Below are 142,500 nucleotides of genomic sequence, written 5' to 3'. Positions count from 1 at the left end.
AACACAATAGAAGGGGAAATAATATAAGGTGAGCGGTATCGATTGATAATTGCTATTAGAAAGAACAGGAAGCTCCTGTTCGTATTGTATTGTGTAAATGTGGTGTACGTCTAAGTTTTGTTTGTGTGTATTTTACATATTTGTTAATAAAATAAGAACTATTAGTAAACATACAGCCTCATTCTAAAGGTGAGTCCAGAGCACTGTAGTATAATTTGTTTTTTATTTGACAAGCGTCCAGAATTTCTGAAAATTAGGGTGGGGGGAATCTAAGAAGGTTAAATCTAAGTTTTTGGAATGGCAGACCCTAGTTGTGTGTGATTGTGCTGTACTGTAGCTCTTCCCCGCAACCTATTTTGGGTAGAAATAGAATTTTCTGACCCCCACCATTGCAGTTCTTTCTGATCAAAACAGGATCGTGTCGCTTCGGTTTCCGCAAGAGACGCCACAGATTTTTCACTCTTTGTAGATGCATATGAAGGCTACAAAGATGTAATGCTGGTCACCTTTGGGGGTCTTTTAGTGCAGCTGAAACTGTCAGATTCATGAGCTCATACAGGTTTTCAGCAACACACAGGATTTGAAGCCACTTACAACACAGTTGGAGCCTGTCGGCACAAAGATACGGCTGCTCCGGATATGTTTTCTGAACGTGTCTGCCACCAATGACACGGGGCTTCAGATAACAGACACTCAGTGTCAGGGGGATGACCAAGAGGGAATCTTACTTCTGCCAAACAATACCCCTGAGTCAGTGGTGGGTTCCCACCGGTTCGGCCCAGTTCGACCGAACCGATAGCAGTATGGCTGCTTGGGCTGCTGGAACCGGCAGCAACCCATGCCTGCCACGCCCCCGAACCAGTTCCCCGGTTTCTTCTGCCGTCACGGGCATTTTTCTGCGCATGCGTAAAACAGTTTTCAGTCAACTGCACATGCGCAGCAATAATCCCTGCTGCGCTCTGAATTGTGGTCAAGGAGAATTAAATCAGAGAGTTGCCAATCTGAGCCTTTCTCTTTCTTAAAGTTTGCTTTATTAAGAGGAAACAATTTCCACTCGGCTAAACAATTATGAAGAGGCAGGCAAAGGTGATAGATTCTGGTTGCAAATTGATCATAATCGTATGAGATGCTATTCCAACAGCAAGACTTCCTCTTGAGAAATGATGCGCCCAGGGGAATTGGACACTCTTGCTTCTATGCCACCTTGTGTTTGCGTGCCAGTGTAACCAGATGTGTTGTGTTTTGATCCTGCAGATTGACACCCTATGAGTGGTACAGCCCCCACCCTTGTTCCCAAGGGCAATGCAATCTACTGGTAAATCAGTATTCTCTGGGCAACAGCCTGTGGTTTCCTGTCGGTGGATTCATGCAACAGGGATCCACAATTGCCCCGCGAGCTTTGTCCACCCGCTGTGTCAGTGGAGTCTGGTAAGAAAATGAAAAACATGTTTCTTCTTGAGGTGGTTCCATAGAATCAGTGGTGGGTTGCAGGCGGTACGCCCTGGTATGGGCGTACCGGATCCTGCCCAGAGCACTAAGTACTGTTCCAGTACGGTGCTCCGGAGGACCCACCCGCCCACCCGCACTCCTTACCTTTCTTTAAACTCTTCGGTGCTTCCACGCATGCGCATGGCGCATACAGTGCCTGTGCAGTGCTCCACCAAGCAGCTGGAGCATCACAGAGGCTCACGGAGGTGTTGCTGGATGGTAAGATGCACGCACGCGCTGTGCATGCATGTGTGCATAGTTTGCGCGTTCAGGTGGAGGACGCCGGGCTCCGTTGCAACCGAACAGGTTGCAACAATATCCAGAACCCACCATTGCATAGAATGTTATCGACATGAATTATTGGGGGTGAGAGCTTTGGTAACGTCAATCAACCAATCAGGATAGAGCTGGAAGGAGACCCTGTTGTCAGGGTTCCGAGCAATGCCCTAATTTAATCATAAGTCTCGAGCCAAGATTCAAAAGAAATCCAGTTAGTTATTAGGAGTTTCATGTCGGCAGGTTCCCCAGTGAAGCCAGCTATGACCCCACGTAATTTACTGCCCCAATCATGACCCTGTTTGCCCCACCGCCATGTGTCATCCATCACATTCGCTAATGGGGCAATTTCGAGGGTTGTAGAGATCACTCCCCTCCAGCCGCTGTAAGTAACCCTGGGATACAGCCGTGAGAGAGATAAGTCTGGAATGTGCATCTGTTTATTACTGCCGTGCTGTTTCATCGGTTTCCCACCCCCCCCCCCTTTTCCTATGGCAACTCAAGAGCTGGCCAGGGATGCTTTGCCAGTTGACACCTGTACCATTTCAGACAAGTGACTGTCTAGTCTTTTCCTTAAAAACCTCCAGTGATGGAGCATCCACAACTTATGGTAGCAAGCAGTTCCACTGGTAAATTGTTTTCACAGTTAGGAAGTTTCTCCTTTATTTCAGGTTCCTTCTCTCCTTGATTAGTTTCCATCCACTGTTTCTTGTCCTGTCCTCAGGGTCTTTGGAGAATAGCTTGACTCCCTCTTCTTTGTGGCAGCCTCTCAAACACTGGAATACTGCTGTCATATCACCTCTTAGTCCCCTTTTATTGAAAGCCGCCCTGAGTCTCTTTTGAAAGTGGGCGGCATACAAAATTTAATAAATAAATAAATAAATTCTTCACTTTAGACTAGCCAAACCTAAATAATAGTGAAGACATCCGATAGAATAGCAAATGAAACACTTCGTGGCACTCTGGGTCCAAATATTCCCATGTTAATACATTTGGAGAAGCTTTATATACTCACGTTTCCCCATGATTAAGTGAACCCATTTTCCGTAATCCTTCAAGATTTTTTAAATTAAATTCTAAACAAAGCTATTAGTTCACCACGCTAGCATGAAATCTGATGATAAATTTGGTATCCCCCAGAGTTTGTTGGCATTAATGTTTTTGCTCTTAGTTGCAGATTGAATCTTGGGAATCTATGAGCAGCCGAGGGTAAAAAAAAAAGGAGATAGATAAAAACAGGTTTTCCTTCTAAGAAAAAAACACGAAATTTCTTTTATGACATGGTTTTCTGGCTCTTAGCTAGTGTACAATATCTCTCCGTTCCAGTAGTTATGTAAAACTTAATCTCCACAACCGTTTGTTCTGTAATGCCCTTGGGTTTTGTTGATAATAAAAAAAAGCCAGAAACACCCTGAAACTTTAATAACAAAATAGTTTATGCGCAATAATAATTTGGGACCCAACGATCCCACTGATAGAAGAAACAAGTCTTGCACTGCTGCCTTATAGAGTAGAATAGAATAACAAAGTTGGAAAGGACCTTGAAGGTCATCTAGTCCAACCCCCTGCTTAGGCAGGAAACTCTACACCACTTCAGACAAATGGATATCCAACATCTTCTTTAAAATATCCAATGTTGGAGCATTCACAACTTCTGGAGGCAAGTTGTTCCACTGGTTAATTGTTCTCACTGTCAGGAAATTTCTCCTCAGTTCTAAGTTGCTTCTCTCCTTGATTAGTTTCCACCCATTGCTGCTTGTCCTGCCCTCGGGTGCTTTGGAGAATAGTTTGACTCCCTCTTCTTTGTGGCAGCCCCTGAGATATTGGAAGACTGCTATCATGTCTTCCCTAGTCCTTCTTTTCATTAAACTAGACATACCCAGTTCCTGCAACTGTTCTTCATATGTTTTAGCCTCCAGTCTTCTAATCAACTTTGTTGCTCTTCTCTGCACTCTTTCTAGAGTCTCAACATCTTTTTACCTTGTGGTGACCAAAACTGGATGCAAGTGTGGCCTTACCAAGGCCTTATAAAGTGGTATTAACACTTCACGTGATCTTGATTCTCTCCCTCTGTTGATGCAGCCTAGAACTGTGTTGGCTTTTTTGTCAGCTGCTGCACACGGCTGGCTCCTATTTAAATGGTTGTCCACTAGGACTCCAAGTTCCCTCTCACAGTTACTACTATTGAGCAAGGTACCACCAATACTGTCCCTGTGCATTTCGTTTTTCTTGCCTAAATGTAGAACCTGACTTTTTTCACCATTGAATTTCATTTTGTTAGATAGGGCCCAATGTTCACGTCTGTCAAGATCCTTCTGTATCTTGAGCCTTTCTTCTGGAGTGTTGGCTATTCCTGTCAGTTTGGTGTCATCTGCAAAGTTGATGAGTTCCCCAGTTATCCCCTCGTTCAAATCATTGATGAAAAAACAAGGCCCAAAACAGAGCCTTGGGGTACTCCACTGCATACTTCTACCCTTACCAGCTTCCGATACACAGAGGAAGTAGCATTAGATGAATAAAATTAGTTAAGTTGCAAGGCCCAGATCATTTCCATTGTGTCACTTGCTTCCTTTTCTTCCACTCAAGGTGGGCTTTTACCTTGATCATCATCTCCTCCTATACGGCTAACCTGGCGGCTTTTCTCACCGTGCAGCGCATGGACGTGCCCATTGAATCCGTCGACGATCTGGCTGACCAGACAGCTATTGAGTACGGCACAATCCACGGCGGCTCCAGCATGACATTTTTCCAAGTAAGCCTTTTGCTGACGGAGGTTCTGAGGCCAGAATTCAGGAATAGGAATAGGTAAAGGTAAAGGGAAAGGAAAAGGAAAAGGAATGGAATAGAATTAGAATAGAATAGAATAGAATAGAATAGAATAGAATAGAATAGAACAGAACAGAACAGAACAGAACAGAACAGAACAGAATAGAATAATATATACAATAAGAATGGAATAGAATAGAATAAAATGGACGGATGGAATGGAATGGAATAGAGAATGGAATGAAATGAAATGGAATTTAATGGAATGGAATGGAATAGAATAGAATAGAATAGAATAGAATAGAATAGAATAGAATAGAATAGAACATCACAGAACAGAACAGAACAGAACATCACAGAACAGAACAGAACAGAATAGAACAATTAGAACAGAATAGAATAGAATAATATATGCAATAAGAATGGAATAGAATAGAATTAGAATAGAATAGAATAGAATAGAATAGAATAGAAATAGAATAGAATAGAACACTTAGAACAGAATAGAATAGAATAATATATACAATAAGAATGGAGTAGAATGGAATAGAATAGAATGGGCAGATGGAATGGAATGGAATAGAATAGATCAGAACAATATATGCAATAAGAATGGAATAGAATAGAATAGAATAGAATAGAATTAGAATAGATTATTCTATTTAGAATAGAATAGAAATAGAATAGAATAGAATTCTACAAATCTTCAAGGAGATAGGTAATAGGAAGGATGAGAAGAATGATAGCAATACAGTCTTAGTCAATAGTTTGACAGTGTTGTAGGAATTAGTTGTCTAGCAGAATAATGACATGTGGGAAACAACTGTCCTTGTGTTTAGTTGTTCTGGTGTGCAGTTGTTTTGAGGGTAGAAGTTGAAACAATTTATGCCCAGGATATGAGTGGTGTGAGATAGATAAATAAATAATAAAGCCCACTTCTGGCTCTGTAGGAAGTCCTATCCAGTCGATCGCGGCGTTAGACTTCTCTCTGTTCTCTTGTTTTGTCAAGAACTCGCGGTACCAGACGTATCAGAGAATGTGGAATTACATGTATTCTAAGCAGCCGAGCGTCTTTGTTAAAAGCACGGAAGAAGGCATCGCCCGCGTGCTCAACTCCAACTATGCTTTCCTGCTGGAGTCCACCATGAACGAGTATTACCGCCAGCGCAATTGCAACCTCACCCAGGTCGGGGGCCTTCTGGACACCAAGGGCTACGGGATTGGCATGCCAGTCGGTAGGCAGCGAAGTGAAAACTCTAGCTATTCTGAGCTGTCTGCAGAGATTCCGGGCAGGAATAGATCCTTACAGACCCATAAAACATCAGAAGGCCCGTCACGCTTTTGGGAGCTCCACCCCCAAAAAAGAACTCGGTCAAGTTATTCCTTAGCCGCACTGAATTGTCCGATGGCTTTGCTTGCTGCTTCTTTGAACCTCAGAAATAACCCATATATGAGAAACTGAACCTACTTAGTCTTATATGCACAGGTTTTATTGTAGGAAGAGGGACAAATAGGGGCACATTCAGAGCAACGTAACACTGAGAATGTATTATGGAAAATGCATTTTTTTTTTCATAATACAAAAGACTTCTAAGTTTTGGCAATAAATGAATTAAGACTTTCGGGAAATGTAGGAAATATCTTCGTTCTTCTGGAACGTGCTACAGCTTCAGAGTGTACTGTATTTTTTATAGTATAAGACGCACTCCCCCCCCCCCACACACAAAAGAGGGTGTACATTTGGGTGCATCTTATACACTGAATGTAGTACTGCTCACCTGCCGGGCCCCACCCTTTGACCTCTGCCTCCTAGCAATTTGCCTCCTTGCAGCAAACAGCCTGTTTCAGTTTCAGTTTAGCCTGATTAGCACAAGGGGGAAAAATTCTTCCTCTGCCTCCTAGCAATTTGCCTCCTTGCAGCAAACAGCCTGTTTCAGTTTCAGCTTCAGCACAACTTGATTAGCACAAGCAGCTGATCGTTGGTTGGATCAGCCTCCCAACCATCAGCTGTTTCAGGCTGCAGGGATTGCCATTGCCTATTGCCACCTCCACGCACCCTGTTTTTGGCCTCCGTTTGCCCCATTTTCCACCCATTCCAATCCCTACCACCCGCCCATTTCAATTCCTAGCACAATGGATGGAAAATGGCATGCGCAGAGGCTGAAAATGGGTGCTTCGAGGTGGCAATAAGCTATGGCAACCCCTGCAGCCTGAAACAGCTGATGGCCAGGAGGCCAATCCAATCGACAATCAGCTACTTGTGCTAATCAGGCTGTGCTGAAATTGAAACTGAAATTGAAACATGCTGTTTGCTGCAAGGAGGCAAATTGCTGGGAGGCAGAAGCAGATTTTTTTTTCTTGTTTTCCTCCCCAAAAGCTAGGTGTGTCTTATACTCCACAGCGTCTTATACTCTGAAAAATATGGTATACCAAGAGAGTTTTAGAACAACTTCTGCCGTTTTAACTTTGAAGACTCAGGGAAGAATAGATTTTTAAAGACTTTATTTTACCTGGCATTCAAGATTTCCTGCAATGTTTTGCAAAAAGAAATGGAAAACGGAACAACACAGACACCCTCCCTCAGGCAGAACAAATATCAAGAGCTGTTTATTCTTTCAGTCTCTCATTTGCTCCCTTGGCTTTACAGGTTCTCTTTTCCGTGATGAGTTTGACATGGCCATTCTCCAGCTGCAGGAGACCAACCGTCTGGAAATCCTGAAGCGGAAATGGTGGGAGGGCGGACAGTGTCCAAAAGAAGAAGATCACCGAGCCAAGGGTAAATAACCAGTACCTTCTCTGAAATGTATTTGAATATACTGTAAGTAGCTCAGGTTGGTAGGGACGCGGTGGCTCAGTGGCTAAGACACTGAGCTTGTCGATCAGAAAGGTTGGCAATTCAGCGGTTCGAATCCCTAGCACCGTGTAACGGAGTGAGCTCCCGTTACTTGTTCCAATTTCTGCCAACCTAACAGTTCGAAAGCACATAAAAAATGCAAGTAGAAAAATAGGAACCACCTTTGGTGGGAAGGGAACAACATTCCATGAATTGCCACCAGAACAATAAAAAAAATTATATCTGACATCTACTTATTTATTAATTGTGCTTGTGGGATAATTTTAATTCCCGATATGTCCAGAGTTTTAAATGCACCAGTCCCACTTATTTCCAAAATCCACTTATACTTTGAGTACCACTATACAGTATCTCAAAAGGGATGTGGTGGCTCAGTGGCTAAGATGCTGGGCTTGTTGATCAGAAGGTCGGCAGGTCAGCGGTTCGAATCCCTAGTGCCACGTAATGGGATGAGCTCCCATTACTTGTCCCAGCTTCTGCCAACCTAGCAGTTCGAAAGCACGTAAAAAATGCAAGTAGAAAAATAGGAACCACCTTTGGTGGGAAGGGAACAGCGTTCCGTGCGCCTTCGGCGTTTAGTCATGCCGGCCACATGACCATGGAGACATCTTCGGACAGTGCTGGCTCTTCGGCTTTGAAACGGAGATGAACACCGCCCCTAGAGTCAGGAACGACTAGCACATATGTGCGAGGGGAACCTTTACCTTTACCATAGCTCAGGTTGGTAGTTGGGCTGTTGGTCTGAGCTCTGAGCTTGGCCATTTGGTTGCAAACGTTTTGTCACCTTTTGAGGATACGTTGTCAGTGCGCACGCTAAAACCAAACAAGATGTAAGGCCCTTAGACTCTAGATTTGCATAGCATTCATTTATCCTGGTTTGGGCGAGTGTGGGGGCGGGGGGGAACCAAGCATGGAGCAAAAGCAAAGAGGATAACAGTCTGTATCTTTCCGTGACCCGTCAAAACTGCGCTCGACTAAGCCGCGCCCGATTAAACCGCGTCGCTGACGTCATCAACAGGGCGACAACAGCCAGCGCGGAGAAAGAAGGGCGCTTTAAATACCGCTTTGAAAGCAAGCCGATTCAACTTAAGGTAAGCGTTAGGTTTAGGGTTAGCTTTAGGGTTAGCTTTAGGGTTAGGTTAAGGGTTAGGGTTAGGCTAAGGTTAGGATTAGGTTTAGGGTTAGGTTAAGGGTTAGGTTTAGTGTTAGGGTTAGGGTTAGGTTAAGGGTAAGGGTTAGGGTTAGGTTAAGGGTTAGGTTTAGGGTTAGGTTTAGGGTTAGGGTTAGGTTAAGGGCTAGGTTTAGGGTTAGGTTTAGGATTAGGTTTAGGGTTAGGTTAAGGGTTAGGTTTAGTGTTAGGGTTAGGGTTAGGTTAAGGGTAAGGGTTAGGGTTAGGTTAAGGGTTAGGTTTAGGGTTAGGGTTAGGGTTAGGTTAAGGGTTAGGTTTAGGGTTAGGTTTAGGATTAGGTTTAGGGGGGTTAGGTTTAGGTTTAGGGGTTAATTTTAGGTTTAGGGTTTACAGCGTGCTTCTGTCTCCGCGCTGTTGTCGCCCTGTTGATGATGTCAGCTACACGGTTTAGTCGGACGCGGTTTAGTTGAGCGCGGTTTTGTGGTGGAACCGTATCTTTCATCCGGCAAAGAATTTGTGTTCTGTATGTTGGACAGTTCATAAAGGAAAGTAGATGTTTGGAAACTGTCTTCGCTTCAAATCTATGTTTTACCATAAAGATGAAAGAACTGGGAAGCCAGCGGGGGGGCAGGGGAGGCATCTTAGAAGCAATTTTGAAAGGAAATTGGTTCATTACATCAATGGCTTATAATCTCTCTCTCCCTCTGTGTGTGTAAACCTCCGATTGCCTCTGTGTGTGTGTGTGTGTGTGTGTGTGTGACTTTACGTTGATTTGATTTTTATTCAAATATATGTTGCTTCCTCATGAAAGTTCAGCATTGCTTTTAAAATTCTTAACTCTCCGTGGACATTCCTGGGCCAATTCTGCAGAGACAAGATTCTGTTACCAGGCGCCCTTTGAACTGCCTCCCTGGTCAGCCTCAGATATCCAGAGACCAGGGAGAGCGCTAATTGCTTTATCTTGACATCCGAAACACATAACTAAACTTCAAAGATTCAATAAACTGGTAAATTATGAAATAGGCTCCTGTGAGGGAGAAGAGGAGGAGGAGGAGGAAGAGAGGAGAAAGGGGAGCATATAGCGGACCTGCCAATAAACAGGAGTCCCGTCCCCCCCTACCCCGCAGATGAGAACAAGCTCAACAAGTTTCCTTGAAAATAAGACCTCCCTGGATAATAAGCCCAATCGGGCTTTTGAGCGCATGTTCTGGAAATTCCGGTAGGCACGTATTTCCCCCCCCCCCCTCCCTGAGCCTCCACACAGGCCCTTCACTTACCAAAGTTTGCCAAACTGGGCAGAATCCTAACTAGCCCCTCTGGATGTGCGCATGCCCAAGATGGTGTCCTGTCGTGTTTGAGGAGAGCTTCGGGGAGCATTCATTTATCTGGTCCAGAATGCGGCTGCACGGGTTATCATGGGGGTACCTAGGTGCTCCCATGTTACACCTCTTTTAGGCGGCCTGTACTGGTTGCCAGTTGTCTTCCGGGTGCAATTCAAGGTACTAATGATGACCTTTAAAGCGCTCCATGGCTTAGGCCCAGGGTACCTGCGTGACCACCTACTGCCACCGGTACCCTCCCACCGTCCAGTGCGATCCCACAGAGTCGGCCTCCTCAGGGTGCCGTCGGCCAGACAGTGTCGGCTGGTGACCCCCAAGGGGAGAGCCTTCTCTGTGGGAGCCCCTTCCCTCTGGAATGAGCTGCCCCTGGAGCTTCGTATAATCCCCGACCTCCGGTCCTTCTGACGCGCCCTAAAAAGTTGGCTTTTCCAGCAAGCCAGCCTGGCCTGAACAAAACAAAATAAATTATTGATCACTGTTATTTTTAATTCGATTTTTTTTAAAAAAAAATGTCATTGTCAATTTTAATTGGGTTTGGGATATTCCATGTAATTTTTTTTTTAAAGTTTTGTATTATGTGTTTCTTTTAATGTTGTACGCCGCCCTGAGTCCTTGGGAGAAGGGCGGCATATAAATCTAATAAACCTAAACCTAGAGGATTGCCTGAACCCATGCAAACCCCCAGCAGCCCACCCCTGCTATGACCCCCCTCCCCCCCCAGCCTGGAATAGAGAAATTCTGGCAGGAGACAAACAACCTTAATAGTTGCTGTCACCCCATGGGAGAATTAGAAACTGCGTCCTTTGCTTTGAAGTGCAAAAAAAAATATGGTGAAAATAGCATTGTTTAGGATGAAAATTGGAAAAGAGAGCAGCCTTTTTGATTTGGGGGGGGGGGCGATGTTTCAAATATCCACTTAGAGGCAACTGGTGGGAGATGTTACGTAAGCTTCCGGGAGTTGTAATGTCTTATTTTGCCGGTGCCCAAATTCCCTTCTTGGAGGGCCAAGATGCTTAATGGGCACCTTTGCAACAGAATTGCTGCTTCTGCCACTGTGATTTGCTACGTGGTTGGAAGAAATTCCGATCTGAACCCCTGAAAGCACATTGGAGCAGACGCCAAGAGATATGACCGTCAACTTTCGCAAATAAAGCAACTGGACAAATGATTTACAAGGAGGAGTGATGAGGTTTTTCTTCTCAAAAGCCTGCGGGACTGTCAATAAATCTTTGATTCTCACATTTTGATTTACTGCTCCTAGGGGAGAGAGGCAACTTTTATAGGTGTCTGGATTGATTAAGAATTGCACTCGGCAGCTCTGATACAAGCTAACACATCATTTGTGAGTCAGTCCTCTGCTCAATCAAGTGAAGTCTATGCAAGTCCCAGTAATAAACATTGCAGCCAGAGGTGCATTGCCTCCAGCCAGAATGATAGATACCGCTACTGTAGATGCTTCTTTGGTCTCAGCAAGGTTAATCTAGACTTTGGTTTTGAACCCGAGCTGCTAATAAAGGGCATGAGATACGAGTTGCATATGGTTCGGTGCATTTTATTAGAGGAAGGAAATCATTGCTTCATAGGAGGAACTCAAGAATGACTTTGAAGCCATGCAAAGCACAAAGGAACATCTCCAAGTCTTTGTGTGGGCTTGACCTTGGTAGATGTAATGGCATTTCTTTATTTTACATCTGTACGTGGACGCCCATTTACCAAAGGCATCTGTTCTAGTTTATTTAACTGACTGTGTCAGAAAGACTCATACTTTATCCTAATAGTTTATGCAGTATTTAATCAATAGAACATATTATTTTCAAGCCTAGCAAATATGAAAGTCTAATTTTATAGTAAACTGTTACAAGAGGTTTGCATATATGATCTGAAACTAATCTACTATTTTAAATAGATGTAGTAGAAGGTCCCAATTTGATTGCACTTCTTTTCCTAGTAAATTATCGTTTTGCCACATTTTCTACTGTGGGAAAACGAGAGGGGAGAGGGAATTATACAGAGTGTAGGTGATATATACCGTATTTTTCAGACTATAAGACACACCGGTGTATAAGACGCACCAAGATTTCGGAGAGGTAAGTAAGAAAAAAAAGTTTTTGTCTTCCCTTAGCCCCAGCAATACTCTGTAGGCTTCAGCAGGGCTGGGGGAAGGCAAAAATGCCCCCGTTTTTGCAAAAACGGGCAGGAAACAGGCTGTTTTTCTCAAAATGGAGGCACTTTTTGCCTTCCCCCAGCCCTGCTAAAGCCTGCAGAGTGCTGCTGGGGCTGAGGAAAGGACAAAAAAGCCTCAGTTTTTGTGAAAAACAGGCAGAAAATGGGCCATTTTTTGCAAAAGGGGGGCATTTTTGCCTTCCTCCAACCCCCAGCAGCACTCTGCAGGCTTCAGCAGGGCTCGGGGAAGGCAAAAATGCCTCAGTTTGTGCGAAAACCTTGCCCTTTTTAACCCATTTTTTGCAGAAATGGGATATGGGGGAGGGGCTTCGGCAGGCCAAAAATGGCTGTATAAGATGCACCAACATTTCCATGCTCTTTTGGGGTGGGGGTGGGGGAAGGTGCATGTTATACTCTGAAAAATATAGTCGTCTAAATAACATTCCTTTCTCAGAGAGTCAAGGACATCTTGCCCTGCACCTGGAGTGGTGTGACTGGGAGGCATCTCCAGTTGGGACGATGCTTGATGGACCGTGTGATGGAGATGTGGGTGCTGGGCAGGGACCTGGACTTTTTTGGGTGGGGAAAACCTGGAAGCTTTCAGATTCGGGTTTTCCCAGATGTGCCAATAGGACATCTCTAATTAAATGGAGCTTTGAGAAACCTCGAGCCTCGGAGTCTTCTTTGGTTGGGGATATTACTTGGAACCCTGACATTAACCCAAATCTCCTTTAAAAAAAATTCTACTAGGTCCTTGAACTCCTGGTCTATGGTAGAGACATTCATCAAGAACATATGTAAGTGAAGCTGTGGACAATGATGTGTCAGGAACACAGAGATGCAAGCACCATTACCAAAGTAGGCAATAGTAGGAATCTTCCTGAAGTTGAAATTATTAGGAAGCTAGAAGAGTGGGTCTCCCATTACAAGCTAAGAGCAGATATAATCTATGGTTATGATCACAACTATCAGCTTCATACTCCTGGGGATAATATTGACTTAACTGTTGAGCAGATGGAGAGACACTGAAACATTATCTTTGATGTGCTGAACGAGAGGGCCCAATGACTAAAACATACAATGCGTTGTGCCCGCAAGTGGAGCTGGCAGTAGATTCGAACAGTGAGGAGGTTGGGAGGAACCTGGCCAGTCCTGGAGGCTGGGGAAGGCTCTGATGAGGGCTCTGCGTCAGAGGCAGAGATATGGCCAGGGTTGTCTGATAGTTATTAGCTACCTTCGGAGTGAGACATCAGTGGAGCAGACGAACAGCTGGATCCTGTTTCCAGTGTACGCATGCGCAGAGTGGCCAGACGAAGGGAACAACTAAGGAACAAGGGCCGACTTGGGAGTAAGGCAGGGGTGGGTTTCTCGCCCCGTTCCAACTGGTTCGGTTGGAACGGGGCTGGCGGCGTCCTCGTCCACGCGCGCAGCGCACGCATGCGTACTAGCGTCTGTGCGATGCTCCAGCTGCTCCTGAAGGATCGCGCAGGCGCTGTATGCGTCCTGCGCATGTGTGGAAGCGCAGAACTCGTCAAAACCGGGTAAGGAACGCGGGCGGGCAGGTGGCCCCTTCGCCGTTCCCGGAAGTTACTTACTTCTGGGTTCGCCGACCAACCGGTTCGCGGGGACCGCCGCGAACCGGTTGAAACCCACCCCTGGAGTAAGGCCACAGGTGGATGGTGAATGGCCCCTCCCAGAGGGAATAAAAGAGGAGCGAAAGGGGAGTGGAGTTTGCAGGAGACAATTAGTTCATTCCTGCATTCTTGCAGGCGTCTATAAGATATCGGCCTGGCCACTCTCCAAGCCTGATAAAGGTCGGTAATTGTGAACTATCTTGAAAGACTGTGGGAGAGGAAAGACTTTGCTGCAGAGGAACATACTGTAAATCCAATAAAAGGGGTTTATAAGGGTGAGGACTCGGCTTCATGCTGCTGAGGAAGCCTAGGTGAGAACTCAATGACATTCTTGCTGTTACGCATCTTCTAGAAAGAGAGTGGGATTTAGAATGACCTGTCCACATTGTTGCAAAGGAGAGTTCCACCACAAATGCGCGTACGACAAAAGCGCGTGTGACTAAACCGCGGTGACAAAACCGCGCCGTCAAAACCTCGGAGACGAATGAGCGCTGAAGCGCGCCAACAACAGCGCGCCGACAGAAGCGCGCTGTAACATAACCCTAAAAATAACCCTAAACCTAACCCTAAACCTAACCCTAAACCTAACCCTAAACCTAACCCTAAACCTAACCCTAAACCTAACCCTAAACCTAAACCTAACCCTAAACCTAACCCTAAACCTAGCCCTAAACCTAACCCTAAACCTTACCTTAACTTAAATCGCGCTTCTGTCGGCGCGCTTTTGACATCGCGGTTTTAGCGCCGCAGTTTTGTCGGCACGCTTTTGACGTTCGCGGTTATGTCGTGCCACGGCAAAGGAGGACTAAAACCTCTGAGAGAAATAAACTTCTGGAAGAACAAGGGGAATATATCAGAGAAAAGATTCCTCAACTGCATTATGAGCTGACTATGAAATAGGAGCCGATTTGGTTCTCAACCAGGCCTGGTAGAAAAGACGGTGAGTCAGAAATCCATCTGTTCGACTCCAGTGAAGAGGGATGAATCATCCTCGCCTGTCCAGAATTATTTCCATTTTCATTCTCTTCGAAAGAAATTGAAGAGGGACTTGGAGAGGAAGACGTGGTCCTTCGATCGGAGGGCTGCCAGCTGAAGACAAGCCGTTGCCTATGGAGAGAAAGAGCGACTCCTTGCAAATGGTTGTGTGACGGTACAGAGATCAAAGATGCCAATATTCAGATTGTCAGGATTTCTGAAGTGATGGCTAAAAAGGCCGAGGAAGCCACCCGACAACAGGATGAAATCACCCATTTTCCCTCTCAGGTAGTGGCTCTATTGCAGTGTTTCTCAACCTTGGCAACTTGAAGATGTCCAGACTTCAACTCCTAGAATTCCCCAGCCAGCGAATGCTGGCTGGGGAATTCTGGGAGTTGAAGTCCAGACATCTTCAAGTTGCTAAGGCTGAGAAACACTGCTCTATAGAGAAATGCAAAATCGTGTGCAGTGGAAAATAAAAGAACTTAATCCAACATATAGGAGCTAAAATGTTCCTGTTGTCCTCCGCCGGTGGCCTGTGGAGCTGGCAGCAGAGTTGGACAGTAAGGAGGTTGGGGAGGGACATGGGCCAGCCTTGGAGGCTGTGGAAGGCTCTGATGAGAGCTCTGTGTCAGAGACAGAGAAGGGGCCAGGGCCACCTGGGAGTTAAGCGCTGCCTCTGGAGCCTCCATAGTCGGACATCAGTGAGGCAGAGGAACAGGGGGAGCCTGTCCCCATTGTGCGCATGCACAGAGCTGCCAGAAGGCAAGAACAGTTAAGACAGAAGGGGTGACTTGGGAGTAAGGCTTGGAAGTGATTGGCCCCTCCCATAGGACATAAAGGAGGAAGCAACTTTGTTCTTTGTGGTCGGTTTAAATTCTGAAGCTTCGTTTTGACTCTAAGAATACTCCGTTGTTATGAATTCGGTTTGAATTCCTAATAGATATTATTAACTCATCAATACTGTGGAAACCTGTTCTGACCTAGGCTTCCCAAGAGCATGAAGCAAACTCCTTCTCCCGACAAAAAAAACCTTTAATTAATTTCCTCTGAATTCTGCTCATTCACATCCCGCAAAGTCTTTCAAGGGAGGATTTACAGTCACAGACCTTATCTGGCTTGGAGAGCTGCCAGGCCAATATCTGCAAAACTTGGCAATGAGTCTCGGAGAGTCACGAACCACTTAAGCGAACTAATTGTCTCCTGCAAACTCCATTCCCCTTTTGCTCCTTTTTTATTTCCTCTGGGAGGGGCCATTCATCGTCCACCTGTGGCCTTACTCCCAAGTTGACCCCTGTTCTTTAACTGTTCCCTTCGTCTGGCAACTCTGTGCATGCACACACTGGGAACAGGCTCCAGCTGTTTGTCTGCCTCACTGATGTCCAACTCTGAAGGCAGCTGATAACTGGCATACGGCCCTGGCCCCCTCTCTGCCTCCGACACAGAGCCTTCCCCAGACTCCAGGACTGGCCCATGTTTCTCCCCAACCTCCTCACTGTCTGAATCTGCTGCCAGCTCTGCTGGCAGGCCACAACAAAACCAATATGTTGTAGTAAGTTATTTCTGGGCATTCAAATTACCAAGCTACTCCCTGTTCTTTAGTTTAATGTGCTGGGTCATTGAGGGCAATGCTTTTATTCAAACTTTGCATGCAAGGAAAGCTAGCGGAGATCCTGTTCTGCCATTGCATTACATTCCATATTTGCATAATATGCCAGGGTTAATTTAGTGTTAATCATCTTTCTCAAAGGCTGCCACACAGTGGATCACACAAATCGCTACTTGCAGATTCTAGCAGCAATTTGTAGCTCCTTAGAAGCTAGTCCCTTGCGCTAATGCTGCTTTTGTTTCTCTTTCTGTGTGTGTTTCATGATAGGTCTAGGAATGGAGAATATAGGTGGAATCTTTGTAGTCCTGATATGCGGTTTAATCGTAGCTATTTTCATGGCAATGCTGGAGTTCTTGTGGAGCCTCCGACACTCTGAACATTCTGAAGTAAGTTTTACTAGGAAAGGATTTTTCGAAATGACCATCAGATCATCAGTATTCCTTTATACAGTATTATATTAACATGTGTTGATGCTAAGCGGTTAGACATTCTACTCCCTCTCCCCACCTGAAATGAACTCTGTTCCAACTGCCAGTTGCCTTATATGGGCATAGCCAGCATGTGACTTATCCAAACTGCGTGCTGGCCCAATCACATGGTTTCGTAGTGAAGCACAGGTATCCAGCTAGTGTCTGTATAATGAAGAAAATATTAGGTGACCTTAGTAATCTGTCACTGGTAGACCTGTCACTTAGGCTTTGATCCCATGTGTCTCTTAAGCAACTTTAAAACACTTATCTGGCATGATGAATGGGCCGCATGGAGACTCCTAGGAGGGGTGGGGTGGGACAGGCAGGGCCAGCCGGTCTGGTTTGGTGAACCAGTGCGAACCGGCTGAATACCACCAGCTTATTGGAGTTGTTATTTTAGGAGTTCCCAATCTAACGCAAAAAAAACCCTTCAATTCTTAGGTGGTTCCCCACTGACATTGAAACATTTAAAAACAAAAAACACTAGTATTCTGATATATTTTTGTTTTACCCCCATCTTAGATATCAGCCTGCCAGGAGATGGCCTCCGAATTGCGTAGCATCATTCTCTGCAGGGACAGTTTTCACCCCCGTCAAAGGCGAGGGGCTATTCTTCGGACTCGCCCCATTATACAAGAAGACCGAAGAGCCCGTACGGCGACCACCACCACCCTCAGTAACGGCAAACTCTGTGGTGGTGGGGACCCTGACCAGCTGGCACAGAGACTCGCGCAAGAAGCTGCCCTGGTCGCTCGGGGTTGCACCCACATCCGAGTGTGCCCCGAATGCCGGAGGTTCCAAGGTCTTCGTGTCCGGCCTGGACCCGATTCCCTCATGCAAAGCGAGGAGAATTTGGAATGGGAGAAGGTGACAAACAGCAGCGAGCCGGAATAAAGCCCGGGGAGGTGGCCGAAACGGAAGCTAATGTTCCATTTTACAGAACATGAGACTTGTACACAGTGTCGAACTATTTTTAAATTAATAAAGTGGCGTCCCAGCTTCTTGAGGGCATATCAAAGCTATAGGCTGGGAGCGAGCCCAACGGCAGCCTTGTTACTTGTCGTCTCTGAGAGTCTCTAACGTTCGTCTTTCTGCGAGTCCTGGGTGAAAGGCCTCCCGGATAAATTGGGGGGGGGCAACCGCTTCCTCAGAATATTGCTTCTATGGAATTTGAGTTATGGGATGTGAAAAAGAGGCAAAACGTTACCGAAAGAAGGTCATACATATTACGCCAGGTGGAAAAAATATATACTGCCTTATGGATGGTGTTAAATTGATGAGAGAGCTACCATATTTTTCAAATTATAAGACGCACCGGAGTATAACACACACCAAAACTTTGAAGACGTAATTTTTTTAAAAAAAAATGTGTTTGCCCTCCCCACCCTCCCGGCCCCCAGGAGCACTCTGCAGACCTCCCAAACTTTCTGCATGCCTAGTTTTTTTTGTGAAAAAGAGGCATGCAGAGAGTTTGAGAGGCCTGCAAAGTAGTCCTGGAGGCCGGGAACGGCAAAAAAAACGGCCCATTTTTTGCAAAAAAAGGGGGCATGCAGAGGGTTTGGAAGGCCCATTTTTTGCTCGTTTTAGCCTTCCCCAGCCCCAGAAGCACTTTGCAGGTCTCCCAAATTCTCTGTGTGTCCATTTTTGCGATAAACTGGATGTTTATCCAGGAGGACAAAAATGCTGTATTCAGTGTATAAGACACACTCAGATTTTCACCCTCCTTTTTTGCGGGAGAAAAGGTGCTTATACTCCAAAATATACAGTACTTTCTTTTAGAAAGGGAGAATAATCTACTTTTGGTGTGTCAAGATTATATCAACCAGTGGTGGGATTCAATTTTTTTTACTACTGGTTCTGTGGGTGTGGCATGGTGGTGGTGGGTCATGTGACTGAGTGGGCGTGGCCAACTCGGCGTGAGCCCCATCCAGAAGTGGTGTTTGCCTGTTCGGCAAACCAATTAAAATTTCCTCTACCAGTCCGCCTGAACCAATCCGAACCGGCTGAATACCACATCAACCCAACTGAGGTGAGATATCCTAACTTTGCGGCAGGTAAGTAAGAAAAGGAGGATCACAAAGAAAGGGAAAACAAAATGTCTTTCCTACGAGTTCATAAAAGGGAGGTTTAGTCGAAGAATTACAGTTAGGAAAAAGTGTCCAACAAACTAAACTCTGAGACTTTTACGATGACTTTTTCTTGCTTGATTCTTTCTTAAAAGCTTCACTTAAGAGCTTTTTAAGGAAGCAAACCAGTACAGCACAGGGTTAAACAGGGGATAGGAAAGGGGATTGTTCTCCTCCCTCCCCAGTAGACTGATAGAATAACCATGCCAGACTGTGAATTTCTGAAAGTCAGGTCCTCAGCCTCGTTTGTTTTTATTAAAAGACTCAGCGTCTTCACAAATTATTTTATGAGCAGTAATGAGATTGCCTGGGGGCAGGGGCAGGGGAAGGCAAACCTTTGTATAATGACTTTACACCTACAGAATATCTCGGAGTTGAGTGTTACAAACTGGTTTGGAGTGAAGATCAAAAGGAATCCACCTCCGTGGAAGATTAAATGAGTAAAATTGGTCAGCAGTCAGGAAATCCCTTGGTTGAGGTGGGTTTTCATCCATGGCTTCTATCTTCTAAATGGCAATTCTATGCAAATTCTTACTGTTCAAAAATGATAGGAGAGGGGGGGGAAAATCAAGGTTGACAAATGAACAATTTGAAATCAAAGATTATCCTGTCTGTGATTGTTGGTTTTTTTTTTAATTGTGTTAAATAAAATATGTCCTTCCATGATAGAGCTTTCCCCTTTATATCCCTGCTATTCAGAGGAGCAGGAATTTGAATGCGCAAGGTCATTAGATGCCTACAGCTGGAGTAATTTACGGCATTCTTGCTATTGACATTTCAGTTTGTCTGCCAGCCAATTAAGCTAACATTATATTGTCCTTGGTTCCAATCTAAACTCCATCCAGTCTTCTCCCGCGGAGTTCAAGAAACGGAAATTGATCGAGATGTGTGTTAAAACGGTGACCCGATTGTGCTACAGTACTGCTTATGTGTATTATTAATGATTTCCCCTGAGAAGTAAGGAAGAAGAGAATCAGCTAAGTTCTCCTAAATAATTTATGATATATCTACCGTAACTTCACTAGATGTGATCAATTTTCATACCAAGAGTTATATAGCAAATGTTGAAATAATTTCTTCTGGCATATGTGTGAAATTCAGAAAATTGGGCCTTCTGTTCTTGTATTTAAATTAGGGAAATATCAAACCCTTGACACACTGGTGAGTAATGTGAGAAGGAACAGTGAGAAACTTTTAGGATGAGAAGAGACAAGGGCTTTGGTGATTGTGCAACTGTACAGTATATGCAGAGGGGAAATTCTGCTTTAACCCCAGCGTAAGCAGCAAAAATCATAATGAAAATAAGAGTTCTTGATTAGTTTAATAATAATATGTGGGTTTTAATTATTCCACTTGGTATAACTATGGTTTTTTTACATTTTTATCCCACCTTTCAACTAAGGAACTCAAAGCAATTAACTAGTATTCTTTCCTTTATCGATGTCATCATGATAACTCCACTAAAATAGCTAGTGGAGAAAGAAAGGATACTTGTGAGCTTCATAGCCATAATTTGAGCCTTGTATTAATCCGATAATTTCCATTTTAGTATTAATTTGCTCATCTTGCTTATATAACTACATTAGAAACATTTGCTATGTTTCTACATGGTTGGTGCAAATAGGGATAGGATCTTAAATAGCTTTTCCCAAATATGAGATGAGCTAATACTTTTAGAATAAGAAAAGCACTGTTGGATTAGATCCAATATGTACCACATCCAGAGTCCTGCTTTGCATAATGCCCAATAAGTAACTATAAGAAGTTCATACGCAGAAAAATGAAAGCTATGGTTTTCTGTCAGTTTTTATTCCCCACACAAATTCCATCGGTTGTTCTAGGCCAGGAATGGATAGCTGTCCTGAAAATGCTTTTACGCTGCAGCTTCCACCCTTAATTACCTTCAGGTCATGCTGGTCAAAGGATGCGGTGGCTCAGTGGCTAAGTGGCTGAACTTGTCAATAAGAAAGGTCGGCAGTTCAGCGGTTCGAATCCCTAGTGCTGTGTAACGGAGTGAGCTCCCGTTACTTGTCCCAGCTTCTGCCAACCTAGCAGTTCGAAAGCACGTAAAAAATGCAAGTAGAAAAATAGGGACCACCTTTGGTGGGAAGGGAACAGCGTTCCGTGCGCCTTCGGCGTTGAGTCATGCCGGCCACATGACCATGGAGACGTCTTTGGACAGCGCTGGTTCTTTGGCTTTGAAACGGAGAGGAACACCGCCCCTTAGAGTCGGGAACGACTAGTACATATGTGCGAGGGGAACCTTTACCTTTACCATGCTGGTTAGAGCTACAATTTACCATTTCTCTATCTTTGTGGCAATTGTCAATTCTTGACCATACCTTACAAATCAGCTCACATTAGACCTTTGGGGCAGGCAATGAAAGCAAGCAGGCATATTTTGAGTAACAAGGCAGGGAGGAATGACATATGGACACTACACCCAAAAATTCCCTCTCAGAAGTTTCTCAAGTACCAGCAACACTCACTGTTCGATTCTCCAAACAAAGGCTGCTGTCGTATCCACTTTCCTGACAGACCAACATGCTTGCACAGACAGAAGGGAATAGTCATCAAACAAGCATGGGTCTTTTAACGTTTATTTACAGATTTCCCAAAGGGAGGGAAAAAGAATCTCATGAATAATTGAATCCGAGCTTCCTTTTAAAGAGCTGAACAAAGTGAAAGGCTGCATTTTTTTTTCAAGCTCCAAAGCACTTACACATTCCGAGAATGATTATATATGTGGCCACAGTGGGACATGCTTGTTTAAACTGCATCGCTGGCACTGGATTTTGCATATCCTAAGATTTTTCTTCTTCTTCTAAACATAGTAACTTTATGACAATAGTGTCTGCACGTAGATTTTATCGACAACTTCGCCCTGATGGTTGTTCCCCTTCTATTCCCTTTCGATGCTCTTGAGGCTTAAAATGCAGCCATCCCATTTTGCAAGGAAGCATGGGGTAGAAGGGAGATAATAAGCACTAATCCTGTTATTATTTAAATGTAGATTTGGGCCCCCGTGGAAGCTATTACTTCTATAATGCAAGCAGGTTTGAGGATAAGCTATCCATAGACTTGGGTTTGTGAATGCGCAGCTTATAGTACTAAAGCAGCCTTGGCATTTTATTTAGATATTTATCTTTGTAAATTTATAAAGCCTTCCAGTTCCACGATGATTCTAAATATGTAGTAGTGAAGCACTTACAGAACTCAGTCGCTGCCCCTGCTCTTTTCTCTCTCACATACTTCGACCCTCGCTTCAGTTCAAAAATACTTCAGCAGCAATCTAATGCACAAGGATACACACACACACACACACACACACAGACCAGACTTGTTGCCTCCAAACCTTTCTGAGCCAGGTAATAATTTACTGAGCTTCTCTCCATCGTAGAACAGTTAGAATTGTTAGGATCAGAACTAGAAAACAGCTAGGAGCAGTGTTCCTATATAAATTAGCATGCATACATACATACATACCAGGGGTGGGTTTCAACCGGCTTGCGGCAGTCCCCGCGAACTGGTTGGTCGGCGAACCCGGAAGTAAGTAACTTCCGGGAACGGTGAAGGGCCCACCCGCCCGCCCGCGCTCCTTACCGGTCTTTGAAGGCTTCTGCGCTACATACAGCGTCTGCGCGATTCTCCGCGAGCAGCTGGATGGCACATACAGCGCCTGCGTGAGTCCCCGCAAGCAGCTGGAGTATCGCGCAGGCACTAAGACGCATGCGTGAACTGCGCGCGTGCACGAGGATGCCGCCAGCCCCGTTCCAATCAAACCGGCTGGAACGGGATTAGCAACCCACCCCTGATACATACATACATACACACACAGACAGACACACACACACAGACACACAACTATTGAGAAAATGAATTATTTCAGTGGAAGCACCAGTACATGCTGTTTTGCAGTATAAACCAGTGGTGGGATTCAGCCAGTTCGGGAGAACCGGTTGTTAACTTTCTGAGCAGTTTGGTGAACTGGTTATTGGAAGAAATCATTAGGGCAGAGAACCAGCTGTTAAATTATTTGAATCCCACCACTGGTATAAACAATCCGCAAAGGTGGTTCAAACTGTTCACAATCTGAACCTATGTTTCTGAAAACATTGTTGAATCTCCTTTACGGGTACGCTTTTTGCAACTAATGCTTTGTGTCTGTATCTTGCTTTCATTATCTGTGAATCACAAATCAGAGTTTTGAGTTTGAAACTTCCGAGAAAGGAGGGGACCGATTAATAAAACGCCTTCTAGCTGAGGGATAACTTCTTCGGTGCTGCAAGACAGCTAAGGCACAGAGAGCCGTTTTATTCTGCTCCTGGGCACTCTGAACTCAGAGTAAAAGCAGTTTTCGACTGCCCTTTCTGCCTACTCACATGTAAATGAAATTCAGGCTTTTGTTAATTTTCCCGGGTCTATTGATAAAATGTGGTAATTCTAGAAGGATCTCTCTTTGGATCCCAGTGGGAAAAGGAGATTTAGATCAATTCAAATATAATGCCTTTATCCTTTTTTAATTGTTTTGCTGTAGCTGCCACCCATTAAAGACCTTCATAGCCCCCAAGAGGCTCCTAAGTGAGGATTGCAGACTTAGGCTATGCCTTCCTCTGTTCCATGTTAAAATGCCCACCTTGGGTTTTTGCCAAGTCTGGGCTCTTACACAGGTTATATGAGACTCCCCTATGATAAGTAAAATACTAGGAGCTCTCTCTGTAATGAATGTTGGATGAGTTTTGATTTCCAGACAAGTTAATTTACATCCAACCTTAAAGAGATTTATTTTTTTCCCCCTCAGAGTCCAGTGTGAGATTTGACTTCTGGATGCATTAATATATTGATGAGAATGATGGGTTATCTCTGATCTCGGTGGATGCAATTACTGAGATTTCAAGTTCAGTTAAATCAGAACAGAATGCTTTTGCAAGTTCCCAGCCCATGTGAAGAGATAAAGTTTGCCTTGATAACGAGGGAGGTGGGACCAATCTTTTTATTTAGGTCACCGTGTCTACTAGGAATGACAACATTATCTTCACTTTCTTAGAAAGAAAGACACAATGGTCTTTTCACACTGTGAAAGGACAGAGAGGGGCCTTTTCATTTTTCTACTCCACCTGGTTATCTTCGAGATGAACATTTATTTGCTTTTATACCAATTTTTTTCTAGAGCGTTGAAAGCAAACATTGCAGATAAATAGGTATTTTATTGAATTGATTTTTATTGTCCCAATTCAGGTTCGACATATGAAAACGTATGAAGAACGGTTACAAGAACTGGGTATGTCTAGTCTGATGAACAGAAGGACTAGGGGACACATGATAGGAGTCTTCCAATATTTCAGGGGCTGCCCCAAAGAAGAGGGAGTCAAGCTATTCTCTCTCCAAAGCATCTGAAGACAGGGCAAGAAGCAATGGGTGAAAACTAATCAAGGAGAGAAGCAACTTAGAACTAAGGAGAATTTTCCTGATAGTGAGAAAAATTAATCAATGGAACAACTTGCCTCCAGAAGTTGTGAATGCTCCAACACTGGATGTTTTTAAGAAGATGTTGGATATCCATTTGTCTGAAGTGATGTAGGGTTTCCTGCCTAAGCAGGGGGTTGGACTAGAAGACCTCCAAGGTCCCTTCCAACTCTGTTATTCTAAGCTTTCTAAGGTTCTTATTCATGTGCGCTATTTGTCTCTGTATCTTAAACTGCTAGCAAAATGTTGTAGGCTTCAGATTCAAATGTTATTACTTTGAAGGAATCTTTCTTCAGTTCAGAAATCCATTGTATCTTCTGAATCAGCCTCCTTTGCTTCAAACAATAGACATTCTAATTTCCACCCTCTGCGTAAGATGCCATTGTAGTTTTTGAACTAGCTTTGTAAGATAGCAATAGCACTTAGATTAATATACTGCTTCACAGTATTTATGTGGTTTACATAGTCAGCATAGTGCCCCCAATAATCTGGGTCCTCATTTTACCAATCTCGGAAGGATGGAAGACTGATTTCAACCTTGAGCTGCTCAGAATTGAACTGGTGGCAGTGGGCTGAGTCGGCCTGTAGTACTGCATTCTAACCACTGCACCAACATGGCTCTTTGACTAGATCACAGGTGTCAAACTCCTGGTGTCACTTTGCTATCACGTGACATTTTGCCATGGTTTTGTCTTCACAGAGCTGGGGTAAGTATGGGCTGAGTGTGATGCATCCCACCCCGTTTGACACCTTTGGACTAGATTCTAGTCTAAGTCTGCAATGAAATACTGGATCCTTGCAGTCCTTGCAAAAAGGAATTAAGTACATCTGTAATCCCATTTTCATTCCTTGGTAAAATGAAATGGAATGGAAATTTCATAAAACTATTAAGATGACAAATTAAGTTTAGGAAGCACCCTGCATATTAAACAGTTCGTATTTAAAATATACATCAGCCTTGGAAAATAAATATTTTTAAAAATGGAGAAAAGGTCACAATTCTTATTAGAATATAATAAATACAAGGAGATAGCAGAATTTACTTTGATACATAAACACTATAAGATACTCATTCCCTCAGTCACTGATCATTGTAATGGACCAAATATTTGTGTACAGGATAATCATAAATGGTCTGAAAAGTGAAGAAGACAGGAGTGGGCCTAAGGATAGGAAAACTGAACATTAGATTTACTCAATATAAAGCACTGAATACTTTCTAGCTATAATGCAGAAGTGGCAGGTAAAGATTTTTCATAATTGCATAGAAAAGCCTTTCTGGTTTGGCATCTCATTTTCAGGACAGGGATAATAATAATCCATATTTCAGGATTGCTTAAGTAATGCCAGTTAATGTATATGATGCACGTTTGAACCTAAAAATAACAAAATATTAAAATACGCTTAATTTATTTTAACAATCTGCTAATCTTTCTGCTTCCCCAGAAGGGTTCTAATTATCTTTTTATATTATAAAATATAATTCAATCTTCAAAGTACCCTGATGCACGACAGTAAATCAAGCTGATCTAAGTACTGTATAAAAGTTAGTATAGTTTTTTAATTATTATGCCTAAATTTTTTTTCCCCAAAAAATATTTGACAAATATGCAATTGGTTTCTTCAAATTGAGGCTGCTTTTCTTGTGAAAAGAGAAAACCTGTCAGAATTTGTCTGTGATCTCAAGTAACATTGACGAGTTTTGCACTTCAGCTTTTCTAAGCTTAGCTCTGAATGAGCTAAGGTTGAATGTAATTTATTCCACAGCCAAATGGAAATGCAAATGAGTGTAGAAAGACCTCTGTGATTTCCAGTGGAAAGCTACAATGACTGATTTGTCTGATCAAAAAACACAGTTGCTCCAGATTCTATACTCACACTGCGTTTATGAGTGACCTTAAAAAGGAAATTCCTGTTCTCATTTGCAGGAATAAACTGGGATACTAACACTTATGCAAAGCCTTCAACTTGATACCTTGCCTGTTTATTTGCTCTGACAGGTTTAATTTTTAAGCTGTCTGAAACCAGTGAAGCCTTGTAATGTAAACTCTAGCATTTGAAACTGATAGCCTTTGGTAGTTTAAAAAAACTCATTAAAGCAATACTGACTAGGTATCAGACCCATCAACAATCTCATACAAGTGGCATCCAGAAATATTGGTAAAATTGTTTGCTCACCAACTACCGTCATCCTCACATACTCTCATGTGATTCCCCCCTCCTATATTTTATTCTCTGCTCCAACAGATAATTTGGTTTAGCATTAAAAAATCAAAACCATCCATTACTCATTGATGCACTTTCCGTTGCAGGAGAAGGCCAAAGAGTCCCAAATCTTTCCTGGGTTGCTTAATCAATATTTACACCTTTCAAAGAAAAATTGAAAGTGGGGCTCTATTCCTGTGCCTTTTAGAAATTGAAAAACTAGGAGGGAATTTTGGCTTGTTCCTCTTTTGATCCCATGGTTTATAAGTCAATTATTTGAAGAAAGGTGGAGAAAACCCAAGTTGTAAGATAAGACATAATTTGAAGACCTTTGTGAGTTTGAATATATACTGAATATCTTAGTTATTCTTGCTTTGAAATTAGCAGAGCTTCATCTACCTATCAATACAATCCTCATGTCTGTTTGGTATTGGGTGAGATGCTGCATCGTAGAGCAAAAGTTTTTCAACAAAGTTACTTCAAATGTGTTAACCTATAGAATGCTGGGACCAGGGGTGGGTTTCTCGCCCCGTTCCAACCGGTTCGGTTGGAACGGGGCCGGCGGCGTCCTCATGCACGCGCGTGGTACACGCATGCGTACTAGCGTCTGTGCGATGCTCCAGCTGCTCCTGGACGATCGCGCAGGCGCTGTATGCGTCCTGCGCATGCGTGGAAGCACAGAACTCGTGAAAACCGGGTAAGGACCGCGGGCGGGCGGGCGCGCCCTTCGCCATTCCCGGAAGTTACTTACTTCTGGGTTCGGCGACCAACCGGTTCACAGGGACCGCCGTGAACCGGTTGAAACCCACCCCTGGCTGGGACCCAAGAGGATGAAACTTGGGGATTGTTTTGCTGCTTCAGCACTACCATGCTGTTCAGTGCAGTGGTGGGTTTCAAAAAATTTTCGAACCTACTCTGTGGGTGTGGCCTCCTTTGTGGGAGTGGCTTGCCGGCCATGTGACCTGGTGGGAGCGGCTTACCAGCCATGTGTTTTCTCTCTCTCTCTCTCTCTCTCTCTCTCTCTCTCTTTCCTTCCTTTTGTCTCTTTGTCCCTTTTTCCTTTTTTTCTTTCATCTCTCTCTCACTTTTTCTTTCTTTTTTTCTTTCTTCCTTTCTTTCTCTTTCTCTCTCTCTCTCTTTCTCTCTCTCTCTCTCTCTCTGTCAGTGGTGGGTTTCAAAAAATTTTTGGAACCTCTTCTGTAGGTGTGGCCTGCTTTCTGGTGGAACCTCTTCTAACCAGTTCGGTAGATTTGACGAACCGGTTCTACCGAACTGGTGCGAACTGGTAGGAACCCACCTCTGGTTCAGTGCCACTGCTGTGTTGTTGTGTGATCCTTATTTTCAATGCTCCCTGACAGGTTCCCACAAATAAAGGGGGATTCCAGGAGGAAATGATTGCCAACGCTCCTATGCTCCTTCCCACTTTCCCATTAACAAAATCTTTGCTTGTGGGAAACTTATAATGAGAAATGGAGAAATGGTCCAGTCCCTCTACAGTAGCACCAACATTGACCATTCATACACTCCCTTGCTCCCTCCTGCAGAAAGGGAGGGAGGAAGGGAGGGAGGGAGGGAAAAAGGAAGAAAGGGAAAAAATGGGAAGGAGAAATGGAGAAATGGTCCAGTCCCTCTACAGTAGCACCAACATTGACCATTCATACACTCCCTTGCTCCCTCCTGCAGAAAGGGAGGGAGGAAGGGAGGGAGGGAGGGAAAAAGGAAGAAAGGGAAAAAATGGGAAGGAGGGAAGAAGAACAGAGTAGGAGGGAGGGGGAGAAGAAGGGAAGGAGGAAGAAAGAATAGAGTATGAGGAAGGGAAGGAGGAAAAAAGAAAGGAAGGAAAAATGGGAGGGAGGGAGAAGAATATAGTATGAGGAAGGAAGGGAAAAAGGAAGGAAAGAAAGAAAGAAAAAAGGGGAAATGGGTGGGAGGAAGGGAGAGAGAGAAAGAGATAGATTAGATAGATAGATAGATAGATAGATAGATAGATAGATAGATAGATAGATAGATAGATAGATAGATAGATACATACATACATACATACATACATACATACATACTGGATGGAGAATTCTATGAGTTGAAGCCCACCCAATTTAAAGTTTCCGATATTGAGAAATACAGGTGCACCCCTCAAGTGTAGTGAAAGCTGCAGTTAATTCATCTCTTTCCAGGGTTATTAGTTATACAAAAGCCACTGATCAAAGTCACATTGCAGAATATTTAGGGAGCATCAATAAGCCTTGACAACAGCAGCGGTGGTGATGGTGGTGGTCCTTTTGGTGTGAAAAATAGGCATTCCCTGAACAATTGAAGAAGTGGACTCATGACTTCTGGGGCAGCTCCCCTTCATCTCAAACAGGGGTCCTACCACGCCTAAGAAGGAAGAATTAAGAGGTGGAAAGAAAAGCATCCAGCCAACGTTCGGGGTTACATTTGAAACTCTCCTGTCTCGGCAGAAAAAGGATTACTGTGGCGCTTCTCAGGGATACTCTTGGATTAATTTACTTTACAACCTTGTGTAACCACCCATGTAGCACCGATGTCATTCAGAAACTAAACCAGCTTCAGCACCTGGCATCAGGACAGCCATGGCAAATTGCATTTTTAACCTTAAACTAGGACGCTCAAGGCCAGCCAGCTTTGGTGGCTTACCAAGGGTCCACATCTATGCCAACAAATCGGGGTTTAAACAAGCCAGGAGACTCCCAAAGGTGCTTTTTTATCCCCCAAGAATCAACTTGGACTTTCTTGGTTTTTCTTTGAAGCTCTGACTGAAGTGCTGCTGACTGATCCATTCCTCACCCTTCAGTCAGAAATGAAGAAGCTTCTTGGATGAGAAGTGAAATGTCTTCAAAGAAAACCCAGAAAATCCAAGTTTGAGGAGGGGGGGGGAAGCACCTTTGGAACAACCATGACCCGGATGACTGAGAAAGAATAGTATATAGAATAGGACAGTGTTTCTCAACCTTGGGAACTTGAAGATGTCTGGACTTCAACTCCCAGAATTCCCCAGCCAGCGAATGCTGGCTGGGGAATTCTGGGAGTTGAGGTCCAGACATCTTCAAGTTCCCAAGGTTGAGAAACACTGGAATAGGATATTAGAATGTGGAACAGAAGAATAGAATAGAAAAAAGAATAAAGAATAGGAATAGAATAATAGAGTAGGAATAGAAAGAATAGAATAGAAAATAGACTAGGAATAGAATAATAGAATAGAAATAAGAATAGAAATAGACTAGGAATAGAATATTAGAACAGGAATATGAATAGAATAGAAAATAGAAGAATGGAATAGGAATAGAATAGGAATAGAAAAAATAGAATAGAAAATAGAATATGAATAGAATAATAGAATAGAAATAAGAATAGAAATAGATTAGGAATAGAATATTAGAACAGGAATATGAATAGAGGAGTAGAATAGAAAATAGAAGAATGGAATAGGAATAGAATAGACTAGGAATAGAAAAAATAGAATAGGAATAGAATAATAGAATAGAAATAAGAATAGGAATAGATTAGGAATAGAATATTAGAACAGGAATATGAATAGAGGAATAGAATAGAAAATAGAAGAATGGAATAGGAATAGACTAGGAATAGAATAATAGAATATGAAATAGAAGAATAGAATAGGAATAGAATAGGAATAGAAAAAATAGAATAGAAAATAGAATATGAATAGAATAATAGAATAGAAATAAGAATAGAAATAGATTAGGAATAGAATATTAGAACAGGAATATGAATAGAGGAGTAGAATAGAAAATAGAAGAATGGAATAGGAATAGAATAGACTAGGAATAGAAAAAATAGAATAGGAATAGAATAATAGAATAGAAATAAGAATAGGAATAGATTAGGAATAGAATATTAGAACAGGAATATGAATAGAGGAATAGAATAGAAAATAGAAGAATGGAATAGGAATAGAATAGGAATAGAAAAAATAGAATAGAAAATAGACTAGGATTAGAATAATAAAATAGAAATAAGAATAGAAATAGACTAGGAATAGAATATTAGAACAGGAATATGAATAGAAGAATAGAATAGAAAATAGAAGAATGGAATAGGAATAGACTAGGAATAGAATAATAGAATATGAAATAGAAGAATAGAATAGGAATAGAAAAAATAGAATAGAAAATAGACTAGGAATAGAATAGAAATAAGAATAGAATAGAAATAGACTAGGAATAATAGAATATAAAATAGAAGAAGTAAGAATAGAATAGAAATAGACTAGGAATAGAATAATAGAATATGAAATAGAAGAATAGAATAGGAATAGAAGAATATAGAATAGGAATAGAAGAATAGAATAGGAATATACGTAATTCTTTATTGGCCAAGTGTGATTGGACACAGGGAATTTGTCTCTGGTGCAGATGCTCTCAAGTGTACATAAAAAGATAAGATACGTTCGTCAAGAATCCTATGGTAGACATTTAATGATAATCATAGGGTACAAATAAGCAATCAGGAAACCATCAATAGACACAAGCCAGCAGACTCTACTATAGAAAGAGCCTCAGAAATCGCAATGGAAACGACAGTTATTCCTCCCCCGCCCTCCGCGCAGGTGGTGGTGGTGGCACTTTCAAACGGAAAGAGGCGGGAAAAACCGTTGGGCCGCGCGCGGCGGCCGTTAGGGAGGGAGAGGAAAGCACCGCGGGGCGCATGCGCTTCTCCCGCGGCCCTTCCCCGGCGCCGCCGCGTCTCCAGGGCAACGGAGCGTGGCTCCCGCCTCTCACGTGGGGGGGGAGTCACGTGATGTTTGGTTTTATTTCTCCGGCTCCCTCCTCCCCCTCCGGTCGCGCGCGCTGCCTCGCTCCTTCCTGCCTGCCTTCCTCCCTCCCCATCCCGGACGGGCGAGCGAGCTGTTTCCGGGTCAATGCAGGACGCGGCCGCCGGACGGGGAGCGTAAAAGCGGTGGGGCCCGGTGAGGAGGGGATGGAAGGGGATGAAGGGAAGGTTGGGAAGGCGAGAAAGGAAGGGCCCGCAGCCCCCCCCCCCCGCCGTCTCCCCCCCCCCCGCCGTGTCCGCCTCCTGGCCCGGCAGTGCTGAGAAGACGGGAAGGGAAGGGTTAAGGGGGAGGGAGGGAGGGAGACGACGGTTCAGTCGAGCCTCCTTGGCCAGCAGCAGTCTACCTTGAACTCCTAAAGCGCTGGGGGAGGGGTGGGCGATCCCTGGATGAAGGGGAGGACTGCCCCCCCCCTCCTTGGGGAAGGGACCCTGCTTGGAAACAGTGGGCTGAAGGAGTGGGGGGAGATGAGAAAGGCTGCTGTCCAATGGAGCCGCCTTCTCCAGCAGCAGTCCACCTAAGCGCTGTGGGGGGCGATCCCTGGAAGAAGGAATCTATCAGGAATCTCTCTCTCTCTCTCTCTCTCTCTCTCTCTCTCTCTCCCTCCCTCCCTCCCTCCCTCCCTCCCTCCCTCCCTCTCTCTCTCTCTCTCTCTCTCTCTCTCTCTCTCTCTCTCTCTCACACACACACACACACACACACATCCCTCTTGGGGAAGGGACCCTGGTTGGAAACTGGGCTGGGGGGGGAGATGAGAGAGGCTGTTGTCCAAAGGAGCCTCCTTGACCATCTGCAGTCTACCTTGAGCTCCTAAATTGCAATGGAGCCTCCTTGACCACCTGCAGTCTACCTTGAGCTCCTAAATTGCTAGGGGAGGGAGAACTTCCCCTCTTGGGGAAGGGACCCTGGTTGGAAACTGGGCTGGGGGGGGGGAGATGAGAGAGGCTGTTGTCCAATGGAGCCTCCTTGACCACCTGCAGTCTACCTTGAGCTCCTAAATTGCTAGGGGAGGGACCCTCTTGGGGAAGGGACCCTGGTTGGAAACTGGGCTGTGGGGGGAGGAAATGAGAGAGGTTGTTGTCCAATGGAATCTCCTTGACCAGCAGCAGTCTACTTTGAACTCCTGAAACACTGGGGGGGGGGGGGACGACCCCTGGAAGGGAAGGCCATACTCCCCCTCTTGGGAAAGGGACCCTGGTTGGAAATAGTAGCTGAGAGGAGGAGAGGCAGATTGCCTCCCCCCCCCCCCCAATGTACCCCTGTGCGAAGGGCAGTCGGAGGAAGCTTTGCGAGGCAGCCTTTCTCCAAAGTCCTGGGGACAAGATTGTGGGGAAGGGGACAGAAAGATGCTGGTGGCTTTCTGGGAAGAAGAAGAAAAATAATAGTAGATCCTGGAGTGGGGGGGAAGCAGGAGGCCTGCAAAGGAGATCGCCAGCAGGTGCAGACCAGCCCCTCCAGCCCCAGATGTACTTTCTAAGCACAAGAGGTAGAATGTGGTCCTTCCCAAGACCCCCTTCCATCTCCCTGGAGGCAGCTGGTGGGAAGAGAAGGTCAGCATCATCATAGTTAGCAGTAGGGGGCAAACGGGCCTGGAACAGGAAAAATATCATTGGTTCAAAGAGGTGAGAAACAACAGTGGCCTCAAATGCCTGCTTCATTTGCATTTCCACACATACCACAGCTTCCAATAGTTGATTATTGGAGGGGGGGAAAAAAACCTCCCATAGATAAATGTATATATTTAAAAACCCTGACAGTCTGATTTATAACTTTCTTTAGGTACCCAGCCGTTGAATTTCATTTTTGATTTGTTAACCTCTGAAGGCCCTTGTGAGCCGAGGAGCTTAGTAAATTAATGCTTTTCCGTAGGCCTTTCAGATAAAATAGTAACATTGATAACATTGGTACAGATAAAATATTTTCTGTGGGGACAGACTGAGGCTGTTACTCGGTGACGTAACAGCCCCCTCAACAGGGGCTGTTGCCTCTGGCCCCTCTATCTAGTCTTGAAGCCAGATCTTCTAGATTTTTCAAAAACACCATAATGCACAACTTACTTTATAGAAAGTATCTTGCAAGTATTCCATCCTTGACATTAACCCTTTTAATGCATCTGCTTCTGTATTTCCTAATAATCACCCGGCTGTGATTTCCATCTCCAGCCATCCAAACGGTTAATGTCCTTGAATAAACATTAAGAGCATACCTATGATAGCTTGTACTTGAATAATTTGGTGAGTTATTAGTATGTTGCCTTCAGCAATGTGAGAGGAGTTGCAGAAGTCTTGGGGACGGGGGACAGCACAAGTCTCCCGTTGTGTCATCCAAGAACCATCTGGTCCAATCTATTTCCATGTGTAGAAGAACATGGCATCTGTTTTTCAGAAGTATAAAACCTCTGCTCTCAGGAAAGGCAGTACCTTAATGCTACCAGGCTTTTGGCATTTTAACGAGTCCACTATAATTTTTCCATGTTGCCACTTATAAAAAGTGAGCTTATTGATCAGCTCTTTGCATTACATGAAGAATATCTTATCTTTCTATTTAGGAAAAGTGACAGAATTTTTTCAGGGGAAACTCTGGTATATCCACTACTATTTATAGTAGGTAATTCATACAATCTGGTGGATCAGAATGTCCAAGAGGATCTATGAAAAATACTGAATCCTCAGGAAGACAATATATACAGATTAGGCTAAACTTAAGAGATAATTCTGTAAAAGACAATGTCATCTGTATTTTATGACAGGGGAGTTCAGAGCAGCCATTGGTTTAAAGAAGGTTTGAAATAGTACCCAAAGTTTGTATTTTATCAGGAATTGGACAAATAAATACTATTTCTGGTATAGGTTCTTGTTATAAATAGGATCATGATGAAATTTAATGCGGCCTTACATCTCAGATTGTCATAGTCAAAAAAATGAGCCTATTTATTTCATAGTGTAGAGCAGATTAATTCAGGAAATGAATTATCTTAAACAAATTCATAGTAGACTCCATGTTAGAGTTTGAAGTTTCTGTTAAGGTTTTCCTATCACATTATCTGCAGTTTCATTTGTAGCAGGTAGATTTACCGGTAAATGACATTTGCAGAGAGCTAGTAATACTTGTCCTCTGACGGTTAGTTGTATTAATATATTGGCAAATAGGTGCACCTGGTGTGATTGTATTACCTGTTTCTTGGTAAAAGTTTTTCTTTATTTCCAAACGAAAGGCAAGTGGCAGCATCTTATTGAATAGCAATAACATTCTTCCTGTTTTCCGGCTTACAAATTGAAGCTGGGATTGAAGGCCTAACTCTGGTCAGGGCTTGAGCGGGAAACTCCCTCAAACCCATTTTAAGATCTTCCTTACTTTCATAATGGAAGAAAGGCAGTTTGAAAGAGAAAACATCACCTGAGAGTAAATGGAGTTCTATTATAAGATTGTTATTTCATAGGAGCGCAGATATGTAGCTAATGTACCTAGATCCCCGTCCTCATCGTCACAGCTTTCCTTATTCAAGTATTAATATTTTTAGAGACAACGTATTTTCTAAATGCTGTTGACTTTCTTCCCCTTGTCTAATATGCTTGACAATTTTTTTCACCGGCTTTTAACTACCTTGGAAAGTGCATAACTTAAAAAAAGTCCAAATGAGTTTAGTTTAGTAAAATGGAAGAATTGTTTTGCTATATTTGTGGCAAGTGTTGTCAAAGGGCCTCGTCTTAAGAGTTTAAGAATTTACTGGCTTTTATAGATAGCAGATGCCTCATCTGCATTTAATAACAGACATTTTTAAACATTTAAGTTGCATTCTGGGAACACTTTGGTTTTTCTTAGTGGAAGCTTGATTTTTTCCAGAGAAGGTAAGTGGATTATTAACACTCAGAAAACCTTGGTAATGGTATAATACTGATTTTGGGGAAAAGCCAACGAATGTTTCCACAAATATTTATATTTCTGTTCCCCATCCCCAAGACTAAGCCCTCCCTCATTTTTTTTTTCACTTTCCAGAAGCTATATGGTTTTGACCTTGGTTACAAATGCTCCTTTTCAGAAGGAACAAATGTTACTCTGTTTCCACATTTTAGAATTATTTTCTGTTGATGTTTTGAAGTATGATTACTTTGATAAACCCAGTAATCGATACAACAAGCCTTTGTAATGCTTAGAAGCTATTGTTAAAAGTTCAGTCTATGAAATACTTCCATGTTGAGTGATACTTTATGAACCTTTTAGAGATTTATTTTTGGAATGGACTGAAATTAACTGATAGACTAAAACCTTTAAATGTCCACCTTTTTTTGAAAAGGTTTGATTTTAAAAGCATTTTGTTTCAAGCTTGTACACTGCAAGCCTGCATAGTATACAGCCTGGAGGCTACACGTGACCCACCAAGCAGCCTTTAAAAAATAAGTACTGTAATACATTTAGAGCTGTTACTGCAGCCCACTCTAGTTCTTCCACTGCCATGGAGCAGCAGCACAATATTTCTGTGCAGGAAGGAAGGAGAGAAGGAGGGAAGGAAGGAGAGAAGGAAGGAGGGAATGTAGGAGAGAAGGAAGGAGGAAAGGAAGGGGGAAAGGAAGGAGAGAAGGAGAAAAGAAAGGAGGGAAGGAAGGAAGGAGGGAAGGGGAAGGAGGGAAGGAAGGAAGGGGAGTAGGAGAGAAGAAACGAGGGAAGGAAAGAGGGAGCGAGGGAAGAAGAAGTAGGACCGTTGTAAAATAAGATGGATCTATGGGATGTTAAAAAAGCAATCTTCAAGTATATTGTCAACAGTAGGGAAAAATTGTTATAAATACATATTATTAATAAGTTATGAGATCATATAATTGTGAATGTATTTTGATAAAATAAAAATTAAAAAAAGGAAAAAATATTTCTGTGCAGCACATAATAATTTTCAATATGCAGCCTTTCCCCCTCAATGAGTTGTGCAGGTCTGGAGTAGCGTAACCACTACCAGCACCTTAATATATACCAGCAGCTTCTTTTTCTTCAGAAAGGCATCCAAAATCCAGGTTTTAGCTCCTATAGAATTATTTCATGAACCTTAGTGTGTGGTTCTCAACAACCTTGGGACATTTGAATTGTGAATTCAGTTTTAAAACTGGGAAAGGATTTCCCCTCTAAGTTTATATTCTAGTTTAAGGAAGTCCCAATTAAATTTGCATTCTTTTATGTTGGCTTTCCCAACCATCCAACTATTTTTTTTTTATGTTCTTATTGCATTTTCAATTTTTATTTTAAGGCAGTGGGTTGTATTACTATTTTGCAAACTGGCATGATTCACCACAGAAGTTTTAATATTGAAATATTTTTCCCCTGTTGGCTAATTAGAAAGGAGCATAATGGTACAGTTCTACAGTGAAACCTTCATTTATTAAACCTTGATACAACTAACCTTTCACACAATGGAGCAAATTCCCATGGACAATTTGTGTAGTGGCATTACTTAAATGATGTTAATTAGTATAATGGTATCCTGTGAAGGATGTAAATCACTAGAATGACTTACTTTCTACAAGTTCTGTGAGTAAAAATCCTCTCCCTGCCAAATTAATCCCTTAAAACAAATTTTCTCCATACTTTACCTTCTTCTTTGTCCCTATTTTGATCAAATAATTTTCAGTATCTTGTTCAATCAGAAAAGTAGCAATCCATCATCACCACTTAGTTGTTTTTAGTGCTTATACACCAAGTTGAATTAGTCCATGCATTAAAAAAAAAGATTAAAAATACAGAAATCAATGCCTCCAAGCCCAAACTCTGCAGTAACAATAAACAAAAATAAAATGTTAGCCCATCAACAATGTCAACAAAATCCATACAAATTATGTACCAAATGTCCAATTAAAGAATATGGCCTCGAGTGCCTTGCAAAATACTCAGAACCCAAGATGTAGCTCTGGAGGACATGATGTTCCAAAAAATGAGGCCACTGCGGCAATAGATGACCTTGGTGTCCAGATACCTCTGCTGAGAAGCAGGAAGGGCCCCTAAGTTTCCAAATGTTGCCTGTGTAAGCTGGACAAATTCTGCTTGGGGGATCAAGCTGCTTGCTGTTGACAGCCTTACCTGGCATGAATTTTCTAGTTCCTGTGCACAAAACAATGAGATTGTAGGAGGAGAGCTGTGTTAGTCTATAAAACTCTGGTTACACTTGTTCTGAGTCACAGATTTTATTCAAAGGCATAAACTTTCATGAGTTGAAGCTTACAAAAGCTTAGGGCCAAGGTGGCGCAGTGGTTAAATGCAGCACTGCAGGCTACTGCTAGATCAGCAGGTCAGCGGTTCAAATCTCACCGGCTCAGGGTTGACTCAGCCTTCCATCCTTCCGAGGTGGGTAAAATGAGGACCCAGATTGTTGGGGGCAATATGCTGACTCTCTGTAAACCGCTTAGAGAGGGCTGAAAGCCCTATGAAGCGGTATATAAGTCTACTGCTATTGCTATTAATGCTTTTAATAAAATGCGTTGCTCGGAAAAGTTGTTGTCAGATTCCTGGGAAAAAAATGTGCGAGTTAGATAGAATTGTTTCTTGAGTTCACTGATGCTGCTTTTTAAGTTCCCTCTTTTCTTCCATTCTCTTCTCCCTTCCTGTGTAGGGAATTACATGGATGTGTGATCTTTTCCCTCCTCGGAAAAATAAAATGAAGGGCTAAGAAGATTCCCAGAAACTCACACATGTAACTCCCGGGAGAGCTGATGCTGAAACTAAAAAATAACCACCTTGTGTAAGTGGGGAACATCTGAGGCATTCTGCACCATTTATTTTGGCGGGATAAAATAATCCACCCATCGAAACGTCTTACATAAGATGCCCTCCTAAGATTTAAAGAATGTGGGCACTTTTTCCCTTCAATCTCCCAAGTGAATGTCCAGGGTTTAGCTCATGTTTCCATCACTTAATCTGCTTTAATTCCAGGAACGGAAGGAAATTATGTGGTTGGTTGCTGCTACAATTGAACAGTTGGGTGATCTACTGTACATCGCTCACACATTTACCTTCTGCCCATCTTTGGTGTTGATTAATTCTTTGGTATCTTAATTTGTGTGTTATTTCTATTCCCATCTGTAAAATATTGACATATGCAACAAATTGGAACAGCACAAATATACCTTACAGATTGAATGTTTTATGCCCAGCATCTGTTCACACTAGAATAATAAAGAGGAAAGTGGTATATTTGTATAAGTTTATAAGACCTATAAATACTACCTTTATGTCAAGTTATTCTATTGGTCTAGATCAGGGGTCAGCAATCCACGGCTCTGCAGCCACATGTAGCTCTTTCATCCCTCTGCTGCGGCTCCCTGTTGCCGGTCGGCACCACAATTTTGAGAGGAGCTTCTGATTGGATGGGGGAAAGCAGGGCGTGCCAGGAGAGACTCTATGGGAAGGGGTAGGTTTTCCGGTCAGCTCTGCAATTAATAGGGCTTTCAGTTAGGACACATAGAGGAAAAATGAGACGGTGCTAGAAGGAGACTCTATGGTGGGAGAACCGGACTTCCTGTCGGCTGCAGAATTGAATGGGGGGCTTCCGGTTAGGACCTTTGTGGCTCTGAGTGTTTAAGGTTGCCGACCCCTAGTCTAGATAGTATATTCTATGCTGACTGAGTTTTGAATATGTTCCACACCAGAGATTTTGTGACTGAATTCAGAAATTTACAAAAAAAAATACATCCTCCATTCCTCTTTTTTCCACAAGCATTTATTTTGATAGTGATTTGAATGGTTTAAAGAGCTAAATTGCACAGGCTTCATTTTGCCAATGAAGCATGTTCCTGACCTTCCTGAGTGGCCACAAAAGGATGATTCGAAACCTCATAAAAGCTCCTCAGGTGTCTTCTTTCAAGCTTGAATATCTAAGCCAGGGATGTCCAACCTTGGCAACTTTAAGACTTGTGAACTACAACTCCTATAATTCCCTACCCAGCATGTCTAGCTAGGGAATTCTGGGAGTTGAAGTCCAGAGGCCTTAAAAGTTGCCAAGGTTGGACATACCTGATCTAAACATCTCAACAAGGGCCACTCTGAAAAAGTTCCTTCACATTTGATCTTGGAATAAAGTTGCTTTTTTAAATAACATTCTTACTGTATGGGGCTTTCCAAACGTTTAGTGAATTTAACACATTCCCTCACCCAATTTAAAACGGAAGGTGCTTTGTCTAAAGATGTGTTTTAAGTTTGCCAGTTGGAAGGAAGGCATTTATTTCCCATTTTTTGAACCACAGCATTTCTGGAAGGGACAATGGATCAGCCCAGCGGGAGAAGTTTCATGCAAGTTCTTTGTGAAAAATACAGCCCGGAAAACTTCCCTTATCGTCGTGGTCCTGGAATGGGAGTGCATGTCCCGGCTACACCTCAGGGTTCACCTATGAAAGGTACAGGTTTGGGCTGCATTTTTTTTTTTTTTGGCTTCCTTAGAGCAGGGCTTGGATTAAAGTTTATTAGGTTTACTCTTTGTTCTCCCTCTTCTGTGAGAGGGATGGGAGGGAAACGTAGTTTCTTTCTGGACTGCAAAGAATTTTTGGGTACACTGACTCTGCATTCACTCCTCCCTGACCACCACCACCCACCCTATTCTGATTTTGAATTCCTGTCAGGTTGATTTCTATCACAGGCATTCCCAAAGAGGAAATGCAAGCCAGGTTATTTGGTTGGAATTGACAGTAACTGAATGTGACAGAAAAGAACAAAAATAAGTTGAGCCAGTCGGGGACCAAATGTATTGTATGTCACTCCGAGTTAACCTTTCCAGAGACACCTTAAGAAAAGAAAAAAACTTTTCTGGTTATTCTTCTGATTTCTTCGCTCAAATACCTCAAAAAGATGGAAAAACTATCTTGGCCCTGAGTCAAGGTTATGGTTTTATTAAAATGCTTCTATCCAGCAAAATATCCCAGCGTATGCTACGGCATACGGCTCCCTTGTTCAATATGCATACCCTCATCACCCTTTTCTTCATAGCAACTCCCCTAACGAAAAGGGCAAAATTAAAGTTTTCCTTTATGCCGATAATCATTGCAATTGCCCCAGGAAACCATCTTTTACATGGAGAAAGAAGAGCTCTCCATAAGCTTGCATCTTTCATATTGTCTCCAGAGTTACTCTTGTTTTATTAGATTTCTTTTCCAGAGTAACTTGGTTGCGCTGATTTCTGAAACATTAATACTGCTTCTGAAGAACCTACTGAAAATATTGTTAGGGTAGATGATAAGAAACTGTGGAAAGGGCTGAAAGACATTAGTTGGTGTTCATCAAGGGCAAATATGGAATCTAGAGAAGGATGCATAGGAGAAATTTATCTTGTTTTACCTTTTGATATAGTCATCCTAAACCAGGGGTGTCAAATTCGATTTTGTTGAGGGCCACTTGATCTTGGAGGGGGGGGGCAGCTCAATGTCACTCATGTCGGGGGACCCTGTGGTGGTCCGAGCGCTCTGCCAGCGAAAATGGGCTCTCAAGCTCCATTTTTTTGCTGCGACGACCTCCTGCAACCCTCTGTCAGCATGCTGCCCTCCCGAGCTCCATTTTCACTGGCAGAGGCACCGCGGGCCGGTCCTTTGCAGTTTCCGGGGCAACCCCACGAGCCAGATCTAAGCGCCCCGTGGGCCGGATCCGGCCCCAAGCCTTGAGTTTGACACCCCTGTCCTAAACCAAATAATTACATTACTTAGCACTTAAGACATTCTAATTTACAGTTTCATGTATTTAGGAGTCACTTTTCACTTTCATCCAGCAAAGAGCATCATGGATTGCATACTAATAAAACAGTATCTTTTAAAAACAGCCATATCAGGTACAGTTCATCAGACAACATAAATGGAATCCCATTTTTGTACAGCATTTTTTTTTTAAAAATGTATTCTGGATCAGATTTGCTTGGATGGACAGGTGATAAAATTGCTCAGCAAAAACAAGAGACTCCTTATAAGGGCTTCCTGTTGGTTCTACTTTTTCAGATCGCCTCAACCTGCCAAGCGTGCTGGTGTTGAACAGCTGTGGGATCACCTGTGCAGGAGACGAGAGGGAGATAGCTGCCTTCTGTGCTCACGTATCTGAACTGGATCTTTCTGACAACAAATTAGAAGACTGGCACGAGGTAAAGCGGCTTTTGGGAACTTCATTCTGAGTGGTACCAAGAACAGCTGTCTTTGCTGCAGGTAGAGATGGCTGTTCCGGGATGGATTCACGTGTGCACCTGGAATTATTCAAGTTATTAATAATTCAAATGTCCTTGCCCAGGGTAACCCAGGGACTTGATTAGTTCAGTACTTTCTCCTTCCAAACCTCAAGCTTTCTCAAGCGGGCCACCTCTTCTTTCTTGCTCATCTCTCTTCCCTTCGGAGCTCCCATCATCAGCTTGTTGCCTTTAGCCACGGCTTTTACAGTTTTATAATCTCAGGTATCATCCAAGAGTGGGAGGGCAGAAGCAGCTCTCTTGTTTTTCTGTCATTTTCCTTTCTTTGGGGGCCTGTTAATGCCTGCATTACAATGAGGGTTGGACTGGGCCAGGGCAGATGCTGTTTCAAGCATATAAAGTCTTGCTGGATGACCTTGGGCTGGTTCTACTCTCTCAGCCCAGCCGACCTTACCCACAGCTTCTTCAGGGGATAAAATGAAATGAGTCCCCCCATGTAACTCACCTTCAGCTACTGGAGGGAAGGCGGAATGTGACTTTAAAAATGGGAAGTTCCAATTGCTAATGAATCTCCTTGAGTCTTCTTAATTTTTACAGCAGGCGGTAAAATGGGTTATAGGATCAGGAAGAGCTGTACAATCAGCTAAGAATTCTAATAGTTTCCACTGACTCTCATTATCCCTCCTTTAGCCCATGTGTCTTCAAAAAAAAGGGGGGGGGGATTCAGGTTTGCCCCCAAGTTTGCAATAATTGTTCCAAATGCTCTCCAGCATTTTTGTGTTTTCCTCCATGTTTCCTTGTGGCAAAGGCTTTGGATTACAATAAGCCAAAATAGGAAAGGCGGTTTTATTGCCTGTTGGCCATCCGTTTTTCATTCTCAAATGTTAAAAGAATTACAAAGTTGTTTGCAGGGGGAGGGGGGCAAAATCCAAGCATTAATCAATTTCGGGAATCAAAATTCTTTACTAAAGTGGTATTTGGCGCATACAAGATTGCAGAAAAGATGGGTAACCCTGGATAAAATAGTCCTTTGAAAAATGTTGGCACTTGTAAGTTATTTCTTTTCTATAGTTGCTATTCTTTGCTTTAGAAGCCTGCCAGGTATCTGTTTTTTTCCCTTTATCGAGGCTTTCTAAGAGTGTAATTAACTGAACCATTGAGGGGAACAAGCAATTAACCAATCAATCTAAATCATCAAATGGCTACGTATGAATTACAGATGACTATCTTGAATGCTGTTAGGATCCTTATCATTCTTCAACTCAGTGAAGTAGACTGGAAAGGTTGCTGGGAGGTTTTAATATTATTTGAGATCTGATTACAGGTGTTTTTTTTCTCCCCTTCTTCCCTTCTTTCCCAGGTCAGTAAAATTGTGTCCAATGTCCCTCACTTGGAGTTTCTGAACCTGAGTTCCAATCCTCTGAATTTGTCAGTTTTAGAAAGGAAATATGCTGGATCTTTCTCTGGTGTTCGCAAACTTGTGCTCAACAACAGCAAAGCTTCCTGGGAAACAGTCCACACTATACTGCAAGAATTACCAGAGTAAGCCTGAAGGAAAAAGGGTTTTCAGAGTTAACTGGCAAGATCTATTAAGGAAGGAGCTAAACTCAAAACACAAATTCCCAAAAATAAATTAGAATTTATCTTTTATTTCTAATTGCTTTCCTCCAGACTAGTGGTGGACAAAAAATATGTTATCTTTTTTGACTTTTTGAATCTTATCAAATGGCCACATTTTGCACCAGCTAACAGATTCAAATTCTCTCCAAAGGAAATCCAATTGAGAACTGTGGATTTTAGAACTGAACCTAGAATTCATTACAAAATCTGTGCTTTAGATTTCCCTGTCTATTCCGGTTGACCCCATTTGGTCTCCTGTCTTGTTTGCTTTCCATGCATGTCAGCGTTGCTGTTTTTAATCTTGCACTAGTGGCTGCATTCCCATCAATTTGTTACCCTACAAATTAATGGAGGAGTTAAGGCATTCTACAAAAGGTAGTGCAGGGTTTACATTTGGCTACCATGAATTGTTATTTTAGCCTAAAGGAAGGAATGCGAAGGAGCTTTCCTGCCTGATTGTCTGGACATGATTTTTTTTAAAAAAAATAACATAATTTTCAAATGTGTTAGACAATTACTTTGGCAGCTTCCTGTCATATTGCAATTGTATTTACATGTTACTGAATGGTGTTCCAAGAAGTCCATTCTCCCTTATTTAGTTGTACTCCCTTATAATGACATTAGTATGAAATGCTGATTTAAGATTATAGCTTCTGTGTGTGTGTGTGTGTTTGTTTATGTGTGTTAACTGAAAGCTTTGGTATATCTTAAACTCCATATACTGGCAGTGCAGTAGATCAGGCAAAAAAACTAGTTCTGAAATATTCCCCTTTTCCATTTGCATAGCTCTCTTTTTTCCCCATCGAGAAGCCTTCAACAGCATATTCATCCTTAGGCAAAGTACATCACAAAGCCACTTGTGGTTTGTGCCGATCTATCTACTTCCAAAGTTTTAGACCACATTTGGACGACGTTTCTGAACTACTACTAAGCTGCTTGGGGCATTTTATCGGTAAATTTATCAACTTAACAGATACCGCCAGTAGGGCAGTCCCCATTCTGCCTTTCTGCTCTTTGGTTATCAGATCAAATAGCTCGCTAATGGACATGCTGGCTTTTGATTGAGGCTAAATGGGGCTGTAGAGAGAGAGAGAGAGCAGGACAACTTCCAGTTAAACGTTCCTTTACATATTTTATAAGGCCTGATAGAGGCTCCCTTGAGCTTGGCAACGCTGTTTTCCTTCATGTGGGACCAAAGCTTATTTAATCCAACCTTCTGCTCTCAGCCTAACCAAATGCAATGCCTTCAGAAATCCAGAGATGGGATTACAAGGACAACAGAATTTTTCCCATAGCAGTTTTCCTCTAGGACCGTGTTTCTCAACCTTGGCAATTTGAAGATGTCCGGACTTCAACTCCCAGAATACTCCAGCCAGCGAATGCTGGCTGGGGAATTCTGGGAGTTGAAGTCCGGACATCTTCAAGTTGCCATGGTTAAGAAACACTGCCCTAGGAGGAAATGTTTTGGAATGCCTTTTGTGCTGATTCAAGTAATAGTGAGATAGCCCGTCTTTTAAAGCTCAACAATGTGTCTTTTCCTTAAAACCAACATCTTGATTGTATAAAGATATTGCTGCATATTTTAATTGGAATTTTCTCCCTGCAGCTTGGAGGAACTTTTCCTGTGCCTTAACGACTATAATGCAGTGTCTTGTTCTCCATCTTGTTGTAATTCTCTCAAATTGCTCCACATAACTGACAACAATCTCAAAGACTGGACTGAGATCCGGAAGCTGGGGATAATGTTTCCATCGCTAGATACTTTGGTTCTGGCCAATAACAGTCTGTCAACCATTGAAGATTCCGAAGATTCCCTGGCAAGGCTATTCCCCAACTTGCGCTCCATCAGTCTGCACAAGTCAGGTGAGACCTTGGGTGAAATGTAATGGAAGGATATACAAGGCCTGTTGTTGTGGTCTGCTGTCGGCCTGTGGAGCTGGCAGCAGAGTCGGACAGTGAGGAGGTTGAGGAGGCAATGGGCCAGTCCTGAAATCTGGGGAAGGGTTCTGCGTCAGAGGCAGAGGGGGGCAACTGGTAGTTTATATGCTGCCTCCGGAGTCTAACATCAGCGAGGCAGAGGAACAGGCACCGCCTGTTTCTGGTGCATGCATACGCAGAGCTGCCAGAAGGCAAGAACCAATTAAGAAAGCAGGGTTAGCTTGGGAGTAACGCTTGGAGATGATTGGCCCCTCCCATAATACATAAAAGCGGAGTGAATGGATGTGAGCTTTTGCAGGAAGCAATTAGTTCATCTGGTTGGTTCAAGCTCTGAGAAGTCCTGTTTGACTCTGTGCTAAGTTTGGCCTTGGAAACTAATTGGCAATTAGGTCTCTGGCAGCGTTCCAAGGGAGATAAAGGTGGGTGCTTATCAACATTCCCCTGAAAGACTGGCAACTCGAGCAGACATTTGTCGGAATCTGCACAGACTGAAGACTTGTGGGCTGTGAATGACCAGAATTCATAGCCGTATAAATAAAAGGGTTTTGGGGACTAAGATTGTGATTTATGCTTTCTCAGGAAGCCTAGGTCAGAACAGTTAGACAAAGGCCTATCTTATCCAAGCTTCTGTGCCCAAACTGCTGACGTAAATATTCTGGAAAGCTCACAAAAGCATCCTTCTGCTGTGAAGAGACACACTTTTCCTCAAGCATGGAGATAAATTATGGCTCCCCTGTTAGGCAGGGAAAATCGGTGTGGCTCGTCACAAAGAAAGAGGCGGAGTGCAAATTCTCTCTTGGTCACAAGTTTATTCAGGCTGGACAAAGGTGTGGATCTTCCTATAAGGCTGGAAGAATCCTGAATACATTTTAAGCATAAGTATAAGGCGCACCGGAGAATAAGATGCACCAAGGTTTTGAAGAGATTTTTTTTTTAAAAGTAGGTAGAGGAATAGAGAGGGAGAGAAAGAGAGAGATATAGTAGGTAGGGAGGGAGAAAGAGAGGTAGGTAGGTAGGTAGATAAAGGGATAGAGAGAGGGAGAGAAAAATAGAGAGAGAGAGAGAAATACAGTAGGTAGGGACGGAGAGAGAGAGAGTAGGTAGGTAGGTAGATGTTTCCAGGTGTATTTATCTATGTGCTGCAGAAGGAAATCGCTGACAATCTGCAGCACCTAAGACTTTGTTTCTGCACTAGATCAATCTAATTCTCATCAATCAAAGAGTTTTCCAAAAGGAAAAAAAAAGTTTTTGCACTCTGCAAACCTCCCCAAAACAGCCCGTTTTACATGAGTGTTCCTGGGTGGGGGGGCTAGGGGGCCAAAACCAAGCAAAAAATGGACCGTTTTTCATCAAAAAATTTGCATGCATAGCCTTATGGAGGCTTATAGAGTGCTGCTGGAGGGGGGCAGAAATGGCCCGTTTTTGCTCATTTCTGCCCTCCCCAGCCCCCAGAAGCTCTCTGAAAGCCTCCATAAGGGTGAAGGGGCGGGGCTTCAGGAGGCAAAAAAAAATGCTGTATTCGGTGTATAAGATGCGCCCAGATTTTCAGCCTCTTTTTTGAGGAAAAAAGGTGCGTCTTATACACCGAAAAATAAGGTATATAGGTTTCTTAGTTTCACTTAGTTACTTAACAGTAGACACAGCTCATAGTAGACAAGGTGTAGAAATTACACACACCCTGTGGTAATGAGCTTGCTGGGTTGCGAGCTTTATGGTTTCTTTTAACGAGGTCGTCAGGAGTCTGGAGGCCTTAATTATTTTATTTCTGTCATTTCAACCTAAGAATCTAAATCATCAGACCAATTATCAGAATCCTGATTAACACCCCAGGAATAGGTTAACACTTTAATCCTTTAATTAATGATTTTATCCTGATCTCTATCAAAAGTCATCCTAATTGGGTTTTTTTTTTTAAAAAAAATGTGATTCCTATAGTTTCCATATGCTCTGAAATAACTTTCTTCACCACCCTTTATTTGCGCAGGCAGATATTTTTCATCATCTCCCCTTGCACTTTCTTAAAGCATGTTACTCTTCTGTGTTTAATCAAATTAACAATTAATGTAGTAGCTATGTCAACTGGCTCGAGATGGTTTATTGTCGTAGACTTAGAGAAGGGAAAGGACATTTGCCAGGTATAACCTTTTAGAAAAATGAAGTATATAAAGCTCAACATCACATCACTCAAGAATTCAGTGCTCTCTAGAAAGAAAAGTATCATTATTCCTTAAGCATAGCCCCATCCACTTGCTTCGATTTGTTTGAATTGTACTTCCACCGGATGATAATAACAGGGTTTTACTGATTTATTTAACTTACTACCTTCGTACTGCTGGGAATACGAGAGTATACCATAAGCCAAAGTCTTAACTTCCCAGGAAATCTAATCCAGTAGCTTTGTTTTTACCAAAATACATCAGTCTCTTTCAGTAATTAATCACCACCTTCATTGGAGCAGCAAAGGTGGAAATGAAATATTATTTTCAGAAGGTGAAAGTAATTGAACAACTCCCCAAAATAATCTAACTTGTCAAGGCTGACATTTAAAAAAACAAAAACAAAATATAATTCATGTAGGTATAAGATCAGCTGGGAGAAATCTGTGTTCAGATATCCTTCTCTGGTAACAGTAATTTTCTATTACATTTGAGAAATGTTTCATAGAGAAATGTTTGAAAAAAAATGTGTGTCTGCCTTCAGCCTGAGCCGTTTGTTTCTCTGTTCCATTCCTCATCTAGTTTCGGCCTGCAAATAATTTTCACACAAGCACAACCTGGACCTACAAATATGTTCTACCTCTTCACTTGTCTGTTTTCCTTGCCTGAGCCTTTCCTTTCTTTAAAGCAGGACTGCATTCCTGGGAAGACGTTGACAAACTGAATTCTTTCCCTAAGCTTGAGGAAGTGAGATTGCTGAGAATCCCTCTCCTTCAGTCGTACACCAATGAGGAGCGGAGGAAGCTGGTAATAGCCAGGTCTGGAGATTTTGTAGTCGATCCAGCCTTAATACGATTAAAAATTGTCTGTGACTTAAGTCTAAGGTTGTTGTTAGTTGTGAAGTCATGTCTGACCCATCGCAACCCCATGGACAAGGTTCCTCCAGGCCTTCCTGTCCTCTACCATCCTCTGGAGTCCATTCAAGCTCACGCCGATTGCTTCGGTGACTCCATCCAGCCCCCTCATTCTCTGTCGTCCCCTTCTTCTTTTGCCCTCCATCTTTCCCAGCATGAGGATCTTCTCCAGTGAGTTTGGTACTGTCCGTGGGGTTTTCATGGCAAAGATACTGGAGTGGGTTGCCCTTCCCCCAGTGGGTCATGTTTTGTCAGAGTTCTCTGCTATGACCTGTTCGTCTTGAGTGGCCCTGCATGGCATAACTCAAAGCTTCATTGAGCTATGTAAGCCCCTTCGTCATGACAAGGCACTAATCCATGAAGGGGAAGTCTACGGTGCTCAGTTTCAAAGAGGAAATTGGAAGATAGTGGACTCCTGTAATTTGTGAGTTTTGTGAGTGAATCAAAAAATAAGGGGGGGGGGGTGCAGACCTACGTTGTGAATTAAAATTGTTCCAGGTAATATAACTGGCAAACCCTGTTTTGAAGGGCTACAATAATAACCTTGGGGAGGGGAAAATCATAAATCTCTTGTATTTGGAGACTGTTGAATCTTTGTGCCCATTTTTTGCTTGATTCCCAATTGGTATTTTTAATACTTGCTATATTGCAGACTTATTTATTTAAAACCATTACCTAACCGTTTTTTATGTTTTTAAAAAAATCTCAGCGGTTTGGTCTAAAATTGATCACTTCCATCTTCATATCTAGCCTGGGGCATCAGGGAGAATCAAGGCAAGGCCCTAATCTCAGATGAGTCGTTTTAACTTGCACTTCAGTGTCTCATTTAGAGCTCTGCAGGCAGGAAGATGGCTCATCGTGGCTAAGGACAGGACTATTGTCAATCAATGGTAAAGGGAGAGGACCCTATTAATGGGCCCACTTCATGGCCTTCCCCTCTGGTGTACATTTTGTAATGAGAATACGCCCATTGCATATATGCTGGTTGTCGTCATCTCGCTGAAATCTCAAAAACCACTGATGACAGATGTTAAATTAACTGTTGAGAAGTTTAAAGACAGTTGCTTGAGCTGTGCTCTGATAGGTACTAGTTGTGCCATTTTAAAAGAAAAAACCTTTGATCCCATATTCTGCAGTTCCGCATTCATTATTTTCTTCAGTGTTTGTGTGCACCTGAATTTGGATGCTGTCCTTTTGGTCAGCTATCTTTCTATTCATATTCTCCATCTAGAATGATTGGAGTGACAGACTAAGCCAGGAACTACATAACATCCCTCTCTCCCTCCCTCCCTCCCTCCCCCTCCTCTTTATCACACACAAAGCAGTAAATAGCAAATTTCTACAGCCTTTTCTAAAGTTACCAACATTTTATGGCTTGGAAAGTCCACATGAAGGAAGGCATTTAGGAAATCATCAGATATATTTATAATCAAGTCATAATGCACAATTTAAAATCCATTCCTCTCTGTATGGAGCCCTATAAAAATGCAATTTCCCTGACAGCTATATTTTTGGATGTCAGAATTCTGCAAGAATCTCCTGAGAAGACAATATTTGCTCCTGGCTACTTGGGGACTCCCCCCCCCCCCCGGCCTGCTCAACTGTTAACGTTTTCTCTTCTTCTCTTCGGCAGGCTACCATCAATCACCAAGCTGAATGGAAGTGTCATAACGGAGGGAGAACGAGAAGACTCTGAGAGGTTTTTCATCCGCTATTACCTGGACTTCCCACAGGAAGAAGCTCCTTTCAGGTGAGGGTTTACCCAGAAGTTTGTGGAATGAATGAAAAAACCTTCGGCTGTTCAGCCTAGTTTTGAAGACACGAAATATAAATTGAGGTGCCCCCAGTTCAGAATTGTGCGCTAAGTCACTCACCTGATAAACTTAGGCAAGCTGCAGCGCCTCCTGTACCTCATTTATCTTCACTATGGCGTCTCATATATATTACTGACTTATCTCTCAAGGCGCTTCAGCGCAAATGAGTAAATTACCATTGGAACAGCTACAGATATCGGTAAGCACTTCCAAGGGCTGAGGAAAGACAGTAAATAACAGGCGAATGCTGAATGCTTTATTACCGATATTTGTAACACTTTGCTAATGAATAATTAAGAGGACAAGTTGCGTTTCGGCTGTCAGGAAGGATTGCAATCTGAAGCAGATATCGGGGAAGCAAAAGGGTAGAAAGAGAAAACGGAGGAGAATGACGGGCACGGCTTAATTAACTGTAAGAAGGGGCAGCTAAAGCAAGTGGGCGGAGAGCCATCACAACCGATGGCTTTGGCACTCATGGACACGGGCCACATTGATTGCATCTCCAGCTCCTTGACCCTCACTTGCCCTTCCCAAACCAGATATTGAGACCCTTCATCGGTGAACGGTCAGGCAATTCCAGGCAAGAAAAAGATATTTAAAAGTTTGGTGCGGAGGAATCGTAAAAGGTGTGTGGTCTCTTGAACACTCAACACCACTGAAGTTTCCCACGATTTTTGGTTTGGTTTTGCCTCAGCATGGTGTTTTTTGTTTTTTTTCCCTATCGGTTCCCGGCAGGTTAATGCAGACGGCAAAATTGCCTTTCGTCTCCCCCATTTCCTTCCCTCCCACCCCCCCGGTTCATAGCCTTTGAATAACCCTGGGCTTCCCTCCCCCAGCCTGATTGTTCAATGGCCCCTTTGTCCAGATGCCCTCATCTGTGTGGGGTCTTGAAGAGACCTGTGCCCTCAATGGAGACTGGCTTTCCAGTCCACCACACCAGTGTGCCATTTCAGGGCCCTTGGGGGGGTTTGTGAATAGCTGAGACGGCATCCCCAGAGAATCGGGCTTCAGGTTCCACATCCTGCATCTTTAGTTCATGCCTGAAGTTCATTCTCGTGACTTTTCCCTGCCCCCAATAACTCAGTTTCTTTCCCCTTTTCCTTCTCCAGCCTTGATTACCATCCTCTTTCCTTTCCCCTGGAGGTTCTTTCTCTTTCCTGCCCTTCCAAGATTGAGACGTAATCTTTTTAAGACCACATCCATAAAACAATTGTCCTTTGACATATTAATAATAACATCATAACCGTCCAAAAAGGAGTTATTCCCCCACCTTATTTTTGCAAACTGATGAGCTGCATCCTGGTATTCAAGGTATCAATTCGATAGATAGATAGATAGATAGATAGATAGATAGATAGATAGATAGATAGATGATAGATAGATAGATGATAGCAGTGGACTTATATACCGCTTCATAGGCCTTTCAGGCCTCTCTAAGCGGTTTACAGAGAGTCAGCATATTGCCCCCAACAACAATCTGGGTCCTCATTTTACCCACCTCGGAAGGATGGAAGGCTGAGTCAACCCTGAGCCGGTGAGATTTGAACCGCTGACCTGCTGATCTAGCAGTAGCCTGCAGTGCTGCATTTAACCACTGCGCCACCTTGGCTCCTAGATAGATAGATAGATAGATAGATAGATAGATAGATAGATAGATAGATAGATAGATGATAGATAGATAGATAGATAGATAGATAGATAGATAGATAGATAGATAGATAGATATAGATAGATAGATGATAGATAGATAGATAGATAGAGAGATAGAGATAGATAGAGATAGATAGATGATAGATAGATAGATAGACGATAGAGAGATAGATAGATAGATAGATAGATAGATAGATAGATAGATAGATAGACGATAGATAGATAGATGATAGATAGATAGATAGATAGATAGACGATAGATAGATAGATAGATAGATAGATAGATAGATAGATGATAGATTGATTGATAGATAGATAGACGATAGATAGATAGATAGATAGATAGATAGATAGATAGATAGATAGATAGATGATAGATAGATAGCCAAGTGTCTTTGGTGCATATGCTATTGGTGTACATAAGGAGAATAAAATACATTCATCAAGAATAAAAAGGTACAACACTTAGTGATAGCCAAGGTTAATAATAAGCTATCAAATCATACTAGGAAATAAATAAAAACAATATAGATTGTTTAAATAGTCATAAGTGGGGAGAGATAGATATTAGGAAGGAAGAGAGGAATAATAGTAATACATTCTTAGTCAATTATTGACAGTGTTGTGGGAATTATTTGTTTAGCAGAGTGATGGCATTTGGGGAGAAACTGTCCTTGTGTCTAGTTGTTTTGGTGTGCAGTGCTCTATAATGTTGTTTTGAGGGTAGAAGCTGAAACAATTTATGTCTACAATGTGAGGGGCTGTAGATATTTTCACGGCCCTCTTTTTGACTCATAACAGTGTACAGGTCCTCAACGGAAGGCAGGTTGGTAGCAATTGTTTTTTTCTGTAGTTCTTTGTTCTTTGAAGTGGTTGTTGGGTTGCAGAGCCAAGGCAGACAGTTGTGGAGGTGCAGATGACAGACTCAATAATCCCTCTGTAGAACTGAATCAGCAGCTCTTTGGCAGTCTGACCTTTCTGAGTTGGCGCAGAAGGAACACCTTGTTTAAAATCTCCACACAGATTTCATTTGCGATTACGAAGGAAAAGATTGTTTGTGTTGTTTCTGACTGCTTAAATGCTCTTGTTAGATCTAGAGGCTAAAAAGATGCACTTCGCCGACACAGCTAGACTAAAGATGAGCTTAAAAATACTAGATACATTCATAGTTCAGATGCTGAGCCAAGGGACCACAGCATGTATACAGCAGCCTTGGACCAATTACTCATTTCAACCCAACATTGTTTAACAGAATTGTGCCTTTGGGGGCGAAATGAGTGACCTTGTGCATACCAGCTTGTGTTACCCAGGAAGAAGGCAGGATATGGATTTGATCAATGGAAATTTCTTCACTTTGGCATACAAGCTAGCTTTTAAAGAATAGATTCCAGCAGATTTTCAATCCAGTTGAGGAAAATAGTTTTGCTGTCCCCAATAATTCTGCATTGTTCTTATTTTTGTTTCGTAAAAGAGATTGGACAACCGTTTGTCTGGAATGGAATAGGGTCTCCTTCTTGAGCAGGAGTTGGTCTGGAAGACCTGCAAAATCCCTTCCAACTCTGTTATCTGTTATCATCTAGTGCAGGGGTCGGGAACCTTAAAAAGACACAAAGGTCCTAACGGGAAGCCCTTCCGTTCAATTCTGGAGCCGACCAGAAGTCCGATTTCCCCACCATAGAGTCTCCTCATAGTGTGACATCCCTTTTTCCTCTACCTGTCCTAACTGAAAGCCCTATCAATTCTGGAGCTGACCAGAAAACCCGCCCCTTGCCATAGAGTTTCCTCCTGGTGTGCCCTGCTTCCTCCCCCCTCCCCAAACCGGAAGCTCCTCTCAAAATTGTGGTGCCGACTGGCGATAGGGAGCCGCAGCCAAGGGATGAAAGAGCCACATGCGGCTCCAGAGCCACGGGTTGCTGACCCCTGATCTGGCGAGAAGTTTTGGCCTCAGGTGGGAGTGGAAGAGGAAAGAGTTGTGGAATCTTCAACACCCTTTTATTTTGGTGACAATGGCGCGTCTTACTTCTCTGGAATCAAGAGTCTGCCGTCACCTCAATGGGAAAACAAGACTCTGCAGAATAAGTTGTGGATCCCATTATACGAGAAGTGACGGCATGAATGTAGGAGTTGAAACCCCATCCTGGAAAGCTGCCTTTCACTTTCCACCATTGATTTCCCTGCTGTCAGCCGTCACGGGGTTCAGAGAACGCAAGTCTTCCTTATCTCCCACATCGTCGTTAGCCAAAACGACGGACCAAGTTTTCTCTCTGTGTTAACTGCGAAGCCAAGTACAGCAGCCCGTTCTCCAAACACTCGGCCTCTGTGAAAGCTGGTTTCGTCCCAAGACACTGGGCGAAACCGAGGGTGCTTCATCAGCCCCCTCCCCCCCCTCTTATTGCAGACAGACAGAGACTCTGCTTGTTGGTGGAATATCCTTCCCTTTAACACAAGTCCGGGGGGGGGGGGGCTCCCTGCCCGGTTGCCAGGCCCCATCATCCCCTGACAGGGGCAATGACACAGCAGCGATCACGGTTTTGGCCTGAGCCAAGAAGGAAACAAAAGGGGCTTTCAGTCTAAGGGCATCCCTTAGAGACTCTGAAATGTTATCCCCACCCCAATCTTAACCACTTTTTGTTTTTATCTTTTCAGCTCCCTTGGACTTTGGGTTGACTTTTTGCCACTTTCCCAGCCCAGCAGAGGAGATGCTCCTTCCTCATTATTACTGAGAGATATCTGAAAAATGCCTGGGGAAGGGGCAGGGGGGGGGGGGATGGCAGAGACAAGGAGCAAAGGCAGAAATCTCTACCCAGGAGCATAAACAAGAGGGGTGTTTATCTGTGGGAGGGAGAGGAAACTTGTGGAACGGGTTCGTGGCCATCCAGACAGTGCTGCCCCACTTATTCCCCCCCCCCTCCCATTCAGCCTCGTCCTCCTCCGCTTGCAAATGCCAAAAGGGATTCAGACCTACCGAAAGGCAGAGGCTGAACCACAGTTACGCAATTAATAGCTGTAAAAATTTCTGCTTGACTCCTGGTCCTACTAGCTACGTCAGCCAATGAATGAATACGACCAAGAGAGCAGAAGAGAGGGGGGGGGAGATGTCACGCATATTTCCCCCCTAGCCCCCTGAGGATGGGGAACATTGATCTCTGCAGCATTCAGCAAGGCGGATTGGCCAGACCGCGCTGAAAGCACTATATCTGCGGAAGTTTATCACAGGGGCTACCACTATATAGGTAGTCTCGGCTTACAACAGTTCACTTAGTGACTGTTCAGAGTTACAACAGCACTGAAAAAGGGGGTGACCATTTTTCACATGACCATTGCAGCCTCCCCGTGATTGACAACTGACTCACATTTACGACGGTGGCAGTGTCTCAGAGTTGTGTGATCCCCTTTTGTGACCTGACAAGCAAAGCCAAAGGGGGGTGGGGGTACCAGATTCACTTAACAAATGGAGGTCACTAATTTAAGAACTTCGGTGATTTGCTTAACAAAGGAGGTCAAACAAGTTGTAAAATGGAGCAAGCTCACTTGCCGAACTTTTCACTTAACGACATAAACTTTGGGATCCATTGTGGTCGTAAGTTGAGGGCTGCCAGTAGTTCATGCACATTGTGAGGCTTTGGAATTATAGCTGCGGTGCCCCTGGATATATGTGGTGTGCACGTTTGTGTATGTGGTCTACGCAACTTTCCCTTCATTGGAGATGGAGAATATTAGCTGATTGAACTGTGACCTGGCGCCTTTGTTCAAGCCTGGGGAAATACAGGTGGCACCGTGTCCTTAATCAAACCATTATGGGCCAGAATTAGAGACGGTCCCAGCTGATTAGGATGTCCAATATTGACTTCTTCAAAAACTCCAGGATCCTTAAAGTAAACCACCTCTCCATCCATTCTTTAATCTCCAGTGAGGCCCTTTTTAGTTCAGAATGGCTGACCGTTGCGTTTTCTGCATTGTACCTGAAACTAAGTAGTGCGTTCAGTCCCATGACTGTTAATTTTCTGGCTTCAAGTACATACAGTTTGCTTTAAGGAACATTTTAGGTCTTTTGTTTGTCCAGCCCGCAAAGAGCAGAATTGATCTTCCCGCTTGCTAAAAAGTCTTAAAAGAGTTGAGTTTCTCTCTGTGTTTGTGGTGTTCACCCCCAGGTATGCAGGATATTGTTAGTTGGCTTTAAAAGGTTGGCACAAAGCACCAGAAAAAAAACCTTATGTATTTTAATAAAGCAGGCTATTCAGCAACCTTTGCGTGTTGTCTCTCTGCCCCGTTTTCGTAGGTACCAGGAACTAGTGACAAAATACGGGAAGCTGGAAAAACTGGCGGAGATCGACCTGACCCCTCAGAGCAGCGCCAAAGTCGAAGTTCACTTCAAGGACCAAGTGAAGGAGATGAACATCCGCTTAGATCAGACGGTGGCGGAGCTGAAGAAGGAACTCAAAACGTTGGTCCAGCTGCCCATCAGCAGCATGCTGGTCACCTACTTCAATAACGAAGACCCTTTTGGCCCCGAGGAGCTGAAGTACAACTCGAGGGCCCTGCATTCCTACGGCATCCGGGATGGAGACAAAATCTACGTGGACTCCAAAGCCAAGTAGCCTCTCTCGCTCCAGAGTGCGCGCCCGGCCCCACGTAAAACACCATCAAGGGACTTTCTGACGGGGGGGTGTTTCATTTGGGTTCACGGGGTTGAGACGTGGTGTTTCAGAAGTGCGTCCGGCCACCACTTCTAGCCCAGGTTAGCAGGTCCAGATCCGTTGAGAGAAAAGCACCGGCATTCAGCGCAGATGAACAGACAGGATGCTCCTCAGAGGCGTGACATCGAGCAGGTGGGCTGTTTTCCCTTTGGTATCTCCCAGCTACTTCAGTTTACTTGTGAGCGGGCCGGCTTCAAACTCAGAGGTTATGACAGCTACTCAAGCCAGGGAATTCAGCCTTCGGCACGCATAAGCGTCAGGTACGTGTGAAAAAGATTCTGCGCAGCTCTTGTTCCCGTGGCACTTGGACTCCAATTACAAACGGCTGCACTGCTGTCCCTTCACCTGGGTGGTCTGTCATTTCTTCCTGGGGGCTCTTTTTGGAAGGAAAAGGTTCTTTAGGACATGTGGGGGGGGGGCTGCGGGATTGTCCAGCAGCATTCTGGATTTCAGACAGCTGAAGGAGATCACTTTTGAGAGGCGCTTAACGTGCGTGTGCACACTGTCTCCCCCCGCCCCTCTGTCTCTCTCTCTCACACACAGAGAGACACACACACACACCTACAGCTTCCAAAGCACAGTAATAAGGACACACTACAAAACCACATTCCTTTAGATAACCCTCCTGGCTTGCCAGTTCTCCAAGGTAGCATAGATAAATTATTTCTGCACAGGGCACATCAGAAGTTAACTGGGTGGCACTTTGACATACAGCACGTGAGTCGGGCAGTTAAGCAGAACAACCGATGGGTCTGTTTGATAAAAGTCATCGCCTGATTGGATGCTGAAGGAAATTCCTTTCATTCAACAGTTTGCTAAAAGATCACAAATACCTTCTAGTGCTGCTATATGTTTGGTTGATTATTATTATTATTATTATGAATTACACTTTGGGTGGCTTGAATGCTTCTCCCTCTCATTCCCTGCATCCATAAATTCACCACCCGGGATAAACTTGTGGCAGGATTAGCTGAGGGATAGATACTGGTTCCTAGAAACCTTTCACAGCTAGTTTTAACCTGAATTCCAAACTTCGTATCACGATACCTGGATGGAAACCAAAATCCAATACAGCTTAAGTTCATTTTTTGTCCATTTTCTTTAAGCCCACAGAAGCATGCAAAACCATTCCTGGTTCTCCCAAAGTTGGTCATTTTTATGCACGAGTCCTTATTCTGGACTTGTCCCTTTATACGGTCCATGATTTGTGCAGCTCCAGTCGGATGAGCTTCTGTTCTCTTCACGTCAAAGCAGTTCTTCTATTTTAACTCGGGATGGATGTGCAGTGCGCTTCTGATTACAGCCACTGCAGCGAAGACCGTATTAAATGCGTCCCACTGCTTTCCTAGGCGCTCAGCCTCTCGTACGGTTCTGCTTGGAGATGCATTAAGCTTGTTTATTTTGTAAATCAGGCAGGGGCTGCCCTTCCTTCCTCGTGTCAGTTTGACAAGCTGGAAGCCGTCCAATCTGTCCATTTTACACATGTACATTTAAGTGTCTGTGAAGCTGGCTGATTCTTATTACTCTGTGCACTTTTGACCTGAGTTGGTAGCTTTTATGATCAGAAAGCAAGATATATATTTTTTTCAGCCCCTGATTCTGCTATTCCCTCTTGGGGGCTTCCTTTCTTATATAAATTGCAGAGTGTGGGGGTTACCCCCCCCCCTCCTTTCCTGGTATCTGTACTGTTGGAAAGCAAAAGAAAGTTCTTTTGTTTTCTCATTGGAAAGAAAGCGTTTACCACCCTCTCTCTGTACATTAAGGAGAAGGGGGTGGCTTCGGGAGAATAGCATTCTGACCGCCATCTCTTGTGAAGCCACAGTTCTCCCTCAAATTATGACTATTGGACGTCGCTCCAGAATAGTAATATTCTGGATTTTATTATAACTATAGCAAGCTGAGGTTCTTTCCTCTCCATTTACTTAGCAAGATGCCCTTATGGTACCATGGTGATGCCAACCCAAATCAGCATTTTATTTATGATAGATGCATTTGTGTGTGTGTGTGTGTGTGTGTGTTTACACATGCTTTAATGGGGAATGTTCTTGTCAATAAGATATTTTATTATAAAGATTTATGGAAAGATAGAATTGTGTAATAATATACTATTATTTTATCGGTGGTCCTACTGTATCAAATACCCTAGTAGGGGTTGGAAGACTGGTTGGCTGCAAAGGGCCAGCCATTGAAATATATGGAATATCCATTGGAACAGTACTACTTATCTTCCTCCCCACTCCAATGTCATGGTAGTACTGTTCACTATCCATGCAGTTGGTTATCTTAGAAAGGATGAAATAGGTTGGGGAAAGAGACAGCAAAGGAATTCCACCGAAGATTCATATTTTTGTGCGTATTATTGAAAGAGAATTAGTCTTAAATCCTAAACCTACTTCCTTAACCTTATGATTCCTGTCTTGTGACTCTTATAGACTTCTGGAGAGCAGTAAGTTGGGGAAAAAAGCTGTATTTAATTTATTTAAATCTGCAGGTTGCATAACTTAGGCAATTCAAGAGTGTTTGCTTAAGTTGACATTCTGCTAGCTATAATAGAGAGAGAAAAGGCTACAGCAACACAAACCTTCAGGCCTATCCCTTCAACCATTCTCGTTTTTGTTTTTTAAAAAATGCATAAACAAATGCTTTGGAAGCTGAGGTCTGCATCTAATACATTCTGTCAGCTTTCTGCAATTATATAGAATTGGCACATAACTATGGGCGAAAACTGTCAGCATTAGGAGCAGCCAAGCTACATCAAATATTTAATCTTTTAATTAGGTACATTATAGGAGGTTAAAAGCAGCATGAAAGGGAGAGTAATATAATGGCATTCTGTACACATGTCCTGTTTGGCTACATTTTTTGCATTGGATTCAGCTGCGAAATCTGTGGATCATCCTGGTTTGCCAACAGCATCCAATTCACCACGTTCTCCTCCAATGTTCTGTCTTCAACCCATAGCGCTGATTGGTTCCCTCTTTGTGCTTTTTCAAAATGCTGTGCACCAAAAGGAAATGCGGCATCAGACTTGGCCAGTTTTCAACTCTGCTTTCATCCAGTGCTAATGTCACACGTGATTGTTTCCAACTAAAAACTGATTTTGACCATGGGGCGTTTTGCTTAAAATGTTAATCTTAACATTCAGTTCATGTTTGGCTAGTCATCTGATGGGAACCGTCATAAGCCAGGTGCCACAGCTGTTTGCTGTTGAACATGTGAACTCTTTATGCTAGAGCAGGGGTGTCCAACCTTAGCGAGTATTAAAACTTGTGGACTTCAAGTCCCAGAATTTCCCTGTCAGCCATGTTGGCCAGGGAATTCTGTGAGTTGAAGTCCACGGATCTTAAAAGTTGCTAAGGTTGGCCACCTTGTGCTAGAAGCTTCCTCTTCAGGTAGTTAAGAAGCCAGGATACTAATTACTGTAGAGATCATTTGTATCGCCTGGCTGACTGGGCCCTGAACTCCTCTACGTCCAAAAATCTGCATAAAAAAGAACAAGAAGATTGACTTCGTCTGAAGTTATATTCTGAACAGCACCATCAAGTTCCCAGTTGGGCGGTGAATCCCAATTGTACAAAATTGCGATTCTACTGGGGAAACTCTTGAGGTTTTTTTGGGTGAGGGGGAGCAGCGTTCTGGTCACTGGAAGAAGTTTATATTTCCCCAAAGACCCCTATTTATGAAATGCGAACCTTTTAAAAGATAAGTGGGGTGATGTCAGAAAGTCCTCCTTTCCGCAGTCCGGTTAATCTGTAGATTTCATTGCATTAGAAAATAGTGTAATTATCCACCATTTTTAATGTACTGGGGGGGAAAAAACCCTGGGGAACTGGGAAGTATTAGCTTTGGAACTCAGGGGGCTGTTACCGCTGGGTAGCAAGCCATAGCAAGTGATTCCCGGCTCATATCTGGGCCTGGCAGTTGCGTGTAGTATTGAGCAAAAAAAAAAAAAAAAAACAACCACAGTATCTTGGTTGGCATTACTGCAGGTGAGTAAGTTCTGTGCATGTTAGACCTCAGTTTAGCCTTCACATTATGCAAAATAGGAAATTCGTAGCTAATTCTGCTTCCGTGATTAAGTTGAGAGAGAAACTTGTGATTCCCCCCCTCCCACACACACACCTCCTTTCTGACATGGAATGGTGGGGTGAAGAATGGGCGGGGTGTGTGTGTGTGTGTGTGTTCTGGTGAGACCCCCCAGCATGAGTGGAGATTGGAGAAATGAAAGCATGATTGGAGAAATTAAAATAATAACCAAGCAAAATGATATAGGCCTAGACTCCAAAATCTCTCTACCCTTGCTTTGGCTTTTGAACTTTCTGTCGGAGTCCCAGAGAAAGCTGTGTATATAAGGGATCCGTTGAAGTTAAAGGCATTTGCAGTAGATCCCCATTGCATATTTACTCATTAGCAATCGCCAGGGTTTCAGACTATAACGCAGCTGTATGTTTCAATGATTTTGGTTCTGAAAAAATGACATAGCTTGCACCTCCATTTTCATATTCTGAGCCTTCCCCCCCTCCCCTACAGCTTGAGTTGAAACTGATTAACCTGATTAACAGAAAACCTTCGCTCTGCTGAATTCCATAAACCAGTATTTCTCAACCATTGCCCGCTTTAAGACCTGTGGACTTCAACTCCCAGGATTCCCCAGCCAGCTATGCTTGAGGTTGTGGAGAGATAGTGAACCTGGATCTGATTAAGATGCTGTTTCATAAGGAAACGTAACTTGTACTAAAGGCTAAGCAGAGCATACTTTGTAGAGGGAGCTGCAGCTACATCTGGCTGCACCCTGATGTAGATTTGGAGTAGGCACATACGCTGCAACTTGGAAAAAAGTATCATTGAATTCTAGAGCTGGTTTTTGGTAGGAAACTCTGTGGGGTTGGTTACACCAATGGAGCAAGGCAATTGAACGTAAGTAATAGCGTGACCTCTATGTAGGATTACCATGAGGGAGGATCTTCTTCTGAATAATCTACTCCCGTTTTACTCTTTTGCTGGCACAGAGCAAAACAGTGAGGAAGAGAAGGCTCATGTTCACCGCTTAGGTCACTTCCAAATCTAACATCTGGCCAGGATCCTTGGCTTTAGTCATTTGAAAGGGCAATGCATGTCAACCCTTATTCGAGATACATGGGGCCTGAAGATTTTTCTGGATCTATTTACCTGGAAACATATCTGACAGGATGGTTAAATAAAAATAAAAAAATCCACTACAGTTTCCCTTTTGTTTGTACTCAGATTCATGTACTTTTGTGGAAGGAAGTTAATATCTCTTTTCCAAGAAACAAGCATTGTATTTCAGTGTTCAAGAACTTGCTCCAAATATAAGGCAGTCAATTGAATGATATCAATAAACTTTAAGTTTTGTAAAAAAAAAATGTGTGAAGCTACTTTATTTACTTATTTCATATCTAAGCCATAAACTGGCATCGATCTTGCTGGATTCAGTTTTAATGTCTCATCTCTGCTTGTGGCTGTGCTCTGGGAAAACTTCAGAACCTGTCCTGAAAGAGTCTCAACCTCTGGCTGTTGGAAGTCAGCTGGTGCCGTTTCCTGAAACATTCACAGACCTGAAATGATTTCCTTTTTGATTTTCTTCAAAACCAAAAGCAAGAAATCTTTGAAAATTCTAAATCCACACGAATTCCTTCCTACACATCGATTTGGGTATCCTATAAACTTGGAAAACGTTCTTTTGGCTCCTTCATTCCTCCGCAAGTTCAGTTCCTATGCTCTTTAATGCTAATTTGGTAACACTATATAGACCCTCCCTCAGTAAGTACAAAGGAAGGGATACTTTCTTTTTCTCTACCTTTTTTTTTTTTGGCCCCTAAGTGAAAAGTGATTCTGGTCAAAACAGTCTCATTCTTAGTTCTTCCAACCTTGACATCTCTTTTCTGCATCTGGAAAGTTTTCGGAAAGAGATTTTATTTTTCCAAATTTGCAGCCCATTTCTGATTCACCTTTTGATCAGCGAACATACCATGACAGAGATACAAAACGGACTTGTTATTCATTAAAAAGCATTTATTTAAAGTTTTGTCTTCAGTTTTTTTTAAAAAAAGGATTTTTGGGGGGGAAGGACCAAAGGATTCACCGTTGGGAGACGTTTATTGACATGCATCCTTCGCTATCCTAAGTTTTCCCAGCGTTGATCAAAACGTGGTTTCAGATAATAATTTTGCTTCGCTCGACCACAAACCAGGTTGGTGATTTTGTTTTTCCCTATATTGATATGCCTCTTATTTAGAATCTCTACTTCTTGTTTTCAAAAAGTTTTCTTTTTTAAAAAATTCTGCATTGTAAACACTTGCCTTTTGGGGGTACGAATATGTGTTTGTGATAGCGGTTTGATGTTGTTTTGTTTTTTTATAGGCCAGCCATCTAGTTTGTTTTTATTTTGTTTGATATCTCAGAAGCCACATAAAAAGCAACACATACTCTGCAATGGGAACACTGAATGTAGTTGATTGCGAATTGGATGTGATAAGTCTACTAATATCGTTTTCTGTTGCCAATTACGTAGAGGAAAAGGCAAAGCTTCCAGCTCCCTCGTTCCCTTATCATCCCACTTCAATGCTTCTGTGAGATGAGATATAAGTCCTTAACATATTATAATTTCTGCATTTTGTAATTAATGCGTTGCTGTCATACATTTCAGGAAAATTAAGCTGCATAGCTAATGAGGCAGCGCATCTCTTTGGGCATGTACACACACACACACAACATAGACAGTTTTATGCAACTGAGTCTTTAAAGACTCAGCCAAGGTAAGAGATAGTGGTGCAGGTGACGAGATTGTGTGCAAATGCGTAGAGTCAGAAAGAAAAAGATACATGATAGAAATAGGCAGCTGCAATCAAGTCCTACAACAAAGACAGGTAAGAAAGATGGTTACCTGTCTATGAAGATCCTCAATCATCCAAATCATGGTTGTCCCAAGGGTGCTTTTTTAAAAAGGCAACTGAACTTGCTTGTCTGCCTGTTTTTCCTTGTAAACTTATTGCTTATCCAAGAAGCTTCTTCCGTTCATCACAGCTAAAGAAGCAAAGTGTTGCCTTTTTGGGATAAAGGTCTTTTTACTTTCACATGGATAATGCCACAGTTATTCAGAACGAAAATCCCATTTTGTCCAGAGGTCTTTGGGGGCAATCTGAATATTGGGTACCGATTCTGCGCAAATGGAATTTTGCTAGCTTCCTCAATGGTTAAGGAGGTTGCTAGCAAGGTAGCGTGTTGAGTCATGTGCATGTTCTGATTTTTCAAATCGGTTGGGTAGAACTGGGGCTTGACTTGGGAATTCTGTCGAAAGACAAAAACATTTTTACGGCTGTGTAAAACCGCAATCCCATGCTTCTAGTTCAGATTTGGAACCCAAACCGGTTCCCACGACAAATTTCTATGACAAAATACGGCGTGCATAAGTGCGCCAGTGTGCCTAACGTCCCTGTCCTACTGTCCCCATTTATTTGCACCCATTCCCTGTGTTTTTATTCATGTTTATTCTCCTTCCTGTTATCCTTGTACATGAGTGACAAACTTAACAAACTGAATAAATAAAAAAAATAAAAAGTGAGCTCTATTTATGCTCCCCCCCCCCCAAAAAAAAATTAAGCAGAAGCTTTGTTGAAGAGTTCTACAGTTCTTTACTTCTGCATTTTTCAGCAGAACATAAATTTGGCTTCTACGGTAATGTAACTTTCAAATGAGGAGGGTTGGCAAATAGTGATGAAACGGTGCGTACTTTACTTTTAAGTCTCTTTACGTACTCAATAATGTATGAGAAACTTCCACTGCACACACACAATAATTAAAATATCACCTAGGATGCATGTATTATTGAGGTAATTTTGCTTTCGGCTCCTCTTCCCTTGCCCCTTCTCACCTAACCCACACATTTGTCACAAGAGGTGGATGCTCGTGACACCAAAGATTAGCCTCTGCAGATACCTTGTTGGTATTTTCGAATTCCCAGTCAAGAAATGTTAAGTATTCTTCAGCTGGTTTTGCAAGGGGGAGAAGAGAGGATTAGTTTAATCGAGGTTTAAAGTCTCTGCAAAGGAGAGCACTCCTTGCTCAATAATTGGCTCTCATTTTCGTATACAATGAAAAGCTAATCGGCCGAAAGCTTTGTACTGGAGAGATCACGGAGAAACGGAGGTGGTTAAAGGATTGAATGGTTCCTCTGAGCGATGTTCCCGTTAAATTCTATTTACCGCTGACCTTGGAAACTCTTCAATCCTAACCCATCATTAGGCTGAGCTTTTCAATTAAACCCGTCCTATCAAACAAGCAATTTACTTCTCCTTTCCCCTTCCCAGTTAACAAGGATGTTGACAGATCCTGGCTAATTGAGAAGGTCTTAAGATCTGCAGATGTGTTTTTTTTTAAAACCCTTCATTCCCCAAATTTCTAGGCTCATCCATCCATTTGGACATCCCTTGATTGGCATGCCTTTAATGGAGAATTGATGAACGGATCCCTGTGAATTGTTACTGGTTGCATTTCTCTGGTCTTCCCTTTCTAGGATGAATTTTCCATCATTCCTTGGAAGCTGTGTGGTCTTTACTTTTCTACTCCTACAGCAGGCAGGTTAGTATTTCAGGCTTTCAAGGTGAGGTAACAGAAATGCTCTCTGTTCATTCTGACAATCCGCTGACATGGAAGGCGTTAAGCAGGTGGTTCCACCACACAACCGCGGTCGACTAAAGCGCGCTTGACGAAACCGCGTACCTGACGTCATCACAGCGCGACGAAAAAAACACGCTGTGAGCGCTAAAGCTAAAATTAACCCCTAAACCTAAGCCCCCGAAACCTAACCCTAAACCTAACCCTTAACCTAACGCTAAACCTAACACTAACCTTTAACCTAACCCTAACGCTTAACCTAACCCTAACCCTTAACCTAAACCTAACCCTAACCCTTACCTTAACGTGAATCGGCTTGCTTTCAAAGCGCTTTTTAAAGCGCCCTTTTTTCTCCGCGGTCGCTGTTGTCGCGCTGCTGCTGATGTCAGCGACGCGCTTTAATCGGGCGCGCTTTAGTCGACCGCGGTTTTGTCGTGCCACGAAGCAGGTTACATGAGAACTAAGGAAGGTGTCCCTCAGGAATCCTTTCCCTTGCCACACATTTTCGGCTTTCTCTCTACGATGCCACCAAGAATGGCTCCTTCAGACGTGTTTTAAGATTGTTTCATCCTGGTGTGACCTTACCCTGCCACAAATCCATGTGAATGTGACCACTTGGTTGGCCTGGTGGATTTTCCAGCCCATCGCCCAACTGGGATGGGAAGATGTTTGAGCAGGAAACACGGTGTCCATCCTAGGAAGAGGCATGGTTGCATAGGATGGGACCAGATTCCTACACTGTCGTGGAAATTCTACTCTGGGCGAAAACATACAATTTGAAGCAATTTGAAGATTTTAAATTTAAACTCTATCCCACTCCGAAGGGATGTGGTGCAAGTAGAGTTTTCATGCCTAAGGCAAGACTAGAACTCACCATCTTCTGGCCATTGGCCCAAAGTCACCCAGCGAGTTTTCATGCCTAAGGCAGTACTAGAACTCACCGTCCCCTGGCCATTGGCCCAAAGTCACCCAGCCAGCTTTCATGCCTAAGGCAGGACTAGAACTCACCATCTCCTGGCCATTGGCCCAAGTCACCCAGCCAGCTTTCATGCCTAAGGCAGGACTAGAACTCACCGTCTCCTGGCCATTGGCCCAAAGTCACCCAGTCAGCTTTCATGCCTAAGGCAGGACTAGAACTCACTGTCTCCTGGCCATTGGCCCAAAGTCAGCCAGCCAGCTTTCATGCCTAAGGCAGGACTAGAACTCACCATCTCCTGGTGATTGGCCCAAAGTCAGCCAGCCAGCTTTCATGCCTAAGGCAGGACTAGAACTCACTATCCCCTGGCCATTGGCCCAAAGTCACCCAGCCAGCTTTCATGCCTAAGGCAAGACTAGAACTCACCGTCCCCTGGTGATTAGCCTAAGTCACCCAGCCAGTTTTCATGCCTAAGGCAGGACTAGAAGTCACCGTCCCCTGGTGATTGGCCCTAAGTCACCCAGCCAGCTTTCATGCCTAAGGCAGGACTAGAACTCACTATCCCCTGGCCATTGGCCCAAAGTCACCCAGCCAGCTTTCATGCCTAAGGCAAGACTAGAACTCACCGTCCCCTGGTGATTAGCCTAAGTCACCCTGCCAGTTTTCATGCCTAAGGCAGGACTAGAAGTCACCGTCCCCTGGTGATTGGCCCTAAGTCACCCAGCCAGCTTTCATGCCTAAGGCAGGACTAGAACTCACCGTCCCCTGGCCATTGGCTCAAAGTCACCCAGCCAGCTTTCATGCCTAAGGCAAGACTAGAACTCACTGTCTCCTGGTGATTGGCCGAAAGTCACCCAGCCAGCTTTCATGCCTAAGGCAGGACTAGAACTCACCATCTCCTGGTGATTGGCCCAAAGTCACCCAGCCAGCTTTCATGCCTAAGGCAGAACTAGAACTCACTGTCTCCTGGCCATTGGCCCTAGGTCACCCAGCCAGCTTTCATGCCTAAGGCAGGACTAGAACTCAGCATCCCCTGGCCATTGGCCCTAGGTCACCCAGCCAGCTTTCATGCCTAAGGCAGGACTAGAACTCAGCATCCCCTGGCCATTGGCCCTAAGTCACCCAGCCAGCTTTCATGCCTAAGGCAAGACTACTGTCTCACTGTCTAAGGCTTCATGCCTAAGGCAGGACTAGAACTCACTGTCTCCTGGTGATTGGCCGAAAGTCACCCAGGCAGCTTTCATACCTAAGGTAGGACTAGAACTCATGGTCTCCTAGTGAGTGTCCCTAAATCACCCAGCCAGCTTTCATGCTTAAGGTGGGACCAGAACACCCAGTTTCTAGCCCGGTGCCTTCACCGCCGCTCCAACCTGGTTCAATAGCTCGTTACCAATGCTTAAAAGAAGTGCTGAAAATCAGACCTAATTCCATATCGAGAAGGTGGGGAGAAACAAACCTTTTTAAAAGGTTTGCGCAGTGGTTAAATGCAGCACTGCAGGCTACTGCTAGATCAGCAGGTCAGCGGTTCAAATCTCACCGGCTCAGGGTTGACTCAGCCTTCCATCCTTCCGAGGTGGGTAAAATGAGGACCCAGATTGTTGGGGGCAATATGCTGACTCTCTGTAAACCGCTTAGAGAGGCCTGAAGGCCTATGAAGCGGTATATAAGTCTACTGCTATTGCTATAAGTCTACTGCTATTAAAAACTACCCCACATTTAACAGCTGTGAGTTGGGATATATCCGTGCAGCTATTTTCGCCGCAGTCAAATGCTTTTCGTTATCGGTTGCCTGGCTAAATAATCTCTGCTGCAAACTTGCAAACACGGTCCGCGTCCGTATGCAAGGGAGATGCGCCATCTGCCAGGTTCTCCAGTTTTATGGCGCCCTCGTTGAACGTTTGCGCGAGGGCATTTTGAACAAGTCTCTGGAAGCACGCAGGCTCGCTGAGGCCTTGCTTTAAACTCCTGCAGCTTGCCGAAGAAAACAAACATCCGTGTTGTACTGTAAGCTTGCAAAACAAATCAGCAATAGAGAAATGCTGTTGAGGCAATTGAGGCCACGCGTCTGAGCCTCCCCACCTTCCTTCAACACACATTCCACCTGCCTCAAGCCTCCATGAGACGGAAAGTGCAGGCATTTCACTGGCCTATTACATGACCAGCAACGTTAAGGTCTCTCTCCATCCTCAAATGCATCCAGCTGATTACTATAGTCAGCATCTTTTAACGGTCCCATAATCCCTTATGGGGTGGAGTCTGGGCAATTGAATGGAGCTATCAGAGTATTTTCATGGCCGGAGGCCCCTCCTGTTGCCAATGCAGAGTTTTGTTCAGCAGATGTATTTTCATTTTGCCCAGAGAGAGAAATATCTGCCTCTACCTAGTATCGAACTCACAGCCTCCTGATTGAGAGGCGAGAGCTCCACCTCTAGGCCACCGCACCATTCCAGCTGATTATTGATTATAATTCCATTTTCGTCTTCATTAACTGATAACACTCTAGCTGATTACTAGAATATTATCAGTTAACTAAGACTAAAATGAAATTATCTATATTTATATAGATGGCTCTGTGTGTGTGTGTGTGTGTGTGTGTGTGTGTGTGTGTGTGTGTGTGTTCCAGCATAACTCTTGAACGCCTCAAACAATTTCAACCAAACGTGGTACCCAGATGACTGACTCTCTGGAAACAAATACTGTGGGGGGTAAGACACTCCTCAAGGTGTGTGTTCGGTTAAGATACAGCCTGTTGTGCCTTAAAATGGCTTCTACTGTACTGCCGTAAATTGACTTCTACTGTACAGCACAGTGGAGTTGCCATGGTAACGGCTTCACAGTACTCCACAAGGGAGCTCCCTTTGGTAAGGGGGAAAATGTAACATTAGAAATTATGTTTGGTCCGGACATTTTCCCCCTATAAATAAATACCTGGACAACACTGGGTTATCGGCTAGTAAGTAAGTAAATAAAGGTAACCCTGGATTGCGTTTTTTGCAACCATCCACCAGGGTGAAAAAAATGGAGTGGATTTGGAGGAAATAACAAGAGGTACGGCATGAAATGTGGCTGGCACCAGAATAATTATTTCTTTCTCCGTGTCTCTCTGTTGCAGTCCAGACGATGGGTATCTTGTACCCCTTTTGGCCCAATGACACCAAAACCCCCAAAGTGGATGATGGCAGCTCTCCAGAAATCAAGCTCTCCTTCCCCTTCGTTTTCTTTGGCGCGCCGTACAGGACCATTTTTGTAAGTAAAGCACCCCTTGATAAAGCCATGCGCGCCTTTTCCCCGCCATTAACATCTGCATTTGAAACACTGCTCTCCGCTTGGAGCCTTCCTCGGAGAAGAGGAAGATTAATGGCGTCCTCCCTTGCCAAGTTCTTCCACGTTGTGAACGAGATGGTCTATTATTAAGAAAATCAAGGGTGCGCTTAGGAGGCGAGCACGCGAGGGGCAAGATTATAAAAGCCCAGCAACAGCCTTGTGTAGTTGATTAAACACTCAAACGACGTGCAGGTTTTGGCATATTAAACATTGAGCCAGTGGCAGGAAAATCAGAATACCTCAAGGAGCTGCAGAAATATATATATATATATATATATATATATATATATATATATATATATATATATATATGTGTTTTTATTTGTGCTGATAAATAAATAAATTATTTATCAGCACAAATAAAAACACAAATATAACAAAGGCAACAGTAAAAATATTGGGTTTCTGTCTGGATGGACTCTTGTGACGAGCCTAATGACAGAGAGTGGAAGTGTGACCTTCCTCCCACACTTGGGCATACCAGGGGTTGTGACTTTAAGTATATATATATATATATATATATATATATATATATATATATATATATATATATATATATATATATATATATATATATATATATATATTCAGGAAATGTTTCTGCTTTGGAGATTGTTGTTGTTGTTTTTTCTTAGGAGCTGCATCATTTACTCCGCCTCCTAAGTTTCTGCTCCAAAAGAGAGCATTATTTTTCCAAGGCTGGATTGAGAGGAAAGGACCAAACCGTTTTGTGCACATAGACACACAGATACACACACACACACATACAAAGAGAATAAATTCCAACTTTGGAATACGGTTTCTAACCAGACATTTGCCCATGCCACGAAGGCCACCATTTGTGCAGTTTTGAGACTTCTGTGGTTTGGAGTGAAACATGGCTAAGAGCGGGTGGAATCCTATCCTAGGCATGGGAAATTTGGGGTCTGGGGTTCTTTTGTCTTAACAATGGCAATGGGCTCTGTGTTTTTGTTTTGGTAGAAGACAAGTGGGACAACTTTCACTTACGGTATTTTTCAGACTATAAGATGCTCCGGACTATAAGACGCACCTAGCTTTTGGGGAGGAAAACAAGAAAAAACAAATCTGATTCTGCCTCCCAGCAATTTGCCTCCTTGCAGCAAGCAGCAAACAACCTGTCAGCTTCAGCACAGTCTGATTTAGCACAAGCAGCTGATTGGCAGTTGGATCGGTCTTCCGGAATACCGATGAGCTGCTGCTCCAGGCTACGGGGATCACCGTGGTTGCCGATCGCTGCCTCTGCACACCCCATTTTCGGCCTCCGCACGTCTCATTTTTCAAACAGGCCGAAAACGGGATGCACAGAGGCAGAAAATGGGGCAAAGGAGGCCTAAAATGGGGCACACGGAGGCGGTGATAGGTGGTGGCGGCGATCCCCGCCACCTGGAACAGCTGTTCGTCAGTATTCCGAGAGGCCAATCTAACTGCCAATCAGCTGCTCATGCTAAATCAGGCTGTGCTTAAGCTGAGCAGGCTGTTTGCTGTTTGCTGCAAGGAGGCAAATTGCTGGAAGGCAGATTGGGTGGGGGCCAGATTGGGTGGGGGCCAGCAGGTGGGTGGGGCTTCGACAACATTTGCTCTATAAGACACACAGACATTTTCACCCACTTTTGGGGAGGGAGTGTGTCTTATTGTCCAAAAAATACGATAAATCACTTCTCTTCAATGGGTCTCAAGGATGCTTTTTCCCCAAAAGGCAATTGAACTTATCTGGTTTTGTCCTGGAATACATTTCACTTCTCATGCAAAGAAGCTGGTTGGTTGGTTGGTTGGTTTATTCGACTTGTATGCTGTCCTATTCCCGGAGGGACTCAGGGCGGCTGACAAACCAGAAGGGAAGGGTCATAATACAAAAAGTAAAAAGACCAAAAACAAACAACAATACAAACAATTTAAAAAGTCACAACACGCACAACAATTTGAGTAGGGGTGGAACTCAGGAGCCCCAGGCCTGCTGGAACAGCCAGGTCTTAACGGCTTTTCGGAAAGCCTGAAGGGTGGTGAGGGTCCGAATCTCCACGGGGAGATCGTTCCAGAGGGCCGGAGCAGCCACAGAGAAGGCCCTCCTCCTTTTCCATTCTCTTCAATGTGGGCACAACAGGATGGATGTCACAGGAATTCTGTCAAAGAGTCTTCACTCCGTTCCAACCTCCAAATATGGGGGGGGGCATGGAGGGACACACACATAAATATACAGCTCTTATTTCCAGTGACGCGGTGACTCGGTGGCTAAGACATTGAGCTTGTCAATCAGAAAGGTTGCCAGTTTGGCGGTTCAAATCCTTAACACCGCGTAACACAGTGAGCTCCCATTACTTTTCCTAGCTTCTACCAACCTAGCAGTTCAAAAGCATGTCAAAATTCAAGTAGAAAAATAGGAAACACCTTTGGTGGGAAGGGAATAGCGTTCTGTGTGCCTTCGGCATTTAGTCATTCCAGCCACATGACCACGGAGACGTCTTCGGACAGCGCTGGCTCTTTGGCTTTGAAACAGAGATGAGCACCGCCCCCTAGAGTCGGGAACGACTAGCACATATGTGCGAGGGGAACTTTTTCCATGAGCCAAGGTGGCGCAGTGGTTAAATGCAGCACTGCAGGCTACTGCTAGATCAGCAGGTCAGCGGTTCAAATCTCACCGGCTCAGGGTTGACTCAGCCTTCCATCCTTCCGAGGTGGGTAAAATGAGGACCCAGATTGTTGGGGGCAATATGCTGACTCTCTGTAAACCGCTTAGAGAGGCCTGAAAGGCCTATGAAGCGGTATATAAGTCTACTGCTATATTTTTTACCTTTACTTATTTCCATCGAATAATTAAAGAGCCTCTATGTTCGACTCGCCTTGCCTCTGCATGATTTTGAGCTGACCTTGTTGCATCCTGCTAACATCTGTCAAAACTTCCTCTTTCCTTGCAGGTCAACAACAATGGAGTGGTTTCCTTTAACGTGCTGGTCAGCCAGTTCACCCCAGAATCCTTTCCTTTAGCTGATGGACGGGCTTTCATCGCCCCTTTTTGGGCAGATGTCCACAATGGTATCCGGGGAGAAATCTACTACCGGGAGACCACGGACCCAGTGCTGCTCAAGAAAATCTCTAAAGACATCAGGAAATATTTCAAGAACCTGCCTTCCTTCTCTGCCCTGTCGGTTTTTATCGCTACGTGGGATGAAGTTACCTTCTACGGAGGGAGTAGCACAACTCCGGTAAGATCACCATCTTGGTTCCTGCAGGCAACTTACCGCGTTTTTCGGAGTATAAGACACACCTATTTCCCCTCTAAAAGAGGGTGGAAATTTGGGTGCGTCTTATACACTGAATGTTGCCCCACCCACCCACCAGCCCCTACCCTTCGGCCTCTGCCTCCTAGCAATTTAACTTCTTGCAGCAAATGGGGAAAATGGGGTTTGTGGAGGCTGCAATAGGCTATAGCAATCCCTGCAGCCTGAAACAGCTGTTGATCCAGAGGCGCTTAAACTAAAAGCGAAACTTGCTGTTTGCTCCATGAGGCAAATTGCTGGGAGGCAGAAGCAGATTTTTTTTTTTTTTTGTGCTAATCAGGCTGTTTGCTGCAAGAAGATAGTGAATAACTATAAATGCCTATAGAATGTTCAAATTATTAGACTTATTTTTAAAGACTGCTTTATTATTGTTCTGGACAGCTTAACAAAATGAAGAAGCTTTTTAAAGTAAATGCCCGGTGCTATTGTATCTTCTTTTAAATAGCAGAGAATAACTGTACTTCCAGAAAGCACATCAATTTTAACGGCATCTGTACAAGTATAGTCTGAAATGCAACACTACAAACAGTGTGTATTGTCTGTACTGTTTGCTGTTTGTTGCAAGGAGGCAAATTGCTGGGAGGCAGAAGCAGATTTTTCCCCCTTGTTTTCCTCCCCAAAAGCTAGGTGCGTCTTATACTTTGGAGCATCTTATACTCCAAAAAATACGTTACTTCCAAATTTGTAGAAAGAGAGCTGGATTCACTTGCTGTGCCCCGAAACCAGATGGAGTCTGGTAGCGCCCCTTCCCACAAAAATAAATCTTATTTGGAGGCATAAACCAGTGTTTGCGAACTTAGCGATTTCAGAAGTCGGGGAGTTGAAGTCTACCCATCTTAAAGTTGATTAGCTTGAAAAACACTAGCCTGAAATAGCCTTCAGTATTTTATTTATTTATTTTTATGTTATTTAGTTTGTCAAACATGTACAAAGATAACAGGTATAAGTATAAACATGGGTTCACCGACAAATGGGCGCTCGACAAAAGCGGGCTGACAAAACCACGCTGAGAAAACAGCGAGGTCAAAATCGCGCCCACAGAAGCACGCTGATAAATGTGCGCCGATGAAAGCGTGCCATCAACAAACAACGCGAAAACAACGTAATAACTCTAACCCTAAACCTAACCCTAATCCTAAACCTAACCCTAACCCTTACCTTAACCCCAATCGCGCTTTTGTGGGTGTGGTTTTGTCGGCGCTCTTTTGTGGGAGCACTTTCGACCTCACTGTTTTCTCGCCGCGTTTTGCCAGCACGCTTTTGTCTGGCGCGCATTTGACGGGTCACGATAAACATGGACATGAATAAAGGAAATGAGTACAAATAAACGGGCACAGTAGGACGGGGATGGAAGGCACACTGGTGCGCTTATGCATGGACCTCTTAGGAATGGGGTGAGGTCCACAGTAGACAGTTTGAGGTTGAAGATATGGGGGTATGAGGAACTAACAATGGAATCAGGTAGAGCATTCCAGGCGTAGGTATGGATGAGATCCAAGTGGGTGTGGCTACCCTTTTTCTTACGCTTCACCTACCTATCACTCAGATGAAAACCAACCAGCCTCCTTGTAACTCCTACACACCAAGCACAGAGACTAAGGAAATGGTCCATCACAGCTATGTGCTAGGCTGGGCTTAGTTAAAAAGGGGGTGGGACGTTGGTAGCTTATAACAGTTTGCACAATCCAGTCCTTGTGTTTGCTGCATGTTGTGTTAAAATAAGACACCACTGGCATGTTGTGTTAAACCAGACAGTGAGGCAATATATTTAGCAGAAGTTGTGGGTGTTCCAACAATGGTGGTTTTAAAGAAGAGATTGGACAACCATTTGGCTGAAATGGTGTAGGGTTTCCTGCCTGAGCAGGGGGTTGGACTAGAAGACCTCCAAGGTCCCTTCCGACTCTTTTATTTTTGCTAACCCATTTTATTTACTTTGCAAATTTATTTGCTGCCTGTCTTGCGGTTCAAGGTGACTCTGAAGAGCTAATGGCTTTGATTTAGCATGTTGTATGATTCTCACCCCCACCTCCAAACCTCTTTGTGTCTTCACTTGGTTGTGGCAATCTGTGCAAAAGCAGCTTCATGGATATTGTTTTCTCCAGAGCAGGGCACAGGACGGGTGTGTTCTTCAGAGCGGCGATGAGTGAACGGTGAACAATCTCAGCCGATTCAGGGAGGATAGTAAATAAAACAGAGACATCACCCTGACAGATCTATAAAAGATTTCGGGTGTTGGGATGAATCAACCTCCCTGCACCACATTAAATAAATCCCAGGATGTCTTTTATTTTCCCAAATGAAAAATATGCGTTTTGCTGACCCTCGTTTAATCATTATCTAAGTTACATTACAAGTAACCTACGTAATGATGAAGAATTGCATCAGCCATGTTGTTAAGTACTCTTGGCGTGTTTCAACCATTAGTTCTCAAAACGTGCCGAGATTTAGCGCTATAATGTCCAGCCACTGGCGATATTTACTAGATATATGAGACCTCCGAAATGATAAATTTGGAGAGATGTATTGCGTGGGAGGGGTTGCACAGTAGAAATAGTGAATTTTTTGTTCAGTGCCCTGTTTTTAAGGAAACCAGCTAAGCCAGAGGGGTCAAACTCGATTTCATGGAGGGCTGCATCAGGGTTGTGTTTGACCTAGGGGGAAATGGGAGGCGTGGCCAGGGTGGGCGTGGCCACCTTGACATCACTCGTGCCCGGGTGTCTGTGGTGACTCAAGCGCTCTGCCAGAGAAAACGGGCTCCCGAGCTCCATTTTCAGCCATGACAGCTGGAGTCTGGGCAAATGAATGGAGCTAGCAGGGTGTTTTAATGGCCGGATGCCTTTATTGTCACCAATGCGGAGTTTTGTTCAGCAGATATATCCTCATTTTGCCCAGAGAGAGAAAAATATCTGCCTCTACCTAGGATTGAATTGACAGCCTCCCAATTGTGAGGCAAGAGTTCCACCTCTAGGCCACCGCACCACTCGGTTCACCGACAATTGCGTGATAGATATATGCGCGCCGACAAAACCACGCCATCAAAATCACGCCCACAAAAGCGCGGCGACAAATGCGCGCCGACAAAATCGCGTCATCAACAAACTACATAGTGGGATGCATACACGTACGTTATAACCCTAACCCTAACCCTAATTGTTCTTGTCATCGCACTTTTGTCGGCGCGCATTTGTCGGCGCGCTTTTGTGTCCACGATTTTGACATCGCGGTTTTGTCACCGCGCATATGTCTATCGCGCAATTGTCAGGTCACAGCACCACTCAGCTGTCGTAACTTCAAATGGTCACTAAATGAATGGTCGCAAATCGAGGTCTACCTGTATCTTATTATTTTTTTAAAAGAAATTGGGATAGAACATCCTAATGTCAAGAGGAGCATTATGAGGCCTCCGAGATCTCCCCGTAGACATTTTACTTATAATTACGTAGCCCGTGCACATATCTTTACTATTCTTCTGTCACGTTCTCATCGTGCGCTAAATAAATATAAATAACAGGACCACGACTGAACCGACAAGGAACAAAGACACGTTTGCAAAATCCTGCTCTTCCCACCCCATCAACGTGCCTCTTTTTTGAGCTCCCTTTGCGTTAAAAAAACCCCGCACCTTGTTTTATGCCCCGTGTTCAAAGAAGGAACTGGAAGCAAGGATAGAATCGGGCGTGTTCAGTTGGGGGCCTGGCATGAGCCAGGCGATGTGCTTCAAAGAAGAGAATGCTACACTTTGTTGCGCTGCATTTTTATATAGGATTATCATTGTGTTGTTCTCTCATCCATTTCCTGGGTGAGAACGAGTTTATTTTCCAGGGGTGATGGAAGACAGCTGTCTGTTTAATAAAAGCACAGCTCGGGAGGAGCAGCGGGGTGATTGTAATATCCCAAATTTGAAACCCGTCCAAAAAAACTGGGTAAGCGGTAGCTTCCCTCTGACGATAGGCCAATCTAGGGACGTTTTCCATGCCAGGCCAGCTGCAAACTCTTTCTGGATGCAACCAGAGTTCTGGGTCCAACTGGATTCAGCCCAGCCTGTAGATCTTGGTTTCTGCAATACATTTTTACGGCAAAGTCTTCAACGGTGGGATTTATCCCGAATCTCTCGGTAGATTTTAGTCTCCCTTGGACTCCCAAGGCCTCCAAGGTCCTTCACTCAGTTATTCTGTTAGCTTAGCAATAGCAATAGCAGTTAGACTTATATACCGCTTCATAGGGCTTTCAGCCCTCTCTAAGCGGTTTACAGAGTCAGCAAATTGCCCCCACAATCTGGGTCCTCATTTCACCCACCTCAGAAGGATGGAAGGCTGAGTCAACCCTGAACCAGTGAGATTTGAACCGCTGAACTGCAGATAGCAGTCAGCTGAAATGGCCTGCAGTACTGCACTCTACCCACTGCGCCATCTCAGCTCTCAATAAGCTTCCAAATCTTGGAGGATTTGAATATTGCCTTCCTGTAGTCCTTTACATACTGGCTGATGGGAGATGCGGAGTCTCCCGAAGCAAACTTTAACTGAATCTAAACCTTAACAAATTGATGGGATTTTTTTAAAAGACCCAATGAGGTTTAAGAGACCTTAATTAAAATGTAAGCAGTAAATAAATTCTCATCGGCTGAAATCTCCTAGGGAAAATGCAGGATCTTCCTTCCTCCTTTCCTATCTATGAACAGATTGACCGGATCGGAAAAACCAAATCCACGTATGAAAAAACCATTACGATTTGTTTTTTTTTTTTAAAGCAGACATAATCATTTCTTACTTCGCCTCCCTTAAAATATAAAACGAGTCAAACTGGATTCAGGAGTTAACGACCCGTACTTGCTACACCGACCTGATTTTAATTGCTCCAAATGGTCTAATAATGCTATTAAATTCAGTAAGTAAGTGGAGCAGTTGGTCAGAAGGTGAGGTGGGGGGGAGCCAAGCTGTTGTGTCAGGTGGCTCTACGGAGATTTTTCTATATCAACGCTTGTCATGGAAAAGCTGTCACAGAAAGCTGCCATCACCCAAACGGCTCTGGACTTCTTCCAGGCCATATGCAATGTGCAGATTATGTAGTGGGTATTATGAAATCACCTTTATTTAATGCTCAGGAGTTGAGTGGTCTCAACTCTGGCCGTACATCTGACTTGGAGTGGGTGCCGTTTGAAATACCACCTGTCAGATTATTTTAAGCTTCCTTGAGCCTAATTTTGAACTTCCAGTTTTAGGTGGAGACTTTAAAATAGCAATAGCAGTTAGACTTATATACCGCTTCATAGGGCTTTCAGCCCTCTCTAAGCGGTTTACAGAGTCAGCATATCGCCCCCCAACAATCCAGGTCCTCATTTTACCCACCTCGGAAGGATGGAAGGCTGAGTCAACTCTGAGCCAGTGAGATTTGAACCGCCGAACTGCAGCTAGCAGTCAGCTGAACTAGCGTGCAGTGCTGCACTCTAACCACTGCGCCACCTTGGCTCTCTGTAAATGACTTTACAGACTTCAGTTTGTCACTCTGACCCTCCTTGAGGTTCAGCCAGGACATCCTAAGGAACCGAGTCCAGACCGGGAGATTCTGAACTTCCTCCTCTGAGTACAGTGTGATCCCATCTTTAGCATACTAATAAGCAGAATATGGTGGCTAAGATACTGAGTTTGTCGATCAGAGGTTTCAGAGAAAACAACCAGAAGCTGAAGTTTGAAAACACAACGCCAAGAAGGCCTTTAAAGACCTTGTTAAGACGCTGAGCTTGTCGATCAGAAAGGTCTGCAGGTCGGCGGTTCGAATCCCTAGTGCCGCGTAACCGAGTGAGCTCCTGTTACTTGTCCCAGCTTGTGCCAACCGAGCAGTTCAAAAGCAGAGGAGGAAGTAACCGCATAAGCTAAATTACCAATTACTGCCAATTACCTCCCACAGACCCATTAGATCTCACAGGGTTGGCCTCCTCCGGGTGCCATCTACCAGCCAATGCCACCTGGCTATTACCCGGGGGAGGGCCTTCTTTGTGGCAGCTCCGGCCCTCTGGAATGAACTCCCCGCAGGGATTCGGACCCTCACCTCTCTCCAGGCCTTCCGAAAAGCCGTCAAAACCTGGCTTTGCCGGCAGGCCTGGGGGTGATGAGTTCCCTCCCCTCTCGACATGTATGGTTGTGCGACTGTTGTCTACTTTTATTATTTGTATTTTGTCTTTTTATGTTCCCCTTTTCTTTCCCCTTGAATTGTTCGCCGCTCTAAGGCCTCCCGGAGAAGGGCGGCATACAAATAATAAAATACAATACAATAAAATACAAAATGCTTGGGTAAATAAATGTGGAAGTTGGAGCAAACTTTTATTCGTGTTTTTTCCCCGTTCTTACTCTAACACTGCCATCTATGGGACGTGGGAGGGACAAAGCCATTAAATGGTGAAGCTTTCATTGAAGTGACCTTCCAGATGCCGAGGCCAGTGGGTGACATCAGGCTCAAAGGCTGCCACCGCTGAATGATAGGAGCGCCTTTAATAAGCTCATACTAGATAATAACAACTCTTTGACCAGACCTCTCATCTATTATATGTGTATTACATGGTCTGCTGATCTGCTGCTGGACATTTTTATTAATCTGTTTTTCTTTCTTCTGGATTAAAACTGTATTTCAGTACAAGATATGTGAGTAAGTAGCAAACTGCAAGCCACAGTTAGGATTCCTTGGTGGGATTAACTGACCCTCTCTGTTGTTTCCAAAAAATTCAACATTATTTCCCTAATCTATTTTGCCTTTCTCATTTTAGAAGCCACTTAGGTTTAGTTTTTAAAGGAATTAATGATCGCCCCCCCCCAGAAAGTTACCGTCATTCAGATTCATAAAATTGGCTTCAAAGATGAACTAAATCCACTTTAAAAATAAGTAGATGTTTTGAAAAGTTGTGTGTGTGTGTGTGTTGTGTGTGTGTGTGCACATGCGCATGTGCATTCCAGCATAACTCTGGAACGCCTCGAGCAATTTCTACCAAACTTGGTACACATGACTTACTCTCTGGAAACAAATACTGTGGGGGTAAGACAACCCTAACAATCTTTAGTGTGTGTGTGTGTGTGTGTGTGTGTGTGTGTCCATGTGTATGTGTTCCAGCATAACTCTGGAATGCCTGGGCCGCTGAAATGAAAAGAACTGAATTATATCTATAGTGTCAAGTCACAGTACTGCGGAAAGCGATAGTGTCCATTTTGGATTCAAGTGCTGTTAAGATATAGCCTGTTGTGCCTTAAAATGGCTTCTACAGTACAGCACAGTAGAGTTGTCATGGTAATGGCTTCACAGTACTCCACAAGGGGGCTCCCTCTAATATAGGATTGGGATAAATGCATACCCAGGCAATGCCAGGTTATCACCTAGTTTCCTTTGAAAAGAAGAATTGACCTCTGAGTAAACAATTGTATTTTAAACAGGTGAACACTTTCCAAGCGCTCCTCATCTCAGATGGAACATCCTCCTTCGCCATGTTCAACTATGAAGAAATTAACTGGACTACCGGAACGGCGAGTGGAGGGGACCCTCTAACTGGTCTCGGTGGAGTGATGGCCCAGGTAGGACAATTAGAGGACCGCCGTGGGCTTCCTTTTCACACAAAAGCCCTGTACGCAGCATCCTTGGAAAAAAGATTACTTATATTTTGCCAAGAAATTTTTTAAAAAAAACTAAATAGCCAATCTGGAACCCAGGAGATTTAGCTGTTCTTTTGGATGATCAGGGAATGGTCAATTATCATTGCCATCATAACTTTTGCCAAAAAGGGATGCGGTGACTCAGTGACTAAGACGCTGGGCTTGTCCATCAGAAAGGTCGGCAGTTTGAAACCCTAGCGCTGCACAATGGAGTGAGCTCCCATTTCTTGTCCCAGCTTCTGCCAACCTAGCAGTTCGAAAGCACGTAGAAATGCAAGTAGAAAAATAGGGACCACCTTTGGTGGGAAGGTAACAGTGTTCTGTGCGCCTTCAACGTCTACTCATGCTGGTCACATGATTGTGGAGACGTCTCCAGAAAGCTCTGGCTTTTATTAATTTGCTGTGAATTCCACTCATTCACATCCAGCAAAGTCTTTGAAGGGAAGATTTACAGTCACAGACCTTATCTGGCTTGGAGAGCTGCCAGGCCAATATCTGCAAAACTAGGTAAGGAGTCTCGGAGAGTCACAAACCAATGAAGCGAGCTAATGGTCTCCTGCAAACTCCACTCCCCTTTTGCTTCTCTTTCATTTCCTCTGGGAAGGGCCATTCATCGTCCACCTGATGCAGCTGATAACTGGCATACAGCTCTGGCCCCCTCTCTGCCTCTGACACAGAGTCCTCCTCCGAGCCTTCCCCAGACTCCAGGACTGGCCCATGTTCCTCCCCAACCTCCTCACTGTCTGTCTCTGCTACCAGCTCCACTAACCACTGGTGGGCCACAACAGTCACATCTTTTTTGTGCAATTTCTGGATCTGGGAGAGAGGAGAGTTCTTCCTCCCATAATTCTCAGAGCCTGAAGTGTCCATGACATTGACGATATAGTTTCCAGGCCACTTGAGGTTCTCCTGTACTGCAATAGTAAGAGGTTAAGGTGTGACAGGGCTTTTGTCTTCAAGGTACCGAGGATGGTTGGGAGAAAAGCATCGAAGGTGAAGGTCATCAGGAGAAGTTCCAGACAATTTAAAGGAGATTCTCTTCTTTTTCGGTCTTCTAGGCTGGTTTCAACGGTGGAAACAGCACCAACTATTTTAGCATTCCTGCTTCCAGAACCCCAGACATTGTCAACATCGAAGAGACCACCAATGTCAACGTGCCAGGTCGATGGGTATTCAAAATTGATGGGAGGGAGATTGACCCAGCCAATGGATGCAGTTTTAGAGGTAAGCAAATATAAGAAGCTGTGTCGTGTTGAAGCAGGTTGTGCAAACCACAATATGACACAGGTGGATTTTTGGAGGGTTTTGTTCTTGTTTTTTGGAGGGGGTGGGGATTTCAGACCGTTCTGTCAAGAGATATTGCTAAAGATGGAACCGGCCACTGTTTGTATGTCCAATGACTCCTACCGCTTCCATCTTAACCTGAATGCTTAATCTGCAACATTCTTTTCTCATCCTGTAACAGCATTGCCAAAAAGACATTAAGAGTTGTTAACCTAATTTTGCGAAGCTTCTTCTCTGGTAACATTGTCTTGCTAACTAGGGCGTACAAAACCTTTGCCAAACCAATCCTTGAATACAGCTCGTCTGCCTGGAATCCACGCTGTATATCAGACATTAATACAATTGAGCATGTCCAGAGGTACTTAATGAGAAGAGTCCTCCACTCCTCTGCTCACAACAGAATCCCTTACGCCACCAGGCTCGAAAGTTTGAGCTTGGGAAACCTAGAACTACACCAATTAAGGTCCAACCCAAGTGTAGTACACAAAATTGTCTGCTACAATGTCCTACTTGTCAACGACTACTTCAGCTTTAACCGCAATAACACAGGGGCAAACAATAGATACAAATTCAAGGTAAACCGCTCCAAACTTGATTGCAGAAAATATGACTTCAGCAACAGAGTGGTCAACGCCTGGAATGCCCTACCTGACTCCGTTGTTACATCCTCAAACCCCCCACAGCTTCAACCTGAGCCGAGGTGGCGCAGTGGTTAGAGTGCAGTACTGCAGCCACTTCAGCTGACTGCTAAGCTGCAGTTCAGCGGTTCTAATCTCACAGGCTCAAGGTTGACTCAGCCTTCCATCCTTCCGAGGTGGGTAAAATGAGGACCCAGACTGTGGGGGCTGATATGCTGACTCTGTAAACCGCTTAGAGAGGGCTGAAAGCCCTATGAAGCGGTATATAAGTCTAACTGCTATTGCTATTGCTATTGCTAACCTTAAACTGTCTACCGTGGACCTCACCCCATTCCTAAGAGGTCCATAAAGGGGGCATGCATAAGCCCACCAGCGTGCCTACCGTTTATTCATACCCATTTCCTGTGTTCGTGTCCATGTTTATACTACCTCTTATCTTGTACATGTTTGACAAACTAAATAAATAAATCCCCATTTATTAGACCACATCAGCACCCTAGATATCTCTAATGGGCTTAATAGAGCTGCCACTAGCAAATAAAATTAATTTTAGGGTACACTGGAGAGGGGCTTTCCCTGGATTATTCTCAAGTTGGGAAAGTAACACAGAAGCCGCCTCTTCTCAAATTGAAATGGGTTAATAATGACTTTTAAGTGTTTTCTCCCATTTGGATTGTTTTACGTTTTCTCTTTTGTGGTTGCGTATTTTGACTGTCTTCGGTGTGGAAAGGCAGAATATAAATTGAACATACAACCCCTTCCTGCTGTTTAGCGGTTCCTACTTAGGACAAACGCAGACAGAATTTCAAGAGCGATATTCTTCTGCGAAGAATTCCTGGGGGAAATATGAAAATGGAAGTTCTTCGTGGGAATTCTCCCCAAAATGCAATTTGTGCGATATTGTCGTCATTTATAGCTCATTGTTGCCATTTCTTAATATTATCCATCAGCGTTGATTGTCATTAGTATAAAGTGCCATTCAGCTTTTTATCTTGCTATGCCAGATAATGAAGAACAATATCTAGCCGAGGCCATTAAGAGCTTTTCACGTTTATTTTAAAAATGGTCTTATTTAATGCATTGTTCTTTCCCTTCTTATCTGTGCTAATAATAACTAATAGGCATGGGTAAACCGTATTAGTCTGGCAATGTTTTAATACATGTGATAGCAATAGCACTTAGATTTATATACTGCTTTATAGCATTCTGTAAGCAGTTTTCAGGGTCAGCATCTTTCCCCCAACAATCTGGGTTCTCATTTTATCAACCTTGGAAGGATGGAAGGAGGAGTCAGCCTTGAGCCTGGTGAGACTTGAACTGCCAAATTGCAGGCAGAAGTAGCCTGCAGTACTGAACTCTAACCACTTGTGCCAGCAAGGCTCATGATATCAGCATATCAGCTCCATTGGCTGCAAGAGAAAAGATGTGTAAGCATTGCACGCCACCAGTTAGCCAAGAAATGTAACCCCAGTGTGATCTATTTCTTGTAGATCCAAATAAATCCAAAATCCAAATGGAACGGCGAAGTACAGATTTAACCAATTCCTTGTTGTTGGTATTAAATCCAAAATTATTATTATTAGTATCATCATCATTATTATCATCACTTCCATAAATGAATTCATGGAAGTAGATCTCATAACCACTATCCATTTTGTTCTCCCACAAATCTGACTTAATTTTTCCCATCCTGGGCCATTTCCAGGTGTGTGAATTTTAGTTCCCAACATTCTTTACAATGGCCAACCTGGCTGCAGAATTTTGAGAGGTGTGAGGTTCCTCCGATCTGGGGTGGGGCATCCAGAAACCACATCAAGTCCCAACATGGAGATGGGTTGTCATAATTACAAATAATAATAACAACAACAACAACTTATCTGTATCCAAACTATCATGGGAACATAAAGTGGAAAAAGTTATCGAAAGTGAGAAGGTGAAGATCTTGTGGGGACTTTCGAATACAGACGGATCGTCATTTGGAACACAACACGCCAGATATCACAGTTGTCGAAAACCGAAACGTACAATTTATTGACATCGCGGTACCAGGAGATGCCAGAAGTCAAAGAAAAAGAACTGGGGAAAAATCACGAAATATCGTGACCTGGTCATCGAAACTACCCGATTATGGACAAAACATGTAACAGTGATACCCATTGTCATTGGGGCACTTGGTGCCATGTTCATGTACATCAACAAGTTGCAGCTTCCTGCAATAACACTAGCGGAACTGCAAAAAAATTGCACTACTAGGAACATCATTATTTTTTTTAAGAAGATACTTGGTTGATACCTGGGACGTTGGCAGCAACCTGTATTGGCACTAGTCAATCGTATTTGTGATGCTTTTTTGAATGTTCAGTTGACTGAGTTTCATGTTTAATAAATAAAGTATATAATCCTCATTATCATCATCATCATCCATGTTGTCTAAAAACAGATACAATGGAGGCAACTTTACTTTGTGAAGGGGTAAAACCATTCCTTATCTGAGTCCAGTTGCAAAGTCTCCGTTTCTTGTACGAATCTGAGCTCTGTTCCTTTGTAATAGAGATTTCTCTTGGACACCAGCGATGTTGAAATGCAGAGATGTCATAAAGTCAGTCCGAAAACATCCTCCTGAGCTGCCCTTAGAATCCGCAGCATGCAGAGTCTTTTCAAAAGATTCTTTTTCATTGCTGCTTGCAAGTTTAGAATGTCTTGTGTTAGGCCTTTAAAACAGCCACCCGGAGAGTCTGCTCATCTTCTTTTTACAAATACAACTGCTCGGGGGGAAAAAAATAGACTTGTCTGACTCCGGGGTGGTGGTGGAAGGATTCCAATTCTTCCCAACTTCTAATTTATGAATTTTTTTATAGCCATTCTAGTCCCTGAATGGTGCAATGGCCTGGAGGTTGTGAGTTTGATCCTTCGTAGCGGCAGTTATTTTTCTCTCTGGGCACAATAAGAATATGTCTCCTGCAAACTCCTCATTGGTGACAGGAAGGGCAGTAAACACTCCGCTTCATTCAGTTGCCCCGACTCCACCCTGATGCAAGGGATTACAGGGTCATTAAAGACGAGAGGGGGAAAATAGCATTCTAGTCCCTCTGTTCAAGTTCTGATTCAAAGTCTGTTTGAACTCCATACATGAGAATGGAAATTGTTTTGGAGTTTTTAGTTTCATCAAAGAGTCCTATGAATAAGAAGATTCCTAAGGCAAAGGATTTGGGCTACTACCAGGGGATTATCCTTTGCATCACTGGATGCTTGCAAATAAGAGCCGAGGTGGCGCAGTGGTTAAATGCAGCACTGCAGTTCAGCAGTTTGGCTGTTCAAATCCCACCAGGCTCAAGGTTGACTCAGCCTTCCATCCTTCCGAGGTGGGTAAAATGAGGACCCAGATTGTTGTTGGGGGCAATATGCTGACTCTGTAAACCGCTTAGAGAGGGCTGAAAGCCCTATGAAGCGGTATATAAGCCTAACTATTGCTATTGCTATTGCTATATGAAACAAATCGAAATTATGGAGACATTTGGGATGGATCCACCACACGGTCTATTGCAGGGGTGAAATTCAGCCAGTTCTAACAGGTTCTGGAGAACCGGTAGAGGACATTTTGAGTAGTTCGGAGAACCGGCAAATACCACCTCTGGCTGGCCCTGCCCCCATCTATTCTCTGCCTCCTGAGTCCCAGCTGATCGGGAGGGAATGGGGACAGTAGGCACGCTGGTGCGCTTATGCATGCCCCATTTATGGACCTCTTAGGAATGGGGTGAGGTCCACGGTAAACAGTTTAAGGTTGAAGCTGTGAGGGTTAGAAGATGTAACAACGGAGTCGGGTAGAGCATTCCAGGTGTTGACCACTCTGTTGCTGAAGTCGTATTTTCTGCAATCAAGTTTGAAACGGTTTACTTTGAGTTTGAATCTATTATTTGCCCATGTATTAATGCAGTTGAAACAAATAGTCGTTGACAGGTAGGACATTGTAGCAGACAATTTTGTGCACTAAACTTTGGTCAGACCGAAGGCGGCATAGTTCCAGCTTGTCCAGGCCCCAAATTTCAAGCCTGGTGGCCTAAGGGATTCTGTTGCGAGCAGAGGAGTGGAGGACTCTTCTCATGAAATACCTCTGGACACGCTCAATTGTATTAATGCCCGATATACAGGGTGGATTCCAGGCAGACGAGCTGTATTCGAGAATTGGTCTGGCAAAGGCTTTGTATGCCCTTGTTTACAGTACAATGTTACCGGAGAAGAAGCTTCGCAAAATTAGGTTAACAACTCTTCATGGCTTTTTGGCAATGCTGGTGCAGTGAACTCTGGGGCTTAGATCCCTGAATGGAATGAGCTGCATATAAAATTTGCATTTTGAATGAGCAGAACTCCGAGTTTTTAGGCATCTAATTCAGACTTTTGAAAGGCCATTGTTAAAAAATAAACGGGAACCAAAGCACCTTACTCAGCAAGTTACGGCAACCTTTATCAAGCACCTCCTGATGACCTTCTATTCTCGCTTTCTCTGATAATAATGATTATCAGCACAAGCAATACGTTATTTGTGTTTGTGTGTGTTTGTGTGCGCGTCCTTGCACACACACAATAATTAGCTATGTGCAAGACAGAGTGGCAGACACCCACCTCATTAAGAGATAGTCAAAACCCGCTGTGGCTATTGTGAAATATGAAGTCTCCAAAGTTGCATTATTTGATGTTTAATTAGTGGTAATTCATATGGAAGGAAAAACGAGTCTAAGCAGGCAATTAACACCCCTTGAGCCGCAGACGTAACTCACCCGTTTTTAATAGAATTAAGTTATGGCAACCGTGGCACGCTTGGGGTATAATTCACCCTGCCTCCACCTAGCTTTTTTCAGAACCCATAGCTGTAGTTTAACTGTGGTCAGTGCCCTGCGATTTAAATAGGAGATTTATATTTCCCATTTTACATTTAGAGAGGACGCTGGCTCGATTCCTGGGGCTGGGCGAGTGTTTTGCTGCCTGTGGGGGGAAAGGAGACTTCACACATTGAAGCTCTACTGAAGGGAGGCAGTAGAAAACCTTTTGTCTGAAATGATGGAGGGGTAATGATGGTGAACATTTTCGGCATGGAGCACCCAATCCAGAACACACGTGCATTCACGTGTCCCGGAGTGCCGGAAACCAGAAAACCAGCTGGCTGTGCACGCATGCCTGTTTTTTTGGTTGTGCATAGCCATTTTGGGGTCTTTTTCAGGCCGTTTTTCCAGTCGAAATCAGAAGAGCAGCCGGCAAACAGCATGCATGCCCTCACAGAAGGCTCTGCATTCCACCTCTGGCATTCGTGCTATAGGTTTGTCATCCCGGATGTAGGGTCTTCTGTTTGAGCAGGGGGATTGGACTAGAACCGGGATGGCAAACCTATGGCACACGTGCCACAGGTGGCGCGCGGAACCATATTTGCTGGCATGGTAGCCCTCAGCTCCGGCGTGCGCATGCACTGGATTTTCAGCCTTTCGGACGGCTGGGGGCAGGCCATTTTTGCCCTCCCCAGGCTTCAGGAAAGCCTCCAGAGCCTGGGGAGGGTGAAAACTCCCCCCAATCGTGCGCAGATGTGCAGGTGGGTTCGGCACACATAATAGCACATGCGCACACAATTTTGACACATCTTTAGAAAAAGGTTAGCCACCACTGGACTAGAAGACCTCCAAGGTCCCTTCCAGCTCTGTTATGCTATAACTTTCTTTGTTGCAGTATTATAGTATTAGTATTGCAGTAGTATTACTTGATGATGAACAAAGAAGAGGGAGAATGATTGAAAAGAGAAGTGATTGAAAGTGATTAAAATGAGAGAACTGACTGGACAGTTGTTTGTGTAGGATCTCCTGCTTGAGCAGGGGGCTGGACTAGAAGACCTCCAAGGTCCCTTCCAGCTCGATTCTGATTGGGATAGCAATAGCAATAGCAGTTAGACTTACATACCGCTTCATAGGGCTTTCAGCCCTCTCTAAGCGGTTTACAGAGTCAGCATATCGCCCCCAACAATCCGGGTCCTCATTTCACCCACCTCGGAAGGATGGAAGGCTGAGTCAACCTTGAGCCGGTGAGATTAGAACCGCTGAACTGCAGATAACAGTCAGCTGAAGTGGCCTGCAGTACTGCACCCTAACCACTGCGCCACCTCGGATGAAGCTGGATTCCTGATAGCAATAGCACTTAGACTTATATACCACTTTTAAGTGTTTTTCAGCCCTCTCTAAGCAGTTTGTAGAGTCAGCATATTGCCCCCAATAATTTTGGGTCCTCATTTTACCAACCGTGGAAGGAAGGGACGGCTGAGTCCATCTTCAGTCCGGTGAGATTTGAACTGCCAAATTGCAGTCAGCTGGCAGTCAGTAGAAATAGGCTGCAGTACTGCACTCTAACCACTGCGCCACCGTGGCTCATGGATGTGGTTTTCTTGGATGCTGTTCTGATACACCCTTGCCTTTCCCCAATATGGTTTTCTGATTTCACCAACTAGTTTATAACCTTGGGATTTCTCCTATTCATTCCTTAACCAAGTTGGTCCCTGCTTAAGTGGCCAAGAATATCCAAGGTCAGCTTGGATTCTGTCACCATCTTGAACCTTGGCAACTTTAAAACTTGTGGATTTCCAACTCCCAGAATTCCTCATCCAGCCATGCTGACCGGGGATTTCTGGGAGTTGAAGTCCACAGGTCTTTAAAACTGTCAAGGTTGGACACCTCCAAGCCAATAGCCTTGATGGTCACCTCTGCAAGCATTCACCGGATCTGATTTGTTTAGTGGACCTGGTGCACTGACAAAATCACACATATAGAGGAAATACGATGATTCAAAGAGGAGGTAAGATGAGCATATAGTGTGCTGATGGCAATGTGTTTTAATATGTCGCATTACAGTTTTGTGATCGCATTTCAGTGTCAGCGATTATAGCTATTAGTTTCTTGTGTACACATCCCGCACAGAAAGAGTGCTTCTAATGCTCTTTGGGACCCTTTCCAAGGTTTTTAAGTGGTATCAGCCCATTGCAGCAATGATTCATTCATGGCAGCAGATTATAATAAAAAAAGTACTTAAATCAGGGCTCTCTTGCAGAGTTAATAGCATAGGGGTTAATGGAATAAACCACCTTCTCCTTCAGATGTCTCACTGAAGGTAAATATGGCAATGATAACGGGAACTGTGGTCCAGAACATCAGACCACCATAGGAAGCCTAAGAGTAACACCTAGTTCTGGTCATCTCTGCTTTCAAATTTTGCAAAAAAACGGGTAGACAACAGGTGAAATGCTAACGGTTTGGACCGATTCACCCGAACCGGTAGTAAAAAATGCTACCGGTTCATGCGAACCGGTAGCTACGATGATCATCTGTGTGATTTATCGCATGGCACAGCTGATTGTCACACAGCTGATCGTTGGAACTACCGGTTGCCCAAACCGGTAGCATTTTTTATTAATGGTTTGGTTCTGATGATCAGCTATGCAACGATCAGTTGTGCCGCGTGATTTAGAAATCATGCGGCACAGCTGATTGTTGCACAGCTGATCATTGGAACTACCGGTTCATCCAAACCGGTAGCATTTTTTACTACCAGTTTGGTTCTGACAATCAGCTGTGCTGCGTGATTTCTAAATTGTGCGGCACAGCTGATTGTCACATAGCTGATCATCAGAACCAAACCGGTAGTTAAAAATGCTACTGGTTTGGGTGAATCGGTAGTTCCGAAAATCAGCTGTGTAACAATTAGCTGTGCCATGCAATAAATCATGCGGCACAGCTGATTGTCACACAGATGATCATCGGAACTACCAGTTTGTCCAAACCAATAGCATTTTTTTTACTATTGGTTTGGGTGAACCAGTAGCTCTGACGATCAATGCCTGTGGTACGCATGCTCGCACCAAGCGAACCAGTAGCAGACTTCAGAGCACTTCACCTCTGGTAGACAACAAATCAGATTGACCTGGGTTCAGTGGACTTCTGAATAGGAACAACCATGGCCTGGGTGACTGAGAATCTCCATAGACGTGAAGATGACTTTGATGATGTGGTTTTCTTTTAGGCCAATTTCTCCGTCAAGGGGAGATTTTCTGGGAAAGTGCCAACTGCTCCACCAAGTGCCGTTGCCTGGATTTCAACAACGAACTCTTCTGCCAGGAGGTGTCCTGTGGCCCTTACGAAATCTGTGAGGCGAAGGACAAATTTTTCCAGTGTGTGTCGATGGAGAGCAGCACCTGTGTGATCTTTGGAGATCCGCACTACCATACCTTCGACGGCTTCCTTTTCCACTTCCAAGGCTCCTGCTCTTACTTGCTTGCCAGGCAGTGTTGGCCGGGATCCAGCTTGCCCTTCTTTAGCGTGGAAGCCAAGAATGAGAACCGCGGCGGTTCGTCTGTCTCCTGGCTGAAGGACATCTCCATTGAGATCTATTCGCACAAAATTGTCATTCCCAAGGGCAGCTTTGGGAAGATTATGGTGAGATTTGCCCAGTGGTGGGATTCAATTTTTTATACTACTGGTTCTGTGGGCGTGGCTTTGTGGGCGTGGCAGGGGAAGAATACTGCAAAATCCCCATTCCCTACCCACCCCACTAACTGCTTTCCAGCTGCATTCTCCTGTGCAGGGCACCAAAAGAAGATCAGCTGGGAGGCTGTAGGGGCGTGGCCAGCCTATTTGCCGGTTCTCTGAACTGCTCAAAATTTCTGCTACCGGTTCTCCAGAACCTGTCAGAACTGGCTGAATACCACCTCTGGATTCATCCTCACGTTTTGAGAGGATTTATACTCAATTCATCCTCAGGATGAGCTTGTGGGAGCCACTATCAGCTGTAGGGGCCACTCTGGAAATAGCAAAGGAGTGGCCCATGGTGCCTCTGCGGGCAAAAACGGAGCTCAGGAGGACAGCACATGGCTCTCCCGAGCTTCATTTTTCACTGGCAGAGCTCTTGGGCCACCACAGGTGCCCCTGACAGGAGTGACATCGAGCTAGCCATGCCCATCCCACCCTCGGTCCCCCGAGGTCAAATACGGCCCTCAATGAAATTGAGTTTGACACCCCTGGCCTAGATGATGCCATGACATCATTCCATTGTCTGGATGTATCTGGAAAGAAAAATTTGAAGGGGGGGGGGAAACAGTCCTCAATAATAAAAAGTAGGAGACAGCTAGGTAGAAAGGCTCAGTGGCTGTACTCAGTGGCTCAGTGGCTAAGACGCTGAGCTTGTCGATCAGAAAGGTCGGCAGTTCGAATCCCTAGCGCTGTGTAATGGAGTGAGCTCCCACTACTTGTCCCAGCTTCTGCCAACCTAGCAGTTCAAAAGTACGTAAAAATGCAAGTAGAAAAATAGGAACCGCCTTTGGAGGGAAGGTAACAGCGCTCCATGCGCCTTCGGCATTTAGTCATGCCGGCCACATGACCACGGAGACGTCTTCGGACAGCGTTGCCTCTTCGGCTTTGAAATGGAGATGAGCACCGCCCCCTAGAGTCAGGAACGACTAGCACATATGTATGAGGGGAACCTTTACCTTTAGGTAGAAAATAGAAGGCTCTTTTAATTTCAGGGTTTTGATTATTATTGTTATTTTCATCTAATGGCACTAATATGGGAAATGTCACATCACAGAATCAGCCTTATTTTCCGACTAATGCTGCCCACCATATAGTTTGGCTTTTATCTTCCATAATCTTCCAGGCAGGCAAACCAGGGACATTAGTAAAATTTACGCTGGAAGTAAAATCCAGCATGGTTTGAACGCACATTACTTGCACACTGCATCCTTTCAAGGTTATTATTTTGGATAATAGAAAAGTGTGCTTGCCATCTTCGGTCTGCCAGAAGTCCAGGTTAATCCCCAGAAATAAGCACCTGCTTAGACATATCGTTCAAGCTGTGATGGCTAGCCAGCAATCTCAAGCGGGGAGTAGCTGTAGAGCAACTGATTCCCCCAAAATATTTGCAAGAAAGAACTTTTCAATAATTGGGTGTGACACTATGGGGCACTGGTCTTCAGTCCGATAAGAGGTCATTTGTTTATGATGGGAAAATACAGCTGCTCTTGGGAGAAACTATGACTGAATGCATGTGCTCCATAATTTTGAAATGGTACGTGGGAATGACCTTGAGAGACATGGGGACGAGTCACAGGTAGGGTGACAGACAGATAAGAGACTGCTTAGCCAACAACAGGAATGTGGGCAATGCAAACATCTCAGAAGGGACCTTCCCTAGTTTTCTGGCTATGAAGGAAATGGAAGAAATGTATTTTCAGATTTGCAAGATGGACACTAGAAAAAGTGCAAAAGAGCAACCAAGATGATTAGGAGGCTGGAGGCTAAAACATATGAAGAACGGTTGCAGGAACTGGGCATGGCTAGTCTAGTGAAGAGAAGGACCAGGGGAGACAGGATAGCAGGCTTCCAATATTTGAGGGGCTGCCACAGAGAGGAGGGGGTCAAGCTATTTTGCAAGGCACCAGAAGGCCAGACAAGGAATAATGGATGGAAACTGAACAAGGAGAGATTTAACCTGGAAATAAGGAGAAATTTTCTGACTGTGAGAACAATCAACCCATGGAACAGAAGTTGCCTTCAAAAGTTGTGGAAGGTTCATCCCTGGAAGATTTCAAGAAGAGACTAGACTGCCATCTGTCAGAAATGGTGTAGGGTTTCCTGCTTGGGTGGGGAGGTGGACTAGATGACCTTCCAACTCCGTTAATCTGTTAATGTCAGCCTACCCAGGCCGACCAGTTAAAAAGCACACCCAGAAGAACTCTATTTATTATAAGCCTACATAACAGAATCACGCAAGTCTGAATGTACAAATCTCCCACTGTCTCTTTCTAGAGCCTGATAAGTTAGGGAGGATCCTTTCTGAGTTTTTTCCCCTCTGCTGCTGGTTCCCCTTCCCCTTATCTGATCACAGCCTCTTATTGGACTTGCATTGACCGCATCTCTCCCCTCTGCTTCCCAAGTTCACACCCATATACCATTACAAATTCCTTCTACTAGAGGAGGGGTCTCCAAACTTGGCAAGTCGAAGACTTGCGGACTTCAACTCCCAGAATTCCCTACTGAGCATGGTTGACTAGGGAATTCTGGGAGTTGAAGTCCACAAATCTTAAACTTGCCAAGTTTAAGTACTAGAGGGGCCAGAGCATACTCAATTAGTCTCTGGGGAACTGAGGTCTTCTCTGATTCCTTAGGCTCTAGACTGAGTGTTTCAATACTTCCTTATATATGTTGTATTTGTGCTGATAAATAAATAAAGGGAGACTAGTATAGATCTATTTCAAGCTATTTAGCTCTCATCAGCTAGCCATACCCTTATTGGGATTCGAACCTGGGCTGTGTTACATATTAGGCAGATGTGTTAACCACTAAGCCACAAGGTTCTCCTCCTTTATCAGCTGATCCAGGGAAATAGGTATGCATTTAGTGTCACAACCCCTGGTATGCCCAAATATGGGAGGAAGCCTACTGCTTCCTTTCTCTCTATATATATACTTTTTGCAATACCTCAGTAAATATAACTACTTAATTTGTATTGACAGTGGTAATTATAGCAGTAGAAGATTCATATACAACGACAGTAAATAAACCCATTTTTAATCTTCCCGTTTTGAATGATGATGATGATGATGATGATAAATATTAACTTTCTATCTGTGTCACAGATAGATGACTTGGTCATGTCTCTGCCTGTCTTCCTGGAACTGGGAGCCATAAAAATGTATCAGAGTGGCATGTCGACCGCTGTGGAAACCGACTTTGGCCTTTTGGTGACCTATGATGGCGACCATTATGCTGCCATTTCAGTCCCCGGCTCCTACATTAATGCTACCTGCGGCCTGTGCGGGAACTACAACAAGAATCCTGAAGACGACGTTCTGCGGTCTGATGGGAAACTGGCCACTTCTGTCCTGGATCTGGGGGAGAGCTGGCGGGTTTACCATCCCGAATGGAAGTGCTCCCCGGGCTGCTTAGACAACTGCAGTCTTTGTGACCTGGCGATGGAGTCTCTCTACTTCGGCCCCGAGTACTGTGGCTTCATCAACAGAACCGGAGGCCCCCTGTGGGAGTGTGGGGCCATCGTCGACCCCACGGCATTCGTGCACAGCTGCGTGTACGATTTGTGCAGCATCCGTGATAACGGCACCGGAGGGCTTTGCCAAGCCATTCAAGCCTACGCCTTGGTTTGCCAAGCCTTAGGGATCCCGATTGGAGACTGGAGAGGGCAGACGGGATGCGGTAAGTTGCCAAGCATTTGCCTTTCAGGCAGAGACGGCAAAACTTGCTCCTTGGTGGATTCCAGTCCATCAACTTTTACTTGGTCAACCTGGCGTCAACGTTCCAGATAGCGTCCAAAATTAAATTAGAGTCCAAAGCAAAGTATTGCTCAAAGTTCCAATTTATTAAGAGAGCCATGCTGGCACATCTGTGGGAAAACCCAAATCTGAAGCTTCTTCCGTTTTCCCCCCAAGTTAAAGTTCATGATCTTGTCCCCACACCCACAAGTCCACCACATGGTTCAATCTTCCACTGCCATGCTGGCAGTTCCACCCATCCAGTTCTGGTCAGGTGTAGAGGTGCAGAGACAAAATATGACCTTGGCTTTCTAGAAAGAATGTTGTTATGGCTACATATCATCTAACTCTGTACAATCCCCTCTCCCATTTTCCCACAATAGAAAATGCATAGCAGAACAATAGAAAGTGTGGCAGGCCAAGGATCTAAAAGGAAAAGATGGCTGCAGGCCTGACAGACGGCCTCTCCTCAGAAGAAAAGCGTATCCTGAAAAGAGAATAATGTGGGGTTTAAGATTAGCATAACTAACTACCTCAGAACCTGCTGAGTCTATGCTCCAAGGTTGACAACTGCCTAGGGCTTGGTGTTTTTTCAGAGGGACTCATATCCAAATAGGACTGAGGCACAATCCTGTGTAGCTTCTTTCAAGGTCAGCCAAAGTTGACTCGGTGCCAACCGCCAAGCTGGAAACTCAATAAGTCCATTGTTCTAAACCAGCAACTGCTGTATCGACTAAATCAGCTGTTCTGTTTGCCTTTTTCAGCAACTGCTGTAAGCTGCCCGGAGTTCAGCCACTACTCCATCTGTACTAGTAGCTGCCCAGCCACCTGCTCGGATTTGATGGCCCCTTTGAACTGCAACTCTCCTTGCACCGAAGGCTGTGAGTGCGCCGAAGGCTACGTGCTCAGCACCGCCGCCTGTGTCCCTGTTCGAGAGTGTGGTTGCGATGTGGATGGCCGCTACCATGCCGTGGGGGAATCCTTCTGGGCTTCCGTGGACTGCACTGTGCAGTGCTGGTGCGAAGAAGAAGGAGATGTCCACTGTTTCAACTCCACTTGTCAAGAAGAAGAAGTGTGCACGGTGGAGAATGGCTACCAAGGGTGTTACCCCAAGCGGGAGACTTTGTGTTTGGTCTCTCAGGATCAAGTCCTGCACACTTTTGACGGAGTTGGCTTTGTTTATCCCTCGGACAATTCTTACACCTTGGTAAAAACATGCCCGGACAGGCCCACTTACCTGGAAGTGGACATCAGCAAAAAGAAACCAGACTCAAGTCCTGACTGGCTCCGTACCCTGATGATCCAAGTTTCCAATCAAGACATTAAGATTGGGGGCGTAGATAACTCTGAAATCAAGGTAAGGATGTTCTGCTGGGTGACAGACTGAAAGGGAGGGGGGCTTAGGTCATTGCTCTCAATTGCAGGAAACCATTTAATAGCAGAGTCTTTGGACAAGTGTTCATGCGCCACTTTTATTCAGAGTTGTTGTTGTTAGTTGCAAGGATGAGAAGTGGAATATTTTCAAAGAGAACAAAAAGTCCAGTTCACTTTGGGAAAAGCATCTTTGGGACAACCGTGACCTGGATGACTGAGAACCTCTATGGACACCTAGCCAGGTGTGTCCCTAGTCCCTCCCCTCGCACACCATCTAGGCATCTTCCATTTTAAAATAAGAATGTTGTGGGCCGCCAGTGGCCAGCGGAGCTGGCAGCAGATTTGGAGAGTGAGGAGGTTGGGGAGGAACATGGGCCAATCCTGGAATCTGGGGAAGGCTTGGACGAGGGCTCTGTGTCGGAGGCAGGGAGGGGGCCAGAGCCGTCTGACAGTTATCATCTGCCTTTGGAGCTAGACATCAGTGAGGCAGACGAATAGCTGGAGCCTGTTCCCAGTGTGCGCATGCGCAGAGTTGCCAGACAAAGGAAGCAGCTAAAGAACGGGGTTCGACTTGGGAGTAAGGCCACAGGTGGACAGTGAATGGCCCCTCCCAGAGGACATAAAAAAGGAGCCAAAGGGGAGTGGAGTTTGCAGGAGACAATTAGTTTGCTTCATTGGTTCGTGACTCTCTGAGACTCCTTGCCAAGTTTTGCAGAGATCGGCCTGGCAGCTCTCCCAGCCAGATAAGGTCTGTGACTGTAAATCCTCCCTTCCTTGAAAGACTTTGCTGGATGTGAAGGAGCAAATTAATGAGAAGGGGTTTTGTCTGGACAAGGAGTTTGCTTCAGGCTCTTGGGAAGCCTCGGTCAGAACAAAGAAACCTATGGAAGACGCCAAGCCAGAATAGTCCAAATGATAAGGGAGTTACACACCTGCAACCCTCCGTGGGTTGGAGAACCAAAACTGATCAACTGCTAGTCAAATTATTTTCTTAACCTGGAAGGGAGAGGCAAATCCCTGAAACTAAACAGATACTGTAAGGACATGCAGAGTTATCCTTTTCCCCCCAGATGGGGAAGTCTGGAGTCTTGTTGGTGTAAACCAGCAGATAGGAGGGAGGTGACTATCAAATGAACTCAGAAGATGAAGCGCTAGTGGGGGGGAATCAAATTCCGGGAGAGAATTATGCAGGGAGGATGATTCATGATCAAATGGAGTGTTTTGTTGCCCTTCAGTTTGTCTGCTACCCCTGCTTCTTTAGCCCCAGCGAAAATTCCTGGTGGTTCTTTAAAAAAAAAAAAAAATCTGCAGAGGCAAAAGCTTTACATATGTTCAGATGTCTCATTAGCCGCATCTGGTGCTGACATTTTCATCCCACTAGACATTTTTGCCTGTCAATTTTTATGCTCGTCCTGGAATACACGGGAAGAGTTTAGAGGCATGATCAAACAACCTCCTTTTGGCTCTGCCCTGGCTGACCATTGAAATAATTGCTTGCGTCTTCAAGTCAAAAGATGTCTTCGCTTCTTGGCTTTCCCCAAATGTGAGATTCTTTGACAAGAGACAGAACATTTTTTTACAGATGTCCAGCTTTGATGCTCCCCCGCTCCCCACCCAAAGGGCTAAGCCTAAAATGTCTGATAGTTGCAGGAGTACAATTAAAGAACTTTTCAAAGGATGAAAGTAGTTCTGCTTTGGTTTGACAGAGAATTGGGGTTATGGGCTTTAGAGAGGAATGAGTTTTGATTTGGTTCCCCGGTTTGAGGTCTTCCAAATGGCTGTGGGCTAAAAATCTTTGGTAGGGGAGGGGCAGTCTCGGTGCATCCAGAATATTTCAAATTGAGAAACCAGGTTGCCCTGACAAAAAACACATAATCTTACCCCTGGTATAGCCGACAAAGGGAGGAGAGCCTGTGGCTTAGAGGTTAATACATCTACCTAATATGCAAGTAACCTGAGTTCGAATACCAGAAGGCTCAGTGGTGAAATTCAATTTTTTTTACTACCGGTTCTGTGGGCGTGGCTTGGTGGGTGTGGTGTGCCTTGGTGGGCATGGGAAGGATGCTGCAGAATCTCCACTCTAGGGGAAGGATACTGCAAAATCTCCATTCCCACCCCACTCTGGGGCCAGCCAGAGGTTGCATTTGCCGGTTTTCCGAACTACTCAAAATTTCCGTTACCGGTTCTCTGAACTACTCAAATTTTCCGCTACCGGTTCTCTGAACTATTCAAATTTTCCGCTACCGGTTCTCCAAACTACTCAAAATTTCCGCTACCGGTTCTCTGAACTACTCAAATTTTCCGCTACCTGTTCTCCAGAACCTGTCAGAACCTGCTGGATTTCACCCCTGGTATGGCTAGCTCAGGAGTGTCAAACTCAATTTCATTGAGGGTCGCATCAGGGTTGTATTTGAACTCGGGGGCTGGAGTAGGCATGGCCAGGGTAGGCCTGACCCGTTTAATGTCACTCGTGTTGGGGGCACTTCATTCGGCCCTCCTGATCTCCGTTTTCGCTGGCAGAGGCACTTCGAGCCAGGCCAGATCTAAACACCCTGTTGGCCGGATCCAACCCCCAAGCCTTGAGTTTGACACCCCTGGGCTAGCTGATGAGAGCTAAATAGCTTGAAATAGATCTGTACTAGTCTCCCTTCATTTCTTTGTCAGTAAAACATAAATTCAACAAAAGAATAGTTTGTCACGAAAGCAACTGCCTGTGAAGGTTCTTAGATTGGGGCTGAAAACGGAAGCAGTGGGCTCCGTCCCATAATTGGGTAGACCATGTTGCCCTGACAAAAAAAACAAATTGAGAAACATTAGCTTGGGCTGTAATAAAGAAAGAATTAAACTCTTCTCGTAGCACGGAGCCATCTCATTGATGAGAGCCTCTATTTACATAGCCAACAAAATAGTGCCAGACCTGATGGGATCAATAACTGTTAGAATTGATGGCAGAGGATTCTCTCTGAAGGCCATCTGTTGGGAGCTTAGTAGGCTTCCTTGTACAGTTGGTTGACCATTATTATGCCTACAGACTTTCGGATTAGTCAGGCCAGGGGTCCAATCCAGCAGGGGGCAATTTATGTTCTTATGACCTGCAAATTGCATTCATGCAATTACAGTACGGGAAGATTAAGTTTGATCTCTCTTAAGAGATGAAGAGCTTCTTGTGATGCACAGCATGGGAGCTTGGTGGGTAAGATCCATAATAAATTGTAATTAAGTTGACAGAATGGAAGAACAGTTGAAATCCTGATTTTGTGTGATTTCCAAACATGAAAAACTATAGCCACGTTCAGGCCGCAAACATACCATACGGCTTCACTGCAGACTTTCACCATCACCATGAGAAAAGTGATGGAGTTGGATTGATCTCTGCTTTCTCTGTGTATTTTGGATAACCAACCATGTGGATAATGGTCCCGTTGTGCAGAATTTCTGATATAATATGATACTGGTTAAACGGGGGTAAATATATGTGATTGCCCCACTGGAATCTAGATGGCTATTCCTATCACCAACTGAGTCAACATCAATTTAGAGTTTGCCTAACATTGATGGGCATGCTTTTCTTTTTGGAAAAAAAAATGTTACCACATGCAATTTGTTTATTATAAATTCACGATTGCCCACTGCTCCTCTCGCAACCTTTATCTAGTCAATAACAGTAGCGTAGATTAGGCTCAAGAGGGACACAGTAGCTCGGTGGCTAAGAAGCTGAGCTTGTCGATTAGAAAGGTGAGCAGTTCGGCAGTTTGAATCCCTAGCGCCGCGTGTGACCCGACAAATGCGTGCATGACAAAACCACGGCACAAAAACCACGACATCATCAATGCGCCCACAACAGGGCGCCGACAACAGCACGCCGACAGAAGCGCAATTTAAGTTAAGGTAAGGGTTAGGTTCAGGGTTAGGGTTAGGTTTAGGGTTAGGTTCAGGGTTAGGTTTAGGGTTAGGTTTAGAGCACGCTTCTGTCGGCGCGCTGTTGTCGGCACGCTTCTGCGCTCATTCGTCAGTGCGGTTAGGGTTAGGGTTTTCTCGCTGCAGTTTCGTCGGGCGCACTTTTGTCCGGCGCGCTTGTCAGTGAACCTAGCGCCGCATAATGGAGTGAGCTCCCGTTACTTGTCCCAGCTTCTGCCAACCTTGAAGTTCAAAAGCACATAAAAAATGCAAGTAGAAAAATAGGAACCACCTTTGGAGGGAAGGTAACAGCGTTTGGTTCTTCTTCGGCATTTAGTCATGCCGGCCACATGGCCACAGAGACATTTTCGGACAGCGCTGGCTCTTCAGCTTTGAAATAGAGATGAGCACCTCCCCCTAGAGTCGGGAATGACTAGCACATATGTGCGGGGGGAAGCTTTTCCTTTCAGATTACTTGATTCCTTGGGAAAACCAACAGATCCTCTCCTTTGGAATAAAACAAAAACAAAAAAACCCCCATGGGATAAGATTGATTTCCTTGATGTTGCAACCTTTCAAGAAACTCAGTTCTGCTCTTCTAAATCGGAGCCCTGTAGAAATGTTGCTTTAAAGCCGTCTCGTAGGTTACACTGCCATCAGGTGGATAGAAATGCTTTACAAAACAGAAACATCTGACGGTTTATTGTAAACATATTTTCCACACTAGCAGGGCCGAGGAACGGGTCTCCTGCTGTCTCCTTGCATGTATGAACATAGCATGGGATTCAAAAGCAGAGGAAAGATGTTTTCTATTCTATTGTCTCCCTCTTGCCAATCTCATGGTGACATTTCATTGTAAGAAGGACTAAAACCCAACAACCTTGGATTGTATGTGCTGTCATTGTCAGGATCTACGTATTTTTGTGTGTGTGTGTGTGTGTGCCTTCCACCCACGTCAGTTGTGTTTTCTCTTCTTTACAATAAGTCTACCTCTACAGCGCCTGTTGCTTCTCTCATGTGTCTATCAAATCAAGTGTCTCTTTCTTGTGTTTGGATCTTGTATTTTCTTTGTGAATGACTGAGGTCGGAGGATTTCCTATCGAAGATATAGTACTGTCACTCTGGGATAATGGCATGAGCCGAAGACAAAGCTTGGCTTCCAAGAATAGCTTGTAATTCCTTTGAGGTGGAGAAATCGATACACATCACCATCCTCAATCAAGTGATCTCCACAGAAGTTGGGACTTCAGTTCCTAAGTTCTGGAAGCAGCATTCTGAAATAGATCTGTGGGCGTTTTGAGATGATAAAAAGCTGCTTTAAGTCTGCTTGAAATATATGAGCATCAAAGGCTAGGTTTTTAAAATCACCTGCGAAGTAAATCTTTGTATTTCAGAAATGGGAATAGGTGGCATTTACTCTTAAATTGGGACGCGGTGGCTCAGTGACTAAGATGCTGAACTTGTCGATCAGAAAGGTCGGCAGTTTGGCCGTTCGAATCCCTAGCACCGCGTAACGGAGTGAGCTCCCATTACTTGTCCCAGCTTCTGCCAACCTAGCAGTTCGAAAGCACGTAAAAATGCAAGTAGAAAAATAGGAACCACCTTTGGTGGGAAGGTAATAGTGTTCCGTGCGCCTTTGGCGTTTAGTCATGCCGGCTACATGACGACAGAGACATCTTCGGACAGCGCTGGCTCTTTGGCTTTGAAATGGAGATGAGCACCGCCCCCCTAGAGTCAGGAACGACTAGCACATATGTGCGAGGGGAACCTTTACCTTTATTTTTAAATTTAATGAAAAGTTGCTATGTAATGTGAAAAACCTATTTAGATTCCCACAATCTTTTTTCTTAAAAAATATATTCCAAGTCCTGCATTCTGGGTAGCCAAAATTTAAATGCTGTTCAACTTATGTCTGGCAGGTAACCTCAGCTGTAGACATACAATGTATCTCCATATGAAGCGCGCCTTCTTGTTAACTTCCATTGCTCAATTCTGCTGTTGCCTCACTTATCAAAGGAAGAATTTGATAGAAATTCCATGGGATTCTTTAGTTTCTGTGGTGGCCCATCAGCAGCCAGCGGAGAATGGCAGCAGAGTCAGACAATGAGGAGGTTTGGGGGGGGGGGGGAAACATGGGCCAGTCCTGGAGTCTAGGGAAGGCTCGGATGAGGGCTCTGCGTTGGAGGCAGAGATGGGGCCAAGGCCGTCTGGCAGTGATCAGGTGCCTATGGAGTCAGACATCAGTGAGGCAGAAGAACAGCTGGAGCCTGTTCCCAGTGTGCGCATGCGCAGAGCTGCCAGAAGAAAATGTGAATGAGAGGGATTCACATTCATTTAAGAAAAGGGGTTTTGTCGGGACCTTGACCCTGCCTCATGCTTTTTGTGGAAGCCTAAGTCAGAACAGTTTCTTCATTCATTTTTTGCTTCTTCATTTCCCTTTTCCCTTTGTAGGTGAATGGATACGAAACAGAGCTTCCATATTTCCACCCTTCTGGGCAGTTAGAAATCTACCGGAGTAAAAATGGGACCGTTGTTGAATTAGATGGGCTCATCCATATCCACTATTCAGACTTGGGTATCTTGGAGATACGTCTCTCCACCGCCTATTTCAACTGTACCGGAGGCCTCTGTGGCTATTTCAACGGAAACGGCAGCGATGAATTCTGCTTCCCCAACGGGAAATGCACAGATAACCTGGTGGTTTTCCTGGACAGCTGGACAACCTTCAACGAGATCTGCAACGGCGAATGCGGGGACCTTCTCAAGGCCTGCAACAACGATTCAGAGCTTCTGAAAGACTACCGCAGCCGCTCCAAATGCGGAGTCATCAATGACCCCACCAACAGCTCGTTCCTGGAGTGCCACTCGGTGGTGAACGTCTCCACGTATTACAGGACCTGCATTTTCCGTCTGTGCCAAAGCGGAGGAAACGAGTCAGAGCTATGCGACTCGGTAGCTCGCTATGCCAGCGCATGTAAGAATGCAGAAGTGGACATTGGCCAGTGGAGAAGCTTAACCTTTTGCCGTAAGTTGGGAAGTGGTAGAGATACCTATCTTCATCTTGTTTCCCATAGGAAGACAGCTGGGCTTAAATTTATACTTTAGTGGAGGGAAACTTTGTAGGCAACAAAGGCTGGGTCTCATGGTTGTAAATGTAATTAAAATGTTTATGGATAAGCAATGAAAAATAGAGCAACCACACTGCAAATTTAAAACTGAAAGTAAATTTCATTGAGGTGAAGGCAGTGTAATGTAATACAATGTGTAATCAATGTGAGAAGAGTAATAAACACTCACAGGGCAGGGTTAATAAAAAACCAAAACGCCTTTCAGCGGTTTGAATAAGTATTCGATAAACCAATAATAAAGCAAGTTGATTTTTTTAAAAAATAAAACATGCCAGCAGATCTCACATTGCATCTTCTGTAAGGATAAATAATAAAACTCCTTCCCTCCATCTCCCTGCTATTCAGAGATGTAATATTTTAAGGGGAAGAATAATTCGTAACTATCAATCCTTCTTCTCAATTCGCGGAAGTCCTTCTCTATAGAGATCAGATTCATTTCACAACCATCTATAGTGGTTGAATCGGAATCTGATATGATCACCCTGAGCCGAGGTGGCACAGTGGTTAAATGCAGCACTGCAGGCTACTTCAACTGACTGCAGTTATGCAGTTCGGCTGTTCAAATCTCACCGGCTCAGGGTTGACTCAGCCTTCCATCCTTCCGAGGTGGGTGAAATGAGGACCCGGATTGTTGTTGGGGGCAATATGCTGACTCTGTAAACCGCTTAGAGAGGGCTGAAAGCCCTATGAAGCGGTATATAAGTCTAACTGCTATTGCTATTCCTGTCTCCCTCCCAATCTGGTTGTGAATCTCTGTATGGGATAAGGGATTAAGTATGAGATCTTCTGATTCTAGGGGTGTCTGTGGCAGATGTCAAGATGGTAGTTTGGGACCTACTGGCCAAGGTCCTTACTCTTTTTTAAGTGTGTTGTGCAAACTAAGGGGCAAGAGCTTTGATTATGTGAATGGCTACCGTCTTGGAGGTAGGTGGCTCAGTGGCTAAGACTGAGTGGCTAAGATGCTGAGCTTGTCGATCAGAAAGGTCGGCGGTTCGAATCCCTAGTGCCGCGTAACGGAGTGAGCTCCCATTACTTGTCCCAGCTTCTGCCAACCTAGTAGTTTGAAAGCATGTACAAATGCAAGTAGAAAAACAGGAACCACCGTTGGTGGGAAGGTAACAGCGTTCCGTCTGCCTTCGGCGTTGAGTCATACCGTCCACATGATGGACAGCGCTGGCTCTTCGGTTTTGAAACAGAGATGAGCACCACCCCCTACAGTCGGGAACGACTAGCACATATGTGCGAGGGGAACCTTTACCTTTTACTTACCATCTTGAAAAACCTCTGTGAATGCCACAGCTGGACTTAGGTCAAGGCGGCAGCTGCCTGATGCAGAAGATGGCTTCCATCTGATCACTGACTCTCTTCTTTTTCTTCCAGCGCTTTCCTGTCCTGAGAACAGTCACTTTGAGGAATGCATGTCCTGCTCTGAATCCTGTGACACCCTGAGCATGGGGCCCGTGTGCCTGGACAGTTGCGTGGAGGGTTGCCAGTGTGACAAAGGTTTTGTGCTCCGGGGCACCCAGTGCATTCTCCGTAGCGACTGCGGCTGCAGCTTTGAGGGCTACCAGCTCTCCACCAACCAGTCCTTCTGGATGGACATAGACTGTCAGTACTTCTGCTACTGCAATGGCTCTGACAACAGCGTGCGCTGCGAGAACCTCCCCTGCAAAGAGGATGAATACTGCCTGGAGGACAGCGGCCTACATTATTGCCAGGCCCGCACAGATGCCTCCTGCATCATTTCCGGCTACAGCCATTACTTGACCTTTGATGGATTTGCGTTTGACTTTCAGAGCAGTTGCCCTTTGGTCCTCTGCACCACCGCTAACCGCCAGAGGTCCGAGAGGACAGGTACTTTCCCTGAGTTTACCGTTGTTGCCAAGAATGAGGATCGGGATCCTTCTCTGGCTCTGTGGGTGAAGCAGGTGGAAGTGGAAGTTTTCAGCTACAGCATTGTGATCCATCGAGCCTACAAACATACTGTGCTTGTAAGTCAGTGGTGGGTTTCAAAAATTGTTCGAACCTACTCTGTGGGTGTGGCCTCCTTTGTGGGAGTGGCTTGCCGCCCATGTGACTGGATATAAAGATGCCGACGACACTTGTCAGAACCATCTTAAATTACCTCACACACAGCACTGGCATGCATAAGAATAGGATGTAAACTTGTTTTTTAAAAGGCATCTTTGGTTTGCGTTAAAACAACTTCAACACACGCAATGTTCTGATTGCACCACAAACGCAGTAGTCATCCTTACCTTTCACAGAGGCACTGAGTTTTATAAATATGAGCATGATAGTGTAGAATAATCCTATCCAAGGACCAGTGGTGGGTTTCAAAAATTTTTGGAACCTCTTCTGTAGGTGTGGCCTGCTTTCCAGGTCCACTGGTGGAACCTCTTTTAACCGGTTCGGTAGATTTGACGAACCGGTTCTACCGAATAGGTGCAAACTGGTAGGAACCCACCTCTGTTGTAAGTCAATAGAGAGCTCTTCCCACCATTGCCTTAATGCAGGATAAGAGGTTGAGACTACCCCAAACCAAGTAATTTGGGGGTTTTAATGTGGGAAAGTAGAAAGATGACCAGGTTGAATTGGACTTTATCTGTATAATTTTCTGTTCATTGTTATCTTCTAGTGCAGGTATATCAAACTCAAGGCCCGGGGCCCGGATCTGGCCTGCAGGTGGTTAAATCTGGCCCGCAAGGCCGCCCTGGAAACAGCAAAGGACCAGCCTACGGTGCCTCTGCCAGAGAAAACAGAGCTCACAAAGGCCGCAGGAGGCCCTCCCGAGCTCTGTTTTCACTGGCAGAAGGTAGAAGGAGGCCATTGAGCCGAGGTGGCGCAGTGGTTAAATGCAGCACTGCAGGCTACTTCAGCTGACTGCAGTTGTGCAGTTCGGCGGTTCAAATCTCACCCGGCTCAAGGTTGACTCAGCCTTCCATCCTTCCGAGGTGGGTGAAATGAGGACCCAGACTGTGGGGGCAATATGCTGACTCTGTAAACCGCTTAGAGAGGGCTGAAAGCCCTATGAAGCGGTATATAAGTCTAACTGCTAAGTCTAACTGCTATCACAGCTGAAAACGGAGCTCAGGAGCCCGTTTTCGCTAGCAGAATGCTCAGGCCACCACAGGCAACCTCGACACTAGTGACATTGAGCTGGCCATGCCCACCCTGGCCACGCCCATCCCGGCCCCCCAAGGTCAAACCCAACCTTGATACAGCCCTCAATGAAATTGACTTTGGCATCCCTATTCTAGTGATTCTTTCTTTTTAACTTTCCTGTCTGGTCTTGGTTTTTCCAGTGGCATTTCTTCTCACTATTAATCAGGTCTGACTTGCTTGATTGTCCAGGATCTCGCTAAGTGTCCAAGGGCTGCAAACTGAGCTGCATTTTTAACCCAAGTATAAGAAAATCCTGCAGAGATATGGAGATCTTACCAAAAATATGCAATAAGCGTCTAGTTTGGAGTGAGGGTTTAAGCCTGGATTTCCTAGGTCAACTGGTCTTTCTTCGAAGCGTGCTTCCTTCAACTGCCCTCTTTCACTGACTTTCCTTGCATCTCTTTGTAGATTAACAAGGAGCGCCTCTACCTGCCGTTGAAGCTGGGCCAAGGGAAGGTCAACATTTTCACTTTCGGCTTCCACATCGTTATAGAGACTGATTTTGGTCTGAAGGTGGTGTATGACTGGAGGACCTTCCTCTCCATCACGATTCCACGGAGCCTCCAAAATAGCACCTACGGCCTTTGCGGGAGATACAATGGCAATCCTGAGGATGATCTTCAGACCTCTGGCGGCCTTGTGGTCTCCAGCATTAATGAGTTTGGCCACAGCTGGGCCAAGCGGGACCCCTTTTGCCAGGCTGGGTGTGGCGATAGGTGCCCAACTTGTCGTAAGGTAGAAGGCTTCTGGAAGCCTCAGCAGCTGTGCAGTTTGATTCCTAGCAAGAGTGGGGTCTTCTCCAGGTGCCACAGTAAGGTCAACCCGGCCTTCTTTTATAAGAACTGTTTATTTGACACCTGCATTGATGGTGGAGCAGTGCAGACAGCTTGCAGTTGGCTGCAAAATTATGCCAGCACTTGCCAAACCCAGGGGATAGCAGTCACAGGCTGGAGGAACTTCACTTCATGTGGTAAGTAGATCTTCTTCTTCTTCTTCTTCTTCTTCTTCTTCTTCTTCTTCTTCTTCTTCTTCTTCTCCTTCTTTTCCTCTTCTTCTTTACCTCTTCTTCTTCTTCTTCTTCTTCTCCTCCTCCTCCTCCTCTTCTTCTTCTTTTCCTCCTCCTCCTCTTCTTCTTCTTTTCCTCCTCTTCTTCTTTTCCTCCTCCTCCTCCTCTTCTTCTTCTTCTTCTTCTTTTCCTCCTCCTCCTCTTCTTCTTCTCCTCCTCTTCTTCTTTTTCTTCTTCTTGTCCTCCTCCTCTTCTTCTTTTCCTCCTCTTCTTCTTTTCCTCCTCCTCCTCTTCTTCTTCTTCTTTTCCTCCTCCTCCTCCTCCTCTTCTTCTTCTTCTTTTCCTCCTCTTCTTCTTTTCCTCTTCTTCTTTTCCTCCTCCTCCTCCTCTTCTTCTTTTCCTTCTTCTCCTCCTCCTCCTCTTCTTCTTCTCCTCCTCCTCTTCTTCTTCTTTCCTCCTCCTCCTCTTCTTCTTCTCCTCCTCCTCCTCCTCTTCTTCTTCTTCTTCGGTTTCTGGTCATCTTCCCAAGGCAGTCATTCTTCATTTGTCAAATGCAAATGTTATTAGTGTATGCAAGTGAAGGAAAAGTCCATGCAATTGTTGCAAAGAGCCTCTCCTGTCAATAAGTTACCATGTTTTGTTCAATTATTCGTCTCATAAGTGAAGACGCAAAGTGTCTCAGGCAGGCCGACTGTCTGGCAAATCCATTGAAAAGTTGTTTTCCTCACTAATCAGATTTACAAATTAAATTAGGATCTTTTTCGGTCTGCAAATTGACAGCCTCCATAAGCCTTGCTCCTTCCACTGGGGGATTCATTAACAGCCCTGAGAAAAATGGAGGCGGGTGGAAGAGAAAAGCTTTGAAATTGGGCATTTCTCCACTCTTGTCTTGGCCCTTCGGAAGGCTGAGAGGTTCTTAAAATTGCCTCTCTGGACAGAGAAAGGGAACACATTTTTGAGAAAGCCACAGTGATGTTTTGAGAGCACTGTGGCATTCAAGCGTGCAAGGATTTCTCTTTTCGAGCTGTTGCTTCCGGACAGAGGCTTTGGTTTTGATACAGCTCAGAAATCCCTTGCTCAAATATAGTGGCATTATTTTCGCTTCGAGGGGCAGTTATGAGTGGTCGAATCCTTGTTACCAAGTTCTCTTTCTCTCTTTTTTTAAAAAAATCCCTGGGGTTGATGAACTGGGGAGTAAACATCTCCCTCCAGAGACAGGATTTGATCTCCTGGAGGTCAGTAAGGGAAATCACCATGGACAACTCCTTCATATTGCCACCAACTCCCTGTGAAACGCATTGTAGATTTGGAGATATTATCTCCAAATCAAAGACCATCTTTCCTGTTCAGCTTTAGTTTCTACATTGTAGGCAGGGGTGAAATTCAGCAGGTTCTGACAGGTTCTGGAGAACCGGTAGCGGGAATTTTGAGTAGTTTGGAGAACTGGCAAATTCACTCTGGCTGGCCCCATAGTGGGGTGGGAATGGGGATTTTGCAGTATCCTTCCCCTGCCACACCCACCAAGCCATGCCTACAGAACCAATAGTTAAAAAAAAAATTGAATTTCACCACTGATCGTAGGCCAACTTTTACTAAACCACAGACAATTCTAGTTGCTCATTCTTAGCTCTCCGGGTCCAGAGGAATCTTTGCCTATCAGTTGTATGTGCCAGTAAATATGTTTTCCTAATTTAGCTTGAGTAGATGGCTCTTAAGACTCTCAATCATGCTAATCAAGTTGTTCCTCTGGACTTAAGCTCCTTGGGTCTATTATGTCATAGAGATGTGTTGTGGCCCAGCAGGAGCTGTTGGAGCTGCCAACAGACTCTGATAGCGAGGGACCCTATGAGTCGGCTCTGGAAGATGTGGAGGACCCTGGACAGGGTTCAGACTCCGAGCAGGGACCAGAGAGGCTGGTTGGCCACCAAGAGGCGCCTGAGGCATGGAGCCGTGGTGAAAGTCAAAGGGAGTTTGTCTCTGACGTCAGGCCCTGGAGCAGTGGTGAAGACGTCAGACTCTGGAGCAGTGGGGAGGAGCTAAGGGAGTTGGTCCCAGACGCCAGGCAAAGACGGGCAGATAAGCGCCGGCAGCAACTACAGAGATATAGAAGATAATTGGGGCCAGGTGGTTGTGATTAGGCTCCTCCCAAGAGAGTATATAAGAAGGCACTTTGGGAGGAGGCTTTTTGCAGGACACATCCGTTATACTCAAGCTGGAGAAGCTCTTGTGTGTATTTCTTATCTGTGGAAGCTTGGGTTGCTGCCAAAGCCTTGTTGGTGTGTTAATTACTGTGAATAAATTGGCTAGCAGTAATCTTGTGTCAGCATGACTCACCGTATGGAGGGGGGGGGTCAGAACAGAGATGTATATGGCTTCACCGAGATGCACCCATGTTAAGAAGCTTTGTCCCTTGCATTCTAGCGGTCAGCTGCCCTCCCAACAGCCACTATGAAAGCTGTGTGAGCGTCTGCCAGCCTCGCTGTGCCGCCATCCGGTTGAAAAGTGACTGCAACCATTATTGCGTGGAAGGATGTCAGTGCGATCCAGGCTACGTCCTCAATGGCAAAAGCTGCATTCTTCCTCACAACTGCGGCTGTTACTCAGATGGCAAATATTACGAGGTGAGCCAGTAACTGGGAGCCTGGGAGATAGTGTTGCCAGAGCAGAGAAGAAGTGGGACGTGGACGTCCAGAAGGCACAAACAACATCACACAAATGCTACGATTCAGTATTAAGCATTGCATCAGTCTTTGATATGCAAGCATGCAATGGTGGCGTTTTTGTGATAATATCATAATGAGTGTCTTATGTGTTATCACTCTGGCATCATTGCAGCTTGTTCCAAACTCCCCTGGAGTAGGATATGTTTTCTGGAGCAGGCATGGCTGGAATTCAATAGTAACATAGATTTGGTCCAGCGTGACTTTCAATATTTCAAAAACTCGTCTCATTTCTTTTCGTCTAAAAGACAATATTGGCAGTGAGGTGCTGCAAGAACACCAGCCAAATAAGCCGCTAAATAGAATCAGTCTCAGAATCAGGATTTCATCTCTGGAATACATTAAGGGAGAACATTTTCTGAGTAGCATCCATTACGAGTGTTAGAGTGTGGGCGTACAGTCTACACGAATTCTTCCTATTATTGCAATAGATATTGTCCATAAGGTAAAGGTAACGGTTCCCCTCACATATATGTGCTAGTCATTCCCCACTCTAGGGGGTGGTGCTCATCTCCATTTCAAAGCCGAAGACTCAGCGCTGTCCGAAGATGTCTCCGTGGTCATGTGGCTGGCATTACTCAAAGCCGAAGGCACACGAAATGCTGTTACCTTCCCACCAAAGGTGGTCCCTATTTTTCTACTTGCATTTAAGTGCTTTCGAACTGTTAGGTTGGCAGAAGCTGGGACAAGTAACGGGAGCTCACTCCGTTACACGGCGCTAAGGAGTTGAACCGCCGAGCTGCAAATCTCAACAAGCTCAGCATCTTAGCCACTGAGCCGCGTCCCTTTCATTGTCCATAAAGATTACAACAAAAATATACAAAAGAGCTATTTTTGTTTGTTTTAAAAAAGCTATGTGAAATTCTCCTCTAAGCTTCCTTTGCTTACTAACCATGCATTTCTAAACAGGCAGTTGTAAATCCGTGCAGCTTAGTTGCTCTTTTCTGCTGCCCTCGAGTTGTTGTTTTTTTTCCAGGAGATATAAGGATATGTTTGCTTTTATACCATCATCTCTATTACTTGTGACCTTTAGCATCCAAACTAAGAAGCTCTGCTCCGTTGTATTGAAGGAGCCATCCTCATCTATATTCATCCAAACAACAATAACCACAATGAGCAAAAAAAAAAGAGAGAGAAGATAAGAAGGCTTGTAGAATTTGTACAAATTATAGTGTTTTTCTGCCTTAAACTGCCTGTGGGATTGCATAGCAAATAGGTTGCAAATAGGAAGGAAGCAAAGAAGAGATATGGAATGTTGTTGATCTGTTGTTCTTTCAACAATGCTCCGTAATAGGTTGAATTTGGGGGAAGTAAACACAGTTCTTTGGGGAATTGGTTCACAGGGCTTTAAAAAGGGATTTTTTTCCCCTGCAGATAATATTCAGGGACTATGATTTTTTTCCCCTTCTCTTCCTCTACATTACCAGTCAATATTGCTGCCAAGTTTCAGCCTCCCTTGAGTGATCCCATAAAGGACAATTGTGGAATAATGCACTGGGTGCATCTATGAAGGATGCAGGATCAGTTTAGCATCAGGTTGATCCCCACAATGCAGTGACACCAATTCTCAATAATGTGGTGATACTTTTTTTTTTCTCCCAAGGGAGAGAGGAAAATAGGAGAAGATAGTAGCTTTCTCATGTTCTCAACATCCCTTACTGGGCCCCCAAAGGAGATCCTTCCCTGTCATTTGCTGATTTCTGATTCCCCAGAATATACTCTCGCAGATGAGAGAAGGAGAAAGCCATAAATTCATAGAAAGGACATTTCATTTGCAGAGGGAAACTAAATAAATGAGAGACAAAGAAGATTAATCAAGGTGAAAAAATGGTTTTATTTTGACATGGGGGATATTAAATGTTATTTCTGAGTTAGTCATCAATCTAGTGATTATTTTTCAATGGGACAAGTTGATATTTCTTGGTTCTTGTAGTAAATTATTTACCTTGTCTTATACCGTATCTAATAGAGATCAATCAATAATACCCGTCAGTTTTCCAGAGTTTCATTCATAAGGCTTTTCCTCCACTACCCTGTCTTTTCCTCTTCTTCATTTTTTGCTTCAGTTTATTTATGTATGTAGTTTTCCCCAATATGCACATTTTCCTATCCTAAAATATTAAATTGTATACCTATTCTAACCAAAACTCTGCATTTTTTATGATTTCCAGTGCGGCATTAATGTTATTGCATCGTATCAAGGATGCTGCTAATCCAAGCCAGACAACAATGAGCCACTAACACAAGTATAACAATCTGACCAAATTAAGTAGTTTTCCGTGTTTGGAGAAGACAGCTTGGGTTAAAAATTAGCATAGCCCTCTTTTCATGCTAAATGATACAAGACAGCTTAGAAACTTTGCCCATGTTTCTTAGAAGTAGCCTTTAGCTTCCTGTCTCTTCAAAATAACGAAGTTTAAAAAAAACCATTGGTTGTTCCCATCCAACAGTTGGATAAAGCCACTGTGAAGAATAATTTCTGATACCAGTTTTGTCATTCTATCTTCCTGTACTTGGCTTTTTACCTCCCAAGTAAAAGGAAAAAAATAGTAGCTGGATTTATTTGATGAGTCCAAGTTCTTGCTCTCCGTTATGCTATAAATCTGATAATGAAAGAATGGAATGCGATGTGTGCTTCTCTGCAAAGCTACACTTTGGCAGTGAAAAGGCTATTGGTACCACTGCCCTTTGGAGGAGTGGGCAGGAATGTTGCTATGGAAACAATAGCCTTTTCACTGCTGAAGTGTAGCTTTGAATTTCTTCCCTTTTACAGGTCACGAGCATAACAGGCCAGGGACACCAGTCAGGAACTTTTCACAAGTCTTTTGATCTGCCAGAATAAGGCCTCTAAGCCGGAATATGCATTTTAAAACAAGATCCCAAAGAGATTTTAGGAACTATTGCTTTTAACAGGTTGATCACAACCATTAATTACTTTGTAGTAAACTGTGATTTATGGTTGCATTAAACAATAGATTGTCCTAGGATTTCAAACTTTTTAATCATACCTTTTGGGGCCCCAGAGTGGGTTACCTAAAACATAGCGTATTATGTTTGGATGCAACAGCAAATTATAGCACGCGAAAAATTCAGAAATAAGTGTTCATGTTGCAGCAAACAAAATGTGGATGAAGAAAAGAATAAATCTGTAAAATGAAGGCTCTAAACTTTTCTTTCGCATCTTTCCAAATCACTCTCTGGTGAAACAGCTGAACAAACACTGCAAATCAGAAATGACATGATATGCTGAACATGTTTCTAGATCGTTTTGCTGCTTGTCACCAAATGAAAAACGGAATGTCTGAATGCATCTGAATCTTCTTCTTTTTGTGACATATCTGTCATCGGATGTTGGCGATCATGTTGGCGATCCTATTCAGATCCTATGTATCTGAATAGGGAATTGAAATGGGTTATTATCTTGAAAATCCAGTATTATACATCTGTTGCCCTTTAGAAAAAGACATTTTAAGGTTTTGTTTGGAGAGAATTATATTGACCCAAACCCCACAGATTTTCGTTTGCCAAGTGCCGAGAGCTTCTGGCAAGAGAGCATGCTAGCTATCCACTAAGAAATGCTCTACACAGCCTCCCTCTCCTGGTGAAAAATAAAATTTTCAAGCAGCCAGCTGATTCCTGCATGGCCCCACTGTGCAGCTAGCTGGATGAATTGCAAAAAGATTTGGTAGTTAGACTACTGTCTGGTTCTTAAAAGAAAAATAAACTCTATTTAGTTCACTGTAGTTAGTGATTGTTCGTTGTGTATATGAATTGCATGTATCATGTTATGTTGTCTAACTAAAATGCTTTAAGTGAGGTCAGGAAGAACTGTATACTGAAACAACAGCACAATGGAATGAACATTTATCTCATGCCAGCCCTGCAAATCAGCAGCAGACATTTGACAGTGGAGTTAAAATATAATGTTCCCTGCACAGAAAATGTGTGTTCGTAGGTTTGCATGCATGAATGCTGCTTTCTCTTCAAATTAAAAAAAAAGTCAAGAAATCAAAATCATAAAATAAACCAGACTATCCAGCTATGGGCAAATATGTTATTGTTGGACAAGAAAAATAATAAGTGCTCCATTGGAGCAAGAAGCAAAATAAAATAAATGAAATTGCAGCAAAAGAAACCGCAGAATTTCATGGACAGGTAAAGTCACTGTAGGACAAGCCCGGCAAGGAGGCACCGAAATGACATTTAGTCAAACGTCAAACCTTTCCAGAGGCACTGAGCCACGAGGACAACTTAGGTCTGCTGATATGGCCCATAAGACCACCTCTTGGTAGATGTTTGACATATTTGTCAGCAGAAGGACAGGGCAGGAGCCACAGAGATGGGCTTTGGATCCTTGTTCCATTCTCCAGGGCATTTGGTGGGTCTTTAGAGGTGTTGCTTTCAACCCTTGGAAGAACTGTTTGCATCTTGTCTCTGTCTTTTCCTCCCCCCTTTTGTGCAGCCCAAGCAGCTTTTCTGGAACAGTGACTGCACCCGCCGTTGCCGTTGCTTTCGTCGAAACCTGATCCAGTGTGACCCTCGGCAGTGTAAATCCGATGAGGAGTGTGCCCTCCAGAATGGAGTCCGGGGTTGCTTTAGCATGAAGAGCTCCTACTGCATTGCTGCAGGAGGAGGGGTCTTCCGCACGTTTGACGGCGCCTTCCTCCGCTTCCCTGCCAACTGCGCCTTTGTCCTCTCCACCATCTGCCAAAAGCTCCCCGACATCTCCTTCCAGCTCATCATCAATTTTGATAAGTGGACGTATCCCAATTTGACCGTAATTTCACCGGTTTACTTTTATATTAATGAGGAGCAGATTCTTATCAGCGATCGAAATACAATTAAGGTACAGTGTCAAGTCATTAAGAAACTTTTAGACTGGGGTCCAGCCATCCCGGGAGGGGGGGGGGCTGAGCTGAGGCTGGTCAGTAGCCTCCCAATTTTGCCAATCACTTTGCCAATGTTTGAGATGCCAGCAAAGAAAGCAGAGCAGGCCACAGAAGGAGAGTTGGAATATTTATGACTCAAAGCCAGACTTCCAAACTTGGCTTTAGAAGGAAATCTACTCTGCTTAAAAAGGGGAGGATGGGCATCTTACAAACTAAAGTATATTTACTTCCACATTTAGGTGAATGGGACATCAGTGAGCATTCCTTTTGTTACTGGTTTGTCAACCAAAATCTACAGTCTGGAAGGTTTCCTGGTCATAGACACGAGCCCAGATATCCAGATCCACTACAATGGGTTCAACATCATCAAAATTGCCATTAGTGAACGCTTGCAAAACAAAGTTTGTGGGCTTTGTGGAAATTTTAATGGAGATCACACTGATGATTATGTCACCCTGCGAGGGAAGCCAGTCGTCAGCAGTGTGTTCCTGGGCCAGAGCTGGAAAACCAATGGCATGCAGAAGAGGTAACGGGCGGGGCCAAGTGAGTGATATGTCCAGAAGAAAATGTTCATTTTGCTAGCTGCATCAGCCACATATTGTCCCATCTGAGGGACCACATTTAAAAGTAGTTTGGTTTACAAGTGTTTTTAACTAATCACTGCACAGAAAAAGAAGACATCAATGATACTTTGCATGGGCCCATTTGGGAAGATGGGTGGAGACATCAGTGTGAAGAATTGCTGGAAAAAGTTGGTGGTGAAGGGAGTATCTTCTTTATGGCATTTCACTAGCTAATTTTAACAGCAAACAATTCTACCAGCTTCTGTTATAGTTTTAGATGGGCACTGAAAGACTCACAGTTGCATTGGTACTCCTGTCTCGCTCTGCCAACTCTAGGGGAAAGGAGAAACAGAATCCAGACCCCTTGCAATAACTAGAAGAATGGGGAGAATCCAATCACTAGTTCCTTTTCAATAAATTGTTTAGGTTTTATTTCTGCTTTCAAAGGCTAGGAAGGATGTGTCAAAATAGTTACGATGCTCTGTGTCTGAAGAGCTGACCTTTGGACAGCTGTTAATTGAAAGACAGGAATTGAAAACCCATACATTTAGGGAAGAGTTAGAGTTTAAGCAGCTGACCCACATCGGAATAACTCAAAGCTCGCCATGTATCATCTTCAATCAAAACCTCTGTTGTCCTTTCTGTTGAGAGCAGCTAATGGCCAACAGGAATGGATGAAAACCTACTGATACTGGAAATAATTCCTTACCAGAGGGATGGTGCATGGTAGAGTTTAACCAGGGTGGGTCACCATTTATGGTAAGAACATATAAAATAATGACACTGTGATTACACTGATGTTGTGGAAAGTCATGCTTTGTTTGACAATAGTTTAGTGAATAAACCAAAGACAGCTGTAATTGTATTTGGAATGACCTTGGGAGATGGAAAAGAACAGCCAGGACAACAAACAGATAAGAGGCACCTTAGCCCTTAGCAGGAAAGAGAAGTTTCTTGGCTGTAAACACAACAAGGGAAAAATATGGCTTTGGACTTGTTAAGATTGATGTTAGCCTCATGAGGTAGCCAGACAGGGCTCCTTCTGAGATATTTGCTACATCCACATTCCTATTGAATGCTAAACAGCCTCTTATCCAGTCATAGCCCTGGCTATATGTCTCTTAAGATTATTCCCACGTACTATATCCTTGGTGGAGTATAAACCAAAGTTAAAATAATGGTTCTACAAACCATTATTGTCATTTTCTTCTGGTTTTCTTTTGTGTTTATGATTCCAGCTGCAATGAGCTCCAGTATTCACAATATGCTGCTGCTTGCGACAACGTTCAAATCCAAATCCTGCAGAGTGACAGCTACTGCCTCAAGCTCACTGATATGAAAGGTTTCTTCCAGCCTTGTTATGGACTGCTGGACCCATTGCCTTTTTATGAATCATGTTTTCTTGATGGCTGCTACAATCAGAAGAAGTACCAGCTCTGTGGCTCCTTAGCAGCATATGGAGAGGCCTGTCGCTCCTTTGGGATCCTCAGTACAGAGTGGATTGAGAAGGAAAATTGCTGTAAGCAAGCTTGTCTTAGTTTAGTCCTTTTTAGACAGTTTCTTCATTGCATTCCCTTCAGCAGAGAGTAAAAGAATATAAATATGGGCATATTTGGTGTGGAAGAGTGTTCTCCATGGTTTTTACCATAAATGCTTTCTTAATTGCTAGCATAAAAAGGTTTCCCCCACTGGAGAGACAAAGAAAATGTTTTTTCAGGGGAAGCAGCTTTTGAAGACATGGTAGGAAATATTTCAGTACAGGGTGATTATTTTTCTGCTTACACTTTGCATTCTATCTTTCATGGAAATCTCCTCCGAAAAAAAATGAACATAAAATAAATCAGATACCCTTGTCTGTTTCCCACCCCCACCTTTTTATCTTTTTTTAGCAGGAGTGGTTGAAGATCCCTGCATGGGAGCAGATTGTCCCAACAGAACTTGTGATGTGGACAATGATGGAGAACTCTGCGGTTGCATTGAACCTCCTGCCTATGGAAACAGTGAGTGCCCTACAAGCAGATCCTGATGAGAAATGTCCTATGAGGTTTCTGTAGTAATCCTCTTCTTCTCTCACAGGCACACATGATATTCTAGATGCTGAGGTGACCTGCAAAGCTGCCCTAATGGAGGTGTCCATCTCAAAGTGCAAGCTGTTCCAACTGGGCTTTGAAAGGGAAGGTGTCCGCATCAATGACCGCCGTTGTCCTGGCATTGAAGGCGAAGATTTCATCTCGTTCCAGATCAACAACACCAAGGGCAATTGTGGAAACATTGTGCAGGTCAGAATGATTGAGAAACTATGGGTTTATTTCCCCCTTGTGGCACTTAAGATTTTTATCAAAGCTTCTGAATTAGCTTCATCTTGCAGTGGAAGTAGTTTTCATTGCTGTCAGAACATCATCATAAACATTTAATTTTTGCAATGTTCCCTCTATGATGAAATGAGTAATGTGAATAAAAACTTACAATGCCAAAAAACCATCATTGGCAAATTTGGGACTTTGCCATTAGCCCTTTATTTTTTGGCCATGGATGTCTACATGTCTGGCTTCCCTTTCTTCTTAGCTCATAGAAGACATGAAATAATTACATAGTTCTCTTTGGATTAGAGATCTTTTCTTAGCCAGTCATCTCAGTTCCATTGGATTAGATTAAGAAATGAAGTTTGCAGCATAAATTTGAAGCTATAAGCAAGGAGAATCCAGGATCTAAGGAAATAACTATATCATTAGGCAGGTTTTTTTCCTAAACATGTGCATTTTTTCTCCTCTTCACATTGTAGTCTAACAGCACCCACATTATGTATAAAAACACAGTCTGGATTGAAAGTGCAAACAACACTGGAAATATCATTACTCGAGACAGGACCATCAATGTTGAATTTTCTTGTGCATATGAGCTTGACATTAAAATTTCTTTGGATTCCGTTGTGAGACCAATGCTCAGGTAAAAAAAAACAGTGTTGATTCTTTGGGCATTCTGAGGAAATGAAGAATTTGATGAAGGGATTCCATTATCTAATGGATTTTATTTGAAAGTGTGCAACTGGTTGAGATTCTGGGAATTGAAGTCCACAGTTCTGACAAAATGTAAACACCAGTTTTTATTTTAATGAAAATAACCAATTCCTGTAGCCCTTGCTTTATTTCTTTGTAGAATGAAGATCTTTTATTTTCTGAGTTTGATCCAGTTCTTTAAAAATATATACCTTACTCTCAATCATAGCAATAGCATTTGATTTTGTCTGTTTTCTTATTTAACAAAATTGTGAGATCCAAAATAAATTGCCTCCAAGCATTAGAGTGTTGTAATTTTTGGAAATGTTTTAATTGGATGCTAATTTATATAGTTAATATTTTATTAAGTTTGGTAATTGTTAACTCTGGTAATAGGATGTAAATGAAGTAAAAAGATGGAATTAAATTAAATGAATCAATAAATAACAGCCATAATAACACAAAGTTATTAGTTTTAAATTCTTCAACAGCAGATTTGTCACATTTCTGTTTTGGTGTAACGGTTATTTTTTCTCCACCTTGTTCTCTCTTTGTAGTGTCATTAATCTGACTGTACCTACAAAGGAAGGCAGTTTCACTACCAAAATGGCCCTATATAAAAATTCATCCTATAAGCATCCCTACAGGCAAGGAGAAGTTGTGCTAACCACACGTGATGTATTGTACGTTGGTGTCTTTGTGATGGGGGCAGATGCCACTCACCTCATCCTCACACTGAACAAATGTTATGCAACACCATCACGAGACAGCAATGACAAGCTCAGATACTTCATCATTGAAGAAGGGTGAGCCATTCTTTTTCAGTGCCTAGTGTTCGAAATTCCAGAAGAAAAGCTTGTGAGTTCTTGGGTGTTCTGCTGGAACTAATCAGTGCATTCCTTTTTCTTGCAGTTGTCAGAATATCAAGGATAATACAATTGGAATTGAGGAGAATGGGGTCTCCCTCACCTGCCGTTTCCACGTCACTGTTTTCAAATTCATTGGAGATTATGATGAGGTTCATTTGCACTGTGCAGTCTCGCTTTGTGATTCAGAAAGATACTCATGTAAAATAGTAAGTGGTGCAAACCTCAGGTGCAGTTCGTGTCAATGTGCTATTTAAGGCTGACCTCAAAAAATGGAAATTGTTTCAGAGTTGATCAAAAACTTGTGTTTTGAAGGACAGTATAATCTAAAATGCATGTGCTTCAGATACAACTTTAATGATAGGGATCTGTAACTTCTGCTTTGTAGCTCGGTTAAATATTTGCACCCTGGTGCATTTTAAGACAGGGGGGAAATAGATACTTTTAACCTTGTATATGACTAAGGTACCTATTTTATCCCTTATATATTTGGCTCTGTGGTCCCTGGTTCTGTTTATTCTTAAAAATTGCTATTGACAGATCGTGCAAAGTACAATATATGCTTTCAAAACAACAGAAGTTGTGTACCGAAGAAACATTTCTATCTCTTTTTTTTTTTTTGGCTCAATCAGAATTGTCCACAGAATACCCGGAGGGCCAATGATTATTCCAAAGGTCTCAATGAGCAAATCATTTCTGTGGGACCAATCAGAAGAAAACGTAAGTGTGATGTTTCTCCAAGTTTTCATTCAGAAATCTGGATCGATTTTACTGCATGGATGCATGATTAAAACAGATTTGTTTTTTTTTTTACTTTGACTGGTGGCTTTTAGGCCTAGACTGGTGTGAAGACAATGGAGGCTGTGAACAGATATGCACAAGCCAGGTGGATGGGCCACTCTGTAGCTGTGTAACTGGAACCTTGCAAAAAGATGGCAAGAGCTGTCGAGGTGAATGAACACTTTTTCAAGGACTGATAGAAATTTCCTTAGGCATATATATACGACAGAAACGACATGTTTCTGACTGAAGTTTATATTATTTTTAAAACATGCAGCTTGAATGTTCATTGTCTCTTCTACTTTTCTTTGCAGCAACCAGCTCTTCAACTGAGGCTCAATCCAGGCTGCTTCTGCTCCTTGTCAGCCAGTTGTTCTTATGGTGTAATCTTTCTCAGTCCAGCCCAGCCACATAGTTTATCAAAGTACTGGAATTTGTTACAACCTCCTAGGTCCCTATAAACATATCTAACTCTGAACCTGAAATCCACATGACTGTCCAACACCATTTGTAATGACAGATGTTTGTCTGTTATAGCACTGACGTTATTGGCCTCTTTAAATGGCATTAACAATGTTGTAAAAATGTTAACAGGGCATCACATTCTTCTAAAGTATCAGGAGATCTGCAAGTTGAATATCCAATAGTTGATTGTATGTCTTTCTCTTCTGAGAGCCCACTTTTGTATTCATATTTACAGAAATCTCTGTATAATCCGAATTATTAAATTTTGCAGGAAACATCTGGGCAGCTTGGCTACTTTCTGAACTTGGGATGGGGAGGGAAAGAAAGAGGCAAGAGTAGCTCTTGAGTGTCCTGGATTTGACATCCTTAAGTTTGCTTCTTTGAGCCATTCATTGCTGAGTTTAAATCGCCCTAGAGCTGTTTCTTTTATTCAGATTTTGATGCATTCTGCCCATCCAAGTTGATAACCAGCACTCTCTTCAGAAGAGTAAAAAAATCGAGATGAAGAGAACTTTTGATGTGCCCTGAAATGCTACAATTACATTATAGCCATTCTTTGGGGGGGGGGGGGTGTATGAACAAATTGTTACTGTTTGAATTTATCTTCTTTCTTCTAGATGTTTGCTGGAGTAATTTTAAAATTAAACAGAGAACAAGATCTTGTTTCTTGGCAGCCTTCTGTTTCGTGAAGTTTGTTTATATTTGGGACTTGGGGAAAACACCTGTAGTACAGCTAGACATGTTTTTTTCCTTGATAGGTCAGTCCAAAAAACAAAAAAAATGAATATTCTCTGCTGTAAAGATTTGGAAACAACATAAGCTTGTTGATTGGGGTTTAATAAACATCCTTTGCTTCCCAGGAGAAGAAAAAAATGGGTTGCTTTTTGGTGGGTTTCTGGAAGGGATCAGGGAAGATCTCACCGAGTCCTATCAATACCAAAGCCAATACAATGAAAGATAAAATTTAAGAATTTTGTATCACCAAAAAATGCCAAAAATATTGGAGGCAATGGAAAGGCCTCCCTTTTTTCTCTTCATTTTCTCCTCACCTCCATGGAGCCCAAGACGGCTCCCTCTCCTCCCCTTTCCCTCAGAGAGCATCCCAACCCACCGAATGAAGGAACCAGTTTACGGGGGGGGAAGTTTCTATGACGGGGAGGGGGGGTACCTATCCCGCCCCACCGCCCACCGGGATCCGCCTGGGAAAAGGCGCCCCTAACCCTCCCGCTCTTTTTCTGAGGTAAATAACTCCGCCTCGCCGCTGCTGTGGTAAAAGTTAACAGCCAACGACAACGCCCGTCACTCCGCCCCCCGTCGCGGATGGGCATTTCTGATAGGCTCGCCTCACGCCGACGTCCGCGCAGTCCACTCCAAGGCGGGCGTCGCGCGACTCTCGACCGTCGGGTGGCTCGTAACCCTCGCAGCCAATCCCTGAGTCTTTGGCCGCCGAAACTCCGCCTCTCCCGCCCGGTGATTGGCGCAGAGGCCTTCCCCATATCACCAGAGGCCAGTCTGGACCTCAGGGCTTTGGAGGAACGAGCGCGTAGCAGTGTCCAGGTAGCTGCGGAGGATGGTGACGGAGCGGCGGGATCCAGGTGGGGAGAAGCGCGGAGGAGCGTTCCGAGTCTGTCTGTCTGTCTGTCTGTGTGTGTGTGTGTCGGGGGGTATTGTCTCGTGCCCATCTTTCTCACCTTCGAGCGCCTGGACTTCATTTCCCACAATCCCCCAGCCTGGGCGGCGATGGCCGAGGCTGTTGGGAAATGGGGTCTCCCTAACCTCGAGCCACCCAGGCTGAGGGAAAGGCGGTTGAAGGCGACAACGGTTTTAAAAACTTAAGCTTAATTTTGCCTCATTGCTACATTTTTCCACCAACCCGCCTTGAATAACTCGTGGCCAAACAAGATAAGAATGATCATTGCTCTGCATTTTAAAGCCTCTCTTCTTAAAAGGTAAAGGTTCCCCTCACACATATGTGCTAGTTGTTCCTGACTCTAGGGGGCAGCGCTCATCTCCATTCCAAAGCCGAAGAGCCAGCGCTGTCCAAAGACGTCTCCGTGGTCATGTAGCCGGCCTGACTAAATGCAGAAGATGCACTGAGCGCTGTTACCTTCCCCACCAAAGGTGGTTCCTATTTTTCTACTTGCATTTTTACGTGCTTTCGAACTGCTAGGTTGGCAGAAGCTGGGACAACTAATGGGAGCTCACTCCGTTTCGTGGCGCTGGGGATTCGAACTGCCGAGCTTTCTGATTGACAAGCTCAGCATCTTAGCAAGGTCTTTAAAGGCCAAAAACCCTTCTTGGTGTTGGGTTTTCCTACTTCAGCTTTTTGACATCTTCTCTGAAACCTGGAGACAGCTTGTGTAACAGAATGACAAGAGTGTGGAAGGGACATTTGGAGGTCTTCTAGACCAGTGGTCCCCAACTCCCGGTCCGCGGACCGGTGCCGGGCCGTGGAGTACCTGGCACCGGGCCGCGCAGTGGCCGGGGGCCATGATCGCTGCAGCGGCCGGGGGCCATGATCGCTGCAGCGGCCGGGGGCCATGATCGCTGCAGCGGCCGGGGGCTATGATCGCTGCAGCGGCCGGGGGCCATGATCGCTGCGCAAAGGCTCCTGGGCCGTGCGCAAAAGCTCCTGGGCCGTGCACAAAGGCTCCAGGGAAGAGAGCCCCGCGCTGGTACGCACGTGATATATAAACAATCAATGTGTCGTCGCGAACAACGCCCCCCCACCCCTGCGCGCGCTCAGCGGGCCACGGTAAAATTATCAAAGGCTGACTGGTCCGCGGCGATAAAAAGGTTGGGGACCACTGTTCTAGACCAACCTCTTGCTCAGGCAGGAAACCCGATGCCATTTCAAACAAATGGTTGTTCAATCTCTTCTTGAAAGTTTGAAGGAAGGAAGGAAGGAAGGAAGGAAGGAAGGAAGGAAGGAAGGAAGGAAGGAAGGAGAAAAAAACAGAGTGAAAGGGTTGGAAGGCATCTTGGAGGTCTTCTAGTCCAACCCCCTGCTCAGGCAGGAAATCTTATGTCATTTCGGACAAGTGGTTGTCCAATCTCTTCTTTAAAAACTTCTAGTATTTGAGCACCCACAACTTCTGGAGACTTTCAAAGGGGGTCCCCCCCCCTCCCCAGGATTATTTTACATTGTTAATATTTCCTGGTGGCCTCCTTTCCAGCGGGGCTTGTTCTCTTTTTAAGCAAAGGTAAGCCTGGGCAATTCCAGAAGTTCAGCGTTCAGCGCTTGGGGTTCTCCAGCCCATTTTGAAAAAGCATTTACCTAAATCATCTGGTAAGGCTTACTTTAGTTTAGACCGATTTTGAGATGTGAGGAGATACTGGTTGGTTGGAAGCATTCAAATGGAGAAGCTGGTGGACCATGAAGAGGGATCCGAATCTTATGGAGGTGCAAGTAAACTTTCTCTTTTAAGGTCTTTTTACAGATAGGTGGACTTCAATTCTCAGAATTCCCCTGCTGATTTAGGAATTCTGGGAGTTGAAACCCACACATCTTAAAAGTTGGCAAGCACTGCTTTAAATGCAATAATCCCCTTTTACAATCCATAATAGGTTTATGAGTTCCTAGAACAGCCCCCACCCCCACCCCAGTATTGTTGGTTGAGAAACAATGAGACGTTGATTAAGGCCAATTAATCTTTTGATGTCTCTGTAGAGCTCCATGCCAGCTCCTAATCCTGAGGGTAACATGGATACTTATGAGATAGTGTTACCCAGGATTGGGTGATCAATCACCAGCAACAGCAGTCTTGGGTTATCTTTTATCAGTGTTATTCACAGTACTATTAAAATAATATTTATTAAATTGTTTTCATGTCTTCAATGTTTGGGGATTGACGGATAATCAGAAAGTTCCTGAAGAGTTTGATGAGGTAAAGAGTTGTGGTGTGTGTGAGGGGGGGGGGTGTACACCCCTGACTTAGAACTTCATTTTTAAACAAACTTGGACTATTTAGATCCAGGAAGTGCAATCTCATACTCAGAGGTTTTTGTCAAGATGTGCATGCCATCATAAATTAATTATTGCTTAATTATTGCAATAGATTAAGAAGTTTTAAGAAATTATTCAATAGATTAAGAAGTTTTCCTTTCTCCTCTGACACACCCTCTCTAGAAATCTGTAAGAGTGGAGAAACTACATTGGCCACATTCTCTCTCTCTCATTTTTTCCCCCTTTTCCGCACTTGAGAAGTTTTATTGTTTATAGAGCTGTAGTTTTTCGAAACATGCAGCTAGAAAGAAGTGCTACAAATTTCTCTTCTGTTGTAAGTTGATTTTCCATTGCTTTGAAAGAGGCAGCTATTGGCATGGTGAGTGGTGACTTAGATGTGTTAGTGTTGATGGGAAAGTCCCTTTTCTCTCTTCCATCCTTAAAGCATGGAGAAACAGGGTAAAGATTTACTAATAGGAGACCCAGGCCTCCCTGTTTTCTCTCTCACACCTTGCGCTGCTCAGTTCCTTTGCATTAAAGCTTTCTTTTCAGCTGTACAAATGAGATTGGAAAACTGCAATCAAAGTGATACACTTTACTTTTAGAGTTTGGACCATCCCCGAAGTGACTGGAAACTGAGGAGGCTCTGAAAACATTGATTGATGTCCCTTTCTGAACACTGCTAAGAAAGAGAAGTGCATTCTCCAGATTATTCATACAGGTAAACTTCTTCATATGGCCCCTTTGAAAATTAGTTGCCCACTTCTCTGTTAGATTATTGAAAGATAGATTAGTTTAACAAGAGTTGGAAGGGATCTTGAAGTGCTTCTAGTCCAACCCCCTGCTTAGGCAGGAAACCCTACACCACTTCAGACAAATGGATATCCAACATCTTCTTTAAAACGTCCAGAGTTGGAGCATTCACGACAGCTGTTCCACTGATTAATTGTTCTCACTGTCAGGAAATTTCTCCTTAGTTCTAAGTTGCTTCTCTCGTTGATTCGTTTCCACCCATTGCTTCTTGTCTCCTACCCTCAGGTGCTTCGGAGAATAGCTTGACTCCCTCTTCTTTGTGGCTGCCCCTGAGATATCGAATACTGCTATCATGTGTTAATATGATAACCTTTTGTATTTCTCTGTGTTTGACATAACACTCTTTCCTTCCTGGCACTCCTGCAGGTGCAGCAATGGATCTTGTCCTGGATTATGCAGATAGTTCTATTTTGACACCTTACGTTTATCCAGCAACCTGGCCAGAGGACAATGCTTTCCGACAGATCATCAGCCTCTTTGTTATAACAAACCTGGGGGCAATCGTCCTATATCTTCTGTTTGCCACTCTCAGCTACTACCTGCTTTTTGATCACACGTTAATGAAGCACCCCCAATTTTTAGAGGTGAGTGGGCTACAGCAACATAGCAAAGCTTCTGTTTCCTTTAACGTCATTCATTTAATCACGAGAGGTCCTATCAAAAGAAGAACCGGAACCCTACCGTGTTGTGAATTGTGCCGTGCTTAACCCTCTTCTTAAATTTGTGAATGGAAACGTTAGTGCCATAAAGCAGAATGAACACCTCATGAAATAGGACAGTGGTTCCCAAACTTGGCAACTTTAAGACTTGTGGATTTCAATTTCCAGAATTCTCCAGCCAGCTCTGCTGGCTGGAGAATTCTGGGAATTGAAGTCCACAAGTCTTAAAAGTTGCCAAGTTTGGGAACCACTGAAATAGGAGATGGGGTGGTTTCTCCATATATCTCTAGGGTACTTTTGGAGATTGGGCACATTTCATCTTTCCTGATTTAGTTACCCTCATTTTATTGAGGAGCTCTTTTGGCTGGAATTTTGACTGCCTCCCCCTCCTCCCATTTTGGTCTATTGGAGAGGAGGAGGAGGATTCATACAGGCATAGAGTTGTCAGGTAATGTAGCATAGTTAACAATAAAGCAGAACTTTGTTACAGATTCATCCAATAGCTTTAGCTTTCTCAGACGTTTGGTGGGGAATGTGAGGTCTACACCAGGGATTTCCAACCTTGGAACTATTCCCCAGACAGATAGAGCCAAGGTGGCGCAGTGGTTAGGATGCAGTACTGCAGGCCACTTCAGCTGACTGTTATCTGCAGTTCAGCGGTTCTAATCTCACTGGCTCAAGGTTGACTCAGCCTCCCATCCTTCCGAGGTGGGTGAAATGAGGACCCGAATTGTTGTTGGGGGCGATATGCTGACTCTGTAAACCGCTTAGAGAGGGCTGAAAGCCCTATGAAGCGGTATATAAGTCTAACTGCTATTGCTATGCTGACAGGGGAATCTGTAAGTTGAAGCCCACAAAACTTCAAAAAGGGGTTGATTAGCAGCAGCCACGTCCCCTTCTTCCTTTTCCCAGCCATAACGGTTCCCGAGCATCCACCTTCCCCAGCCGGATCCCTTCCAGAGAGATCGGAGGAGGCATATCCCAGGGTTTCATGTGGGCTGGGAATGCTGGGGTTTGTAGTCCCGATGCCACTTGGGAGGACTCTAGATGGGGGCTGGCAAGGCAGTTTATCAATAATTATTTATTTTTTGTCCGTTATCTATAATATATTATTTTAAGGTACTGATCTAAGTTGGTCCTCGACTTAACAACAGGACGTTCGGCGTTACAACCACACTGGGTGGGGGGGGGAGGAAAGGGACCTGTGACCGTCACACTTGACATGGCCATTGTAGCCTCTCCGGGATCGTGGAATCAAAATTCAGACGCTTGGCAACTGACTCATATTTGTGCCAAAGTTAGGACTGGGTGGTTTTGAAAGGCCTTTTGACCCATTCTTTGCTTTTGTGTTCAGAATCAAGTGCAGCGGGAAATAAAGCACACCCTCTCATCTTTGCCTACCATCAGCGTTCCCACCGTGGCCATCTTCTTTGCTGAGGTCAGAGGCTACAGCAAACTCTACAGCAGCGTTGAGGATTCTCCCCATGGTAAGCACCCCTGTTTGTCAACACTCTCCAGAACTGGCCTCCCTGCGGATACTTTTCTCGGTCCCTTTATATCTTTTTTTTTTTTGAAATATACTTTTTTTATTTTCCATTTTCATAACATATAATCACATGTATACTATTACATAGCCAATATCCTATTGTATTAAGTAGTAATTACTTCAGTTCCTCTTGCCATCAACGCCCAGAAAGATAAAAACCCATTATTAGCTCTTCTGCTCTCCATACACCTCTTTCTTCTGCCTCTCTCCTACTTCCTATCTTCCCTCCATCATCCTTTTCTACTCTACTTCCCCTTCCTTTCTCCTTCTCCTCTCTCTTCATTCCACTCCTCCTTATCCTCCTCATCTTCCCCCCTTACCCTCTCTCCTATCCCTCTCTTCCTATCTTTCTTCTCTCCTCTGTTTCCCACTCTTCCTCTCATTCACTTGGTGTATTTCAGTTTCTGAGCAAACTCCATTCTATTTTGATGGTATTTATGCTTCCATATCAATATACTTAACATATCTTATTTAGAGAAGACAGTATACATGTGCAATCATATTATATTAAAGTCTAACACCCCTCGTCAAGCATAATATACATCCCTCCCTCCCACCCTACCCCCCAACCACCCGCAATCTTCCCTCCCCCAACTTCCCAGAACCCATACACGGTATAAATCTTTCTCGGTCCCTTTATATCTTCCTTCCTTAAAACTCCTCCATTGCACCAGAGTCTTTGCCATCCCGAAATATATCTCGGCCCCGATTATGCAAAGTAAAATGGTTTAGAAGTGGACTTGTATGGTACAATTTAACTGCTACTTTCTGGAGTGCATTGGTTTAGGGAAAGATGTTTTAAATTATATCTGCTACTTTATGGTAACTTTTAGGGTTGGGAATTGAAAGCTTTGAAATGTAAAATACTAAGTAGCATGGAAGAAAAACTATAATTATGATTTAACCACAAACACAGTGTTATTAAACTTGTTAGTAGCCTTGCCCATCCATATGTTTACTTAATTATGTGCATTTGCCCATGAATCTGTCTAGTCCATTAAATGTGGTTATAGGGAAGGGATCGTTGAAGCAGACCAATGAAGTTTGCATCATTTGTCTAGTCCATTAAATGGGGGTCATAAGAAAGGGATCGTTGAAGCAGACCAATGAAGTTTGCATTATTTGTTTAGTCCATTAAATGGGGGTCATAAGAAAGGGATCGTTGAAGCAGACCAAAGAAATTTGCATTATTTGTCTAGTCCATTAAATAAGGAAGTGATCGTTGAAGCAGACCAATGAAGTTTGTATTATTTGTCTAGTCCATTAAATAAGGAAGTGATCGTTGAAGCAGACCAATGAAGTTTGTATTATTTGTCTAGTCCATTAAATAAGGAAGTGATTGTTGAAGCAGACCAATGAAGTTTGTATTATTTGTCTAGTCCATTAAATAAGGAAGTGATCGTTGAAGCAGACCAATGAAGTTTGCATTATTTGTTTAGTCCATTAAATGGGGGTCATAAGGAAGTGATTGTTGAAGCAGACCAAAGAAATTTGCATTATTTGTCTAGTCCATTAAATAAGGAAGTGATTGTTGAAGCAGACCAATGAAGTTTGTATTATTTGTCTAGTCCATTAAATAAGGAAGTGATCGTTGAAGCAGACCAATGAAGTTTGCATTATTTGTTTAGTCCATTAAATGGGGGTCATAAGGAAGTGATTGTTGAAGCAGACCAAAGAAATTTGCATTATTTGTCTAGTCCATTAAATAAGGAAGTGATCGTTGAAGCAGACCAATGAAGTTTGTATCATTTGTCTAGTCCATTAAATAAGGAAGTGATCGTTGAAGCAGACCAATGAAGTTTGTATTATTTGTCTAGTCCATTAAATAAGGAAGTGATTGTTGAAGCAGACCAATGAAGTTTGTATTATTTGTCTAGTCCATTAAATAAGGAAGTGATCGTTGAAGCAGACCAATGAAGTTTGCATTATTTGTTTAGTCCATTAAATGGGGGTCATAAGGAAGTGATTGTTGAAGCAGACCAAAGAAATTTGCATTATTTGTCCAGTCCATTAAATAAGGAAGTGATCGTTGAAGCAGACCAATGAAGTTTGTATCATTTGTCTAGTCCATTAAATGGGGTCATAAGGAAGTGATCGTTGAAGCAGACCAGTGAAGTTTGCATCATTAATTAAGGAACTCTGGCTGCAATCCTTTAACTGATCAGGCAATTCAACAGCCCACATATTTGTGCACATTTTTAATGCCTTTGAATGGAAAAACAATACCATTCAAGCTGCTGCCTGCTTAGCTGAGAGCTGCAGGTTCTTTTCAAATGTGTTGTGGGCCTCTGATTTCTCTTAAGACTCCTGAGAAACACAGAACGGGGCACAGCTCTGCTCTCTCTCTCTCTCTCTCTCTTCGCAGGCGGAAGATCCCAAGTCTGGCAGCCCCCTTTCCAATTAACAGATTAGCAGATGATGTTCAAAGGAGTCAGCTTTTGTGAGCTGCAGCTCAACTTCCTCAGAGCATAAAAAAGACAACTGACAAAAACTGGTGCCTTTGAATCAAATAGATTAGACAGAAAATTCCTGGGTTCTTGCCCCTGTAGATCAACATGGCTCACCATTTACAGTATCGTTTCTAAGACTGGACAACTTTAAGACATGTGGACTTCAATTCCCAGAAATCTATACTGGCTGGGGATTTCTGGAAGTTGAAATCCACATGTTTTAAAGTTGCCCAGTTTGAGAGACATTGATCTACAAGAAAAGGAAGCAGCCTTAAGGAAACCGGCACCACTGCCTCTTTACTGCTAACGTTTGTCCCCAAATAGAAGGACCACTGTGCAAATTCTGACATTGATCGAGCTTATTTTCCTCCTTTTAAAAATGATCAGGTGGGAAAGGAAGAAGAAATATGTTCACAAGTTCTGGCCGTGTCCACCCACCTGAAAATGTCTCTGTCCGGCCTGCAGCCATCTTTTCTTTTGGATCTTTGGCCTGCCACACTTCCTATTATTCTACTAGGCCTTTTCTATTGTGGGGAAGTGGGAGGGGGGATTGTGTAGAGTTAGATGCTATGTAGCCATAACAAAATCCTTTTCTAGAAAGCCAAGGTCATCCTTTGTCTCTGCACCAGACCGGAACTGGATGGGTGGAACTGCCAGCATGGCAGTGGGAGATTAGATCATGTGATGGACTTGGTGGGGTCAAGATCTTGAATTTTCAACTGGGTGGGGAAAATCGGAAAGCCTTCAGATTCGGGTTTTCCCAGATATGCCAACATGGCTCTCTTATAAATTGGAACTTTGAGGAATCCTTTGCCTCAGACTCTGACTTAATTTTGGATGCTATTTGGAACCCTGAAACTCCTGTTCCTCCCTGGGTTGCTCTTTGATGATCCAATTCTTGGATTTGGCACCTGCCTAACTATTATTAAAGTAAATTCCAGATACAAACATTGTCCAATAGACTTGACAGATGTCTTTGTTCTCATGAGTTGAATCGACTGGAATTCCACCAGCCCCTAATTTTCTTCCCTCCTTACTAGGATGGTTTGACGTGATTTTCAGCATGCTTTCATTTCTGTTCTTCACCGATATGTGGATTTACTGGATTCATCGGTTTCTCCACCACAAGCTCCTCTATAAGGTAAGGTCAATAATGTCCTTGTGAGACTGTTTCTGGAAGAACAGGCAGCACCTGGAATATGCATGATTGAAGCAGTGTGCTGATCGCTATCGGCAAGAACAAGCAGGAGAGGACTCAATGCCTGGATGAATGTTCCTAGCTTGGCTTGAGTGAACATTCCAGTGGTTTAACACAACGTTTTCCAGGGTCCTTTCCAGCTCCTTTCTATTCTATTCTATTCTATTCTATTCTATTCTCTATTCATTCCAATATCTATTCTATTCTATATTTCAATATTTATTCTATTTTATTCTTCATTTCAATATTCTATTCAATTCTTCATTCCAATATCTATTCTATTCTAGTCTCTATTCTTCATTCCAATATCTATTTTATTTTATTCTATTCTATTCTCTCTTCTTCATTCCAATATCTATTCTATTCTCTATTTTCTATTCTTCATTCCAATATCTATTCTATTCTATTCTATTCACTCTTCTTCATTCCAATATCTATTCTATTCTATTCTCTACTCTTCATTCCAATATCTATTCTATTCTCAACCTTGGCAACTTTAAACTCTGTTGGCTTCCATGCTTAACCCATTGAGAAACCCAGGTATAGCAGACTGAGGCCAGTTTTTCTAGTCTTTGAATGTGGGTCAGTCCCTTGTGGAACATTTTGTTCCTCAACATGGTTTCTGCCATGGTACTGAACTTAGTTCTGTCCCTTATAAGCAACGGTGGAGTAACATTGGTGAAATTCACAATGCGCAAATCGGTTGAGGGTTGCCCAAAACAGGCAGTCCTCGACTTACTCGCCATTCGTTTACTGGCCATTCGAAGTTACAAGGGCACCGAAAAAAGTGACTTATGACTGGTCCTCGCACTTAGGACTATTCCAGCCTTCCCCTAGTGATGCAATCAAAATTCAGGTACTTGGAAACTGGCCTGTTTTTCTGAGGGTTGGGGTGATTTGCTTAACCATGGCAGAAATGATGGTAAAATTAGGCACGACGCCTTTAACAACCATCTTGGTTAGGAGAGGAAATTCTAGTTATGGTCATAAGTTGAGGATCCCCTGTAGCCCATTTTATGTAGCTGGTGGAAACCTCAGCCAAATGAAGTGAAAATATTACGATTTCTAACATCTGCTTCTAACGATCTGGTTCTTTCCACAGCGTTTCCACAAACCCCATCATGTATGGAAGATCCCAACTCCGTTTGCCAGCCACGCTTTCCACCCCCTGGACGGTTTCAGTCAGAGCATCCCTTATCATGTCTACCCGTTCCTTTTTCCTCTTCACAAAGTGACCTATTTGGTCCTTTACATCTTCGTCAACGTCTGGACAATCTCCATTCACGACGGGAACTATTGCGTTCCCGGTCCGCTGAAATCCATCATCAACGGATCTGCCCATCACACGGACCACCACTTGTACTTCAATTACAATTACGGCCAGTACTTCACCCTCTGGGATAGAATCGGGGGCTCCTACAAAACCCCTCTTCTTTTGAAGGTCAGGGCCCCCACGCATATTTGGAAAAGCTGGCGAACGGCCAGGAGGATAAGAAACTCCCAGGAGCGAAAAATAAATAGCAAGCCCTCCCAACGGAAGGATGAGGAACCTCTATGCCTTATCAACTGCGTAGCTGGAAGTCGACCCCCCCGTCTCCATCCATTAGCTTCCAAAATGGAAATATTTGGCACCTAACATTCCAGGATGAGAAGACAGAATATGTGGATTCACAGCAGAGCGGTCTCTTGGATGTTGAGCAAGAGAATAGCGTCCATGAATTTCCCCGTGGCCACTAGAATGAATCAGGAAGCGGTCAGGGCTGCTCTGAAGTCCATCCTTGGCAGATGTTTGAAAGCAACTTTCAGCAACACCTTGTAAGCTGTTGCTGTGTAGTCTGTCTACGAATGTCTACTGTTGCACCAGCGTGTTAAATAAGTGGGTTTGGTTTGAATTAATGGATTCCTTAATTGTTTCCATCCTAAAATACATATTGCAATGCACTTTAGTCCTGTCTTTACAGACTAATCGGTGGGAGGGATTTCTGAAGTCCTGAACCGAAGGGGACACCTTCGCAGCAATTAACAAAATGAGGTGATGTATGTCAGAGCATCAATATCCAAAGGGCGCCAAATTGCAACAGAACATGCAAAGCCCAGGTTTTCTAAACTTGGTCAAATTTAAGACATGTGGACTTCTAGTCCCCAAACTCCCCAGGCAGCAGACTGTTGGCAAGATTGAGAAATAGTGGTTTAGAGCAGTGGTCTCCAACCTTGGCAACTTTAAGACCTGTGGACTTCAACTCCCAGAGTTCCTCAGCCAGCAAAGCAGCAAACAGGCCACGCCCACCCTAACCCTTTGCAGAGTTAGGGTGGGCGTGGCCTGTGCATGACGCATCCCGTCCGTAGGCCGCCAGTTTGACACTCCTGTTAAATCATTGCTTTCCTCTTCAACATGTGTTACTTCAAACACTAAAATCACCTTCTGTTTACTCTGGGGTGTAAATCCCAAACCTTTATCAGAGTAAATATGATTGCTTTGATTTAAAAAAAAATGCGAATAATTCAGGAGATAATGTGAAAAAAAATTCTGATTTTTTTTTCTGTATGTAGGATATCTTACCATTTCTTACTCCCCGCCCCCCCCAAAAAAATTTAGACAGTCTGTGGAAATTGTCTTTTCTTTAATAATGTTTTTAAAAGATCAAAAGTTGTGAAATGTAATTATTGAGTGCCTGAAATCAGTGTTCGTAAATTTTAAAAAAGTGAAGATGGTATATCTATATATGCGCATATTGTATAGTGGATTTATTTCGTTTATTGGGTCTGATGTTTTCTGGTGATAAAATCACTAAAATGATTTTTTTTCCTGTGGATAGATTTTAATAAAACGGGCAGAGTGCTGTACTCCAGGGGCGTCCAACTTTGACAACTTGAAGACTTGAGGACTTAACCTCCCAGAATTCCCCAGTCAGCAACTTTAAGACCGGTGGACTTCAACTCCCAGAATCTGAAAGTTGAAGTCCACCGGTCTTAAAGTTGCCATGGTTAGACACCCCTAGTTAAAGGGGTGAAGGCATTCAGCTAGGGACTGGAAGAGTCCCACTATCAGTGTTCCAAATATCATCCAGAATTAAATCAGAGTTCAAGGCAGAGCTTTCCTCAAAGTTCCAATTTATTAAGAGAGAGAGAGAGAGAGAAATGTTGGCACATCTGTGGAAACCCGAATCTAAAAGCTTCCGGGGCTTCCCACCTAGTTGAAAGTTCATGATCTTGCCCCCCCACACCCACAAGTCCATCCCATGTTCCAATCTCCCACTGCCATGCTGGCAATTCCACCCATCCTCTTCCAGTCAGGTGCAGAGGTGCAAAGACAAAGGATGACCGTGGCTTTCTAGAAAGAATGTTGTTATGGCTACATAGCATCTAACGCCATACAATTCCCCCTCCCAATTCCGCGCTAATGAAACAGCATAATAAAATAAGAGAGAGTGTGGCAGGCCAAAGATCCTAAAAGGAATATGAACGGAGGCCTGACGCCTGCCTTTGACAGAAGGCCACTGGATAGCTTGGGCCGGTCACTTTCTCTTAACCCTAAGAAGGAGGCAATAGCACAAACCACTTCCAAGCAAACCTCTGGAATTTGTCCAGACAGTTTCCAAAGAATCAGAGACGATTGAATGGAAGGAGAAAAAAACATAAATAACCACATAGCCAGCAACTCAGCTACATGTAACAAGCTGTACTTCCCCGAGTTTGCTTGTCAGGTGAAATTCTTCTCTTTGGTGTGGTTCTATTGCAGCTGCCTTCCTTCGGGATATTATTTTTCAAATTCTTCCCCCCCCCCCCCCCCCCCCCCAGCCTACGAGGCTAATATTTCCTTTGGCGTTCCCGTTCAAGTGACATGCCTGATCCTGCTTGGTTTCCACAGCCAGGGCGAATCAACTGAATGGATCCACCTTCCAGCCAGAGTTATTGACAAGGTCTCCAGATCGGTGTCTCTTAGCTTTAAGCCGTGTGGACTTCAGCTCCCAGATTTCCTTGTGCTGACTTGGGAATTCCAGGAGCTGAAGTGCACACATCTTAAGAGTTGTTGAGGTTGAGAAACACTGATCTCGTACCTCATTATCGAGTGTGCATGTTGTTCTATAAGGAAGCTTTAGCAAAGTACGGTTCCTTGTCATGCACAGCTGAAGCTTTATGGATTGTAACGGAAATTTGGGAGAGCCTTAAGCATACATTTCTCCTTCCAAACCTCTCACTGTATCATTGCAGAGCCCGGTGGTTATTATGTTTACCAATACATTACATTTCTTAAAATATTCCCATTTCACACAAAAAAGAGGGAAAAAAATATTGCATTCTATTGGCACATGTGCTGAAAAATTAAATGGTGAGTGGGTTCCCAATTTGTTTTAAAAGTCGTAAACAATTTGATTTTGGGAGTTCGATTTTTGGAGTTGTTTTATGAATAAACTAATCGCATGGCTTATTTAGGGAATTAAAGCTGAATCAATCGTACTTGTTTTCTGTTTATGGAACCAGAAAGTCATACCCCAAAACTCTTAATTCTAGCAGAATATGATTTATTTGATTGATTTATTTGGCTTGTATGCCGCCCTATTCCCGGAAGACTCAGGACTAATTTGAAATCAGTCAATGTTTATTTTGGAAGAGCTACTAAGCCCTCCTGTGTCTACTTTTCAGGATTCCAGATAGCATCCAAATGTAAATCAGAGTCCAAGGCAACATATTGCTCAAAGTTCCAATTTATTAAGAGAGCCATGCTGGCACATCTGGGAAAATCCGAATCTGAAAGCTTTCATGTTTTCCCCACCTAGTTGAAAGTTCAAGATCTTGCCCCCACACCCAAAAGTCCATCCCATGGTCCAATCTCCCATTGCCATGCTGGCAGTTCCACCCATCCAGTTCCGGTCAGGTGCAGAGACAAAGGATGACCTTGGATTTCTAGAAAGGATTTTTGTTTTGGCTACACAGTAATTAATCCCCCCCCCCATCCCATTTTCCCACAATAGGTGATGCATGGTAGAATAATAGAAAATGTGGCAGGCCAAAGATCCCAAAAAAAAAGATGGTTGCAGGCCTGATACTACTTGATTTCGGTCCGATCTTGGGATGAATCTGGTCACTGGGACTTAAAAACCCTGATTTATGGCTTCATACCTTATATGACTCAAGATGCATTTCTGCAAGTTGTAAGGATTTGATGACAGGCACAAAGTAAAAAAAAATAGGGTACTTCCTCTGCTTGGATTCATAAGCTGTAAAGTTGTAGGAGAGAGCCGCCTTCATCTAATAGTGTTTTCAGACTGTAAAGTTAAAAAAACAACTTGCTTGTAAAGAAGAAATGGTATAGGGCAGTGTTTCTCAACCTTGGCGACTTTAAGTCCTGTGGACTTCAACTCCCAGAATCCTGGGAGTTGAAGTCCACAGGACTTAAAGTCGCCAAGGTTGAGAAACACTGGTATAGGGTATGATAATTAAAATGCTCATTAAATGCTGGGCTGGCTTCTCCATTCTCAGCCATGGAAAATTACTGGGTGGACTAGCTTTTCCTTCTCTTTTTTAAACCCAAGCTACCTGACAGGTTTTTTGTGCAGGGGAGGAAGCCTGGGAGAAGGTAAAGAGTTGAAGGAAAGACAAGTAATTAAATCCAACCACTAAATGAATAAATAAAATAAAAACGAGATCAAATAAGTGAAAGAGAGCGAGAGAGAAACATTATTATACCCCCCACTGCAGAGCAGAGGAATTTGCTCGAGATTTAAAACATCCTCTGGGCCTTCAGGGGGGGATTACACTTGACAGGAAGAAAATCCTCCTTTCTTGTCTCTAAAATAGGAGAGCAATTTGGTCTTGTTTCACTTTAAAAAGCCCACAGCAACTGGTGTCACATTTCGGAAAAGGCTCCGCTAGAGAAAGTCGATTGCTGGATGTCAGTGGAATGAGGCAAGCTTCTGTGCTTTTTGCTCCTTTAGAACTAGACTCCATTGGAAGTGGTTGGTTCACTAACAGGGAGGAACTTCAAACGGTTACTCACGCCCTTGTCACCTCAAGGCTGGATTATTGCAACACCCTCTACATGGGGCCACCCTTGAAAAGCGTTCGGAGACTGCAGCTAGTCCAGAATGCGGCTGCGCGAGCGATATTGGGTGTACCTCGGTACACCCACGTTACACCTGTCCTCCGCGAGCTGCACTGGCTACCAATTGGTCTCTGGACGCAATTCAAGGTGTTGGTTATTACCTTTAAAGCCCTACATGGCTTAGGGCCAGCGTACCTTCGAGACCGCCTACTGCCACATACCTCCCAGCGGCCAGTAAGATCCCATAGATTGGGCCTCCTTCAGATGCCATCAGCCAGACAGTGGCGGCTGGCGGGCCCCCGGAGGAGAGCCTTCTCTGTGGCTGCTCCGACCCTTTGGAATCAGCTACCCCCAGAGATCCGGACCTTACCCACCCTCATGGCCTTCAGGAAAGCTGTAAAAACCTGGCTGTTCCGGCAGGCCTGGGGCTGTTGACCTCACTGTTGAGGTCCAGCCCCGATTAGAATGAATGTATGTGGTGTTGTGATTTTAAACTGTCTTTTTTTTCTCTCCTTTTTGTAAGCCGCCCGGAGTCCTTCGGGATTGGGAGGCATATAAATTTTGATAATAAATAAATAAATAATAACAGAGAAGGCACCTGACCATCCAGTTTTAATTTTTTTTGTAATTTTAATCCATTTTACATTTACAAGTGCTGTTATATGTTGTTCTCTTTTGATGTAAGCCATTCAGAGCAGTGGTGGGATATAACCAGTACGCCCCGGTACGGGCGTACCGGTGCCTGTTTGGGAGCACCAGGTGCCGTTCCGGTACGGTCCTCCGGAGGGCCCGCCCACCCGTCCTCCTTACTGGCATTTGAGCCGATTGGGGCTTCCGCACACACGCATGGAGCGTATGGCACCTGCGCGACGCTCCGTCGAGCAGCTGGAGCATCGCGGAGCATCACTGGCGGTAAGTACGCATGTGCATGCTGCACACATGCATGTGGTGGACGCCCAGCCCCATTGCACCATACTGGTTGCAACGGGATCCGGAACTCACCACTGATTTCAGAGTCACCTGAACCAGAAGATGAGCAGGAAATGAAATAGATGGATGGGTGCAGTGGTGGGTTGCAGGCGGTACGCCTCGGTATGGGCGTACCGGTGCCTGCCGGGAGCACCGGGTACCGTTCAAGTACAATGCTCTAGAGGGCCCACCCGCCCGCCTGCCTTCCTTACCTGTATTTGACCTCTTCAGCGCTTCCATGCACGGAGCATACAATGCCTGCGCGACACTCCACCGAGCAGCTGGAGCGTCGCGGAGGTGTCACAGGAGGTAAGGATGCATGTGCATGCTGTATGCATGCATGTGGTGGACGCCCGGCCCCGTTGCACCATACTGGTTGCAACTGAATCTGGAACCCACCACTGATTCAGAGTCACCTGAACCAGAAGATGGGCAGGAAATGAATTGGATGGGTGGGTGGGTGGATGCATAGGATGGATATAGAGATACACGATAGATACAAAGTCAGATAGATTAGGATAGAAAGATGGCAGACAGACAGACACAGAATGAATGAATAATGAATAAATGAAAATGCAAATCTAGGTAATTTTTCTTTTCAGCCTTGCCACTGATTTTCACATGCAGGTAGTCCTCACCATACAGCCACAATTGGGGGCACAATTTCCTTTGCTAAACAAAGTAGTTGTTAAGAAAGTTGTGCCCGGTTTTATGACCGATTTTTTGACACAATTAAGCAAATAATTAACAGTTTTAAATGAGTCACACGGTCGTTTAGCGAATCCAATTTCCCCAAGCATGGATTTTGCTTGTCGGAACCCAGCTAGGAAGGTCACAAATGTTGATCACACGACTCCACGATGCTGCAATAAATAAATAATGGCATGTATTTATATATAAATAAATAAATACATGCCAGTTGGCAAGCGTCTGTGAATTTTGATATGTGACTGCGATGGTCGTAAGGGTGAGGACCAGTGATAAGTCCCTTTTTTTTCACAGCTATCGTAACTTCGGATGGTTACTAAACAAATGGTTGTAAGTCAAGGATTCCCCGAGCTTTATAACTGAGACCATAATAAGTTTTGCATGGATATTTTTGCGTGACTCCAGCTAATGCGAATATGCATTTTGGAGATCCTGTTTCTTAATTATTCAACCAAAAACTATCCAGAGCTCCTAGAGAACCCATCATTCATTTTTGAGGGGGATGATCCCTCTAAGCTTCTCTGTGCGGTTTAAGAATCAAGAACTAAGTCTGCTGTGGTTTAATTAATCTTTCCTTCACCAATAAAAATCCCGACATTAAAAAAAGAACCAACGCAAGCCATATGTTTGCATTTGAGCTCTTAAATCTTAACTTTAATGGATAAAGTCATGTGGGTTTTATAACTTGTTCCGTCTGTCTCTTTCCATTGAAAATAAATCCATGGTGCAATCCAAGTTACGTCCACAGCATCAAGCTGTGGTTTTGGTTTTTTATCTCCTAACTGGGTGAATAAACCACAGAGTATGCAACTATGAGTTGCATACCCATTATCAATTTTGGATTGTTTAAAACGAGGATAGAGAAACTAGTCAAGTGCTTTGTGAATAATGTATTGTGTGGGTCAGTTACTTACACATAGTAATATTTATCCAATTTCTAATCTCTATCTCTATTATCAAGTCATCGATAAAACAAGTTCCAGGTTAAAAAAATATTCCCTAACTTCTTTATCCTTGATGTCAACTTATCCATATCTGCACAATCTAGTATTTTTTTTTTATTACACTCTCTTCTGTGGATATTTCCTCATTTTTCCAGTGCTATGCAAATACAATTCTTGCTGCTGTCAAGACATTCAATATTAAATATAGATATTCCCTTTATCATACTTTTCTGGTGCTATGCCTAACAAAAATATTTCTGGCTTATAACCTATGTGTAGTATGCATTTTTGTACAAAACTTTTTTTTGCTTTTGCACACGTGACACCACATGTGATAATATGTGCCTGGAGTCTTGATTGCATTTTCAACATTTGGCGGACATGTTAATAATTTTGACGTACTTTAAGGGCCTGGTCATCCATGGAAACGACAATTGAAGAGGCTGAGTACACTTCTTGACTGTCCTGGTTGCACACCGTGTCATTGAACTCATGCTTAGATGACCAATGTCCTTATCTGCGCATTGCTCTCCTTTTAATCTAACCCAGCAAGCCACGACTCTGGAGCCACATGTGGCTCTTTCCTCCCTCTGCTGCGGTTCCCTGTCGCCAGTTGGCACCACAATTTTGAGATGAGCTTCCGGTTTGGGGGTGGGGAAGCAAGGCGTGCCAGGAGGAGACTCTATGGCAAGAGTCTTATCTCCCACAAAGCGGGGAGAGGATGAGATTCAAAAAATGTCTTACCAAGCTGAGCTGAAATGTTAAACATCTGGCCACATGGCGGAGCCTTTGCACAGACCAGATTTTTTTCAGTGGAAAAATCAAAAACGCATTGGTGATGTGTGTGTGTGTGTGTGTGTGTGCGTGTGTGTGTGTGTGTGTTGTCTTTCCCCGATCCTCCCCCCTCCCCAAAAGAAACAGTGAAGGGCTTCCTATTTTTAATATTTTAAAAAACAGCCAATTAAATGCAATTCAGCTGTTTGGGGTTTTTTTTTTGTTAAAAAGGGAGACCTCTAAAGGACTAAAAACTGGACACCCTGCAGGAGGGTTCTTTTTTTAAGTTAAAGTTTATTGTAATATAAAACACAAATGAAAATACAAATTGGAAGGGAAAAGAGAGAAAAGGTTAAAAAAATTAAACCCCCAGCGACTTCCATCTCTTTTTGATACAGTAGTATACAAAATATACTAAAATATACAAAACGAAGTATAGATTTTTCTTGGTTCACACCAGAAATAGGCATCAAAAGTGATTCCTTTAATTGTAGCCTCCCAAGTGAGCAGCTGTAGGGCTTGAACAGACAAATGACTGCGGAACCAACTTTAAGCCCATCTGTGCAAGGAACGGGAGTTTCCTGTTATAGTTTTACTTGCTTCTGCTTCAATTTGTCACTAAATTAGCCTGAAAATTGTTAATTGGCCCACGCTCGCTGGTAAAATGTGTAAAATGTAGGCCTGAACCTAGATTTCCTAAGCATTTGTTGGTGCGAGTATACTAAACATTTAACTTCCTGCTTAATGATTGTTTTGTTGTTAAAATGTGTCTCTCTCCAATTAATTATGGGTGGAGCGACAGTTAAACCCCATCAAATATCTCATTAAATCCAAGGAGTCCTCAACATACAATGTTTAATCACCGTTTTAAGTTTTAAGGGCACTGGGGGAAAAAACTGACTTAGGACCGGTCCTCACACTTATGACCCCTGCTGCATCCCCATGGAAACATGATCAAAATTCAGGTGCTTGGCAACTGGCATGTATTTAGGACAGTTGCAGTGTCCTGGTGTTGTGGCATCTCGGTCGCCGGCTGCTGCAGCAGCCAAATCAGAGGAGGAGGAGGCGTGGGAGTCAGGGAGAGCAGCAAAGTAAGATGAAAGCTCCGAGTGGGAAGAGGGAGTGGAGCTGGCAGAGAGAGGGGAGGGGGGCAGAGCCTGGTCCATCCATCAACCCTCAGATGGAGAGTCAACAGCCCCCAGGTCTGGAGGTGGCTGATGAGGAAGAGGAGGAACACTTGAGTCCAGTGCCTGATGCACAGATGCGCAGAAGGCAGAGGAGAGGAGAGCAGTGGAAATCTATGGGCTGGTCCTTGGGACGGAAGAGCCATCGCTGCTAGCGAAGCCCCATTCTAGCTCTGGGGATAAAAGGCAGGAAGTGAAGATAAATAGATGTGGCAGAGGAGAGGAGAGCAGTGGAAATCTATGGGTCAGTCCTTGGGACGGAAGAGCCACCGCTGCTAACGAAGCCCCATCCTAGCTCTGGGGATAAAAGGCAGGGGGCGGAGATGAATAATAGGCGTGGCAGTCAACTATTCATCTTCTGGGTTTGTCGTGTTTGGGGAAGCTGGGTCAGAACACCTAGGTTCATGTGATCACCATTTGTGACGTTTCCCAGCCAGCTTCCGACAAAGTCAGTGGGGGGAGCTGGATTCACTTAGCGTCCACATGATTCACTTAACAACCATGGCAAAAAAAAGTTTGTAAAACCCACTACGACTCACTTAACTGCCTTGCTTAGTGAGGAAAATTCTGGTCCCAGTTGTCGTCATAAATCAAGGACTACCTGTAAAATTGATTTCATTCCCAGTTTGGGCTGGTTATTTTTTTTCCTCCCCAATTCACAGGCTCCTGGTTGGAGAATATTTTTTTCTGGAATTATCCTGACCAGAATCTCCTGCTTTCACCTTGCATGAAATCATTGGACTTTAAAAGCGAATTTGAAGAGTTGAATAGAATCAGAAACTCTGTGAGATTTAAAACATTAAGATATTTATTCGTTCCAAAGCATTTAAATTCCAAAACAATATCATTTCTTAAACTTTCTCTCTCCCCCATTTCATTTGTGGATTTCTCAAGGCTGTTAGGGAGATTTTCTTTACAGAATTAAACAACATGGAAATGTCTTTCCTTCCTTCCTTCCTTCCTTCCTTCCTTCCTTCCTTCCTTCCTTCCTTCTTTCTTTCTCTTTCTTTTCTTCCTTTCTTCTTCCTTCCTTCCTTTCTTTCCTTCCTTTCTTCTTTCTCTTTCTTTCTTTCCTTCCTTTCTTCTTTTTCTTTCTTTCCTTCCCGCCTTCCTTCCTTCATTTTCTTTCCTTCCTTCCTTCCTTCCTTCCTTCCCTTCTTCCTTCCTTCCTTCCTTCTT

General features: G+C 43.8%; 4 protein-coding genes across 5 annotated transcripts in view; all 4 read left to right on the top strand.

Annotated features, from left to right (window-relative positions):
• GRIK4 (glutamate ionotropic receptor kainate type subunit 4) overlaps positions 1-17,751 on the top strand; it is a 158,511-nt gene extending 140,760 nt beyond the window's left edge. Inside the window, 7 exon segments of the mRNA XM_032228770.1 lie at positions 1,255-1,428; positions 4,351-4,516; positions 5,540-5,765; positions 7,178-7,306; positions 16,502-16,620; positions 17,227-17,461; positions 17,464-17,751. Coding sequence (XP_032084661.1) covers positions 1,255-1,428; positions 4,351-4,516; positions 5,540-5,765; positions 7,178-7,306; positions 16,502-16,620; positions 17,227-17,461; positions 17,464-17,651 — 1,237 coding nt within the window. The 3' untranslated portion in view covers positions 17,652-17,751.
• Positions 17,752-31,326: 13,575 nt separating this feature from the next.
• TBCEL (tubulin folding cofactor E like) lies at positions 31,327-56,573 on the top strand. 2 transcript variants are annotated; one of them, XM_032229119.1, is made up of 9 exons: positions 31,327-31,449; positions 37,901-38,029; positions 39,531-39,680; positions 41,262-41,401; positions 42,801-42,982; positions 44,667-44,923; positions 47,846-47,972; positions 49,702-49,818; positions 55,812-56,573. In XM_032229119.1, exons 3-9 carry the CDS (start codon positions 39,548-39,550, stop codon positions 56,128-56,130), a joined length of 1,275 nt encoding a protein of 424 aa, XP_032085010.1. In that variant the 5' UTR covers positions 31,327-31,449; positions 37,901-38,029; positions 39,531-39,547; the 3' UTR covers positions 56,131-56,573. The 2 variants fall into 2 exon arrangements, with proteins under 2 accessions (XP_032085010.1, XP_032085011.1); XM_032229120.1 differs by lacking the exon at positions 55,812-56,573 and adding an exon at positions 54,179-54,832.
• An 8,190-nt stretch (positions 56,574-64,763) lies between these two features.
• TECTA (tectorin alpha) lies at positions 64,764-120,452 on the top strand. The gene is made up of 23 exons (XM_032229207.1): positions 64,764-64,827; positions 68,892-69,025; positions 72,037-72,324; positions 79,815-79,952; positions 81,089-81,254; positions 89,999-90,411; positions 93,609-94,182; positions 95,003-95,595; positions 101,961-102,534; positions 104,018-104,628; positions 106,211-106,772; positions 109,230-109,429; positions 113,991-114,374; positions 114,657-114,943; positions 116,219-116,499; positions 116,870-116,980; positions 117,057-117,259; positions 117,763-117,926; positions 118,534-118,782; positions 118,889-119,051; positions 119,475-119,562; positions 119,676-119,792; positions 119,937-120,452. Exons 1-23 carry the CDS (start codon positions 64,764-64,766, stop codon positions 120,035-120,037), a joined length of 6,465 nt encoding a protein of 2,154 aa, XP_032085098.1. The 3' UTR covers positions 120,038-120,452.
• Positions 120,453-121,573: 1,121 nt separating this feature from the next.
• LOC116516607 (lathosterol oxidase-like) lies at positions 121,574-132,317 on the top strand. The gene is given in 7 exon segments (XM_032229209.1): positions 121,574-121,682; positions 124,639-124,754; positions 125,213-125,430; positions 126,860-126,992; positions 130,542-130,642; positions 131,802-132,117; positions 132,120-132,317. Coding segments are annotated over 5 exon segments (861 nt in total). The 5' UTR covers positions 121,574-121,682; positions 124,639-124,754; positions 125,213-125,220; the 3' UTR covers positions 132,221-132,317.
• The last annotated feature ends 10,183 nt before the right edge of the window (positions 132,318-142,500 follow it).

The sequence above is a fragment of the Thamnophis elegans genome, chromosome 13, assembly GCF_009769535.1.
Source record: "Thamnophis elegans isolate rThaEle1 chromosome 13, rThaEle1.pri, whole genome shotgun sequence".
Lineage (NCBI taxonomy): Eukaryota > Metazoa > Chordata > Lepidosauria > Squamata > Colubridae > Thamnophis > Thamnophis elegans.
The sequence above is the reverse complement of the archived record's forward strand: the minus strand, read 5'-3'. Positions and strand labels throughout refer to the sequence as shown.

Excerpts from the sequence above, each read along its gene's own strand:
- TBCEL (XM_032229119.1), top strand. The coding sequence starts at position 39,548 with ATGGATCAGCCCAGCGGGAGAAGTTTCATGCAAGTTCTTTGTGAAAAA. Across the intron at positions 39,681-41,261 it reads TCAGGGTTCACCTATGAAAG|ATCGCCTCAACCTGCCAAGC; the intron begins GTACAGGTTTGG and ends CTACTTTTTCAG. Across the intron at positions 42,983-44,666 it reads ATACTGCAAGAATTACCAGA|CTTGGAGGAACTTTTCCTGT; the intron begins GTAAGCCTGAAG and ends TTCTCCCTGCAG.
- TECTA (XM_032229207.1), top strand. The coding sequence starts at position 64,764 with ATGAATTTTCCATCATTCCTTGGAAGCTGTGTGGTCTTTACTTTTCTA. Across the intron at positions 117,927-118,533 it reads GTTGTGAGACCAATGCTCAG|TGTCATTAATCTGACTGTAC; the intron begins GTAAAAAAAAAC and ends CTCTCTTTGTAG. Across the intron at positions 119,052-119,474 it reads AAAGATACTCATGTAAAATA|AATTGTCCACAGAATACCCG; the intron begins GTAAGTGGTGCA and ends TGGCTCAATCAG.